The sequence below is a fragment of the Centroberyx gerrardi genome, chromosome 18, assembly GCF_048128805.1.
Source record: "Centroberyx gerrardi isolate f3 chromosome 18, fCenGer3.hap1.cur.20231027, whole genome shotgun sequence".
Lineage (NCBI taxonomy): Eukaryota > Metazoa > Chordata > Actinopteri > Beryciformes > Berycidae > Centroberyx > Centroberyx gerrardi.
This window is the reverse complement of record NC_136014.1, coordinates 9211163-9355341: the sequence shown is the minus strand read 5'-3', so window position 1 is coordinate 9355341 and position 144179 is coordinate 9211163. Positions and strand designations below refer to the sequence as shown.

General features: G+C 42.8%; 5 protein-coding genes and 1 long non-coding RNA gene across 7 annotated transcripts in view; 4 read left to right on the top strand and 2 right to left on the bottom strand.

Moving 5' to 3' along the window:
- Positions 1 to 23484: 23484 nt before the first annotated feature.
- On the top strand, positions 23485 to 32983 carry LOC139928356 (single-minded homolog 1-like). Its single transcript, XM_071920866.2, has 11 exons — positions 23485 to 23659; positions 26279 to 26361; positions 26492 to 26581; positions 26807 to 26915; positions 27433 to 27518; positions 28041 to 28240; positions 28488 to 28594; positions 28797 to 28944; positions 31060 to 31216; positions 31369 to 31753; positions 32244 to 32983. Exons 1-11 carry the CDS (start codon positions 23485 to 23487, stop codon positions 32981 to 32983), a joined length of 2280 nt encoding a protein of 759 aa, XP_071776967.1.
- A 36750-nt stretch (positions 32984 to 69733) lies between these two features.
- LOC139928503 (melanocortin-2 receptor accessory protein 2A-like) lies at positions 69734 to 72019 on the top strand. Its single transcript, XM_071921079.2, has 3 exons — positions 69734 to 69851; positions 70535 to 70634; positions 71530 to 72019. The coding sequence occupies exons 1-3, from the start codon at positions 69734 to 69736 to the stop codon at positions 72017 to 72019; spliced, it is 708 nt and encodes a 235-aa protein (XP_071777180.1).
- Positions 72020 to 80667: 8648 nt separating this feature from the next.
- LOC139927961 (uncharacterized) lies at positions 80668 to 108288 on the top strand. Of its 2 annotated transcripts, XM_071920283.2 has the most exons (23): positions 83044 to 83204; positions 83362 to 83432; positions 83731 to 85154; positions 86805 to 90273; positions 90621 to 90800; positions 91613 to 91651; positions 92173 to 92291; positions 92796 to 92946; positions 93215 to 93354; positions 95461 to 95587; positions 96052 to 96087; positions 96962 to 97122; positions 97449 to 97575; positions 98191 to 98336; positions 100016 to 100142; positions 101010 to 101039; positions 101169 to 101281; positions 101891 to 102023; positions 102534 to 102673; positions 103900 to 104023; positions 105701 to 105859; positions 106697 to 106859; positions 107849 to 108288. In XM_071920283.2, the coding sequence occupies exons 2-23, from the start codon at positions 83385 to 83387 to the stop codon at positions 107935 to 107937; spliced, it is 7245 nt and encodes a 2414-aa protein (XP_071776384.2). In that variant the 5' UTR covers positions 83044 to 83204; positions 83362 to 83384; the 3' UTR covers positions 107938 to 108288. The 2 variants fall into 2 exon arrangements, with proteins under 2 accessions (XP_078145933.1, XP_071776384.2); XM_078289807.1 differs by lacking the exons at positions 83044 to 83204; positions 83362 to 83432 and adding an exon at positions 80668 to 80964.
- A 95-nt stretch (positions 108289 to 108383) lies between these two features.
- LOC139927952 (NAD(P)H oxidoreductase RTN4IP1, mitochondrial-like) lies at positions 108384 to 116629 on the bottom strand. The gene is made up of 9 exons (XM_071920269.2): positions 116023 to 116629; positions 115742 to 115896; positions 115091 to 115159; positions 114377 to 114501; positions 113780 to 113828; positions 113496 to 113632; positions 112639 to 112822; positions 110387 to 110482; positions 108384 to 109186 (listed from the first exon to the last, which is right to left on the bottom strand). The coding sequence occupies exons 1-9, from the start codon at positions 116318 to 116320 to the stop codon at positions 108980 to 108982; spliced, it is 1320 nt and encodes a 439-aa protein (XP_071776370.1). The 5' UTR covers positions 116321 to 116629; the 3' UTR covers positions 108384 to 108979.
- An 18593-nt stretch (positions 116630 to 135222) lies between these two features.
- Positions 135223 to 137422, bottom strand: LOC144542763 (uncharacterized). The gene is made up of 2 exons (XR_013507451.1): positions 137302 to 137422; positions 135223 to 136444 (listed from the first exon to the last, which is right to left on the bottom strand). It is a non-coding gene; the product is annotated as an uncharacterized LOC144542763 (long non-coding RNA).
- Positions 137423 to 141400: 3978 nt separating this feature from the next.
- The window catches only part of LOC139928122 (sine oculis-binding protein homolog), a 13743-nt gene continuing 10964 nt past the window's right edge, over positions 141401 to 144179 (top strand). The window contains exon 1 of the mRNA XM_078290042.1: positions 141401 to 141626. Coding sequence (XP_078146168.1) covers positions 141534 to 141626 — 93 coding nt within the window. The 5' untranslated portion in view covers positions 141401 to 141533. The remainder of the gene's footprint in view (positions 141627 to 144179) is intronic.

Below are 144179 nucleotides of genomic sequence, written 5' to 3'. Positions count from 1 at the left end.
TTTTCATACCATCTCAATTCCAATTAAAAGAAAAAAAAAAACAGACGGTTATCACTGCTCACGCAATTTGGGCAAATCTCACCATGTAGTCTGAGTAACAAATGCCCTTCATAGAAGAAGTACCCGGCATTAAGAATTCTGTGACCGGCATGAAGATGGCTTCATGCGCCGGAGGTCAGTAAAGTACACAACTATTTCCCTTCTGCAGGATATTAACACCTGCATATCTGTCCATCACAGTCCTCACTCCTCAACATGTAAAATCATCCACTTCCTGTGTGCGCCCTCTCACTCACCCCTCCGCTTTTATTGTTCATCTCTGATGTGCGGCGGCGTGCGTCCGAGAATGTCTCTGTGCTGACGCATGATTGGCGGAGCCCCCCTGCTGCGCCGTCTCCTCCAGGAAGTAGGCATTTCTGCCCGGTTCCTGTCTTCCTCTGTGACCCCACAGTCAAACATGTGCATATTTACAGGCAGGGGAGCGAAGGGAGAGACACTTTAAATTCAGATGGAAGCTGAGCTTAATGGCTGCATTGAAGGGACAGGGATGTCTGTTGATTTGTGCTTGATCGTATTAGGAAGGCATAGAGAGTGCAGAGATCGTAAGTAGGAGAATAAGAGCATGGCGGGAGCGGCGAGGTTGCCGGAGGAAACGCAGGGTAAGGAGGGCTTGGATGCAGTGATAAAAAGTGCTACAGCTCTGCCATTCCCCTTTAGGAACCTGCAGCTGGCCTTCAGATTCAAGGAGTCATGGGTAATGGCTGGTGTGCAAGACGAAGCACTCTTCTGATTGGCTGTAGATATTCACCATCAGGAGGCTACATGGCATACTGCCTTCCATATTGAGTTCGCAATGCGCTGTATCAATCTGTGAGTCACAAAACCAATCACACCTATTATCACAGCTAGTCAATACTGGATGAACTGCACATCTGCCTAGAACTTGAGACTCAAATCATGGGTCCAAATTGCTTAGAAGAAGCCCATCATGGACCCTTTCTTCTGAGCCAAAGGAGGGTCCATCCTGCCACTCCTCATCCGCGGGAGAGAGGAAAGGGCCCGAGCGCTGGAGGCAGGAGGGTAAATATTTGTTTTGTGGTCTCTCCGTTGAGCCCCCAGACCTCTGTGTGCCTCTTAAGAAAACTTTCTCCCGCACGGGAGCAACCAGCGCAAACAATCCCACAACGCGCCGTCTGGCTCGCCGCGGACCCTCGTGTGTTTGTTTGCTCAGACGCCCGCCATGACAGACGGAGGAAAATAGAGAGGGAAGAAAACAGGAGAAAGAGAGAGAGAGAGAGAGAGAGAGAGAGAGAGAGAGAACAAGAGTTGGAGAGGAGGAGGAGGAGGTCGGGCTGTTCCATGAGATAGAGGACTGGAGGAGGACTACATCACAGATGGCGCGCCTATCCTATTCCCAAAAGCCCCGTTCCCCGCAGACCGGTGTCAAACAGTATTTAAAACTAATTCTTTGCATATTTTGTAACCTGCTTGGAGTACCGAGCAGATGAGGAGTGCCGCACAGGACGACAGGAGAGCCTGAAAGTTTAGACAATGACAGGAGAGTGTCTGAAAGTCAGTTAAGTATGCTGCACAGTCACTGACAACTTTCTGACACCATCTGAAGTGTCCTCGTGTGGTAAAAACTTCGCCCTCATGGTGCTCCGAGTAACACAAACGCTAAGAATCGCTTAGAAATACTAATTGAACTCCCTGTGCCTTACGCTGCAGAGGTTCGGCGTCCCCTCGCACTCACACTTTATGATTCCGAAACTCTCAAATGAACGAGTGTCTCGAGGAAAACAAACATCTCCGCCATCTCTTTATCTGTATGTGTTACATCGGTGTGATGGAAGACGCTTCAGCTACTCTTGGCATAAGCTTGTCTCGATGTGTATTCCCACCTCTGTGAGCATAACTGCCCATCTGTTTTCATGTGTGTGTGTCCTGCATGTGTGTGTGTGTGTGTGTGTGTGTGCGCCCCTCCCCTCGGCTGGGCCCATTTTGTTGTGTGTGTGGGGAGCAGGGGTTTGAAGGAGCAGATCAGAGGATGCTGTAGAGGATCACTGAGCACTGGGGGGAGATTAGCTGCCTCACAGAGGAATCAAACTGACCTGGGAGGCATGCCATCAGAAGGACAGATGGATAAGAACTATTGACCTGCTGACCTGCATCACAATCTCACTAACTCATGCTAATGCGCATGCAAATGGGTACAAATGTACCCTCTCACTTATTCCCTCTCTCTCTGTTGATCTCTTTCTCTTTTCTCTCTTTTTCTGTCTTTTTCCCCTGCTTCCACACCCATATTCCACACCGTATACATGCATGTAGACACATAGATACACACACACACACGCACACACACACACACACTCTACACGCACACACATTCTCCCTTGTGGCGTGCCCTCATGGTGGTCGGTTGCACTTCTAAAGGCTTAATCTGTCGGTCCCACCTCCCTGGTTAAGAGAACAAAGGCCCCTCTCCCCTGACACAAAGGCAGCTCACACACCCCTACACACACGTCCCGCTTCAGCCCTAGACGGACCACCCATCCTTGAAGACCAGCGCCTCACACAGAAGAGGGAGACGGCTGCGGCGGCCGGGCCGCGTATCAATGAGCGAGAGTGCCGAGCCACTCTTCTTCTTGTTCCAGACATTAAAGTGAACTCTTGTTCCCGTTTTCCCAAGAGCGGGCAGTCCACACACACACTCTCTGGTCATTTTGTCTTTGTGGCGGAAAGAACGAGGGACGCCGTGTGGAGGAGATGGAAGTAAAGAGGTCCAGGTTTTGATCTTAGATTTGTTGAGCTCTGCGGTGGCGGTGGAGGGATTAGATTGTTTCACCACTGACCAGACAGAATAGGATCAGATAACAGCTCTTTATTGCATTAAGAGCAACTGCTCACAACAACCACTTTATTCTGAAAGTCAATACAATGGGGATGGTATAGTGGAAGACATCAGTTGTGATGCTGGCATTAAAGAGCATAAATTACTAACTTTGTATTTTGCAGACATTCACAGATTGTTGAATCTCTCATTGGTATTTTGATGTAATTGCGTCTTTCTGTACAGGATGAATTCATGGATAGGGAAGTTACTGTCCCTGCTCCAGTCTTAACTAACCAGCCCCCTCTGTTTCTTTTACAATGGCAAAATGATTGAGAACAGCGAGCAATGAAGGTGGCATCACATTTAAGAAACACTTTATCTTGTAGTTTATCATCCCCCCTCTGCAGAGCCAAAAAAACTGAGGCTTCCAGCCATTAATAGGCCTACAAACAATCTATCCAGGTACTTACAGAGTACAGCTAACATGCTAGCAATGCTCCCAGTCTCTCTTACAGTAAGACCTATTAGCATTACAAAGCTATTAACTTATACCATTTTATAGACATCATGTTGACACAAATACAAAATAGATGTTTAGTCTAAGTATGAAAAACACATGGGTTGGATGCCAACTAGCAGTTTATTTTGTTTTTCTCACAGCAGTGCAGCCACGTCGCCATGGATATCAAGAGGCAGATTCAGGTCAGTCAGTTAGTCAGATGTCAGACACTTCACTCCTCTATATCTGGGTGCTATCAAGCTTCATTACAGAGTGCGGCACTTGAGAAAATCATTTTCTACAAAACATGTCATGTTGTTTACTGAGCAGTATCTACTTAATGAGAGGAAGTGAAAGTTCTATGATTGTGAGAATTCAACTTTAACTATGAATCTTCGCACCTTAGCTGCAAATTTTCCACACAACTCAACCACCCTCTAGAACCTGTAGAACTACTCTGTCTTTGATGAATTGGGTCAATATCTGAGGTTGTATACTATTAGAAATACATATAATATTCATCATTGGTCACAATTTGCAACCCTTCCTGACATGAATTATGGTTGATATTTGCACTTTTACCATGTGTTTTGAAATCGTTTTCTAGCTTTTAGTTTTTATAGCCTATACAGAATGTACACCGTTTTTTTCCTGGGTCTTCATGTGTATCTTTAGTGATTGAACAGCAGAGCCCCTCCTGGGCCCAGGAGCTGGATATTCCCATGGATAACACCAGTGTGCCATCAGCCCTCACTGCTCGATCGCCTGAGTAACTGCTTTTGTTTGAGCTGAGCTTTCTTCCCGTTTACTCACAGCCTCCGCCGAGTTGCCTGCCAGATCTCCATAATCCGCAAACAATTATCATATTTGCCTCAGTGGACGACTCAGGTTTTTGTTTACTGATGCAAAATTAACAATTTACACAGCTGGGTATGTAGCGAACACCTTGCTTGGCTGGCAGCGCTCCATCTGGAATCGGAGCAGGAGGGCTGATGTTTGAGGCGATGACAATAAAGTAGTCATATACAAATAAGTGTCTGACGAATTGAGAAAATGTTGTGATTTTCATTTGATTAAGTCTCGCAGAATTTCACAGACATGGCAGGAAACAAACTTCAGGACAGAAACAAAACACAAGAATTCAACACTCACTATTGACTATTTCACCAGCTAAACAGAAAATGATACCTAAATTTGGCTGGTGGACAGTGTTAATTTTTTACCCTTCGTCATGGAGCATGAATTTCTTAGAGAATAATCAAAAAGCTCATACTCATGTCACAATGCTATGTCACAAATTATTACCCATAAATCTTAGAAACATCACAGCAAAACAGAAACGAAAACACAGTAAAACATTCCCAGAAAACATAAAAAATGGTAAGTTTATAATGGCTGGAAAAGTTGAGCGATTGGGTCGAATTTTGGTTTATTTATATTCATGAGCTGACCTTTTCTGTGTCAGCTATTGAGCAATAATCACTTCCTTGTGTAAACGGTGTTAAGTGAGGCATGAGCGCAAAGGTCATAAAACTGCCAAACCACGGAGAGAAAGTACAGGATGACTTCTCAAGCTCATGCAAATAAAAAAAGATGCTTTTTTTTGTTTTCCAATGTAAACACGGTGAACGAATTCAGAGGAATATCTTTGCTGTAGATTTGATTTATCAATTGTTTTTTTCTTCGATTATGACTTCAATTATCAAGAATTGGTAGAGTCTGTTGAACATTTAGAAATTGGTCTAGTTGAGGTCATTGGAAGTGTTGTGTTGAATTCCAGCATTTCTCCACCAAAGTTAGGAATTCTTTGTCATCAATGATTATATCTGCCCTGCAAACCTGGGTCAAATATTAGCTGCAAATTATTCTTTATATTGTAAGCATTTAGTTCACGCTCTTCTCCAGAGTAGGAACCCTATGCAGCAAATTTCAACTATCTGGCACCTACTGTAAGTCAGCTAAAACAAACTATAACAGTATTTGCAGATGCTGTTTGGCCAGATGCACACTCTGAAAGGGAAGGGAGAGGCTTTGGATGCTGGATCTATGTGGGCAACAGGTATTAGACTGCCAGCTCTGCTGATTGTGCCAACTCATAAATCTGGGTGGAACTGTTTGGCATGCAGGCCCCAGTATCGACCAGCAGATCCATTGCTTAGGCTCTGAGATTATGTAAAAACATGCACAGCCCTGCACTCACTCTGCTCTGCTGAGCCGCCACCGGCTGAAGACGGGGGAAAGGGAGAGAAGGAAGGAGGCATGGAGGGAGAGAAAGAGAGAAAGAGAACGGGAGGGAGGGATGAAGACACAGAGAGCAACGGCAGCTGAAGAGAAAATGATAGAAATGGTGAAGAAAGCAGCGCATTATAAGCAGCGATTATACACACCGCATCAGCCCCATTCCTCCTTCTCATCCCTCCATTCTTACGTGATGACGCCTCGGCTCCGCTCTTAAACAAACAGAAAACACTCACTTTTTCACACATGAACACTCATGTGTCCCTGACGCTGCCCATTATTCCTCAGGCCCCGGTGAGTCACACTGAGATCCGCCTGGTAATTGCGCCGGAGAACCCGTTCACCCCAAAGTGTTCATGACTGGTCACGTTAAATGACCACTGGTTTCTCTACCTCTCCATACATTCCCCACATCCTTTAATCCCTCCTTTCTCTCCCAGGCCTTTCGCCGTGTGATTAGTTCATTATTTCGTGTGTGGATGACATTCTCCACGCTCTTAAAGTTCGCTCTCCCAGATACGATGTGTATTTCAGTGGGAACTGCGTGCGGCTTTGCTGGAAGAACTCTCTTGGAAAATATGGGAAATTGCATTCCAGTTAGCTGGTGTCTGACAGTGTGGTAGCATGTCATCACAGTGGCATGTGAACCCCTGTTATTTTTCAAATGGCTGCGATATTTATAGAGATGTTTACGTCGGCCACTCGGAGAGATGGAGATGAGAGATGAGACAGGGCGCCTTTCCCTCTCCCCCCCTTTATATCTCTCAGTATGCCGTTGGATTATTTCAAGATGTCAATGAATCTGCTGGCACGGGCCTCGTGAGTGGGCTAATATTTTTACACCGGCAAATTACAGGGGTTCTGTGAAATGACAGAATATGTCATTACCCTTGTTCAACAAGTCTGAGAGAGGAAGCAAACGGAGAGACGGAGAAGAGGCTCGGTTTCTTGCTGCGGAGTCGGACCGCCGGCTGTAGACGGGGCATCATCGGCTGTAGCACCTTCTCCAGTCTGTCAATGGCAATTTCCCCTGACCCGTTACAATCTCTGCTGACCAAATGAGCTAAATATCGAGTCGCACAACCTCAATCAAGCAGCCGATGAAGGCGCGTTATGTCATCACACCTTAAAAGTCCAATAAATACGATAAATACGGGGGTTGATAGGGTTGTTGATCAATGCCAATGACTCAACGATTACATTTCCAGGTACTGAGATTCCTGGCTTTCAAAACTGTTTGAGTTTGAATTCCCAGGCCAACTAAGATAGTCTGGGTGGGGAAAGTGAATGACTAAGGCTCTCTATCCCCTCAACAACAAATGTAATTTTCTCTAATGAGCGCTCTTAATGACAACACCGCAGTTTAGCAGAGCAGGAGAGGCAGCGCGTATCTGTTTTCCATGATTGACGTCAGAGACGGAGCGCGGTCATCGCTCTACTAAGAAACTGTTTTGCTGTTATTAAGTACGCTCTCTCCTTCCTCTACTACTATCCTCGAGCTGCCATTGAGCAAGGCATTTATTCCCCAAGTGCTCCAGTGCAGCCAGTCAGTGAACCGAAGCAGGAGAATGTGGCAGAACTCAGGTATGAATATGCGTAGCTGTACAAATGTGGAGCATAGCTGGAAAGGAGTATGCATTCTCAGCAAAACCTTCCCCGGATAAATAAAGGTTTAAAAAAGACTATTGGCAGAGATTCATGCTGTTTACCATGACTTCCATCCCACACACACACTGATTCTTGGCTGAGTCTGCACCCTGTGAGATTGGAGGATTGATTATGGAGGCCTGTGTGGGTGTTTTGTGTAAATATATGCTTGTCTTCTTCTTCATCACAGCCACTTTTCAACCCAAACCGATAAAGCGCTCTTTCCAGGAGGACAGTCTGTTATTTTCTGACCCAATTGAAGGGTTGACGTGCTTTTCCTTGTTGCATTCCAGGATAAAAAGAGGTGACACTGACGTCCCCTTGACCCTCCATGTCTGTCTGTGAAATGGAGCATGCAAACGCGGGACCACACAGCTCCGTCTTTTCCTCCAAAAACAGTTTGTTTGCTATTTTCTGCGCACGTATTTGCGTTCTATTATTCACATGGGATTTTGAGTTTATATGGCCTACTTTTGTAGTAACTAGCCACTGTGATATTGACTCTCATACAGACATCATCTGATGAACCTGGCTTGAGACAAGTATGAGGGCAATGACTGTTCATTCTTTATGAGCTGCAACAAAGCAGTTTAACACTGACATGGATGCACTCATAAAATGCTCTACATCTCATTTTAAGAAAGGTTTAAGTATTATGCTTGCAACCACTTTAACTGTTCCACAAATATGTTTTCACAAAGATGAATTATTGTGACAGGGAATTTTATCCTGACAACATCTCACATTAAAGGATTCCCTGCAACACTGTAATCATAACAGTTGCAAAGCTATACTGGCATTGTAAGTTATCATTTTATAATTTCAAGAAGAACTTAATTATATAGTTGAAAAGTAGTTAGTGAAATGAGCATATCAATCTTCTTCAGATCTTATGTGGAAATGACAAAAACAATTAGTCAATGCTCGCATCCAAATTTTGTGCATTGAGCATGAACTCAGATGAACTCAAAACTCAGATTACGTGTTGTGGACACAAATAATGTGATCATCAGGGTCCTCCCCCACAAATTGGATTATGTGACAATATCACAAATTGGACATGTTCTCCTCTTCACCAAGTGAAGGTTCGCTAGCGGTCAAGTTTAAGCAAGTAAAACAACTTTGGGTAAGGTTAGAGTCTGGATTGGGCAACTAAAACAAGTTTGGTAAGGTTATGGGACATGTTTTGGTTATGCCTATAAATTCAAATTTCACTCCCACCAGTAAGCTTCTTGACATGAGTTGGGAGTTGAACCCAGGTCATCAGAGTTGAAGGCAGATGTATACGCCCATCCACTGCACTAGTTCAATGTCAAAACATATTTCTCTCACTTTTCGTGCACAGAGCTCATATTTGCATTTTAAGACATCGTGCTCATTTCATGAAATTTCGGCACAACCAGCCTCGTCCATTAACAGCCCTGGCAGACTGGCGGTCCATTTCACTTGCAGTGACAAAAATATAACAGTGTCTCTCACAGTGGCCAAGAGGGTAGAAGGAATCAGCATGGCTGTCACTGCTAATTGCAAGGCATCAGAGTTGGGCAAAACCAGAGCACAGAAATAGCAGCTGCAGTATAAATGTTGGGCTGAAGGGATTTTACAGTGGTGAATATGGCCTTGTTTATAATTTTGCCAATGGAAATCAATTAAAATCTAGTATCTAAGCTGATATATAACCTTTACTTTGTTAATATATCTGTTGATACCTACATTTGTTGTAGACATGTCCTGAAACAAATCCCTGTTACTGTTTGGTCACATACATGTAAAATGAATTAAAAGGATGCTACTTTCGCTGTTAGAACACTGGTGGATTTATAGTTGATGTGTGACTAGACGGCAGCCTTGGCTGTGGCGGGCGAATTGTAAGCTGGACTGTGTGTGTTCCAGTGATTTATTCAGCTCTCCTGCCGAGGCCCTGCTGAACGCCATGTAGTGGCTGGACGCCCTGCTGGCCGCAATGACAGGCCTCCATAGCAATCTGCCAGACACACAGCAGGACAAGACAAGCGCCCAGCTTCTGTTCTCTGTGTCTGGAGCTGGATATCCGTCCTGTTGCTTTATCTCTCCGAGGTCATTTCTCTCTCTCGCTCCGTGATTCAGCATTTGCATAACTTTTAGCTTAAGGGCACAGAGTTTTAATATGGCATGCTAAATTACCTCCGCTTTATGTTCCAAATAAAAAGTACATTTCCTGCCGATTAAAGGTGATACGTATAGCATTTTAACATCAGCATAATCAACATTAGTACATTAATTTTGAGACATTAGTATAATAACTATAAACAAACAAGATCATCGCCTCTACACTGTGTGCCATCAGGCCGGATTTGATCTGCTGATGCTTTACGGCACAAAAAGAGAGTTCCACCACAGTTCCACTATTCTAACTGCACAGTTCCACCTTCACATTAGCTTATAGCTTGTCAGAATGCATATTGGCTGTTATCAGCTCTTATCTTCCTTCTTGCTTTTCAAAACAAACATATGCAGAGCGAAACCAGGGAGGGAGAGGGGGGGCAAGCAGCAACATCCTCCTTGAAGCAAGCAACTGGGTTTATGGGAAATGCAGTCTTCATTTTGAGAAACACAAAATGCTAAACTAACACCAAAGCATTTCAGTGGAGAGGAACATAATGCCGGCTAGACTCAAATATGTAAAAAAAGAAACAACAAAAAAAAAACGCCGACTTAAAGAAGTGGGCCAGCTATATAGGCCTCTCTTTCTTTTTCCAAGACACACGCACACACACACGGGCAATCAATTGCAAAACAGCCTGGCCATTGAAACATCCACGCTTTTCACTGTATGAATCCAGCCTGTTTAGTTTTTGCCATGGAAAACATTACGCCCGCACTTTGCTTCTGCCCTCTGCATCTCCCTTCCCCGCTCCCTCCACTCCACTCAGCCAACCATCACTCTCCAAAGACAGATCCATCACCGCGGCCATATGTGGTGATGTCATGTACCTTAAGAGTGGAGGGGAGGGGCTTGTCGGGTCCATCTGCTCGGGCTTGTGGAACATTCCAGCACGTTAACATTTGCATGGCTGTCAGACGGACATTAAAACCTAATCTCTAATCTCTCTGTTGGATGGAAAAACCGGGAGGCTGGTGCTAAATAACAAATCCCAAAAGATACATCTCTATTCTGTTAAATAGGGGGATATCTGTCTTGATATCCTGTTTATTTTAGGTTTATTTTCCAGATCTACACACTTCGATAAAGCTTCCAAACTCACAATAGAGTTGTTGTTTTTTTAATTCCATACCAAGTGTCATACAAGAAATCAAGTACGCATAATTGTGCAGAAAAAATTAATTGGAAATGAGTAATAATCACACTGACAGCTACCCACATTGCCGTGCAACATAAAGTTGTGGTAAAATGAACCAATCACGGGGAAGAAAAACACTCTGGCACTAGACGCCTGTCAGCTTTTTGTGCTTCAATATGATTTGAATGTAATGTGTTGACATTGCCGTGTAGCATGTTAATATTTTTCAACTGCTTCATGCCGCAGTGCACAACACGCGTTTTATTGTTTGGATTATGCATGTGATGAATTCAACTTGGACACAGAACCAGTCTGACTCACACACACACACGCGCACACACACACCCACACACACACACACATAAACACATCCCCTGGGATGCATCATCACGGGAGTGGGATAGCCCCAAGCAACAGAAGTCTTACACCTCCTCTCCTGCTACACGTGCCATGGAGCAATTACCGCCATTAAACTACTCACCACCTGTTAACTGCCATGTAAATATTCATCTGCACCAGGGAGAGCATTTCAGCCGCTGACCTGCATGGAAATGACTGGCCTAGTAAATCAGCCCGGTGACAAGTCAATGCTAAGGGACAGAAAAAGGTTAGCGAGCTCATGAAATGTAAATGCTTTGTTACCGCAGGAACACAAAGAGCGAGGAGGGATTGCTCCCGGAATTTGCATGAAGTATGGAAAAGGCTGCCGGAGTTGTTGCTGTTGGGTTTTATTTTGGCCAATGCCTATAAATAAGGACTGAAAAACAACACGCTGGCCTAAAAACAAAAGATGTAGTTGATTCTGTAGAACACGGCTTTCCTCCAATTGTGCCGTCTCATGTGGAAGCATTTACCATGGGGAATTAAAATGGGAATGGAAGCCATATTTGCTGCAGTATCATGCGCGGTTAAGTCCAGGCAGTAATCTGGGAGCCATTTTGTTCGAACATTTAGCGAGCCGGGCAATAAGAGGTTTAAAACATTACCACAATGAAGTACCCCCCCCCCCCCCGTGACTCAGCACTGTAGCATGAGTATGTTAATGGTCCCATCTTTTATTCAGTTTCCATGATTTTGTTTTTCAAATATACCATGGCTCAGGATAAGAATAATGATCTGAATAATGATCTCTATAATTTAGTTAAAAGGGTATTTATTGAATGTATTTGAAGTCCTCACAGCCAGAAAAAAACACAATACAGGACCCTGGTTGGCTGACAACACCAGCTCCTCTAATTAAAATGAGGCAAACCTGCTGAGTGAAGTGAGCCAATTAACTCCAGTTGTGATTTGTTGACTGGAGTTTGTCTGAAACTGCCTGTAAAAAAAAAAAAAAAAAGATTTTTGAAAATACAATAACTTTAAATTTAACCACTTAAACAAAACCAAATTTCAACAATATCTTCATTTAACATCTGTTATATAAATAGAGGAAAACTTGAATTTCCATTATATGGTCCCTAGCTCCAGTCCAGATGGTCTGGACTCTGTATCAGCACCAAATGGTTTTCAATGCAGTAGTTCCTTTTCCAGTAAATGGTTTTACAACGTAGGGTTTAGTAACATACAATATTGTTTAAATCACCGTAAAAGTTTTTTTTAAGGTGGATGACGTATCAGAGTCATATTATATATTTATGTTTTTTGGTTAAACATTTATAGTTTGCTGCATGTATGTTAACATAGCACTTCCTAAACAGTCAATTACAATACCAGCTGTCCCAGTTAACTTTTATTTTCCTTCCAATAGTCTGACATTTATACTTCTACAATATAAAGTATACAGACTGAAACAAATTGACCTAAATAATATCATTTTAATTAATTTTGCCAAATTACACTAATCAATATAGGCAAGAAAAAAAAGCCTGGATGGCATTAATGAATTCACTACGAAATGTTGGAGGTTGACAGCTAGTCCCATACTCTCATAACAGCTGAGCATATCCAAAAATCAAATGTTAAGCCAAAATTAAATATCACTTGAAGTATTTTACTGATGGTTATAGATGGTTTAGAGAGTTCACAATGCAACAGCACAACATGAGCTGAAATTCAAGCCCATATATTTGTTACTGGTATTCCGATATAGCAGCAAATAGATGGCTGATAAACTCAGTTTACCCTTTACATTAGCTCTTATCAAGACATATTTCTTGCTGTAATCTATCTCTGCTTTTAGATCAGGCCCATGCTCTCAGGGTGCTACTGTCTAGACACCATGACACCCAACACCTGTACATGTGGATCTAACAACTACCAGCACCTCATGTGCACCGGCCCCAGTTCAGCACCCAGTGTAATTCGTTAGGGGTTGAAATGAATGACCCGTGACCGAGAGGTGCTTTAACATGCTGTTTGTAAATCAATATTACATTAAAAGGCACCGGGGTTTATGTCTCTCACAACTCTCCAGCTCATGTTTTACGGCCCTTGAGGCGGTTAGAGGCGCAGCTCCCCTCTTTGGCAAAGCTGCAGATGAAAAAGGTAACGGTACTTTGTGAACTTTTCCCAGATTTGATTTCACTTTGTGGAATTGGATATTGCCAAGCAGTGATGCCATCAAATGACTTCTGGAGGAGGATTCTGTGTGTTTTATCTGTGTGTATGCGTGCGTGCGTGTGTGCATATATGTCCCATTTGCGTGGTTTAGCCTCCCTTTCACCCAAGTAAGTATGTCATCCTGAGAAATTCCCTGCTTCTTCCTTTGGTCCTGTCTTGTCTGGATAATGATGGCAAGAGAACTCTTTATCCTCAGCCTTTCAGGGATGAGACCACATCTGTCTCCGGTCACTATTTACACGCTCTTTAACCATAAAGTACTCACAGTCAAACACACACACACACACACACACACACCTCCTCCTATCTCACGCCTAATTCGAACCTGCCTTATGAGTCCCCTGACAGATCCCCGCAGAGCCAGCTCAACACATGCACACAGACATTCAATCACCGGAAAGCAGCGCAGGCCACATATAAATCCATCTAGTAAAGCATCTCCCAGACCGCTCCCAATGCGAATGAGATGTCCCAAAGCCTGCTGGTGTTTGCCAGGACAAGAATGTGATCTATGCCCCCGTAATTGTTGCAGGGATTGGGTTTATGAGCACTTCGTGGATAGGCTAAAACGGAAAATAAATCCTTAGTCTGACTATCTACCCCGTTTTCCTGCATTGTAGTTAGTGTCTTCAGTTGTTTTAACCTGCTTGGAGTACCAGCTGGGTGGGGTTTACCACATACGACGAGTGCCATATGTTTTGGACAATACAAAACAAACGCTAAGAATTATTTGGAAGTGCTATCTGACCTATGTTTGATTGGCTTGCTCATCGGCTTTCATTTTTGCCCAGCTCTTTTCTCTCTCTCCCTCTCCTCAGCGTCAGTGTGGAATATGGAGTTACCCTATCATGTCTGACCAGTCTCGTCTGGTCCCGGCGTCCGTGCCTGTGCTCCGCAACGGCTGGTTAGCCATGTCTGACATCCGTGGCTCCCCACAGCCAGGGTGAATGCCAGGCTGAATAATGCACCAGGGCTTCACTGTTGGGGAGGCACATGCCACTCTGCTCTGCCTCTTCTGGTTTCATGGGCCTGTGGCATGCTCACAACCCACTGCTGAACTAATGAAAAAAACACAAAAACAAAAAGCCCTTGGAATTTACTGTTAGGTGAAAGGCTCAATCCGTAATTGCATAATTGCAGGATGGCGCCCCCTGTTGAAATGCTGCACCCCCACCCCCCTACTGACTTGTTTACATGGTGATTTATTGGACTGAAAATTTTTCTGTTCACTCTGAAATTTATTGTCTGAGCTTTCTCACACAAGGCCTGACAGTGTATAACGGCTAAACATGAGTTCTATGTGCATCTTGAGCTGTGGAAGCTTTCCTAACATTGCTAATGTTGGCACACAAAGGGGTAAAACCAGCCTGTATTTTGAGGATGAAAGTTTCAAAAAGCTTATTTTCGATCTATACGTCAAATTCTTCAACATGGGTGTATATACCCAAAATTTAGCTTATCGGATAAATAAATTGTGGCTTTAAATCTTCACTGCACAGCCTGCTTGGAGTAAACCAGAGGCCTGAAACATTCCCCTCCATCTCTGCATCAACATCATTCTGTACCATAAGAGTCTGGGTGCTGTCATTAATCCTACAGACACAATACACATGACACCAGGGCCGCAGTGAGACGTAGTCTCTTACACATCCGATGCAGAGAGAAGAGTGTGACGCCGTGTTGGCACGGTGTGGAAGACTGATCTCCCTCCATCCCTCCACCACAGGCAGCTGACCCCCGGCCGACCCCCGGGCCGGCGGCTAGGGTGTTAATGTTCACCCTTACCAGGGTCGCACCCAGCATGTTTGTTTTACGACACAGGAGAAGGGACCCCAGAAGGGAGCGTGGCCTCACCACATTGACCCCGAAGCCCATTAGAAAAGGAAGCTACTGAGCTGTAAAGGCCTCGCTTACACCCTGTTCATGCTGTTACAGTTTGGCTGTGCAAAGCCAATGAAAGAGTCCATCGATTTGCATTATAACCTAGTTATTTATAATCTAAATCTACACAATTCAACACACAAGACTGTTGTCCTAGTAGGTTTTTTCAAAGCACACTAATCATGAGATACTAGCAAATGAACTGTATGGCCAGATTTTGGGGTGTCATTGGTTCAAAATTGTAGTTAGTGTTTAACTTTACTGGAATATTATTTCAGTTCAGTTCATTTTAATGCAATTCAAATCTTTATTGTTCCATATGGGGAATTTGGTTTGCAAGCAGGGTTTAAAAAAAACAAACCACCACATTTTATACTATGCAAACAAGCATCAAGCATAATGGAGGGTGATAAGACGAAAGATATGCCCCAGTGCTGTGTTGCATTGCTGTGACAATAAAAAATCTGAAATTTCATAGTCGATCAAGCTGAACTTTCCTCAAATCCGCCCACAGCAATCTGTATACTGTACGTTTTCCCAAGCATCAACATCATCAGAGTTCCTGTTGTGGCAGAATGTTTGCATGAATGTGTATCTTATGTGTGTGTGTGTGTGTGTGTGTGTGTGTGTGTGTGTGTGTGTGTGCGCGTGGCCCCAGCGCCCGTGCACGCATCACTCGGGAGAGAATCCGTCAGCCACATTTCCAATTCCGCTCAATTTCAGCAGGAATCTCAGTAATCCCGCTGAAGAGCCGCGGTTCTCCCACAGTGACATCCCATAATGGCACTAACACCAGAGTGGTGGGCACCCAGTTACGGCTCCCGGGCTCCATTCGGCGCACGTTCCCAATCCCCCAACCTGTCTGTATGCAAACAGAGCCCCCTCAGAGGAGAACACTGATCTGGCAGCCTTTCCCTGAGCCCTGTGTAGACATATTTAATGCCTCAATAACCACTGCTTAAGACAGAGTGATGAACGCCAGGGGCTTTCATTACCACAAGAACTTTAAATGTGTGTGTGTGTGTCTCTGTGTGTGTGTGTGTGTGACTACAGTACATACATAAATATGCGTTCCGCTGTCATTCGCCCGATGGGAATGTCAAGCTGTTGTTGTTTTAACGAAAATACATACAGTATGACACAGCCTCTACTGCAGCAGGAGTGTATAGCTTGCCGATTGCAGATATGCAGCAGCTCTCCTGCTAGCGATGCTGCTAATCTGTCTGTTGGCATTACAAATTTATTAGCGCTTACCATTTTACAGTCTGCTGACAGCGGAGATTGGAGAATATGTAAAAAGTCAGCGTGAGTAAGATCAAACAGGCCAGCAAGATACGAAATAGACGCTGATGAAATAGACGTTTTGATGAGAAGCAGGGTATGTTTCCCTGGGATTTTTTTTGGGGGGTGGACGGGTGTATCTATACCCCCTCAGGACCTAGTTGCCATGCGCCTGTCAGTAGCTGGAAGGTGCAGAAGCAGCTGGAGAGCAGGGTAAATACAGTCAGAACTGTGTCACAGCATCAGCACTACAGCTTATTGGCTCCTCACATATGTACACACAGCGAGACAATGCGGAGGCAAACCCACATGAACTCATATCCATGTACAAGCACACATGCACACAAACAGACGTGGATTGATATGCACATGAAGTATTGAAAGCATCCATGTTTCTCCAGTAGGGCAAATATCTGTTTGTTGGGATGCTATAGCAAATACTTGTATTTTTAACAAAGACATTCAGCATTTAGACAAAGAGCTTATTTCCATGCCATTAGCCTTGTCTATGGGCTATTTCTTCTTTTTTTTTCTCTTCTACTTTGGCAATGATGAAAAGAACACCCAGGAGGAAAGACACTCTCTCCCCAGACACTCATCACCCAGAGAGGGAGCGAGCGAGAGACAGAGAGGGAGAGAGAGAGCTGTTGAGCCCAGTGGAAGGATCAATTTGCCTGCACAGGAAACTGTGTAATGTTAATCACAACTTTAATTTGGGCTGCATTAGCATTTTGATGAACTTGCAGGGCTGACTGGTGTACTCTAGGCACCTTCAAACGCAACAAGCACAGAGGAAATGGCTGTGTGATTAATTAAGGCTTGCACACAGCAGATGGGCTCAGTGAAGGGCCTGGGAGAAAGAGACAGAGCGAGAGAGAGAGGGAGAGAGAGAGAGAAATGATGGGAAAGAGTCACCGTTTGATGGGAAAAAGGAACACAATATCAAATTTCCAAACCATCGCTCTCCCGATAAAATGGCCGGTTCGAATGCAACGGTTAAAGAAGGCGGGGAGTACTTAATGATACTTCAGTCTTTTAGGGCAAACAGATAAACAAAGAGTCAGTAATAGCTTACAGAAAACGCAACTGGCAAATCTTGGTCAAACATGCGGCCTGTTTACACATGCCCAGCCGTTTCAATCTCGGAGCACAGAGTGCATCCCGACATGGTGCCTCCGTCTCATTGCCTCTCTCTCCTTTCGCGAAATCTTTGTCTAACTCATTTAGAATTGGCTGTGTGAGAGGTGTTTTTTTTTACCCCCATCTCTTCTTCCTCTCTTTAACATCTTGTTACTGTCCTTCTCTCACACCGTCTCTCCTGAACCTTTCAGTGTAGCATTTTTTCTTTTTTCGTCTCCTCTGCAGACGCTGTAATTCTCCCGCCTTTCCCACCCTTCATTACATTCTCCCTTCCAATTTGATTCGACGTTCCGGCCAATCAAGTTATTCGAATCTGTCCCGGCTGTGTATTAGTCCTTGATGAGGTTATCTGTGAGTGTAGGCTACAGAAGAGGAAATAGCTGAAAAGGAGTAAGAGAGGGAGGAATTCGAGGAGAGGTGGTGAATACAGAGGTGAATCTCCATGGCAGCGTGGGTCTACAGACAAATGAAATCTTGTGGCAGGCGATCCCAGAACATTGGGGTGGTGTGTTCGGTTCTAGTTGGGTTCTAGGTCCGGTAGAAAGTAAAGGTGTGTCCTTTCAAGGGTGGAATCTCAATAGAGGTAAACTCAGTAGTGTAGAGATGTGAATCAAAGATCAGGCTGAAGAGATTAATTCAGTCAATGCACATATGTGGGCCTCCATCGAAGTAGAAAGGGATAGAGGCAATAAGAAAGCAAGCGCAACCTATATAGGGTTTGCTATCTACTATCATGGTCCTGAATGACGACTGGACTGTCCTAAAGAAAGGAAGAGTGTGAAATCCAAATCTGGGCTATTCATGGTGAGGAGACTACATATGTGGAATACTGGGGCCAAGAAATAGATTGTTTTGGACAAGACTGTTAGAGACATGACGGATGCAAACAGCTCAATGTCCTATATAGCAAAGTAGCTGACAGCTATGCAAGCTGACTCACAGGATATGCAATTTCTCATCCCATATAGTCCAAATCCTCAGCACTGGGCTCCAGTGTTCAAATCCATCACATTATTATAACATGGAAATTTTAAAAACTTTAATTTATCCAGAGAAGGATTGCTGAGTGTGCATTCTTTTTTTTTTTTTCCCCAGCAACGTTCTGCTTCAGATCGCTGCTAGACACATTCACACCTGCATGGCAGCTGGGAGGACAACCACAGTTGCACTGGGTGAAGTGCCTTGCTTAAGGGCATATTGGGAGGAGGGAGCATGCTTAATAACAGCAAAATAGTTTCTTAGTTAAGTGGTGACCATGCTCCATCTCTGACCTAAAAGCAGAAACGCACTGCAGGGCAAAACTGTCATTAGAGGGAATGGTGTACCGTGCTCAGTAGCACTCTGCAAGCACTGCTAGCGTTACGGACAGGGTCGACCCAAGGCCCATTACCCCTTCCCACCTTTTCCTCGAAATCCTTTCCCTAAATAACCTTCACTCACCCCCCTCCCCTCCCCTTGCTTTTTCATGCTGGGGAGAATTTCAGGCCTGACTTCCCACGGAGAAGCATGATTTGTAAAAACACAATAAAAATGGAGAGACGGGTGAGGGTTAGGGTGGGCGGGGGGGGAGAGGAGGTTGGAAGGACAGCAAAGCGAGCTCCCCTGTTGTGACAGCCTGTGGCGGGGCATTAACAGGATGTCCGGGCAGCGTAAATCTTCTGCCAGCCGCACTGAGCTCATACCCTCAGAGAGCCTCCCAATGCCTGACAGGCTGTCAATCACCTGGGAGAGGAAGCTGTGCTGTAGTACAGTAGGTCTAATCTTTCTTTTATTTGTATCATTTGTAATTCCCATGTTAAAAAAAACACATATTGTGAAGATAAATGTGAAAAATAAAGGTTCACTGCACCAAATGTGACATTTTGTAGAAGTGGGGTTGATCATTTCAACAGGAAAAGCAACATGGAGAAGTAAGCTGGCTCACCATGGTGACCTCTGACCCCGTGGGTGTCTCAGTGGGCATGTAAAAAAAATAGTCCCAGGAAATGAGAGCCAATGATGAGGGATTGGTCACAGAGAGTGATGGCTGAATAGATCTGCCTTGGGGAGAGCTTGTGGTCAACTTCAAAGGCTTGATAGGCTTGATATTGTGCGGTCAAAGACATCAGAGGTTGTGGGTGGAAGATGCTGTAACTTGTAGCTCGCTCTATAGGAAGATCCTGAGATCATATGTCTAGTTTGGTGTTTTTTTTTATCTGTCTGGAATGAGAGAATTATAGGAAGGTATTTGCCTATATGGCCTGCTATTAGGCCTAATTTGTGAGTCCAGTAAGAGCCTTTTAGATCAAAAACACACCTCTCGCTCTCTCTCTCTCTCTCTCTCTCACTCTCTCTCACACACACACACACACACACGCACACTTGTCATCGCAGAGTAGAGAGCTACTCCCGGGCAGCACGAGAATCTCCAATTATGGCAGGATGCAGCATCAATTTAAGTGCTAATTATGTGCGCAATGAGCTCACCGTCGCGCCGTGCGTCCGCGCCCCCGTCACCGAGCCCGCTGCGCCGCCCCCCACCGCCCCCGCCCCCCCCCCTCCTCCCCATCTGAGCTCCCGGTATCTAATTAAAAAACTAGATGCGCCGCGGCGCTCTCATCTGATTCACACGATGGAAATTAATCCTCAGATAAACGCGTTTGACGGATACCAAACTATTGCATGGCGGAGGCTCCGGCGCGGCGTCTCTCCACTGGCTGCAACCTATTCTGCATTGGGCTTGTGTGAAATCTCAACGCCGCAACAGCTCCGAAATAGTTGAGGACAAAACGGGTTAACTTGATGAGAGGGTAGATTAGACACACCACCGCCTCCACTGTTGTGTTTGTGTTTAAAGGCATGGCCTATCAGAAGCATGTTTGTTCAAAAAGTAGGCCGAGGCAAAGACGTGAGCATTCTTGCAAATTCAGTGTCATCAAAGTAAATTCAACAACAGAGTTTTATTCAACAAGGAGAAATATGGAAAACAGATTGAATTTGCCTCAATTTATTTTTGTAGGTGTAAAGATAGCTTTAGTGTTGTGGTGGTAATAGCTACTGTGGCACGAGCTATAGTTAAATCACACTTACACTGTCAATGGAAAATGAAAGTGCGCTTACAGCCACGACGTTAAACCTCTATAGGCCCGTGCAAATTTCGTATAACAAACAAGTAAACCATATTGCTGGCCTGGCCGTGTTCTTAAGCCTGCATGGTCAATTTGTTTTCTCCTGTGATGAAATGCGTTAATCGGCAGGAAATATCTTTATTCGGAACTTCGTATCTGAGAGAGAGAGAGAGAGAGAGAGAGAGAGAGAGAGAGAGAGAGAGAACAGACAGACAGACAGACAGACTTCCCTAGACGGTCAGACAGAAAAGGAGTAAATTCATGTCCTAGTTTAATGTTACCATAAAAACAGATTTCTAGGTATCTAAAACAGGGATGCATTAATTTCTGTTTAGATATGCAGGTTTTGGAGCCTCCAGTCAGTTGTGTACAGTTCAGTAGCTCAGTAGTTAACGAGGCCTCTTTCCCATTGGAGCCAGTAACCTTTTGGTCGAACAAATAAACCAACAGTCTACTCTAGTAATATGAAGAGCATTGGGAAGAGGCTGAAAAATCGAGAGGGGAGGATTTAAGGCCTTTTTATTAGTCATCTCACTGGAGCTGAATTCATGTTGCAGCGTGATGGATTCTCCGAGTCCACAAGTAAGCATTAACAGATTTTCCCAGACAAAACTGTGTCATTTTTCCATTCCATTTTTTTTTTTTTTTTTGCCAGGCTTGTGTTTGTGTGTCCAAGGGGCGTCAAGTCAGTAAAAACCTCACGAAACCCAAAGGAATTGCGAATATTCATATTCCACCAAAACTCCCAAAACCCACTTGTATCTATTACATTTTTTGGAGGGACAAAGTAGAGCAATGACGATGACTGATAACAAGTTTGTCAGCGTGATAAATTTCCCTACTAGACATAAGTCACCAACAGGAATGTGGAGGCCAAACCCACCGAAACTCACTTTATACTCTGTTGTTTAAGTAGTTTACTTCTATTTAGGGTCATATAAATAATTATGATATGAACTCTTATTATACATCACAGTATAGTATCATACTGATGTGAATTATATGAAGATATATAGTCTTTTAAGGGGGATATAAATTAATGTTGTTTTTTTTCCGAAAATATAACTCATTTTTGTTTCTATTGGTGGTTGTTATTTCCTTATAATGACCGCCAACTGTAAGTCGTAGTTTACCCACCTTGTTATTTACCATTACATCATTGGTCACCAAAGTATAGCCTATTGCACACAGAGACACACAGCTTAGAGGGAACACTGATCCTGATGTGATTTTTTTTTTTTTTTAAATGGCTTCCATGTTTTTTCTTTTTTTTATTTATTTATTTTTCAATCTTGGATCTCAATCTATGATAAAATAAAACAGTACAAGATCAAATTTGGGCTCATTTCGGCGGCAAGGTATGGCCGAGTGCCAGCTATACCTTTCCATACCCAATTGACGCCCACGGTGAGCGTCCAATCAGAACGTGGATTTCAAAGCTCCCGTCCAATCGGCGCGAGGGGGGTGCAGACGGTGGGCGGGTCCCGAGCAGCTCCAGAGAGAGACATTGAGATAGTAGAGGAGAGGAGGCTTGTTGGGCACGAATGCCACTCGTTGCGCGTCCTTATAATTTGGAGAGGTGTATGCAGCGCACGGTCCGCTCGCCTTTCCAGGTGGAAATCCACGAGGAGCTGAAACCAAACTTAACTGGGACGACTGGTGAACCCGGTTCAGGACAGGTGAAATTCCCAGCGGGCTGCCTATAAGGCCGTAGGATCGATTGAGATGTAGGAAAATGTAGTTTATCTCAACGCGAGTAGGCTTGTACACTGCAAGGATACCTAGCTTAAAATGTCATTTCGTCTAGTACGGAGTGTTGAAATGTTATTTTGATTAAAACTAGTGAAAAAATGTGCCAGCGAGGCGAGATAACGTCACTTGTTTCCTCAACGCAGTTTCCCTTGTTTCAGGAATTGTCTTGGATCAAGTGTCGTTTCCTCGGTGCAGTGGAGTGAGCTGCCTCACTGCCTTGTTTCAGTACTGACACTTGTTTCCTGAAGTAAGTGAAAATGCATTAGAAACATGTGGAATTATCTCACCTCGCTGGCAGAAGCTTCACTTGTTTTAAGACTGAATATGTGGCTAACTGACGTGTTAAGATTGACATTTTTGTAGTGTATCTTTTCCCATAATTATGAGAGAAATATTGACCTGTAGGCTGAGCCTGCTACCTTTTTTTTTTTTTTTTAATTCATCTTTTAACTTCATTGAATTATCAGTAGTGGTATGAATGCGTATTAGGCCACGTATTTTTCAAACTACAATTGGGACAGACTAATAGGTTAGTTGCTGTCAGCTGTGCGGCCTACATGTCTTTCCAAAAATTATAATTATCTGCTGGGAAAATTATGAGTGATATTATTGTTTATTGCATAGGATTGTTGTTGTTATTGGTGGTGCTGCTGCTGTTGTTATTGTGGATACTGATGTTGTTGTTATTGTTATTGTTGTTGTTGTTTTGCTACTGATGTTACTATTGTAAGCCTAGGGTAGGCTATATGAATATGTCTTAATAGCTACTGTTTTGATTGGTGGCTGCATTAATCAATGGCATTATTTTTCCAGTGCTAGCTCTATTTGACATCCTTACCTGGATCATGCATAAATCAAAATAGCACAAGCGATAGTTGCATCATATCCTGACTATTAGTAGATGTAGGCCTATGCTGATCAAAATGACATAATGCATTTCTTACATTGAATGTGCCAGTAATGATCCTTTTATGCTTTATTATCTTGCAGGTCATGGATGAATGCCGGTGGCACCGTGGAGCTACAACTATAACCAGTTAAACTGTTAGGCCTTCTGACCGCAAGTCCACCAGGAGTACCAGGGATATTCCAAGTCACTGGGATCCAACCGCTTTAGAGAATCTAAAGTGTTTGCATTGAAACTTTAGGTTTTAGCTGACAAAGAACATACCATGAAAAGGAGGCCAAGCCAGTCAAGTTGGTGATTTGAATGAGCACCGTCGGAGATAAGGAAGGATATAATACTGCGAAGACACCGAGATGAAGGAGAAATCCAAAACTGCCGCAAGGACTAGACGGGAAAAGGAGAACAGTGAATTTTATGAACTGGCCAAAATGTTGCCCTTACCGTCGGCCATCACCTCGCAGCTGGACAAAGCCTCCATAATAAGACTGACCACAAGTTACCTGAAGATGAGAATTGTCTTCCCTCAGGGTGAGCAATTTATTCACTGCTAACCCTAACCCTAATATTTCTGTTTCGTCGACATAAATATCAGGCCTTTAGACACTAACAGCATAACCTGTCCACTTACTAGCTCTTATTTTGCTGTCAGTTGTCTAATTTAGTGGGATTGCATTGACAGTGTGCTTATATTGTTATTACTAACCTACTAAAATAACCGTATCTATCCTGACAGCATGTCCATGACTTACGAAAAACAACTGTAGTGAGGCTTACATTTTAAAACGATAGTAAACAAATATCATAGGAAAACTACAAACTGCTATGAATTTTATAGGGATATTATAGTAATTCCATAGGAGATTAAAAAAAAAATCCTATAAAGTACGATAAGGTCACTATAAAATCACTATTGATTACCACAGGCACACATAAGTCCCTATAGGAATATTACGGGAATATTATGCGAATATTATAGCAATACCATGGGAGATAAACAAAAAATACTTAAAAATACAATAAAAGGTTAGTATAAACTCACTATTGGTTACCACATACACACTATAACCCCCTGTAGGAATATTATAGGAGATAAAAAAAATAAAAAAATAAAATAACATGAGGCGGGATAAGGTCACTATAAACTCGTTACTGATCACCAAAGACGCACTATAAGTCCATATAGGAATATTATAGTGATATTATAGTGATATTTCATTGGGCTGCAGGCTCTCTTTGTAAATGGATTAAGGTCGTTTTTAATTCAGTGTATCCAAAGGCGTCAGCAAGGAAACGATTTGCCACCATCTTCTAAATGGGTCTCTGCAGGCCTCTTTTACTGCGTGACTGAGAACAAGACGCACCAATTATATAAGGCCCCGCAAGGCTTGTAATCACCTAAAGCCATGTAAGCAGGAGGCAAACCTATAACCGCAGCTTCTCCCCTAGAAAAAAAACCAACTGAAAAACATAAATGTTGTAAATGATCTCCCATGAAATCAAATCCGCTCACTTTTTGCTGTCATAGTTAATTGAACACAGGTCAAACATGCAACCTAAAAGCCTATAAAACACATTGAAGACAGAATATACATTTCAATCTCGTGTTGATTTGCCGTTCCTCAAAAATGTTTTTCCTATAGGTTTTTTTTGTATCCTCCAGTCGGAAAACAGGTAGGAAAATCAATTTTTGCATTTTTGTTCTAGGTTCACCTTCTCCTATACTTCCATCTGGTGTGATATTACAAGTCCGACAATGGAGCCCTATTTTCATTTTCATTTACAGCAGGGGAGACGAACGCCTAATTTATTGATGATACCCTAGCTGCATGAGGTTTCTGATGAAACTGAATGAATTTCAATGAGTGGTACAGGCTATTTTCTTTGTTCCACTTAGATTGAAAATAGTGGCCTACACTGCGGGTGACACAGGCCTACTTGGGCCAAAAATCCGGTGGTTTTTCAGGATTGTGACAGATGGAGATATTTGTGGTTAAAATTGGGGGAGGCATAAAAACTGGAAAACGATCTTTTTTTGTTCATGTTTTTAGGGTTAGGGTTAGGTTCATTCATTTAAAAAATAAAATGTGAACAACAATAATAATAATAATAATAATGATAATAATAATAATATGTAATTGTAAATAGGCTATAGCCTGCATTCTCTCGATTTTTTTATTTTTTTTATTTCACTTCATTAATCTTGTGCATTACGCTCGTTTGCAGCACCATCAGCGCTTTATCAATTTCAGTATTCTCCTAAAATCCCTGTTGAAACTTGTGTCACCCCTCCAATAGACTAAGCGCGCGCGCTGCAGTTTCCTCTGCGCCTATAATGGATTATTCAGGCTCATGCGTCCCACTCAGCCTATAGCATTTGTGTAAGATATATAGGAAGGGACGCTGTAAAATGCTCAAGCTCATTTCCAGTTAAGTCTTTTTTTCAAAACAGGCGTGTGTGTGTGTGTGTGTGTGAGAGAGAGAGAGAGAGAGAGAGAGAGTGTGTGTGTGTGTGTGTGTGTGTGAGAGAGAGAGAGAGAGAGAGAGAGAGAGAGAGAGAGAGAGAGAGAGAGAGAGAGAGAGAGAGAGAGAGACAGACAGACAGACAGACAGACAGACAGACAGACAGACAGACAGAGAGAGAGAGAGAGATTATTAAACGCAACATTTTGTCAATAATTTTCATAGTCATAGGGCATGTTGCTGCTGCTCAGGACTTCCTGCAGCCTTTTCCGAGAATTTGTAATTCTTCTCGGCCTGGCATAGTTTGTATCGATTCAATTGTTATGATTAGGCCTATTCTTATGCTTATTGTGATTAATATGAATATTATTATGCTGTTTATGGCAATTATTAATATGATTGTTATTCTTAGTTTCATGATTGTGATTATAATTATTACCATTCAGCCCTCTGGCCTTAGCCTATATTTGCCTACATAGTATAATGTAGGCAATTAAAGGCAATTACTATGCAATATAGGCAATTATTATGTATTTTCAACAAAATACATTATTTTTTTATGTTTTTGTCATTTACAATCAAGTTAAAAACATTTTAAAAACATTAAAACATTTATAAAAACATATCTTGTTTATCCTTCAAGACAGTAGAAGTGTCCCACTACAACTGAGTGTTTCATCCCTCCAGGTCTGGGCGAGGCTTGGGGTCACGCGAGTCGAACAAGATCTCTGGACAATGTCGGGCGAGAGCTGGGATCCCACTTGCTGCAGGTATATCAGCCTAGTATCACCTGGACAATTCACTGTTCATTAACTGCAACTTAACGAGTGAGTTCGGCTGATGAAGGCTAAAGGACACTGTAAAAAACATTGTGAGAATTAACAGTAACGTTTGTTGCAGACATTGGACGGGTTCATCTTTGTCGTGGCTCCAGATGGGAAGATCATGTACATCTCAGAGACAGCATCGGTCCATTTAGGACTGTCTCAGGTCCGCTTGTATAATCATTTATTAGCCTATATTTTTTTTTTTCCAGTGTGATGCATATTTCCCCCATTTTTTTCTGCGTTTCTTTCGTTTTCACACCTTTTAAAAGATAATTTTAGTGCCCCCATGCCACGCGGGAATCGTGCCTGGCTTTATATTATACAGATAAAAAATACACCGTCCATCAGGCTATCCTAACCTGTTAATTACCTGAGTTATTCTCAACAGGTAGAGTTGACTGGGAACAGTATTTATGAATATGTCCACCCTGCCGACCACGACGAGATGACGGCGGTCCTGACGCCACACCAGCCCTATCACTCGCACTTCGTCCAAGGTAAAATAAATGCACGCTGGAAACTGCTTTAAGCTTCCCGTACGAAAAAATACATATATATTTGCATTTTAACAAAATAAATGGAAACCACATTTATAAAAATCTTGTATCTTTTAACCATATGGATATATTTATTTGTACAATATAGTCTATGGAGGAAATGTGTGTCAATATTACAAAAATGGACACTTTGTTATATATAGTCTACGTGCATGTGCATGTCTTGCATACATGGTACAAAAATATATTTAAATGTATCTTATGATACAAATATGAGCTAATCCCAGTATACATTATTCATGTATTTACTTAGGCTACATTTTAAAATATATTCCAGGACATAGCCTATTATTATTAAACAAATTTACTTGAAATAGGCCGATATGTCAGACTCTGTGGTATATGTGGCAATATATATAAAGTTTTTTGTCTTTTTTTGTTTTTTCTTATGGCCGTGTTTTATATGGATCGGGCCTTTAATTAATGAATTTTAAAAACGCAATTTGTCCTCTTTCAGAATATGAAGTGGAGCGCTCCTTCTTCCTGAGGATGAAATGTGTGCTGGCAAAAAGAAACGCGGGCCTCACCAGTGGTGGATATAAGGTAGGCTAGGAAGCTCCTGTTTTAAACTATTTATTAATTATACAAATTAATCAATTAACATAAATCGAATTTAATTAATTTAATGTCCACGTGCATGGAAAAGTGAGGCTAAATAAAGTAGCCTATCAAACGGATAGTTTTGCTAATGTGCCAGGCCTATATATTTTCATCCCAAAAATCGCCATAGTATAATATTCCTATAGGGATTTATAGTGTATCTGTGGCATTAAATAGAGTGGTGATTGTATAGTACTTATAGTATGTTTACCTCCCATCACTATAATATTTCTATTGGATATTATATATAATTTATAATATAGTTTATATTATGCTTATGATTTATTATATTATATAAAATGTATTATCAGGCTCATGTTAACTAGTATATTACAGTTCTTTTTTAATGGTAGATTTTGTTGCAAATAGGAAAATTGAAAAAATCCAAATCAAAAAGCTGCATGTGGTTCACCCACATGTAGGCTTCATCTCAGTTATTCTGACTCTCTCTCTGCTCCACCGCAGGTGATCCACTGCAGCGGCTACCTGAAGATCCGTCAGTACAGTCTGGACATGTCGCCGTTCGAGGGCTGCTACCAGAATGTGGGTCTGGTGGCCGTGGGTCACTCTCTGCCCCCCAGCGCCGTGACCGAGATCAAACTACACAGCAACATGTTCATGTTCAGAGCCAGCCTGGACATGAAGCTCATCTTCCTCGACTCCAGGTACACAGCAGAGCCTAGAAATACTATGGCTTCTTTCTTTTGAGGCATTGTGTAGATGTTGAAACAATTTCTTTCCAATGTAATATTCTATCTATCACTAAGCCATTTAGTATCAAAGGAAAAACAAGTTCTGGACCAAAAAACAACTTGGCAATCAGACGGTTTTCCTATACCATTACTGTGAAATATGAAAAATCCCTGTTTCACTTTGCATATCGTCAACATCCGCTCCTCTATTCCCCTCCAGAGTAGCAGAGCTGACCGGCTACGAGCCCCAGGACCTGATAGAGAAGACTCTGTACCACCACGTCCACAGCTGTGACACCTTCCACCTCCGCTGCGCACACCACCTCTGTGAGTTCACCGCAAGCCCGCTCTATTATGCATTTAACAGTATAGGCTCCCCTGCCCTTCCTTTTGTCAACCTGCAACCACCGCATGCATGCTCTTTGAGTCTGCAGATGAACACACAGTACGCATTTACGCATTATTCATTCATTTCTTCCCCAAACAACAATCTCTGTCTTCTTCTCTGTCTTTTTTTTCCCTCCTTCAGTGCTGGTGAAGGGCCAAGTTACCACGAAGTACTATCGCTTCCTGGCCAAGCACGGCGGCTGGGTCTGGGTCCAGAGCTACGCCACGATCGTCCACAACAGCCGATCCTCGCGGCCCCACTGCATTGTCAGCGTCAACTACGTCCTCACGTGAGTCTCCCACGCCCGGTCTCAAGGAGGAGGTCCGTTCCGAAAGGAGAAAGGGACAGCTGCTCTTAAAAAAGAATGAGTCACATGAGAATAAAAGTCTTATCTTGAGACCTTTGTTTATGAAACGGTAACATTCGTGAGGATGGGATTGGCTGTCGTTTTCAAGGATTGAGTCATGAATTTCAGCTATCTTCTTTTTTTTTTTTTTTCTGAAAATGTATGTATTGCTTTTTGGAATGAAATCCCTCAAATGAAACATAATAATCGTGGTAACAGCAAGTAGAAGGGAACCAGGCTGGGCTAGAAGCAACTGTATTTTTATAGTGTTTGCTTAGGGAACAGCACTGAATATTTATCTAGATTAAGCAAAATCGTACCATACACTCTTTTTGTGATCCATGCTCGAGGCTTGCTCTAAGATGTGATAGGTCTTTGTCTCTTGGAGAAATCCCTCCCTTTATCCCTGTATAGCCTTTCTAGTACAAATCCACAAAATACTGCGGCTGCAGGTTCAGGTAGTTGTATGTTATGAGAGCACAAAGCACACTAAGGCCCTTTGAGACTGCAAGACAAACATCAGGGTCCAACCCCATCAAAAAACCTCTACTGTCACCATCGATCTGCAGTCTAAGGAAAGAAAAATCGATAAAACGGTGAACTGGGAATCAATAGCTATCTCATAGCTGCAGCCCATGTTGGATTTTACTTGTTAGGTTTGGCTGATCCACATGTCGCTTTTCTATGTGTGTGTGAGTGTGCATGTCGGTGTGTGTACGTACATGCATATGGGTGCACTGCAAGTATTGATTTCTTCAATTCAGTAATGAGAAAACAAAGTGACTACATTAAAATGACAGTGAATTTCCAAATGCATAATTAAGTCTAACTTAGAAGTGTCCAAAACCTCACGCACAGCATGAGCGCAGAAAACAACAGCGTTACGGCATTAAAAAAAAAAAAAAAAAAAACGGTCGAGCAATTCAATCACCTTGCCCCTACAGCGATTTAATCCAGCCAGATTCCATTAATAAATCATGATTGGAGGTTGGCTGGTGGCATATTTCAGGCGTGAGGTGCTCTGACATTGACCCTGAGGTGGAATTCAGCTAACACAGCTGAGTTTGCACAAAGGCCCGACATTATTGGCTCAGACATAAGTCAGCCAGGGCACAGATAGGATGCAGAACCAGCCGCCGCGACTATACCTGCAAGAGCAAATAACGCTCACACTGTGTACTGGCTATCCAAACACAGCCTTTCCCCTAAGGTGTTGTACATAAAGAACGGGTCATATTTAGAGTCATATTAAAGAGCCTGGCTGTGCGGGGTCAGGGATGGGCCACGGGGTTTAAAATGCCAGCAGCTGCTATTACATACTGTTGATGTGATAAGTTAAGAATAGGCTCGTGTTTGCTGAGCGCTTGACACAGGAGCCTTTTCATTCCCTCGACAGTGACACTCGGATGGAGTTCAGCCGCGGGACAGTGGGTTAAAATGTCAAAGATGGCCCATATACTGTATGCACATATACAAGTGACAAGCGTGAGAAGTCGGCAATCTATCAAAAATTGAATTTCTATGCTACGTTGACACCCGGAGACTAAGTTCACAGGAGAGGCGAGAGGACTTGGTGTTTATGTGTGTGTGTCTGCACGTGTGTGTGTGCACACTTACACACATGTTGCGCTCTGGCAATGGTTGTACGGCAGAAAAGAATGATTAACTTTCCCCAGGGTGTCTGTTATTTTTCTCATGTACTCTGGTCCCCGAAGCTGAGAAGTGGGAGGGCTTAATCTCTTTAGCTTATCTTAAATGTTGTTTTCACTTCTCATAGTCCTCACATCAGTCAAGTCACAAAAATCGTGTTTGTGAAAAAGGTCTGTCTAGCTATCTATATTCAATATTGGCCAAGACGTCTGCTGCGGAGTAATTACTAAGTATGCCGCTTGAGAGAGAAGGTGCTCGAAAGAGAACTGGGAGCAATGGTGGCCTAAAGGTTAGAGAAGAACCAGAACTGGCTGGGAACCTGGGCAGGGGAAAGTGAACGACCATCAAAAAGCCGCACCCTGGATAAACACAGGTTAAAAACGTGTATTTTTATGTGTGTGTGAAAAGGGAGACTGAGTACAAGGGAATGCAGCTGTCCTTGGACCAGATGAGCCCCAGCAAGCCGGCCTTCCCCTATGCCAGCGCTCACACTGAGGACAGGAAGAGCACCAAGTCACGTCTGACCCAGGCCAAGGCCAAAGCCCGAGTGTCACCCTACCCACAGGTAATAAACAGCCCAACTGAAGCACACTCACTGCATTCTATAGGCTCAAACAAGAAACCAACCTCAATCCAGATTCAATTGTTAGTAAGAATGAGGTCTAGTTTCAAACCACAAGCTCTCAGACTTGCGCGTCTCATATTTCTGTCCGACAGTTTTCAGCTTTCAACCCGGAGCGTTCCGAGTCGGACCAAGACAGCCAATGGGGAGGGAGCCCGCTGACAGACTCCGCCTCCCCCCAGCTGTTGGACCCCGGTGAAGCCGCGGAGGCGTCTTGTGCCTATCGGCTGTATCCGGACACGGGCTCCCTGTGCTACGGCCTGGGCCTGTCGGAGGAGGATCTCGCCCACGCCCAGGCGCACCCTCACACCACCACCTGCGACCGCGTTCGGTGCCAGGGCGGCCGCTACTTCCTGGGAACCCCCCAGTCGGGGCGGGAGGTGTGGTGGGACGCCACGCGCTCGGTGCTCTCGCTGCCGAAATCCTCAGCGGAGAACAGCGAGGGCTACGAAATCACATCCTACCACGGTGCCATTCACGGTGAGGCGTTAGGGTCGAGACCGCAGCCATCTGTCTCTGAAAATAACTCTAGACTTGCTTCTCTTGGTAGCTGTTTTCCAAATGTTATTATGGGACATGCTAAGTTGTTTACACCATCTCTTGCCAGTGTGCCGATTGCTACCATCTGTTGTTCAAAAATTGCCTCCAATTGAAAGCCAAGTTATTTCACATTTCACATCCTCAAACAGTGAAACAACCCCCACTGTGCTGCTGCCAAGACATGCAAGTCTACCAGACATCACCATGATTCTATATGCATATAACAGAATTTCACACATTACACAGGAGACACATAATAGGTTTAGCAGCTGTCATTTAAAAGTATATGAGAAGAAATATATGATACAGAATATGCTCAGAGTGTACAACATCATAAATATAACAAGAGGCAGACAGGATCAAATGATTCATGAACCCAATGTAATCCATTCATTGTTTTGAAATCTGACCACTGAACTCTCCTTCCCAGGGAGAGGCCATTGGGATGAGGAGAGTGTAGTGAGCTCACCCGATGGAGGCGGGTCCACCAGCGATTCGGGCGAGCGTTACCACGGCGACCACTTCCGGGCTAGCCCTCAAGAGCCCAGCAAGATGGAGACCCTGATTCGCGCCACGCAGCAGATGATCAAAGAGGAAGAGAACCGCCTGCAGCAACACAAGGGGCCGCTGGACGTCTCCGGCCTCACCAAGGCCCACAGCCCGTGCTTCACCCCCTCCCTAGCCCACCACTCCCAGCTCACCATGCCCAGTGTGGTGTGCCGCGGCCCGGGGGCCCCCAGCATCGACCTCACCTCCGAGCGCCTCCATCACCGGGACGGCGGCAAAGTGCTGGGTCCCCACGACAACGACGAAAACACGACCAGCCCGTCTCTGTCGCGTCTCAGCAGCCCCAGCTCCGACGGGATCTCCAGGTCAGGCCTCTCCCTCACCAAAGACTACATGCAGACGGACCTGTCCCCGCACCCTCCACAGACCCAGGGGAGCCCGCTGCTCTACGCGGCCCAGGAGAGGCAGCCTTTGGACAGACAAGCGGCTTACGCTTTGACTGGCTACTCCCTGGAGCACCTGTACGACCCGGAGAGCCTGCGGAGCTACTCCGGCCTGGGCTGCGGGGGAGTCCAGTACGACATGGCCTCGCACATGAGGATGCAGGCCGACCAGATGCAGGGACACAAGGCCACGTCAGTTATCATCACCAACGGGAGCTGACCGTATCTGGTCCAGATGGGTCCAATTCTCTAAGCGAGGATGTTGCAGCAAGGTGGTAATGTACACACATACTAAATACTGACCAGGTGCTTGATACAAAAGGCAGGACAATGAAATAGAATAAAAGATACCTGCACTGGGTTGACGCTCCCTCGGTGGTTCATAAAGCAACATTTTGACCACAATTGGTCTTTGTCAGGCATATGTGTCATACCTATCTCTTTCCAATGTCAAAGGAGCACGTTCTCATGAGACTGATGAACTAGTGTCTACTGACTTTATCTCTGACACATCACCTGAGGCTGAGGTTTGCTCCATGACATAGGAATCCAGTGTTACTTTGACGCAAGTGTACTGAGTTCCCTTCCCTGCCAAGGCTACTCAAGTTTTGAGTCTGGTTAAACATCAAGCCGGTGTTTCTGTCCCAAATGTCTCACGCACCATTGGCCAGCTGAGTTAATCTGTCCCGGACTCAATTTCCAAAGGCACTAAGAAAGTGTGTTGTTCCATTGCCCCTTCACCTGAAAACGTCAACGCGCCGTGCATAATGTTTGACACATAGAGTTCAACATGGGAAAGGCAAGCATTTCACCGTCGAAAGATGTCAATGTTCCCTGGTATTTATTTGTCAGTGAGCTAATTGGCAAAATGTTGTTTTCTGTATGTGTTGTAATTATTCCTGTCCAAGTAGAAACTTTACCGGTGGGATTAATTTAATTTCAATGTTTGGATTACCCCAAGATTAGATAGCAAATTAAGTGAAGTGAAAAAGGGAAAATATACTTCTGATAAGTAAAAGAATAAAAAACTTTTTAGGACTATGAGTTTTACTGTATATATGAAATGCCCTCATTTAGAGGGCAGAGAGAGATTACAACTCGTTTTTTATCTCTCCATGCCCTCTAAATAAAGGTATTGTATATATCCACTTACACTTGTGGGTGGAACGAGATTGTTTACATATCTAAGTATAATTTTCCCTTTTTTCACTTCACTTAACCTTTACCCAACTCATAAGCATCTGTGGAGTTTGCTTTAGATCCTGACACGCTCCACATGCGATTGTTCTCTAGGAAAACAATTTGTTCTTTCACATGACAACCTAAATGGTGAGAATGTTTTATATCAGCATATCCATATTGAATGTCTTTAGTTTCTCCGATTTAATTTATGATGTAAATACACACAATTAACTTTTGGACAAAAAGTCACAAGATTATTTATTAATTGGTAAAAACAAATGTCTTTTAAATCTAAATACAGTTGCAATCAAACCGTTTTGGGTGTGCTTGTTTTGTCTTACATCTGTTGCCTGACAACGCTGTTTTGATCATAAAACATATAATTCTGCTGCCTCGGAAAAACTGCGTAATTTAAATTTTGGTGGGTTATTTTTATTTGAATTTAAAGTTAGATATCCATTTGTTTGTTGAGTGAGTTTCATGACTATTGGGTCCTTGAAACATGGTCAAATCCAATGAATAATTTCAAAAAATCTATGAGAAAATAAAGCAAAAAAAAAAACTCTTCATTCCTGAAAAACCTAACTTTTTAGATACATAGCCTACATAGATTTAGTCTGACAACAATAAGCGAATAAAGAGGAAATAATAAAAAAAAAATCTTGTACAATCTTGTACAGCAAACTCTCGAATCCGACTACTGAACTTGCACGTTTCAAACAGCAGGCAGGTTGAATCTCATTTGCGCCACATGGTCCTGCTGTTTAGAGCGGTTGAACTCGCACATTTAACCACTCTGACCTCCCCTCGGAGGCAATTTCTCCGCCGCGGATTTTAATGTATGTAAGTTATTCAGATGCAGTCGGAGCACTGGCCCTGCCTGTCTGGGCTGAGAGGGAGCTGGACACCGTCTGGGCCTGGATGCCGAGCTCCCATCAGTCACCGCTGACACGGCTATCTGATGGCCTGCCAGACATCACCGCCGCTGTCAGTCCAGGAGGTAGAGCTATTACACTGCTCCGCTGTTGACATCAGCGAGGTTTAGGAAGGGGGGGGAGGGTGTGTGTGAGTGAGTGAGTGTGTATGTGTTTTAGCTGAGATGCTTCAATAACAAGAGACCTATGTGTTGTTTTTTTGTGTGTTTTTTATTTTAATTCTGGGGCTTTTTGCCTGAAGGCATTCACATGTAGAGTCGGCTACAAATGTGGCCAAACACTGGGCCCTTTGCCCAGGGCCTTGCACGCTCGCGTACCACCACCACCCCCACACACACACACACACACACACTCACACACACACACACATACACACCACCCCAGCCCAGATCCTCTCTGCCCCACCCCAGTCATACGGAAAGAAACAGGCTATTAAAGAGCCTCGGAGTCAGAGGGCAGCGAGCCAAGCTGCGGGGTTGTGTGCCAATAGGGAGGGAAGTGGAGGTGTTTGTCGAGTGGGAGGCGAGTTTGAGAGGAGTTGTAGGCTACGAGAGCTGTGGTAGTTTTCTCCCAGATGTTTACAAACACACAGATAACGGAGTAAAAAAAAGAAAAGAAAAAAGGAGGAGGTTGGGGAGCGTTGGTAATGCAAGCAAGGCCTTTCTTACACTACAACCAAGGTATCTTTAACTCTTTTTGGAGTGATTACTGTATAGCGGATGACTATACACATATAACAAAATATCTCAGTATATTTTTCTGGTTGTCGGGGATGAAAATACAAGATCCTCCGTGGTCATTGCAAGCACAGATGCGCACGCCATTCCTTTCATCACTTCATTCCATTATAATGAACCGCAGCGCTGCAAAAAATAAAAGTCTTTTCATTTCATTTACAGCTAAACCACCACGGTACTGCAAATACAAAGCATGACTACATCGGCTTTCTTCACACCGTAATACATTAGCACCTTGACGAGATGAAGATGTTGGCTCTGTCATGGACTTGGCTGTGCTGGAGCTAAACTGGAACCACAGCAGAGACACAAATGGATCCTAACCTCACAAACAACCGCAGAATGCGAGGGTGCAGGTGGTGAGGCTCAGAATAACCCGAAATGTCCACTTGATTGATTTCAGGCCCGGGATAAAGGCACCATTGCATATTCATACGTCAATTAAAGTGTTCCTCCAGTATGTTGCCTCCATAATTCAACCTGGCACTTAGTGAGGAGCTATGCGTACGGCTGCGTATGAGCCGGCTCCAGACCAGCACCGAGAAAACTGCTTCAACATGTTTCTTTACTTGTGTGTGTACTTTATGGCCTGGCAGAATTATTATCAAAACTGCATTGCATCTTACCCCTCAGAGTCTAGCGCTTATCTTGAAAAAGCAATCAAGTCGTATGTGTGTGTGTGTTCAGCCAGAAATTGAAAGCCTATAACTGTTTAATTTCAGGAGGAATTTCTCTCCATCTCTCTAACTTTTCTCCCAAATGTTCTGCTCTGGAAAGTGTGGTTTGTAGATAATTTGTTTTTTTTTTTAACGAAACTGTCCAGGTATAAATTCGACATCAAAACATTTCCCTCCCAGTAATAAACTCGCTCACTTCCGGTGAGTCACCCGCAAATGAGTCAACCATGGGCGAAGCAGCACAGGAGGACTTGGGAAAATCATTCGACCGGGGCATTTAGTGACACCTCTTGAAACTACATCAGACCTCAGTGCACCAGAACCCATTTAGATGTTCTGATTGGGTGGACCGGGATATTGAGGTCATCGCCGGTCAATCTGATTGGCCGAGCCGGGCGGCTGAGGTCAGGGCTGGATGTTGATCCGGAAACTGGAGAGGAAATAAGGTTTCTCTCCGTGTCACAGCAGCTCAGTCGGAAAGGTTACTTTGAAAATGTTGTGTGTTAAAGAATGCTGATTAAAATTTTAATCAGTAATCCGCTGGCATACTCAAATTTTCTAATGCAATCAGATTACTTTCAGTTAGTTTTGATTACTTTGTCTTCAAAGTCCATCCAGTTAAATGAACAATTGCTTACAATTTACTGATTCTGATTCGAACAGCATTATCATAATCTACAAGCATTATTTCCAGATGTGTATAAAGATGTTAGCGTTTATAATCTCACCATTTAACTGCATTCTTTCCCCTTCAAGCACATCTTTTAGTAATCCAACAAGTCATCACCTATTTTTTAAGGATATCTGTAATCTAATTGTTTAGTTTTAAAGTCACTGTAATGCAATAAAGTTACCAATTTTGGTAATTACATTAGAACTGTAATCCAGTTACAACCCAGCACCCAATACTACTAGCGGCTGACAGTGGACTTTTCAACTATAGACATACTTTTATATCTCACAACACTAATCTATGATGGTTGACTTTAAATAAATTATTCATTATTAAATGGGTTCAAAATGACTGGACCAGAAGAAACTATAGATTTGCTTGGTCACACAGAGGCATACCCACAGTTTCTTGCTATGTCACAAAATGTCTGAAAGAGCAAAGCATATCAAAGCCACAGAAAACACTTGGATAGGCTACATAGAATCCATCCCACAGGTTTAGGATTGCAGATTTGGAAGTAATCTTGATGGGATGCCACTTCCGTCTTTAGGGATTTTTTAAATGTTTTTAAATAAAAATCTAAATCGTACCAAAAAACATTACCATTTTGCAAAAGCGAAGCGAAACCAACTTCACTCAAAAATCACTAATCCCTCAGCACTAGGCTATTAGGAAGACTACAAGAACAATATTCAGAGCCCCCCCGCCACGCACGTGCACACACACACACACACACACACACACACACACACCCCTCCACACACACACACACACCGAGGCTCAGACAGTGTGAATCTAATGCCCTCCAATCCCGTGAATCCCTTTGTTCCTGATTTCACGCTTGATTTGCCCACAGCTTGAGTCTGGCTGGTATCAGCGCTCTTCTCACTGCTTTCACTGCTGCCAAATCCACGGAGCCCAGGATCCCCGGCTCCTCTCTCTCTCTCTCTCTCTCTCTCTCTCTCTCTCCCCATCACCTCGCACTGTTTGCTCCGCATCTCCGCGATACGCTCTCCAACACATGCCACTGAGCTGCGTTTGTTTGTTTGCATCTCAGCGCCTCGTCTTGTAAACACCTCATCAATCTGCCAAGATCCGCTCACGGCAACTTCTGATGATGTCACTGAGCCTTTCGCTTGCCGTGCTAAAGAATTTCAGTCAGGGGATTCAGCTGATGTGTAAGCACATGAAGGATATTGGATATAAACATATTTGGGGAGGATGAGAATACTTGTCCTGCAAACACACTGAATGATTTAATATATAGAGAGATGCAAGACTAATCCCCTGGCGCATCGACAAGCATACTGTACACACTTGTAGGAATAAAAATTACCCGCAAGTCTTAAGACTGAGTCAATGCCTCTCGTGAGAGGCCTTTCAGCTGTTCTGTTTTGAAATATTCTGTTTCTAAAGCGACGCATCAGCCAGGCTCTTCTCCTCCTACGATCCCTCTGGCTCCCTCACTCACAGATATTGTGACAGCTGCATGAGAGGGGCAAGAGGGAGAGAGCGCAGGAGACAGACAAGGAGAAAGAAGGGGAGAGAGAGAGGAAAGAGGAGAGAGTCCCCAGAGAGAGGGTGCCGGTGCTCCACGGCTCCGAGTCGCCGCCTGCATGCCAATGAGGAGATTCCCCTGCAGTAGCAGCAGCAGCAGTGGAGCAGAGCAGCAGGAGGGGCTGGCGCTGACACTGTACCGCGAGTCCTTGATGCTCGCACCGCACGCGCCTCACAAAGACTGGAGAGCTGAGCACAACGTCTATTTCTGAAGCAGGACATTGAGAAAGGATCGAGTATGACCAACACATCCTAAACAGTCTCGATGGTGATAATTATCTCTGTGTAACAACAATCACAAATGATCAAATGATCTCCGATTCTCTCATGTCCATGTTTTCCCTTTTTTCTTAAAAGGAAAAATCCACCTTCAGATACTCTTACACTGTTATCATCATCAACATCATTTTGTATTCCATGAGTTATTTTGTGATGAAGTGTTATAATTAACTTTTTTGGTGTACCCACTTTCCCTCAACCTGCCTTCTTCTTGCCTATTTCTACCTCAGTTAGGGATTTCTTACATTTCCCAAGATGCCTTTCGACAACCCCCAGAGAACGGGCCTGAACTTGTTGCATCCAGCCGTTGGTTTAACGTGTAGTTGGCAATAGTGATAGCATTAGCTTAGAAAGAGCAAGAGAGCTTTTCTGGTTGTTCCCCTTCCTCAAAACACAACTTGTCTTGTGGCTGCATTGCATTCTGGTCCATTGAGTCTACAGTCGGTGGAGAAACTGGTACCTTTGCCTCTTCTGTGATAGATTTCTCCCTGTATGATTGTTGAACATCAGCGCAAAATGGTGAGTCAATTTTCTTTTGAATTCTGAGGGACTGACACCAAAAACTGGTATTCACTGAGGAATACATCTTTCTCCTATTAAACTCCATTGTAGTTGTGCTGGAAATATCTCAATGTGACATCATATTGTCTAGTTTGGCCAGTTATCCACAGGAATAAGAAAAATACACCACCAAACAACAAAATAGACCCAGAAATACAAGGTACATCACCAATAATTAATCATTTTAGAGTGGATTTTCCCTTTAAGCCCTTACTTAACCCTAGAAAGCTGACTGAGAGCACGTTCTCATACAGCAACTGGCTTAGGAGCAGTTCTCCTTCTTCTCTTGTTCAGTCCAACATTAGAACACAAATTAAATCCACGGCCTCCTTGCTAACAGCAGCAGTACGAGTAAGAGTGTTAACGTATGTTGGACCACCTCCTTCCCTTTCCCCCCTGAGAAGAATTAATAACTAATTATGTCAGGTCACTCGTCCAGATGGTCCTATCAGATGGGCCCACTGTCTGAACCTCACCTCCGACAAGCACCTCTGACCCCGGCGGCCACATCACCCCTGGCAACATGAAGTCTGAGGCCCATGCCGCTGGGAGGAGGGAAGTGGGGGGGGGCGTCAGGTTTGGGGTGCACATAAGGGAGCGGTGAGGGGGGGGTACGAGTTGGGAGTGTCCGCTCAGTGTTGGATGACTGCCTTTAAAGCCCCATGAATACAAGGCTCCCTGCCGGGGCCCTGATCTCCACGGTCATGATTCTGTTATTACACGCCATGTTCCCGTGATGGGCAGATGGCTCAGCGCATCCGCACATGCATTCACACGCATTCAACACACGCCAGGCCCGCCGCATCAATGGACACAACCTGATACTCCCCTTTCTTATCTCATTAGGAGGCTATAGAAACATAAGAACATAATAGAGGGGAATTAAGTGCCCGTGTGGATGTCAAAGGGGGACGTGGCAGAAGATTGGGACGAGGGCTAACAAGCGCACGGCGCGCTCCCTCGGCTTTGTGTGGTGATTAGTGCTTTCGACAGGGCTGACGGGTAAAAGACAAGCCCTCTGGGACGGAGCAGCTTTTAAATGGACACTTAAACAGCGAGGCAACTGACAGCAGTGAGACACAGGCATCAAAGCTCCTGGCTGATAGGAAAACCTGTGGTGTGCATGCCACATGAAAGAAGACCAGGGTTTAGCATATAGATACAGCAGACCTGAATGACTGATGTCATACGCAGCACGTAATTACTGATGTCAGTGTTGCAATGATAAAATAAATTCGAGCCCGATGTGTGGTGGTTACAAAATCAGAAAAAGTTGATAATCAAACTGAAAACTTTTGGGGTTTCATTGCAAAAAGATATATATCCATTTTGGCAAAACAAACAACAAAAAACTGTTACTTGATGTTCACTACCTTTTTTTTTATAAATATAAATTGGTATATAAAAATGACTTCATCCCCAGCAATAGCTAGTAATTTATAAAACTCTAGAAAATATTGTAATGTGAGCCACTTACTTAGTTTTACTTTAATCTTAACAAGTATTTTGTCACAACAATTTTTCAGGCTAGGCCAGGCTCTCAACCTAGTTTAGACGAGGCCTAATTACTTGGTAACGTTTTAAATAGCATCTATATGGTTTACATCCTATGTACTTTTCCTACGCTGGCGAAAAGATTTAGTGTCTCAATCTGTCCCGTAAAAGATCTTTATACTTTGTCACGCAAAGCCCACTAAACTCTTGAGCAAACAGGAACTTTACTAAAGCTCCTGCACAAGAGTCTCCAGAAGCAAATGAAGTCTCTGCCTCATATTTGAGCTGGAGACACAAGACAAAGCAGCTAAGAAGAAACCAAACAAAGACACCTTACAAAGGATTTAAGGTCCTTAACCACATCTTACTCATTTTACCACTTTCTATTCTTTCTTCGTGGAAAAAATGGTAGATTAAGAACTGGGGCAAAGGCAATACCCCTGACGCACCACCAGTCAATGAGAGATGTGTGTGACAACGATTTCATGCATTTTCATCACATTGCAGATAGCATTGTGACTTAAGCTTTTAAACACTTGGCAAATCAATGACATTGCAAATGGCAGCGAACAGATTGGTGGCTATCACTCACTCAATTACAGTTGATGGCCAAACGCGTGGTGATAAACACAGGTAATTACTTCTGAAAAGGTTCATCATTGTCATTACATCATTACTTCGTGGCATTGTGGTGGTAAGTAACTAACAAGATTAGCCTGCCAGTCACGTTTCTCCTCTCAGTCGACCAGACAATGGACAACTTTACAAGCTGGCTGGCTCTCGCTGCCCCTTCTTTCTGCACGCTCAGTCCGCCCATCTATTTGGGGATAAGAAAAAGTCAACATGTGAGGAGTTTTGTTCCAAAATGCGTTATCCAGCATTTGACAAATGGGCAAGTGTGTCAAAGTTGATTTCTGGCATAGGAGGAAAACTTGCCATTGGAATATTATTGAAGTTATTTGCTCTCTTGAGCCTTTTACTTACAAAATAGTAAGATTTGAGAGCATGATCATTTGTTGTTGGCAAAACAAAGCACATCCGGTACCAATTTTCTATCCCAAATGGATATTATTTTGTAATCAAACCGTTTATATGTTAATCTTATTCAGAGCAATCAACGAAACACAACATCCACTTTCATCATCCATCGCTAAAATTGATTTATTTTGACATTTGACAGAATATGCTTGAGATCAACAAATAAAACTGCTGGGATATTGGACAGAGGTTGTGAACAGTGTATTCCCAAAGCCGGCATTGATGCAATTTCCACATATGTTGTTGTTGTGAACCCGGCATTAGAATGGAGCATTGTCACTATGTTGCAGCAGGAATCTAATGACGGCCTCTTCTAAGCAAGCTATCTCGCACCATCTGGTAGTACTATTCTTCAGCTGTTTGAAGAATCGGGGAAATCAACTCATCATCTAGCCTCCCCCCCTACTCATGCACACACACACATGCACAAGATACACACACAAGACATGCACCTGCGCACACACACACACAGACACGTGCACACATACATATCCACACACACGCTCCCACCCCCACACACTTCATTAAAGACACGCGCCTTTCTCCCGACCACCACCGGGGTCCGTAGCAGGAGTGTGATGTCATTACAGCTCTCTAAGGCCTCCTATTGGCCGGCGCCCTGTAATCACTCAGGTGATATATTAGTACAATGCATTGATTACCCCATAATCCAATCACTCGCCTGTTATTGATCTTTTATAGAGCGCCCCCCAGACAATAAAGCTGCAGCCACAGACTCTGGGTCAATAGGCACACAGGGAGAGGAGTCTCCTTGCAGCTAATTGGCTTATGAAATAATACAAACATTTTGCTTTCTCTACACCAGCAGAGATCAATGCGGGGCTTAGCTGATACATTTAAATCAATCACCTCGAACCACATGTCTCTCTTTTTTCTACATCAGGGCTTGATGTCTCTGCTTCACATGTTTTACGGTTATTTACTCTCACACTTTGTCATTGTCATTTCTGAGCTGTCTAATTTTTTCTTCCTGGCTCACTATTTCACCGGCTTGCTAACTCGCACTCTCATCTGCTTCCTCTCATTCCTTTCTTTCTTCATAAGATCCAGTCTCTCCTTCCTACTCCACTCCATCATTCTCCCACTTTGGTCCTCTCTCCATCCACCCCTGCTCCCTCTCTCTCTCTCTCTCTATCTCTCTCTCCGCAGCCTTTCGACTGATGTTGGGTTGCCAGTTAAGTTTCTGCTTACAGGGAGGCCACATCTGACACCCAGCTGTGTGGGTCGTGGGCTGCAAGAGCAGCTGCTGGTCATAAATCACCCGAGCTGGAGGAGCTCTGGCACTCCTTCTGTCAGCCGTGAAACAAAGACATAGAGGTAGCGGGGGGGTCAGAGGTAGCCAACCTGGGGAACAACAGGAGACCGCACCACCTCCGTAACACCGCACTGATCAGGCCTATGAGCTTTAACACCATACTGTAAGACCGGGTGAAGAGGGCCGTGCAGCCGGGGTGCCACAGGATGTATTACCGAATGCAGAGTCAAGAAGTATGGTGTAATATGGTATGCAAGCAATTATGGTTACACATGCAGGCGATGCAGCTTGTGAGCTGTGAGGTCAGACGACGGAGAACCCTGTGCTTAGCTGAGTTGCAGCAAAAAAAAAAATATGCAAATAAAGAGCATTTACAGTAAGAGAAGGTTTTTTGTCGCATCTTGCAGAGACATTTTCAAAATGTGCATTAAAAAAAATGGTAGCTGAGCTGTTTTTCTCTCAGCTGAGGCAGGAATTATTGATTCACTGCAAAAAAAAACAGTGATCTTAAATAATCACTAATCTAGAATTTAGTCAAAATCATATTTTTTTGTAAAGAAGTGAAAGAAATCTGCCAGTGGGGTGAGACAATTTCACTTGTGTTTCCAATGCAAACCAGACTGTTTCAAGAAGTTTCTTAGTTTTTGTTTTGTTTTGGGGTTTTTGTTTCTGTGTTTGTTTTCTGGACACTAATGTAGAGATCTGCTTTATTCTGCCTTATTTCAAGATATGGACACTGTTTCATAGTAAATTCCCGAAACAAGTGAAACTGCAAGCATTCGAAACAAGTGTAATTATTTTACCGCATTGGCAGATTTCTTCACTTCAAGAAAAGTATGATTTTAAGACTGAATTTGAGAATAGATGATTTAAGTATTCTACTCATCTCTTTACAAGAAAAGCCCAACAGCTTAAGGAAATGCAAGGTCAACTCTTTTTGAAAAAGGTCTTGTTTCTTCAGTAATTAATTTGGCTGGAGGTTCTCTAGCTGCTATTTAGTTGGACCTGTGAACCGCCTGGAGCAATGAACCCCAATACCTTGTAGATGACAGATTCCCCTTAATGTCAGGCCAAATACCCTCTGCCTTTTACTCCTCGGGTTGGTGTGTGACTGTGTGTGTGTGTGTGCAATGCATGTATCTGTGTGCGCGCAAGCAAATGTGTGTGTTTGCCTGTTCGATGCGATCCCAGCACGCTGCACTAGAAAGTTTGGTAATTCAAGAACTGCATTTCATTCAAAGCGACCTCAAAGAGTGTTTACACTTTAGCCCACACAAGGCTGCATACTTTCACAGAGATTTCGACAATAAATTGGGTGTTGTTTTACCAGACACTGAATCCCTAGCAAGAGAAAGAGAAACAGCAAGGCTTGGAGACAGAAGGGGTTGGACGGCGGGGGGGGGGGGGGGGGGGCTGGTGGAGGGATGTAGAGAGAGAGTCCTTGAGCACTCTCCTTAGATCTGTATCCATCTAAAATCATCCTCTCTACATTGCAGAGGCTACACGCCAGCTCCGAGCGCAGAGAACATCAAACACTTCAAATAATAACATTCACACACACACACACATAACACCACAACCATAAGCCTCCAACAGAATGGAAAGTGTCTATTTCCAGTTCCTCAATGTAGATATCGTCTAATCATCAGCCAATGCAGGAGAATCGATACAGTAGAACTCTAGCAACAGTCGAATATTTGTTACATCTGTCTGGGTGCCGTGGCTTTCACCCATGCACTCCTTATATTAGCTGCTTGTAATGCTCTACTGTTTCACTCGTCTCTTTGGATAAGAGCGCCAGCTAAATACAATACCTTGTAAATGAGGGAAAGGACATATGTGGTATATGGATGGAGGAGAAAAGGGCATGGAGAGAAGAGAACAGATTATAAAAAGGGTGTAAGAGGGGAAAACGGATGACAAAAGAGAGAAAGGGAGGAGAGGAGTTCTCTGCCCTTTGGTGTGCAGCGAGGGCCGATCGATAGCGGTGTAATGAGCCTGGTATTAGCTGGGGTGCAGAGGGACCGGAGCAGGGCAGAGGGAGGGCAGAGGGGGAAGGGGAGAGCCAGGACCTGATTCCCAACAGCAAACAACACCATTGCTGGAGCCATCAGAACCAACACCTGAGAACGCCTATTAAAGCCAGATGACCCTCTACTCAGCCTGATGATGAATCCACTCTCACACAAACTCCTCACACGTACGTGCGTACACTCTCACACGCGTGTGCACACAAAAACAGACACACATCGATTCAATCTGTTACTTGTTTTTTTTGTTTTTTTTATATCAGTCACAGAGTCGTCCTAGCTCTGCCAAGCCTCTACTAATGCCAAAAGCATCGCCCAAATAGGGCTAACAGTGAAAAACCGAGCCTAATCCTGAGTTAGAAAAGGACCGCACTCAACATCACCTCTCCTTTTTAATACAGATTACCCACCAATGGCTCCTGCCACTCTCTTAAATCCACTACACACTGGCAATTTGTATTAGAAAGACGGAGACGCAGGGATCGTCTTTGGTTGGTTGCAAGGGAGGGAGGGAGGGGAGGGGGGGCAGCGGGGAGAAGTGGGGGATAACCATCAGGTACACTCAAAGCCAATCTGTTGCCTTGTCAATGGGCTCCTTCTGGTGGAGTGCCATGTGCAGGGGTGCAGGGTGCCGGGATCGCTATAGCCCCCAGCCTCAGCCTCAGCCGTTCAGACCGAGCCATCCAGGCAGGCACAAGCCGGGGGGGGGGGGGGGGGGGGGGGCGTTGGGACACTGCCCGGGTCCTCTCAATAGAGGGATCAAGGCAAGGATAGAAGGATGGGCCCCCGTCTCTTTGTGCTCTCGTGTCTCCTTAAACAAACGCATGCTCCTGTCCGCTGGAACCCGCAGCGGTGGTCCGGCCTCGGGAACAGATGGTGCAGAGGACTGCCGCCGGGAGAGACCTGCACTCTTAAGGAAGGAAGCGTCGCGTTCAACACATGCGTGTGTCTGGCTTTGGACAACGCGCGTTTGTGTTACCTTTCACCACAGCATATGTTAATAACGCATAATGACACATCATACGTTGTTGCTGGCATATGTTGTATGGTGCTGTTACAAACTAGACACATTGATGTGCTGAAAATGACACTTTCCTTTGGCTTTACAGTATGTCTGCTTTTGAGTACCAATGTTCAGTTTGATTTGTTGTCAGACAATTATTAAACTAACATTTGTTTACCTCAATCATATGACAAAACAACACTCAAATGCATATAAGATATTCCTTTATGCTACTCTGTAACGCCCTACTCTAGTGCTGTCAAACAAACCATCCATGACAAATGCATCTCTAATGTCCTGATTATCCAGATACTATACTCATGCTGCGACACAAATTGTTACAATTCACTTGCTGTTAATTAGATATTTTTGTTTTGAGGGGAAAAATCAAAATTGTTCATTTTGTATTATTAATATTATTTTCCCATGCCATGGGGACTCACAGCCTCATTCCCTGCCATTGTGTAGAGAGATTTTCATGAGCCCATCAGCAGCAGGGCTTCCAGTAGATATAAGCCATGCTATGGTAATCACATGCTAATCACAGTTAACACCAGCGCAGGGTCCTATACTCTAGATTAATCCATCCGTCGCATATTCACGTTTCCATTAGCATAAATCAGGTTCACCCTGCCTTTGTAATTAGTGTTTTCATGTGAATGATAATAAGATATGGTGATTAGGTCATGGTACTAGAATGGAAATTACTTGTCAGCTAACTCGGCCTTAAACAGTTCTACATAGGACTATCAATATGTGCTTCCTCAAGAAACAATTAATGATGTTGAAGGAAAATTGGAGTTTGATAGCGGGATATGGAAAGTAAAGGCAGACTATTAATCAAATGTCTGTGAAAGGCACTTGTTCATTTGGCATGTTCTTCTAATAGCATCTTGGAACCAATACTGATGCTTTAGCAGGATCCTTATTGCAGATTTATGCTTCAGTCTGGCAAAGACTCCTAGTAAAAGCACTTTATCAGTTTCATCCACCACTGGGTGCGTTTCATATTGTGACAACTCTGTCTCTTTCCTAATCAGGCTGTTTCACAGATCATAAAATATGTTTTACAGTCACTGTATAAGCTGCTTGCTTCACTTTATAAGCTACTTCACACTCCATAACGTTCAGCAGGAATTTATTAGGACAGTGGGGTGTGGATTATGAATGAAATGGACAAGTGGAGCAACATATGCTGGACCATCTTGTATGTGTGTGGAAACTAGCTCACATTATCTAAATACACTGCAGTATAATGCAGGATTGTCCTTGTGGTGGCATATTAAAAATAAGCCAAACATAGGCCTATACTGTATGTTTCTGATGATATTTAAAGGTTGGCAGCAAACAATAACCTCAAAAACATTTCTCTCACTAATTTTTGCAGTGTGTAAACTTTCTTGTGAATTATCTTGGCATCTTTATGCACAGTCACAGGCCTTAAACTTGAGTAGCATGCCTATAATGTAACATCAGAAAGGTTGATTGAATGTCAGTGGGATCTTCAGCTACAACTAGCCTACAACTAAAGTCTACTAAATACAACAAAACGACAATCTCCTGCTTGAGTCTTGTTTTTGCCCTTACCCGCTGGTGTGGAGCCTGGTGCCCCGGACCAGAAGCCAGATCTGGGGCTGCCTGGTGGACCACACAGCCCCCTTGTGGAGGAGGTTCTCCGGCCTGGCGAATCACTTCACTGGACAAAGGAAACACGAGAAGCGTATGTGTGCTCCCACTCTTCTTCTCAGTTAAGGGCATAAATAAGCAAAATATGTGCCATAACAAATACCTGACCCCGGATCAAGAACCTGTTTCCCTTCTATTCATCAATGCACACGTAAAGAATACAGACGGCACTGACCAGGAGGTACCGCTGCTTGACAAGATCGAAGAAAGGTGTCAGGGACAGAATCTGGTTTTATAAAGGAAACACTGCAAAGAGCTTATGTGCGGTGAATACACACACAGTAGAAACGTTTTACACTGCATACAATCAGTTTTATAGCTGTTTATGAGTGTGTGAGTTTGTGTGTGGATGTGTAAGACAGGTAGAGAAAGGGAGGGAGTGTGTGAGCATGAAAGTATGACTGTTGTGTGTGTGTGTGTGCATGGAAGAATGGGGTCGCAATACTGTGTGTGCACATGCATGTATGTATGTGTGTCTCTGTGTGTGTCAAAGAGAAAGAAAGTGTAAATATAATTGTTTGGCATCTTTCAGTTGAATCATATTGTGATGATATTGTGATTTTTGGATATCGTGACATGCAATTCTGCTGTCTGAATTGATGATAACGAGCACATTTTATTTAAAAACTCTGACAAAATGAGGTATGATAGGAATATTATTTGAAAAGTTTTGTTTGAAATTACACCTAACATTACTATTCAGTTCAATGGGATGAACATTCATTTGATTTTGCATACATGAGCCATATCGTGATATATATCAATACTGAAAAATATCCTTATGATTATCGTGATATTGATTTCAACCATATCGCCCAGCCCTAGGATAAACATACAGTACATGCAACAGTAGTTCCCCATCGGCGGGGTTCGCTCCTTGTTGGTTTAGTCTGGCTGGGCCTCTCCCTCGGGGATCCCTTGACCCCGACCCGTCCTTCCACCCCCTGACATGGAGCATTCCTCTCAGACTGGCGACCCAACATGACGGACGGCATCCTCCATGCCTATAACCGTCTGATGAGACCGGCTCAAACTCTGACACCCGGCCCCGTGAGACCGAAAGGCCGGGGATGTGATCAGGAATGCCAAAAAAAAAAAGAAAAAAGGCAGGGTAAGAAAGCAGGCAAACAGCAATCAGTGGAAGGTTTACAGTAAATTGTAACAGTAATTAGAGCAGTAATTCACTTTCACATCCCTGATTCTATGGCTCTGTCTTCACTCAGGGACTGGTGGAGGGGAGGGTGGGGACCTGACACCTCTGTTTCCATGGTAATTTATGAGGCCTGACCTGTGAATCCGAACACCCCACTCCCAACCCCACCCCTTCTCCCTTCTTCATGGGCATCCTAACCCTTCTTTGAACTGTTCAGTAGGCACCACCGGTTTTCACATCCCAGCCAAAGCCACAAAGTCCAAAATCGCTATATCTTTGAAAAGTGATCATCATGAAAAACTTTTTTTCTCTGTTTGTCAGGTTAGGGTTAGACATTAGCTTCCCCGATTATGGTAAAGGTGAAGGTTCGGCTTATTTTCCGCTTTTTGTAGGGAAAATCCTGGCAAAGCTGCAGATTGGCCAAACACAAGTAAAACTAACAACCCAGCCACTACATCCACAGCTATAAAACAGTGTGTGGTTTTAACCATTTCAAACGTGGGCTTCTAAACATGAAGAGGTTCCCACAAAAAAAAAAAAACACACATGGCAATATACCCTTTCTCTCCCCGCGTCCCATTTGTGTGCGGACTATGCATCACCATGTCCCTCTGACTGCAGCTCTTGTCAAGGCAGAGGAATAGCTGAATGAGAGATTCTCAAACAGGGGGGGGCGGTAATTTGCCGAGTGTGTTTCTAAGTTATTCCAGCTCCCCGCAGCTCAGCAGTGGCTGACCCCTCTCCCCTTCTGTCTGCTAAGAGGCCTACGGGGAGGAATCAGCCCAAATTACCTTTATTGATCCAGAGAGACAGGTGAATACCAAGCAGGTCTCTCTTCCCTTCAGTCTTCTTATCTTTCATCCACCGTTTTCATCATCCCGCACCTCCCTCCCTGCCTGAAGGAAGAGAGAAAGAGGGTGTGTGTGTATATGTGAGAGAGCGGGAGAGACTATTCTGAACCAGTTATTGTGTCGGCCACTGCGACGGTTTAGTGTTTGAATTCGGGTTGCTGTGATTAAACCTGCCTTCTCGTTGCTCATCTTTCACCGGCGGCTGAGCGAACGGGAGCGGCGAGCGTCTGTTTTTCTGCTTCCAATCCGCCGTTGTCCTTTCGCCCCGGCATACAAATCACTGTGGCGGTGGAAAAGATACTCCATTAGGTCCAACTCTGAGTTAAATCAATGCGTGACTTATCAAATGAAATAGGGGATTATCTGGTAATCACCTGGCAAACGTTGCTGAAATTGTAATTATCTCCGCCGCACACACCTCGGAGAGCGGAGACCAAACTAACTATTTAAGTGGAGGGTAAAATAACAAGGTGGAGAAAAGCACAACAGCTATATCTCTTAGACGGCGGCGTGAGGCAGAATGTTTATGTGCCGAGGGGGAATGGGAGGGAACGGCGAGGTTTCTCCCGCTCGACGGAGACATAACAAGGGGTTCACTCCATTAAGAGATTTATGCTTCTTGTCCTCTATCTCATTACCGCTCATCAGTCTTGCTGCTGCTTAATCACAGCTCACTCATGCCCGTCACTGCACTGCTGCCAGCCATGGTGCATCATCTGCTTAGGAAGGTTGCATGAATGACAGGTGCTCTGTATGTATATGGAGTCTATGTCTACATGTATATCAGGCTGGTATTATGCATTTTGCAAAATATAATGAAGTGCTTTCTAAAGTGTGTGATATGCTGTATCTGGATTCTATAGAAAAGTCACAAGCAGAACTTTCTGAAAACCGCAGGTCTTCTTATATATGTGGATGTAAATATGTGCTGTACACTAGAATTGAAAATGGCTGGAGATGTGATGTAAAAGTGCAACACAGCCCCCAGGTGGAAGCACTGGAAAGTTACACTGGAGGACCCCAGAGCAGCTGGACGGCTCTTTTTTGGCTATCTTGCCCCATCTGTTGGTCAAATATCTTTATCATATTACCAAGCACTAAGTTATTATGCAACTCAGAAGGAAATACCAGTGTTATCAGTTCTGCTTACTATTACAGCACCAGTCCAGTGACTGTCAACAGTGTGAAAACTGTCAAACAAGATTAGTAAGTAAATGACTGATTCATGTCAAGTGAAATCCCTGCTCTGATTTCCATTCCTGTGCAACCAAAACTAATTTTGACTACCACCATTACTGTAATAACCACATGTCACCGTTTAGAAAAGTTTAGAAACTTCAATGTGGTGAGAGGTGGTGGTGGTGGTTCACAGGAGGTGGCCTTTAAAACTACCAGTAATACCAGTCTACACATGATAAACACCACAAAATAGGCATTATATCTCGGGACACTGCATGCTGTCTTTAATGTCCTGTGTCGTTTTTATCAAGGCCTTTAAAATTCTAGGCTACATGGAACGTATCAAATTGATTGAAATTGATTCATTTTTTCTGTTAAAAACTTTTAGACACATAACAAAGACTACTTTTTTTTCTGCTGGTATAATAAACTTTTGGAGCTCCTTTATCATTTATTGATGTGTAGTGGGACACTTGTGTGCTCATTCATTTGACACTTTCTAAAAACCTGTAAAACTCTCATAACACTGTGGGATAACTTCAGCTGCCAGCGATTTTTGACCAGTTCACATTACATTTTGAATATATAGGCCTAAATAGCCTATTTCATGGCAATATTAACATATTTACTTTAATCTAAGATTGATATAGAATATCAATTAGGATATGAATAGGCTTGACAGGCTACTAAAAATGATGTGATCATGTTGCTAGCATGCTAGCATTACCTCGGGCTGTTAGCATGCTAACGGTGAATGAGAAAAGTATGACAGAATTTACCTTTTGACTCAATATTATCTGGTTCATCTTCCATCAAACTCTTTAAAACCTCCTCTGCTGTCAAATATTTCTTCTTTTTAATGTTTCACCACCATGCTTTCCTCTCAGCCATTTTGACTTGAGTGCTGTTAGATTGCTCTACCCACAATGCTTTGTTCAGTGGGGTTTTGATTGGTGCCAAAAGGGAATAAGTTAAATCTTTCTGTTGTTTTTTTTAATTACAACCTATGCGTCATCATTTCAGTTGTGTCCTTTTGCCGCTGAAACAATCTCACTGAGAGATTCCAATTAATAATAATAAACTTTATTTGTATAGCACCTTTCATACAAGAAATGCAGCTCAAAGTGCTTTACAACAAAGAAATTACATGCACCAAGTGCTTCACATAAAACTTGATAATAATAGTGAAAATAAGATAAAGATGAGAATAGAATACATAGAATGCATCTTCACATGAAAATAGACAGAATGAGCATAAAAACAGGGATAGAATGCCATAATTAATGTAAAATAAGATGGAGAATAAAACCCACTTAATAATGGTAAAAATAAGATAAAAATTAGGAATGCATAACATAAGATGGAAAAAAAAAAACATTGAATAATAATAGTAAAAATAAAGTTAAAAAATAGAGTACATAGAATGCATAAAATCAAGTACGTGCAAAACAGAGTTTAAGGCCTGTATCAGGAAAGTCATAGCTAGTTAAAGGCTAAAGTGAAGAGATAAGTTGACATTTGATATATAATACTCATATTCGTCCAACATGGCATTTGTAAACATTCATTGTGAAAATCATGAATGTTGATTGTGGGACTTTCAGAGCCACAGCACCTGCTATTCCTTCATGTTCTATTTAGCATCTTCACAAAGACATGGAAAATCACTTCTTATCCAACTTTGTAAGAAACATACTATCATACCAACATCAATTAAACCCTCATCAACATGTCTTTTGTATCTTTGTATATAGAAACACTTCAAATAAAGCAGTAGACAGAGGGTAATATTACATGTCTTTACTGTCACCATGCTGTCATTCTACTCTACACAATGCACCACTTCCTATTTTTTCTTCACAAACTTGTACAGCAGCAGAAGCACAGCTCCACCCTTTGGCTTACACTTGAAATGCCTTTTAAGATTCAAAAATGTCCTCATAGATGTAGAATCACCGGCCATAAATAATGTTTTTTTCACAGCCAAAACAAACTGGTTTCTCTCTTGGTGCAGCTCTAACAGCCAGCAGCCTGTTCCCAGCCCGGAGCCAAGCCTAGGTGTGACGATGGGAAGGCTGTCCATTAGGTTCAGTCTCACCCTGGATGCGTCGCGCCTCGTCACCTCCCCTGGTGCCTGTGATCACACTCCCACAGCACACGCTCACTCAGTGTGTCGCACTCTCTAACGTTCACAGGGCCACGCCGGCACACTCTCCACAGGCGCAGGAATATCTAATGACAAGTTTCATTCCAAACTGAGATATCCATGATTTGAAAAAACAAAAAGGTGACATCTGCTGTGACAAAATTATTGCTGGCATAAAGAGTTAAACTCACTTTTGTGTATCACCAAAGTCACCATTGCTTACAAAATAGTAACTTTCTAGAGGATGTAATTATGTTTCTTCCCAATATTGAGCAACTAACATGATGAAGATGCTGTGAAGAGAGGATTCTATGTTAAAAAATTGATTTTAAACGTTGGACAAACCATCTGACTAAATCAGAACAATAATATGCATCTATTTATGCTCAAATTACAAAATAAAGCCGGAATGATAAACATCTTATCAATATCATCTAATATTAAATCCAGGTGTAGCGCTGTTTAGAGTTAAGGTTACGAGGGCAGAGGGTGCATGACCCTTGTGACACATGCAACCACTCCTGTCAAACTTGGGATTGAACACTGTTCACCCCTTGAGGTGTGTATTTATCACACCCAAATTAGCACCGACTGAGACCGGCTCTACCTCTCACCTCCGCCTGGGAAAGGGCAACGCAGGGCACGCAAAGTTGAAACCACACAAAGTTCACCAAAGTTCACACTGTCATGTCAGGATAGGACAGCGTGTAATGCTCAAAATCAAACATGTGATTATTTTTTTTCTGTATCCAGGACAAGTCAGGTGAGCATCCCTGCTCTTTTCCAGCAACACACACATTCACATGGGAGCTGCCCAGTGCAACAAGTCTTCTTCTACTGTCGGCCGCTGAGCAGCTCCACTGGAGCAGCTTACAGTAAGTGTCTTGCTAACGGGCACCTTAGCAGTATTTGTTGAGGGAGAAGACAGTGTTACTCCATCAGTCTTACCAGCCACATTTTCCTATTCAGTCCAGGATTCGAACCAACAACCTTCCAGTCACAAGTCCACATCTTTAACCTCCACTGCCATCCCCTAATAGACAATTAGTCAGAAAATAACCACGATATATATATTTATATCATGATATACAGTACCTGTTATATTTGGACCACATTTATTAGAAAGCTCAAGAAAGAAAATGCTCTAATTTTATCAGGCAGCAACTAAAGGAGCATTCTCATTTCAGAGACAGTAATTCCAGGGAGAAAGAGGTTTACACACACACATAGAGTACCTGGGAACTTCCCATAAGCCCAGTTAAAGGTGAGCATTACGTAAAGAGACCATATTAAGGTAACTAAACCCAAGAAGAATTATCTACTTCAGGTAATATATACCTTTGTGCAATACAGGTCATAAGTTCACTGGACAGGGCAAGAATGAACATCAGTCCCTGGTTTTATATTTAGCCTGGAAGTGAGCGAGTTTCACACCCAGTTAGTGACACTCTAAACCCACCAGCTCTCACACCAAACCCTGGGAAAGTACCAGCCAGCCCGAGGTCGAAGAGTTCATCTTCTTCCGTGGTTCATCCAAGTTTCTCATATCAGATCGGCATAGGAATTAAATATAACTGTGAGGCTCAATGTAGCCTATAATGATCAAAGATAACGAGTTCTTGTGATTCCTTGCTATTTATCTAGTTTTACACCTCCTAAGCCTTTGTGTCATCAGAGTGTGGCAGATAAGATGCAAGTGAAAACCAATCAATATATAAATGGTCTTCTTCATAATTAGACTATCAGTCTGTCCAGTGGAGGTCAGTAGTTCAGTGGTCAGATCATGAGAAGGCTGCAAGCTGCCCCTGGTGCATTCAGAGGCCGCCGTGTCACCCATCAAGGTGTCCAAACTTGGCACCCGCCAACGCCGACACCTAAACAGGCTCCCAAAGGTTCCCACGAAAAGAGCTCGAAATTCTGGCACCAGGGTAAGTTGAAGAGTTCATGTCAAGAAGTCAGAGATGTAAGATGTGGATGAATTAATTTTAAACTGCGGAAACTTTGTATAAGGTCCTGCTCACATAAAATATTCATAATGAAAATTTCTATTCAAGATACCTATTTGAAACAAATCAGAAATATTTTTTTGCAGTTTAGAATACAATTGTCTGTAGTTTTATAAATCTACCAGCAAATCCCATAGCATATTTCTGCTGCAATATATGATGCACCAATCACTTTAAACCTTACTTTCCACCAGCCACTTACTAAATGTGATAGGCCTACCTAAATTAAAACTGCAATACTATGCACCATTTACTTTCCTGGACTGCAATATTGAATTCTATGCATCAGTCACTATACTGTTGTTGATGTTGCATTGCACCATTTAATTGTGTTGCACTGTCTTGTCTTGTCTTGTCTTGTCTGGTCTTGTCTTGTCTTGTCTTGTCTTGTCTGTGCTTGCACTCATTTGTTTTTTCGTTCTATTCTTGTGTGGAATGACGCCAAGAAAAATGTGCATTTGTGTATTGTGGATTGACAATAAAGTTGAATTGGAATTGTATTCACTCGTCGCCTTATGATGTTCACTGACTGGAGGTGAATGTTTTCATTTACCACTTGGCTACTGGCTACTGGCTACTGGCTTTGCCATCAGTCCCTTCCCCCTTGAGTGTCTATCAGTCAGATCTTAACGCGCTCTCCTGTCACGAGCCTGCAGTGACAGTTCACACCTTTCAAGTGGGGCGAAATTTCCGCACTAAAGGCGGCACTGTGCAGGAAATGGTGTGTTTATCCGGTGAACCTCGCACTTATCCATGGGAAAAAGTTGTTCAGTGACTAACATGCTCATGTAGCCTTCTGTTAGGCTGAATCCAAAGTAAAAAATATATATATATACATTAAGTAGAAAGTTTAGAAACCCAAACTAAAAATCACTTTAATAGCCTATTTATATAGGGACATATAGCGTGGCTGTCCCTACTCCCTATACGTCTTTATGGCGGAATATTTTATGACTATTAAAGGGATATTATAGGAGATTAAAAAAAAAAAAAACAAGTATGCCATAAGGTCACTATAAATTCACCACTGATAACTACAAACACTCTATACGTCCCTATAGGAATATTATAGGAATATTACAACATATTTTTTGGTTAGGGTAAACACAAAGCAGACCATGCCTATTGTCTTTGCACAAATATTTTGAAGAGGTTTCCCTGCCATCTGCCTGTCATCTCATCTCATCCATTGTCTTCCTCCTCGTTCTGTCCTGCTATTTTAACTTAATTCCCCCCAGGTCAATGCCTAAACAGTGTACATCTTCACCCATTGCTTTTCCACATTTATCTTCAAGTCATTTAATTTCGCTCGTACATGGCTACTGTCAGTAATGTGAGTAATTGCAAAAATAAAAATGCAAATAAATAATAAATAAGAATAGGAGAACGTTATTCAGCGTTTACTGCATTTTATTGCAATGTTCAACAAAATACAAAAAAGAGGTAGAAATACAATAGGAATAACTTAAATGGACAATTTACATTGTCATATAAAAAAAGTCTATTTACATGTATTTACAAGAATAAATTAAGAGAAATATATTATCTCATTATACAGCAATTTGTCTTCAAAGGAGTCTTCAAAGGAGACATTTAATTAAGGTCCTTTTCGACCTCCTCCTCTTCATCCTCGCTGTCTTCATCACTGCTGGAGTCTTCATACAGGCAGATGGTCGCTTGGACCGGGTAGTTGCGCAGGAGCATTTCTGCGTCCTGGTAGAGGTAATCGAAACATCTCGATTTGGGCCAGTATAACCTAAAAAAAGACAAGACAAGTTAGAAAATATATACTTTTAAATAAATGACACAATGGTACATGAGACATTAAGATCATCTAATTGACAAATTTAAACTTACTTCACGGGGTGAGTGACCTGGAGAGTCTTGGGGTGCTTTGCATCTGAAGGGCCTCCATGCATAGAATTAGCCTGTCAGAGGGTAAAAGAAATGTTTGCGTTAAAATATTATCCTTATATGGGTTTTTTTTCCCCATACAGCAACCCATCCTCCAATTTAAAAACTTGATTCAAGTCATCGAAATTTACCGTGCGTGTCGCAGCCGTGTCCTCTTGTCCAGCCCATGGTCTCCACAGACTACTGGACTTCTGGTTTGCGTTTTCTCCAGTAAAAGCAGAAGTAAATCCACTCTTGATGTTAAAGGTCTCCATGTCTCCTTATGGTTAGTCCTGTGTTAGTCCTCAGAGGATGTCTGAATGGAACGAATGCAGGGGCCTCCTATATTTATCAGGGACCCGGACCGGGTGCCAAATTGCGCCTTGACGCGTCTCCAAGTGTCTCCATGCGCCACGGTGTTGAGGTGCGAAGTCACACTTCAGCAAACTCCAACCATATGGTCACTTTCTTTACTTAATCTGAATTTATAGAATAAAAAAAAGCACTGCTTTCTCCTGGGAATTCAGGCCTATTTGAAACATATGGCCAAAATGTATCTTTGATTAAAGATAAAGACTTTCCTACACTCTGCCTCCACTGTACATATAGGCTAAGCATCTGCTTTAGACACAAGAGCATCATCATTGGACATTTTTTAGGCTTTAGATGGAAACCTCATTCAGATTCGATCTAGGTCGCAATCTAAAAGTGAATAGTAGCCTACTTCAGTTTGGTCTGTCAGAATTTATTTTAAACTTGTTCGTATCTTCATCCTATTAAGTCCTTGAGTATTTCTGTCTCTATAGCCATTTGGTTGTGAGGTGCGAAGAAACACGTGCCATCCTGCTGTAGCCCGCTGAGGTGAGGACACGGGAGGGGGCTGACACGCGTCAGGCTTTATTTGTATAGCAGCCATGAAGGTGATTGAATTTATTGGCCAATTATTTGCTGATGGAGGCCTGGAGCGACCGACCAGTTCAGCTGGGAAAACTAAAGGTCTAACCTACAACTTATCAACAGGGCGAATAGCCTACAGCAATATAACGGAGGTCAATAACATATAGATTTTTCTTATCATTATTACATCGGAAATTTTACCGCGCTGTGGACTTGGCAGACTTTCAGCTGAGCACCATCATGGGAACCACATGTATTCACTTGTTCTGCATACCAATGGCAGAATACTGTATTTTTCCTGTTCTTACTGATGTTTGTCAACACGGAAGCTTTTATAGTGTTGAGTTACATTTAGGGCCGTGACACTCCCTAATGAAACAGTGAGCTCAGAGTGGAGAAACGGCTCCCCGCGTCAGTCCTTGATAACACTGTGCCACTGAAGTTCTGTGATTCACCTCATATTACTTTATCATACAGCTCAATGGAGTGAAGAGTTCCTTCCCAGTGCGCCAGTAGGGGGCAGTCTCTGCTCAGCTGTAAGGCCACACGCTGTGATGAAATCTGCTTTTCTCACACAAGGAGAAGTGTTAGATTTGACAACACCTTTGTTAGATGAATGGCAGTGGAAAATGCAAATGGGAAAGCTGATGTTGTGTGTGTGTGTGTGTGTGTGTGTGTGTGTGTGTGTGTGTGTGTGTGTGTGTGTGTGTGTGTAGGCTTATGTTCTGTGTGGTGTTTGACAGGCAATAATTAATTTTAGTTAATTTAGAACTAATAGGTGCCACCTTTGCAGCTATTACTTGTTATCATGTAATAGAGGTGAGGAATGTGTTAAAGGTGAACTATAAGGCAGCATTGAATTTCTTTGCCCACTTGCTCCATGAGCCGCATCACAACGACTTCTCTCTAGGGGATAAGCAGTCTGAACTTGGAGCTAATGAGGTCCACATAGGCCTCTCTCTCTCTGTCTCTCTGTCTCTCTCTCTCTCTCTCTCTCTCTCTCTCTCTCTCTCTCTCTCTCTCTCTCTCTCTCTCTCTCTCCTCTCCCTCTCTGTCTGCTTTCTGGCTAATTGGATACACCATGGTCCCCTGGTCCCTGATTATTTTGTGTTTCATTACTTTGCATTGTAATGGTGAAATAAATGTATGTATGCATTATATGCTGTTGCTGCTCAAACACACACACACACACACACACGCACACGCACACACACACGCACTCACAGATACACTGCAAACATCTCCATCTTACCAAGTCATTCAGTCTATTATTGAGTCTTAAAAAAAAACAGCCAATGGGGTTAGATAATTTCACTTGTTTCCAAATCAATCAACTTGTTCAAGAATTTTGTAGAATCAAGTGTAAGTTTCTTGATAGTAGTGTGGTGATCTGCCTTATTCTGACTTGCTTCCTGAAACAAGTGAAACTGCATTGGAAACAAGTGGAGTTATCTCAGCTCAATGGACGTTTTTTGCAGTGTATCCACACACTGGATGTATAACATATTAGGGACACTTACAGTAATATCTTCATGAAGTACACTGATGAGGTGAATCCAGGTAAAAGCCATTATCCCTTATGGATTTCCCTTGTTAAATTTTTACCAGTCACAAAGGAGGAGATGTAGAGAAAGAGAAGCAGACCAGTAAGAAAAGGGTCTTTAAGTTGTGAGACAGTTGAGAGTTGGGATTGTGCAAAAGGGGCTACAGGTCAATATCAGGAAGATGATCATATTATTTTGTCCATTCAGTGTATTACTTCTGCTGATGTTAACCAAGAGACTGACCTTGACTGACTCAAAACTGAGTGCACCACTTATTTACCAAGAGACTCTTTTATGGGCTCTCCTTTAGCCGCATCCACCTTTTAACTCCATTCGCTGGCTCTCTTTCATCTCATTTTCTTATTCTCTCACTCTGGCTCATTATCCGTTTGTCCTATTTCCTCCTTCAGTCATTTACACTTCTCTCTACACTTCCCTTCAGAAAGTCCCTCTCCATGGCAACAGTCAACCATAAATAACGTCAATTTCCACTAGCTCATTCAGTAATTCCCTATCTGTATTTTACCACCATTGAGGATTTTGCATTTTAATTTTTCCTCTGCATCATTTTTGTTCATTCTCAATCCACCAGCTAACAGTTTAAGTTTGATTACACAGCCCAGCCATAAAGCACATAAGCATATGTATGCATGCTCCCCGATGTCCTGCTTTCTGCGCCTATGCATGGAATGGAGGTTTCAGACATTATTTTTTGCACTGAGTGCCTGTTTTGAATCAATTTTCTTTATTTAGTTGAGCAGCTATAGATAAAAGCATTTAACATCAGTGGACATGTGTTTCATTCTGTGACACTGAATGGAGAAAACACCCTCCTCTAACAAGCTCTGGTGGTAATGCATGTCAATATCTTCAGGGATGGTTTGTCTTGATAATTTCCTTGCATTTCAGTATGCAGCTGGCACATGATAGAATATTGAAATTGATTGACATTGAGGCTCCATGAGAAGCATCCACTAATTCATAATTTGCTGAACTTTAAACATGATAAAGGGAACATTGCCTACCGATCTGGCTGAAAATATTTTGGTCTATGCTTTGTTTGTATTTTAAGAGAAATGATCATCTTACTGTAAGTATTATGGATGTTATCATCACTATCAACATTTGATAGTGTCTTCGTTTAAAGCTGCACTATAGGCAATTTCACACAATGGCGGCTCCAAATGGCAGCGAGAGGTAACTGTTTGAAAAATCTGAACTTCAATACCCAGAATCCATGTGACATGACGTCTGAACTGCACACAATACGCTCACATTTACCAACTTGGCCGGTCTGTGATGCTTTATACCAAAGAGATGAGAACAGTTTTAAGTTTAATCAAATATCAATACAGAAAATCTTGAATTTCCTTGAGCATTCCCCCTGTAAGGAGTTTCTGCATATTAAGCAGATACATGTGTAGACCATTTGTTCCAGTAGTGCAGATGTTGATATTAATGTGCTTGTGGCCAAGCCATGCTGATTCACAGATACACCTATAGAGGTTGAGCTGTTTGTCTTCTCCCTCCCTCCTCCCTGCATTCACTCTCCATCAGTTTCCTCCAAACAAACAGCAGCTCACTGTCTGTGCCTCCTGCCAGGCACTCGCACAGAAGGCCCTCCCCCCAACTCCAAATGGAGACCTCCTCCCGTATGAGAAAACAGCTTTCCCTTTCATATGAAGACCTGAAGCAGACATTTGACAGAACTTTGGGGAAGTACTGAAGGAATAGGGAAGCAGACGGCGAAGTATGATGACGGGGCAACCCACTGAGTCTACAGCCTCGCCGTTTCTGGAGAGAAGCCGAGCGGATTTTCAGCGCCTCGACCTACTTTTAAATCGTGACTCAATCTACCGTGTCCCACTTACAGGAAACATCTCATCCGCCCCACACTGGTGCCTTCTGGGAGCGTGCACAGGGATCCCTTGTTTTTATCAGCACTGTTTGATGAGGTTCTTTTATTTTATGTAAAAGTTTATTCCTCCCAGAAAGAATGCTAGAGAACTAAAGACCACAAGAGATCATTAAAACAGAGACTACAGACTTCGATAGCTTTGATGTTTAATTCAATACTGCATAGTCAGTCTGGATGTAAGGTTAAAGGGCTCTAAACTAGATCCAATGTCAAATATATGCCATTTGGTAGACACGTTCCTCTAAAGCAGTGATTCTCAACCTTTTTCATATCAAGGACCCCTAATTCAGTCCACATTAGGGCCACAGACCCCCATTTGATAAGATTTTGTCTCTCAAACCCAAATCTGAGAATATTTTTATTGTTAGATATGATTTTGTCCAGAATTCCAAGACTGTATTGTAGGTAGAGAGATAACAGAGAAACTATGATCAAAACAGTCATTCTTCTACATTCTCTAATTGTGTTAACTTCTTGTAAATGAAATAATGCTGAAGTTTAACAATTCATCAGTTTGCTGGGGACCCCCTGGAACCCTCTCAAGGACCCCTGGTGGTCCCTGGACCCCACGGTGAGAACCACTGCTCTAAAGTGCCTTACTTAGCATGAATACATTTGTTTTTGACATAATTTGCCCTGGTATAACCCTCCACCCTGTGTTAACCATAGCCATTGGTCCACAGCTCCAGGATATCACAAGGCATGACTTTAGTTCCTCACCATTACATTGGAACAAGCAGCGTTACCAAGGAGACCTAAGGTGCCCCTAGAAGAAGGTGAGGGTATGTAGGAAGGTCGCAGTTATAAAAGATTGTACCTGAAAGCTTAGATTCTACATAGCACTTCTATATTATATGGCACATATATATTCTAGGCACACAACAATATTGGTTATTCATTTATCAGGGCGCTGTGGCTTTGACCCTTGCACTCCTTTCTATTGGTTGCTGGTAATGCTCGGGTTATGGAAATTGTAACTCACTGTGGGCGAAAGCATTAGCTCAATGCAGAAAAGACACACTGGATGGTATGGTTTTAAACAGGCTAGTGCAGAGCAGAGAGGCTCTAGGCTTTCTCAAAATATCTTATGCATAATAGTCCATGCATTATGAAGAACAGCTGTGTGAAATTCAGACATAATGCGAACTACATTTACATTTTAGAATTTAGGTGACACTCAATTCCAGGTAACATTACTAGCAAGCAATAGTAGAAGGGTCAGAGTCTTAAAATCGTCATACAAGAGGGAAGCGCTAAGGAAAGAAATAAGAAAAATAAGAGTTACGGACAGGAGGGTTTTATTTATTTATTCTTACTTCAAGACAAGAGCATATTAGACGAGGGAGAGAGGGGGATGTGAGGTGTTTGCTGAGGAGATGAGGTTTCAGCCCGGAAGAAAACGACAGAAGACGGGGAGTGACGCCTGGCTGGAAAGGGAAGGTCACCGAGCCACTGCAGGGTGGGAAGATCTGTCGGTGTTGAGTGCTGAGCGTCGGCTCCACAGAGTGCAGCTTTGCAGACTGCAGCTTTACAGGATACTCCTGCATATGTCTTGCATTTGGCGCTCGCATAAATGTATTCCACTGTTGTACATGATAAATGACTGAACATTTTCCATTACGCTCCATTAACAGGCAATCAAGTTTGTAGGTGCCTTCGGAGGTGCATCACCAGATAATCAATGAAGAACTGTTTGTCTTACAATTAATGTGCATTTGCCTCTCCTCTCAACATCCATTTATTTTCTTGTGTGTCACACATGTAGAGTGATTGAGTTTGCCAAACAATATTAATAGAAACAGATGACTTCCTCTTATCACAAATTAGCAGATGTAAGCATATGCAGATTATTTATTTCATATGAACATAAGGTTCCATTTAGATGCAGATGCAAATGCCCAGGTACTTAAAATCTAAATATTCTAAGTACTGCTTAAAGTCAAATTCTCACATGGGGAATGTGCATTATTTCCTTTTTCCTACACTGATTTTGAGACGCTGCTTGCATATAATGTGTATAGGTTCGGTTTATCCCTTGTATTCTGAAAAGGACATTCTGGTATTTTGTGGTATGAGTCATTCTCACAGCAAATGATCAATGACCACCGAGGCACAGAGGCAGTTCATAAAAACTGAGCTGTTGAAAGAAGTGCCTCCTTCATCCATCAAGTGCCCAATGGTAGTTTAATCATATCTATTTGGTGTTGTGACGTTCGGACCTCGAAGCCAGGAGAGGAATCTGCATTTCAATAGGTTAATGGTATATTCTCAACAGAACCAGTTTAAATGAATATGTGCCTCGTAAAGAAAGTTTCGTATGTCATGTTACGATGGCTTGATGGCCCGCTGCTGCACACACACACGAGTGCCAATAGCAGTGTTTATGTGCGCCTATGTGCTTCTGTGCTTAGGCTTCAAAGCGTGTTCCGAGAACAGCTATCTGGAAGGTCATTGTGATCCAGATACTGGTTTAATTGAAGTCCAGTGGGTTCCCTTGGAAACCATCTGACGGACTGAAAGTGTGCTCTAAGTAAAAACAGGCAGGGTTCAGAGAAAGATGTGAAAGAGAGAAAACCCTGTGAAAGCTGACATGCTGTTACCATGTTGTTGTTCTGAGAAAAGCACTAAAAGGCCAAATCAGAAACCGGGCAACAATCAATAGAGTGAGACTGAGTAAGAGGCTATGCAACAATAACAGGGACAGGGAGGCGGCGTCATGTACATCAACGCTCTTCTTATTCATGTGAATTTGGCCATGAGAAATATATATAACATTGCACATAACGGTAACACTTTACAATAAGGGTCACTAAGTTAAGGGTTATTTAATGCTTAGCATTAACTAACCCTTAATTAACAGTTAACTAATGTGTCTGGTAATCATTTACTAATGGTGTTCATGTTAACTAAGGTATTAATTTATACATTATTTAGTAGTGATCTTTATAAACTATTAACCTTAACTTAGTGGCCCTTATTGTAAAGTGTTACCCACATAACATATAGTAATAAGTTGCAGAAGCCATAATAGTATATTGTGTTTTGTTGTTGTTAGTAACTAACTGTTTTATGAATGAAGGGTTTGATCTAGATTCATGACCATTTGTGTCAGTACAATATTTTTGCCATGTCATTTTTTTAAACACAACCTTTGTTCATTACAGATTAGCATTCACTTATCTATGTTTATACTCCTTTTTTCATTCATTTGTTCATTTTGTTTCTTTGTTTCTTGCAATCATACACAAGCTTACAGTAAATCCCTCAATCGGCAACACTACAGGCAGCCGACAGTCAGCAGCTCAAGGGTCAAAGTCACAGTGACCTATCTCTTATTTGTCTTTCCCTCTATGCCAAGGTTTGTTTTTCTGTGGCTGCTCTATATGCAGCAAGGGTCACTGGGCTACAGAAGGCCTATCCATGAGTCGAGAGCCAATGTGGTGGGAAATACCGCCCGTGGGATTCAATTTACCGAGTAAGAGGAATCTTCAAGGTAGACGAGGCAGAGCAAAACAGTGTGTTTTGGTGTGAGACAGAGAGAGATTGAGACAGAGTAGGGGGTGCTTGAGCGTTCGGGATGCATTGGTACAAATGACGGGAACGTTAGGTGAGGAGAGTCAGCTTGAGACGAATGAAAAGGCCGTGCTGCAGAGATTGAGACGGAGAATGAATCCATGAACGGAGAAAGAGCATTGGACGTTATAAGGGGAGTATGATGCAATGTGAAAGAGTGAGTGAGTGAGAGAGACAAAAAAAGAGAGAGAGCTCAGTTCTCCGTCAGTCCTGATCTTTTGACAAGAGCTGAGCTGTCAAGGATGAGACTCCAGCTTTGGTGGGTAAATAATAAATTAATCCCAGCAACATCAGAATTATGCACAACACATAGCAATGTTGCTGATGCAGAACCTATGAATATTTCATGTCCTCCATTTTGGTGCTGCGAATGTTTCACTCTGCCAGTTTGTCACAAATGCTTGAATTCGGAGTCAGAGGAACACTGGGCGGCAGTAGCCTAAAGGTTAGAGCGGATGTGGGACAAGAACGAGTAACGCTCCAGCTTCCCTTAACCGCTGCTGAGGTGTCTTTGAGCAGGAAGCTTATCCCCCATCCGCCACCACTGGGAAAAGTTCACTGGCCAACAACTCCACTCCTGGTTTTGAAAAATGTGACCTTCAGTCTCTTGATTTCTTGATTTGTGGAGAGGAATTCCCAGCGCTAAATCTACAGTGATGAGGAGGAATATTTAGCAGCGCAGAATCTTCCTCGGCTCAATTAAAACATCTCTCGCCTATACCCGCAGTGGTGAGTCAGAGAGGTCTGAGGCTGCACCTCTGGGTGGTTTGCATGCAGGAGAGGTCCGCAGGGTCTTGGGAGGGGCTTTCAGATCAGTTCTCTCCATCACAGTGGCTGTGGTGGTGATAGGCGATAGTGATAAGTGAGATAGTGGCGATAGGTGATATGGTGTTTGGTCACCTAATTATTTGATGCACTACTGACCACTACTGAGGGTCTTCATAAAATATTGTCTGCATCATGTATTGGCAAGAAAACTGAATTTAACTGAATTTATCTCCATGAGGGTAGCGTTCCAGTTTAGAAGTGATAGTACGCAGAGCTTTAATAATCTATTTTATAGCTATAAGTGAATATGCAGCTCACTAACAAAGATTAAATTCACTCATAAAAATGTATATTGATGCATAATATGCAGCCCAGTCACGCCGAAGATCCAACATGAACATTTTGAATAGGAAACATAGGGTTCTTCAGAAGATGATTGACTGGCGCTACTAATGGTAGTGGGGATATGAGGACACTGAATGCATGTTTCTCTCCCTGCTGACAGGCACTTTGACCATTAGCACCCATATTTCTATAACAGGCTTGACAGTTCTTTAGATGCAAGTCTTTCGCAAGGTTCACTGTGAAAAGAGCCCAGCATGCCGTCTCACCATGCCTATCGCAGCAAAGAATGGTCACAGCATGAATAACAGACCACATGAAAAACCATTGTTGTGTGAAACTGCTTTCATTGTGTATTAGTGAAATTTGCATTTCTGCTCAACAGATAAATATGAGACAAAAACAGATGGCAGGCTTTTGATTCTAACTATATATCCTGTATTTTCTTGAATGCAATGCAAGTTGAAGTTGTTGCAGCCATTTTAACAATTTCAGCAGTCGATAAGTTCGAGCATGGAGGGAACAAATAAGCCTGGAGTACATCAAAATCATGTAAAATCAGTATTTGGTAACATGCTGCTTTAATACAAGAACCACCTGAGGCTTGTGATTCATCCTCCAATACCACAAGGCTCTTAGTAACTTCTTTTGAGAACCCCTGAGCCTTTATGCAACCTCTTCTATCTCAATTTACCTCAGTGGGATTTCATTTGAAGTATGGATTGGGTCCTAAAGTATTTTGCTTCAGGACTACTTGGATGGCACTAAATCTGGCATGATGTTCAAAAACCAAACCAGCTCTGCCAAACTAGTATTCCCATTGGACTCATAGGGAATCTAGCTGGGAGGTAGCCTGCAGCTGAAGTGGCCAGTGGTTGAAGCGTGATGGTATACTAACTCAGGGATGGACAGTGACTAAATCATAATTTTGTCTTATTTGTTTACTGGTTATTTACATTTTTTTTTGGCCATTGAATGTATATTGCAGCCAGTATCCAACTCATTAGATTGAATGATCACATATCTATGGAAGCATACATGCTGGCTGGTCTTTAACACAGCTGGTAACACATAAAAGAGTGCACTGATAGCAGTGGATTTTCAGTGTATATATATTTGATGATCCTGATGACCATAATGCTCATTTTCATCAGTGAATGAATGAATAAATGGTTCTGGTTTGATTTGAAAATCAAAGCAATGCATGACTATCAATCAAACATACATTTAATGATAGTGATTATATAGAAATTGAAAAAGCTTTCCCTGTCTGCGCTGGCTCAAGCACAGAACATTTTCATATGGTCTGTCATCAGTTTGAGTAATTTGAATATCATTAGTCTTGCTCCAGTGCATTGTTTACACCCTCTTAACACCCCCTCTATCCACTAAAATGGTAAATGATTCAGCCATTTAGATATAAGCTTATCAATCAGAGGCTAGGTGGGTGTTGAATTTCAACACCATACTCATTCTGTCAGGGATTTTCGCAAACGTATTACTAATAAAAGACATAAAACACGCCATTGACTGGCCAATTTAAAACTGTTTTGGCTGATTATTGTCACTTCAATAGCATTTTGAAATGGTTATGACTAGCTGGCATGCTTTTCACTGAACTTGTTATTACATTTAAAACCTAAGGGGATGAAGCTAATTCATTTGTCTGACGGTGGGGACGGACATGGTGTTTGAATTCCAATGTCTGTAATTTCCTGTGGGCCCCGTCACGCCACAGTTTAGTGATCCACATCTGCTGACAATGCCTCTGATAAATTATCAGAATAATCAGGTCTGACTTATTTTACAAAGAATGAATCATTTCTTGAACAATGATGTTCATGATTTTTCCTGAGATGTGGTTCTATTTTCAGAATGCATTTTTGTAATTTCAGGATTTATACACTGCAAAAATGTCCATCTATGTGTCCACTTCCTCTAATTTTGAGTACTTGTCCTAAAACAAGTGAAAAATACAGCTGCAAGCAGCCCAAACACACAGATGCCAGAGATATAGTGCCAATTTGTCCTCACAGCAACATTATGGAGCACAATGTGATCTGATACACTTTGGAACCCCTCTAAACCCTGTGAATATGTATGTGTTTTGATTTGCTCATCTTCACCTTCATTTGTGTGTCTTGGCCAAATGGTATCATAATGCTATGGAACAGGCATATCATTGCAAGATTGGCCTGATGGTGGCAGTATGGAGCACAGCCACATGTGGTCTGACACTTTGGGGCGCATCCCAAACATTTATTTGACGTTTTGTTGCTCTAGCTTGAAAATGATGCGTCACTTACTGTTTTCACATCTTCACCACACAGCCTCGTTGTATGTCACAGTCACACATGGAACAGACATAATCTGAGAGGTCCAAATATGCAGTGTGCAAAATTTTATGGAGATTGAATCAATTTTGTAGGAGAAATAGCGACAAATATTTTTTTATATAAAATTCTAAATGGTGGAAAACGATCAAAGCAGAAATTAAACCAGAATGTGCAATTTATTCATGTTGAGTGAAGGAATCTGAGGAGGAAAATGATTCTAACCTAAATGGTTGACATTGGCATTGGCACTTGTTTCTAGAAAACTCCTGAAACAAGTGAAACAGCGTTGGAAACAAGTGCAATTAGCCCACCCCATTGGCCAAATATTTCACTTGTTTTAAAGAAAAAATAACGTTTCAAAACTAATATGAGACTAAATAACTTTTTAAGATGGATATTTTTAAGGATATTTTTTTTGCAGTGCATTCTTTTATAGCCTACTTAAATTATGAGGTTCATTCATTTCCCGCAGTCACCCCTCTATTACAAACTGCAAAAATATCCATAGTCTTGTAATGAGCCTTTTTTTTGTTCAAAACAAGTTAAAAAAAATCTACCAATGTAGTGAGAATTTCACGTTTCTAATACAAATCGATTTCTTTCAATAATTTTATTGAATTAAATGACATTATATTAATCCTAGTGGAGTGAGCCACTTTATTTTATTGTCAGAGAAATGTGGAGAAATGCATCGAAAATGAGATGAAATGAGAAACTCTATTGGAAACATGTGGCATGATCTCATCTCATTGGTAGATTTATTCATTTGGTTTAGAAAAACTCTTCTAACGCTCAATGACTGCTTCAGATTGGTATTTTTTGCAGTGCAATCTTGGTATCCCGGGTAGATGTCAGTGAGCCAACAGTGGAAGATGCTGGATAGTGGCGGTGATGCGCACTGAGCAGCTCGCCAGACGCTGCTGCTCGGCTGCAGGGTTTACATGAGGATGGATGGAGTTTTTGCGTAACGGTAAAGCGATGCATTTCCTCGCTCTTGGCACTTGGCACTCTGTTGAATTCCCGAAGAAGGATATAACGTCTCTGGGAGTTATTGGCGGAATTCCCACATTCATTATGCAATGTGGCTTTTCAACAACGCACCAGATTTCACATCCATAGAGAAGATCTGTAGATCTGTAGCCTGTGCTTTGTAAAGTTTTTGCTCAGTTGACAGTATCCAGTATTCTGTATTTATTTTTGCTTTTCCATTTACAAGGTACCTGAATGAAATCTGAGATGTCTGACTTCCACAACCAGAGCCAAGCCAGCACTCGTCGCAGTGACTACGTGTGGCAATATGAATATTACGACGACGAGGAGCCCGTGTCTTTTGAAGGTCTCAAAGCGCATAGATGTAAGATACACTTGTCCAAATTACTGTGCGACAGCTGCCCGGTGCTGTTGCCCTTCACTTTCTGCTCTCATTTAATTTTCTCTTTGCTTAAGAGCGTGCGCGTGTTTGTGACAGTTGTTCACCTTTGTGTGTGTGTGTGTGTGTGTGTGTGTGTGTGTGTGTGTGTGTGCATGTGCTGCAAGTGTCTGTGTGTGGCAATTAACAAACAGCGGTTGTTCACCTTTGTTATGCCGACCATTAATTAGGCTACTTTTGATTCTGCACCTGGCACATTTTCACTTCCTTGCATTGTCTTTATTGTGCCATGCTGCATGATGACATGTAGGCTTCAATAAGCAAATTATCTGACATACATACATTATTAAGCAGTAGGCCTTTACTGGTACCTCATTCTCAAATTGATATTGAGTGCTGTGTTTGAAGAGAGAGGAACAGAAAAATAGCTCCAAGCCATTAACAGGTACACAAAATTACAGCCTACATCATGTTCTGTAATCCAGTTTTAGAAATGCTCCCGTCTCAGTTTGAGCGTACGGTAATTGAGCGTTTTACTCTTAGTAGAGACAGAGAGGGGGCTTCTGAGAGAACACAGACAGGCAAAATGACAAGAGGGAAGTCACAAAGAGATGAACCTAACCATAAAGGCACTGCATTTATAACGAGGTCTTTCTCTGACATTCCAGACTCTATCGTGATCGGCTTCTGGGTCGGACTTGCTGTGTTTGTCATCTTCATGTTCTTTGTTCTCACGCTGCTGACGAAGACTGGGGCGCCACATCAAGAGTGAGTTCTTCCGTGATAGTACACAGCCCATGTTTTCCGTCTCCCTCACGCTACCCATCACATCTGACCCTGGGGAGAAAAGCTCTTTCAGAACCAAGGAGAGCTCCAGCCTCCAGCGTTGAATTTGATCCAACTCTCTCTGATGGCACTAGATCAACTACTTCTCTTCCTGTGCTATGAGCTGGGTCTGGGCGTTCAAAAGCATAGTGACAGGACTTCAATGAGTTCCGTCCCCCTGCTTTACAAAAGGAGCTACAGCCTTGGTGCTTTTGTTATGCTTGCGAGACATGAAGTTGATTAAGGCAGTGTGCGCCGCCACTTAAACGCTGATTTATCATGTTATGCCTCAGCATGCCAAGTTATTGCACCTTTGATGTGGAGCTGATATGTGAGCTTCATATGAGCAAAGGCACGCTGCCAGGTCAAGTGAAAATCAGTGGCGGAAATTGAAAAGAAATCACTCAAGTAAGGTCATAGTGAGTGGAGTGGACAGGTTAAGCGTAGGTGAGATAGGGAATTTATTGGATTGTATTTATCCCCTCCCTCTCTCTCTCTCTCTCTCTCTCTCTCTCAATTCAAGTTGGCTTTACTGGCATTACAAGTGAGAGTTATGTGTTGCCAAGGCATTCAGTCTCTCTCTCTCTCTCTCTCTCTCTCTCCATCTCTCTCTCTGATTAAGGTGTTTGATGGTTCTTTAGGGGCAGCTGTATTTTTTTCCAGACCAGACAGACAAATGATAGAAATGGAGAAAAAGAGGAAGACAACAACTAAAATTTCGCTCTCACTCTTCAAGGGTTTCAAGTGTTTAGCTATAGCTACCTTCTGGACTATTGTGATGATAGAAGCCCCTTATATTTTCAAAGTTCTCCATTGTCCTCTTTTCTTTTCTTGACAGAAACCCAGAACCTGCCGAGAAGCGCCATCGGCCCGGGAGCTGTCTGGTGGACGCTGGCAGCCCCCAGGACGAAAATGACAAAGCCTTCTCTCGCCCCTTGCTGGCCGAATCCCGCTCGTTTTTCCATTTCTACATCAGCGAGGAGGAGCAGGGCCAGGGAAGGTGCAAACCGGAAGACCGGAGAGTCGGGGACCACGCCGGGGCCCGAGGCCAGCGGGGCCGCAGCAGGCCTGGGGGTATCGGTTCCTCTGGGATGGAGGAGATGGAAGAGGAGGGGGAAGAAGCTGAGGGACGCCAGCCTCTCCGGGGACTAATGGAGGAGGATAAGTCGGACAGAGAGAGTGCCTTCCTGTCCCACTTCAACATCCCGAACTTTGTGAACTTGGAGCACAGTTCCACGCTGGGAGAGGATGATCTGCTGCTCTGTGAGCCGTCCGTCATGCTGGACCGCCAATCCCGCTCTCAGGATGCCCATCGTGATATCAACTAAGAAGACAAAAGACATGGACTTATGCTATTGTAGCAACACACAGGAACATTTTCTCCTTTGCTTTCTTTTGTTTCAAGGGGACTGTACCTGTTTGTGAAATGACGAAGGCCATATACCCACCTGCGACATACCTATCTTTTTGCCATAACATCTGCTTGGAGTCTTTTTTTCTACAAGCATACATTCAGAATAACAAAAAAGAAGATACAAAGGATGGCCCAGAATTTCTTATTGGGGACAATTCACAGTAACAAGCTACCATTTCGTCCCATTGCATCGGTGAAGATAAAATTGCCTCACAAATGGAACCTTTTACTTTGATATCTGAGCTCCGCTGAATTGGGTTCAGCTGTAGTTAGAAGTGATGTCTTCCCACACAGATATAAAAGTTGTATAAGAGGGCAGTGGAGTCACCAGGGAAGAGATGCTTAGTAGAATTTATTCTGCTATTACCACTGTCTTATTTTTCTTGTGTGAATCTGGACAACAAGACACAAACACCTTTTGGTCCACCAACAGGATATAAAACATGGCTATGCTTTGAGTTTTGGCAGAGCTTTGTTCCAAAGTGAAATAGTGACATGTAGTCATACTTTATGATCAGCAGCACACAAAATCAAACATACTGTGGTACTTTTTAAAGGATAGTAGGGAACCTGAGACCTTGGTTTGCAACGTGATTACACTTTTATAGACAGAATCCTCCTTATTTTAGAAATATTGAATGATGAACTTCAGGTAATGATTTTTTGTCGCTGTTGCCAAAATGGATCCAGCCTGTAGTGAACTTAAATGGATGTGGTGCAGCAGTATGTGCACACATTTGTTCTTAAAACTTTACAATGATTATCAAATGTGATTATATTCACAATTTCTTCTTTAGCCTGTGCCAGAGGTAATAACAATAAATGAGAACATCAGTTAATTAATGTCCACATCTTTTGTGTCTTCTCATATATATATATATTTTTTTTACCACAGTCTGTAATGATGTAAATATTCAAGTCATACTGACTTTATGTAATATTGCTTAAGTAAGGAACAGCGCTGCACTTCTGTCCTCTTGTTTATTCATGAATAATCTTTCACAGTCAAAACAAATTACAATTACATTTACTTTGAGCAATACCAGGTGATAATTATGCAAGGGAACATTACCAACTATTGTTGTCACCTGTCAGCAATTGCTCAAGCTATATTTGGTTAACAGGAGGATGTGCTGGGAATGCCAATGAGTCTATCAGCATGAACGCAACATTAATGAGCCCAAATCAGTCAGTCAGATTGTGACAAACAGCCCATTAATTCTCTTCTCGACGTGCCAAGGAAGGTCATTTTTCAAACACTAAATCCTCTGTCCTCGGCTGATATATCTAATGTTCTTTACAAGGCAGACAGTTGTGCCACAGCTGATCAAATGTGATTGGTCAGTTCCCCAGAACGGTGCACGAGGGAAGGCTTTCACAATTTAGTCAATGTTCTTTTTCCTTGTACCATGCGCACCAGGAAGGAAGTGTAATTATTTTAATGTTTCGTTATTTCTGTGTATTACCGCAGTCATATATAAGCAGTAATGTATTATTTTCTTATTTCTAATGTAATATGTAAGAAAGTATATCTGAAGGAGGAAATGTGCCGGGGAATGTGCTGAGAGGATCTAGATTATAGGACCGACATGGTATTGAATAACATGCCAACTTTTCTTTGTTTCTTTCTTTTTCTAATCAGTGCAGAACACACTGTATATCATGCACAGCACAAATGTGTCTGTATTGCTGCCTGTGTCACTGTGTAGGCTGAGTACAGTGGATACAAACCCTCTAAATCATCAGGCTGTTTTCAGTTTACCAGCACATTTGAGTAGGTGTTGCTCGGCTGTGCTGTTCAATCCCACTTCTGACACCGCTGAAGGATTCATTCAAAAACCAGGTTCTGGGGATTTGGAGCTCAGTCAGACTCAAAAGATTCAGGAAGCAATTAAGACAATTAAGAACTGTGGTGGCAGACAGCTGATCAATATTTGAGTTTACTCAACAGTGTGAATGTACTGGCGCCAGGTCATGGTTGATGCCTCTGACTCCGCCAGTACTGTCTTTTGTGTGTGTGTGTGTGTGTGTGTGTGTGTGTGTGTGTGTGTGTGTGTGTGTGTGTGTGTGGCCCACAAGCAAGTGCTGCTTGCCGACTGAGGCCTGTGACCATGAAGAGCATACAGGAGCAGTACTGCTTAAAGGATAGGCTTTAAAAATAATGTGACTAGTATGAAGTCTGCATATCCACAAGGCATCGATTTCCAGTAATTTATTCTTCTTCCTTTTACACTGCTTCTACACACCGACCACATGGGACCGGCGATAATCTCAGTTCTGAACGGCACAGCCCGAGAGGAAGACTGTTTACAAGTCATGGAGGATGGTTGCTGTGGTGATGTAGGAGTAAGTGGGTGGCACTGAGTGAGTGGGCAGCAATGAATCACATTCTTATTTATCATCTAAACGACACACAGTCAAAACTGTGTCCCCTGCAATCTCGAAGAAATGAAGCTGGGAGGCCATTCCCTGAAACACAAACTATAGAGAGGATTGGGTGGATAGCTCCATCTGCCTGACTCATTTGGCAAACCACGCACATGTGAAAACGTGTCGGCAATAAGAAACAGACTCATAGACTGAGGAAGCTGGGAAAAGATTACTTCTAGCTCTACATGTCATTTGATGTGGCCCCACACTGTTTTTCTCCATCCCACTGCTTAAGTACCCTGAAAACAATACATGCCGGTAAGACTCTCTAGATAAACTCATGGCTCCATGTTATGACTCAGAGGTTCAGCTCTGACCAAATGTTTTCCAACTGCTCTTTGACAAAATGTTTCCACTGTGGGGGGCTGCTGGTCCGCAAGGGTGTAATGAGCGTCAACAACCAGCGGGTGGGGCAATGGAGTGACACCAATGCTGTGTGCGCCAAAGTTCGCCTTTTGCTCCTGCTACTAAATGCCCCAAGGCAGTGTTCCAGGCAGTGTGGCAGTTGGTGGACGCTTCAACACATGAACAGAAATGGAAAGGTGTCAGAGAGAGGGAGAGGCATGGGGGGAGAGAGACAGAAAGACTGACATTCTGATGACGCTGTTAATAGCCTACTGTGGGATTTGGTGGGTGTTGGACAAAATCTTGTCAATCAAAGGGTAATTATGTTTTCTCCCCCAGAACAAAACAAGACACACAACATACTTCACTGCATTAATGTGCATGCTGCAAGGAAATGAGGAAGGACAGAGTATACAGAGCACCAACAAACGAAGCAATCAGCTGAACAATGGTGATTACAATATGCTTCCCTATTTCATGTATAGGCACTGATACAAAAATGTAATTCCTCTTCAATAGCTTCCACAAAAAACAGAATCTAATTTAAGGATCATTAACCTCTGATCCACCTATCATTACTTGCATTTGTGGTGCCATGTTGTCTCTGAGTCAGAGTGTACTGGATACTTCATCAGTGCAAGTGTATACAGTTAATATGGGGATATAGTCCATGACATTGGTTCAACGCTACGCAGTGACTCAGAAAACATGAGAGAAGTGGGACTGCTACTGCACTTAAGGCTCATGCTACAAGCAAACTACAATAACATTAACATTTGACACATTTGATAGTCTTCACACAACATGTGACTACCTCCCTGGGTGGATAAGAGTGCAAGAGTAAATAGATAAGAGGATACCGAGAGATTCTACCTCTCTGCCAACTCGTAGGTTTCAATACCACCTATGAGTCACTGCACCAACCTATACGTACATTCAAGGCTCGTCTCTCTCTCATCATCTCTCTTCAGCACTGACTGAACATTCAATGGCCTGAAGATTGAGGGAGGGATTGTTTGTGCCATCTATACGCCTACTGCAAAAAAAATGTCTATATAGCCAAAGAGAAGCAGATTTGTGACCAGGGATTCACAAAACCTTTTTTATGAAAAAAAAAAAAAAGGGGAGCAGTTATTCTTAACTATTTTTTTGTAACTTTAGTCAAGAAAGTTAAGAAAAAAGTTAAGAAAAGTTGATATTCATCAAAGTAGTTCTTAAGTATTTTCTTAACTTTCTTCTTATTTTTGCTTCCTAAGAAAAAAAAAACTACAAATAATGGGATTCTTGAAGGTAAAATTCTCAAATTTGTTCTTAATTTTTTTCTTAACTTTAGGATAGCCTTCCACTTGTCTTAAAATTGTTGCAGTGAAAGACATTAGGGCGTTAGCCATGGAGCAGGTAACAATGTCTGAGCCTTTTCCTATGCTTAAAGTTACTTATCTAAGTAAACCACAAATATAACCACCCTAAATAATTGTTTTAAATTGTTTTCTGGATGGAAGTATGATGGGATGCAGCTAGGTAGGAAAATCTTATGCTTGTTTACATTGTGGTTGCCCTATTTGAGAAGTTAATAAATGAGAAATCAAAGTTTGTGAGATGAGACTAACCTTAAAAAATATTGGGGAATTGCTCTTAAGTGCCTTCTGAAGAACTTCGTAAAATTTCTTCTTAGGTAACTTCTTATTCTTAAGAGCGCTTTTGTGAATCTGGCCCATAGACAAGCTAGGAAAATCTGTGTGGAGAAAGACAATGAGTCACGCATGCCCTCTAAACAACAAACCAGGCGTTTAAGCCTCCAGTGGAGCCGCTCAGTGGCCAACAATAGGAGACTGGTTAGTGGGCAGCTCCCTTGTATGCATGTCTGTCAGAAAAAGAGCATGTTTGCTGAGTAAAACTACTCCCTGGGTGAATCAAGGCTTAACAAATGTTATTCTATGTATATTCTACTGTTCATATGTTTCAAGAGACACACCAGAAACTGCTCAGTAAAGTGGAATGTGTGATTCATTGCACACAAATTTGCATTGTCAGTCCATCAAAACCCTCTCTGTTCCAGACCTAATCCTTACAGGCCGGTGTGCCTACAGTTCATATATTCACGTGTAACACCCATACTGTAAAGATAACACCAAACATGGATATGCCTGATATCAGTTTTATGATTCTGAAGAACGAAGACTGGTAACCATTTCAACCGCTTGTTTTCGTTTTTGTAACTCTGTAAACAAGAGGAAGAGAGGAGGGGCTGAGATACTTTTCTTGCAGACATCAAAGTAAAAGTCCTCCTCAGTTTCAAATACAAGAGCTGTTTGAAAGATTCAAGGCCTATTTTTTTCTGCTGAAAGACTAATTAATTGGAAACAGATAAAAACATTCTAACAGCCCTCTTCAATTCATCTGTCTGTGTGCAATGAATTCAGTTTAGTATTTTGGATTTACTTTGGGGTTTCTTTGAAAAAGCTGTTGAGAGAAGAGAAGAGCAGATCATGCGGCCAGGATTTTGTTCCATCAGAAGAGATATGGTTATCAAAGAACATTTGAAATTTTAGATCAAAAGACATTTTAATGAAAATATCCCTTTCTCTGTATTGCACCTTATGTAATGTAAATGTAATAGGTACATTTATGCATATGGTTTAGGAGTGCCCAGAGGTTAAAGCTTTCTGGGAATGGGTCTCTCAAAAATTGCCCCCTTTAACAGCAGCAGAATTGGACTGTTCACCACTTTTAATGTTATTAAATGATGATTCATCTCTGACACTTAACTCAGAGGTGGATGATGCTTTTAGGGCTCATTGCTGCTAAAAAGATGGTTGCTGTCAGATGCCTACTTTCTCATTCATTATCAACTCATCAGGTCATGGTGCCAGTCTCTAGTAGACTATGTATCTGTGGAACTTTCCACAGCAAGGATGAACCGAGCTAGTCAGAAGAACTCTGAGGCCTGGAAGGAAGCGTTGCATTTAGCCAAAAATATATGAACTTAAAGGGAGGAAAGGGGGAAAAAATATGTATGTACTTTTTCCCCTGAAATTGGCCTGACCCATGCAAATTCATTTACATCCATTCTTTATTCAAATTATATTCAGATTACGTTCAAGATCCATGCGGGGGAAGGGAAGAAGGTGATGCATTACAAAGGCGTGGGCTTTGATCAGGGGCAGGGGAGGGGGTTTAATAACAGTTATAATGAACTTAATTAATTAATTAATTAGGGGGTACTGGTGGGGGAGTTGAGAAGTAGTGGTAAGGGAAGAGAAGCACAATGCTATGGGAGACAGGTTGATAGGATAAGACAGGGTGGAGAGGAAGTCTTTGGGAATTGGGTGTTATGGTGTTAGAGGACTGCTGGGACGGGGACCTATGGTGCGGCAAGGGGAGCGAAGAGGGAGATGATAGGGAAGATGGAGGATAGTGAGCAGGGCCAGCAAATGGGTTTCACATTATATTTTATATATTATATTCTATTCATTTGTGTTTGTTTTGCTTTGAGGTGATCTATAATGTACCCTGCAATTTACTCTAATTGATTCTTGTCTTTTCTTTTTGCAAATACCTGATGTTGTTGTCAAGGTACCTGCATCCTTCACATGAAAAAAGAAAATATATATATATAATCATTTTTAAATGTACTATTTGACCTCACTGTGACGGTAGTAAATATTCTACTAAAATAAAATGACCTTGATCATTAATTCCCTGAGGTAACCCACCACTCAATGAACTGAGTATTGAGTGAGTAACAGATGAAAAAGTACAGAGTTTTCTAAGTGTACCTTGAAAGAGCTGTGGCATGCAGTAGATGTCTTGAATAAACTCATTCAAGGTGAAAGTTCCTCTCCTCACAGATGTTCAGTTCTTTTGCCAGTATCATCAGATACTGTCATACGCACACACACACACACGCACACACACACACACAGGGAAAGGGGAAATACAATAAATGTCAATTAATTCAGTGATAATGGTCATAACTTGAGGCCTTTTCATGTGGACAAGATGACCATGAGGGAATCTGTATCTGTACATCCATCTGCACCTGCGTCTGGACACATAAGGGAAAATACCTTTGATTACATAACGCTATGGGGAACCTATCGACTTTCCTTTACACTGGACTAAGATGTACTCAATCGTCATCTGTGCCATAACTGGGTAAAAGGTGAAGGATCCAGCAGCTACCAACCTAAACCTCATTAACAGCTGCTGCTAATTAATTCACACACTCACCTAATGCATGGCATGGACAGGGTTATGGCCGAAACTTTACATATCCAGCCCGGTCAGCTGGGTTTCATGAAGTAATAAGGCCATGACACATAGGCAACACTAAGGGTGTTTCTGCAAACTGTGATGAACTTCATTTTTCATAACACTCACACACAGATGATATATAGGCACTTGCACTGTACGTGGATGCACGCCATAGATATAGCCTTATACTGCCGCACGTACACACACACACACACACACACATACTGCATATATCCTAACTTTGCCAATTAGCTAGCTAACGTTAGCTTGATGGGTTAATGGCATCTAAAGTTAGCTAGCATGCTAACTAATTAGCCAACATAACCAGCTGGTATCAGTAACTGACACCGAGCAGCCAGAGGGCTGCAGACATACAAATGGCTCTTATTTGAAGTAGAACTCTTACTTTTGTCTGCAAAAATCTTTGAAACTTTCAAACAGCTCTTATATTTGAAACTGAAGAGGTCTTTTACTTTGATAGTTGCAAAAAAAAAAAGTACCTCAGCCCCTCCTCTCCACGCTCTGCTCCATGCTCAGTCTTGTTGACGAAGTTACAAAAAAACAACAAGCGGTTGAAGTGGTTGTGAGTCCTGCAGAATCCCAAATACCCATCTAACACGTGACTGACCACACCAAATGGGTTATCTGTTTTGCACAAATCTTCACGATTCTCACTCAAGCAACTTTTTTTTCAGTCACTCTTTTTTCAGTTCACTCTTTTACTTGAGTCATTTCCTCCTCTTACAGCAAACAAACTATGATGTGTTTGAACCTGTTTGAACAGATGAGGTCACCTAACGCAGCTGACCACGGCCAGTTTTGTGAGCATAAAAGTGTGTGAATTATCGTCATTATGTTTTGCTTCCCGTGTATTTTGTTATGAGTAAAAAAAGAATGAATGGTGAAAGGCAATGTGTAAATTTTTCATGGGGCGGAGAAAGAGACTGGTTTCAGCTTCTGTAGCACATTAATGATTCATGGGAGAGAGAGAGAGAGAGAGAGAGAGAGAGAGATAGACTTTATGTGTCAGAACGAATGTGATGTAGGCTATGTCAGTTGTGTGTTTAGTGTGCACAATGTGGGCGGTGTGTGTGTATGTGTGTGTGTGTACAATACATTAATTGAATTCACTAGAAATCATCCCAATTAGAGAATGCATAACAATGACTATTCTAATCACAGCTTTCACTGTGTTGATACTGACCTCTTTCCTTACACTTTCACCCCTATTATCTCCTCATGTACAGTTGACGCCCTATACAATCAATGCTAAACCAACAACAATACTGACTGAATCCTATCAAACTGTAGTCCGTGGACTAATGAGTGTCTATCTGGGGATCCTTAACCTAAAAACGTTTAAGTTTCCCTCGACAAAGCCATAGTCTGTACCTGTCTTTGTGGTTTGTTTGTGGGCCTGAAAGTGTTGCACAATAAACCGCCGTAGTGCTGTGTCACCGCGCTCAAAGCCTCGGGGTGTGTTACCTGGCCCGGGCAGATTCCACCTATAGCCGAGCCATCATTACCAGTGGGAAAAAAAACAAAAACTTCTCAAGCAACATTTATAATGCAATCTAACAGGCTTACCTCGAGTAGGCTACTGGCACTTGCGTTGATAAAGATATTTAGTATTCGTTTGAGTATACCTACACTAAATATTCATTAGGCTCTGCAGGCTCCCCTGTCTGAGGAACAGGTTACCTCAGAGAGAGAGGAGAGGCGGCGGCACAGTGAAATACTTCACTCTTCTAAGGGCTTTTGCTGCTGGTTGCATTTGACCGATTATTCCTGGGACAAGTGAAAGGGCAGGACAGCGCTGTAATCATGGTAAGATTTCCCTTTCTGTCTTTGGCGACGTTTTTTGCAAAGAAATTAACTGGGGCTGCCGAGTGAGTTATTATTACAGGTGAATTGCGGTCGAGTATTTGAGGATGGGAGTGCCTGATAGACGGCAGGCTTCAGGTCAACTATTTGTTTTGCTTTTATGGCACTGCAGTTCGTGTTGAAACCTGTTAAACCTTTATCGATTGCTCAGGTTATCATAAACTAAACAAGTTTCCAGATTAGATTAGTGAATGAAACTTTAATGATCCCCATGGCGACTGTTTTGTACTATGGAAATAAGTAATTGAATATATTACGAAGACAATACTGCATAATAGCCCATTAACAGCTCATAATAGTGTATTAATGACCAAATAGGCCCAATAAATGTATAATAACAACAAGAGCATATGATGTTATTACTGACTAATAAGGGCCAAATAATTAATATGCGCTGACAATTATTACGCCCACTCCAAATACACTTGGCGAAAAGCTAATATGAATAAAGGAAATGTATTCTTTTTTTAAAAAAAACCTACCATTTGTTTTACTGTGTCAATTCTATTAATTGACAAGAAATTGAAGCAATTACTTATTATCGACCCGGAGACAAGCAGTTAAAGGGTTAATGTTCCTCGACGCAGCATGGAAAGACTGGCTTGAGCTGCCCGCCAAATGAAATAAGGGCAAGCAGACTTGGAAACCAAGGGCAGAATTCAACAGGCTCTGAAACCCACACAAGTCGATGCGTCATTTCCCCTGGAAAACTTTCGTTGGGACCCAGCCTCTTGCTGCCTTCAGGTACTGAAGTAAATATCGGAATTACGCATTTCGACGTTGAGCGCACATCAGCAAGCCAACAAGGTGGTGAAGCGACTAGGAAAGCAGAGGTGTCAATTCATAAAGTATGGTTCCTTAAAGTTCCTGCATCTAATATCAGTTGCCACCAAAACTTTAAAACCCGCTTATACCGACTCATTTAAGATTTTTCTTATTTGACAATGTGATATATTATTAGATGTAGCAGGTCACCATACTATCTGGCACAGTGTTTGTCAACCTTTTTCATATCAAGGACCTCTAATTTCCTACACATTAGAGCCACGGACCCCCATTTGATGAGATTTTGTCTCTTGGACCCAAATCTGACAATATTTTTATTGTTAGATATGATTTTGTCCAGAATTCCAAGACTAGGCCTATATTATAGGTAGAGAGATAACAGTGAAGCTATGATCAAAATAGTCGTTCTTCTACATTCTCTAATTGTACTAACTTCTTGTAAATAATAAGGGTGAAGTTTAACAATTCCTCAATTTTCTGGGGACCCACTGGAACCCACTCAAGGACCCCTGGTGGTCCCCGGACCCCACGTTGAGAACCACTGCACTAGAGGGAACATTGGTCCTGAATGCTCACCCTCCTGTGAAAATATGACCTCCAAATACATTTCTGGGGATATTTAATTGATCTTTGCTCTCTGTTATAATGCTAAAATCTACAAGATCAAATGTGGACTCTTTAAGCTGAGGTCTGAGTAACCCACCTAACTGATGTTCATATGAGAAAGTGGGACTTTCCCGTTACTTGAGGTGCCAAGGTGTATTGCCATGTCAACAACTGATGGTAAAAGTGATGCCTTTGATTCGTATATGTCATTACTTGGCATTCTGTGTAAATAATTAGTATTGTTGTATGACTCTATTCTCACTCTTTTAGCTGTGACACATTTTCTTTTTAATAAATTCATTAAAACACCAATTAGTTACGCAATTTCTCGAAATATAATCCGGCTCCTTTTTTGTTGTTTATGTTTTGGTTTTTTTGGGGGGGTTTTTGGGAGGGGGGCGTGGTTCTTTAAAGGGATAGGGAGAGGTGTCGTCGTTCAGCTCCCCGACCAAAAGCACTTGAATACACCGACAAGCATAGCCTATTAACGACATCCAAACTAGGAAGTAAGAATTTACGAGGAGCATCTGAAGGCAGCATTTTACCACCGGGCTGCGTGCGCGCCGCTGCTCCAGGGGCAGAACTTCAGCAGAACGCATAGCTTCGATTCCACAGTGTACCGCACTCGTGCTATTGTGGATGCTTTATGGGATGCAAGAAGGACCGAAAACAATATAACTGAAGTTCATCAGTTAGGTATGCATCTCAGCGCAGATCTGATGCTGTACAAACTGACAGCCGTTTATACGTCGGAGGGGGGCGAAAACTTTTCTTCTATAGTCTAATTGAGGGTGAGTTGTTCTTGTATTAAACTTTTGGGATCTGTCACTTTCCTAAGGCAAAAAAAACTCTTTTTTTGAGGATTTGCTGCTCTTTCATACTGCTTTTTTTTTTTTTTTTTTTTTTTATCTCGGAGGAATGATTTTGTTTTTGTTCTATGCTCTATAGGTGTTTTGTTTTAAACCAAAAACATGTTCACAACCTACATAAAGAGTCTGAATGATATGGTATTTTCTACGGTAAGCTTACGGGTTATAAGCACTCCTGCATGCCTTTGCTATGCTGAGAGATGCATGGCTATACTAAAGGAGCGTGTGAACAAACAATAGCCTACTTATATTTACCTTGGATCCTAATCCTGCACTCCCTTCCTTTGTTCTTATTTCCAATATTTACAGTAGCCTACCATGTGTAACTGATACGCTTCAGCTCAATTGAAGTGTGCCTATATTCAATTGAAAAATATGCATGTTTATTAACTGCCGCTATCCATGTGTGGAGATATTTTTAGTGAGTTATTTCTCTGCCTGTCTTCAGTCCCAGAGCCCAGAGGAGCAGCCGAGTCCTGGGGTCCTGGGCCGTATCGGGAGCTGGTTCTCCCCATGGAGGGGAAAGACTCCCAGGGGTCCTTCTGAAAATGCTGAAAATGACTCCCCAACTAGTGACCAGGCTCTCAGGTCAGAGGGAGAAGAGGAGACCCAGCCTGTGAGGGAACAGCAGCAGGAGGAGGAGCAGGGCCACAGCTCCAACCCCAATCAGCTGAGCCTCTCCGGGGACATTTTCTTCTGTGAAGACGAGGACGCCACGCAGTCTGCCCACAGAGACGGCCCCCTTGCAGCCAGCAGTGCGCCAGCAGAAGGAGGCCCGACAGAGGAGGAGTTTAGAAAGAAGAGAACAGGGCAGGGCAGGGAGAGGGAGAGGGAGAGGGAGGAGAGCAGCAACGGTACTTCAGCGAGCGGGAATCCCGCCTCAGAGAAGAATGCCAGTCATCTGACACATCTTTCTTCTTCTTCTGAGCAGGGAGCGGTGTGGCACTCTGACCAGGCCCACGCCCAGCCACAGGCTCCGAAACAAGCCCAGGCCCAGACAGGCAGGAAGCTCCATGTGTACCTGGAGGAGACTAGCGTGACTCACAGGGGGCAGGACACCTGTGCTGCACCGGAAGTGGTCTGCACCAGGGTCAAGAAAAGCCTCCAGGTCATCTCCAAGGCACAATCATCAAAGAGTGCCGATCCCCTAAAGAGCTCCAGTCCAGCGGGGTCGGAGTACAAAAGGACGATTCTGAAGCCCACTGCCAGGGCACAGAGTCATTACAGCGCCCTGGTGGGAGTGTCACTGAAATCACGCAAAGACGCACAGTTAGAGCCTGAAACAGAGGACACAGAGGCAGACAGCATGGGGCGTAAAAACACAGCCAGGAGGAAGTCCAAGAAGAACTCTCAGGGGGACGGAGGGAGCGGCTCCCAGGAGAGCACGCCTACCAAAGCCCAGCCTGTCCCGGAGGGCTTCCCTACATCAGATAACCCGCTGACCGGCCCCCAGGGCAAAAGTCCAGTCACTCAGCTGGGAGAAGCATCCGTAAACCCCTCCTCCAAACACAATCCCGCCTCCCAGGCCTCACCTGAAGGAGGGAAGAGCAAGACCTCCCCCGCTACCGGAAAGCAGTTGGACGACTCACAGGACTCAAACTCAGCCTTTGCAGCCACTCTGGCATGTGTGGTGGATGGGAAGGCAGACATGGAGGACGATGATAGCCCCTACAAGGTGGAGAGGAAAACAGAGACGCCGGAGTCCAAACGCAGGAGTATGAAGGTTTCTCGGAGCGAGGTGAAGTTTTATTCAAAGAAGGTGCTGGTGAACGCTGAATCGAGTGCGGAGGGAACCAACCAGGGTTCTGAGTCAGGATTAAAGAATACCAAAGATGAAGCTAAGAATAAGCCCAAACCAGAGATTAATGCAAGGTAAGTCTTTACCTGAAGGTGACTGGTTAGATTCAGAAAGAGAGCTGCCTGTGTTTTGTGAAGATAGATAGATAGATATAATTTTATTAATGTGTCACTCCTCAAGAAACAAATCAAACAAAGCAACAAACACAATAACCCCCAAAAAAAAGAAAGTTGAGGACCACTCATCAAGAGTTACGAGACACATAAAAAAAGATAATAGAATATATATATACTTATATATATACATACACACAAATATACACACACATAAGTACATACATTCGTACAGATACATTGATACACATATACATACATACACACACACTCACAAGAAAAAATAAATAAATAAGTAAAGGTCATATTACACACACACAAACACAAAGGATATAAAACAATCTTAATACTGCATTATAAAATTTAGACACTCATGAATGAACGTCTTCTGTTGAGAATGAGGTGGCAAGCTTTGGCACATTCATGGATACAATATTTACCAGCTAAAACTACACACAATTTATTTAAATCATCGTACTCATTAAAATTTGCAACATGGTTTGAAAGTTGAAAAAATAATTCAGAACGAATGTCTGTATAGAGTTCACAGTGTAAGAGTACATGGGCTTCTGATTCAATAGAACCATTATTACACAGGGTACAGAACCGTCTATCGGCTGGGGTGTTTTTACAGTTACAGTTTCTATAGCTAAAGGTGCAACTCCACATCTGAATTTAGCAAAGGCGCTTCTGTGCGCCTTTGCTAAATTTGTACATATGGCGCTGTATCAAAAGCACTTTTAAATAGGCAATAAGTGCGCAGTTAGTTACCCTCAGGTTTATTTATTAACTGAAACCATTTCTGTTCATCACTCTCTGAAACGGCAATGTCAAAATTCTTTAAGTCATTTCTTGAATAGACTCTATCTGTGCGGGCAAGGTGGGACATATGCAAGGAGCTAAAAAAAGTTCTCACAGTGTACATATAATTTTTTACATTAGTCAATTGGGAAGCCCACAGAAACACACGTTTACAGAGTCGACTACCAGGCATGCTGCAAAGCCTCTGCCAATTCTTAAAAATACATGACCACTGCCATTGCCATAGAGTTTTCCAACCCATATCACCCTGTATGGCAGCAGTTGGGGTGTGAATGAAGGAAACAATAAATCATCACATTTCCATCAACTGTGGTGTGTATAGCAAAACCTATTTGTAAGGACTGAATGTTTAATGCTACAAGTACCTCCAACATTAACTAACATTGTAAGTTGCCTGTCAAGCTGGTGTCTAAGATAAGAATATTGCCAAAACAAGGAATGTCCATTAACTGCTATGGGAGAGTTATAACAGTTGAAAAAATAAAGTAAGTCATAACACAAAGTACAACCCTTTAGGCTGCAAGAATGGCGCTGTACAATAAAGTTCAGATAAGATTTTACAAATCACTTACACCCAGAGATTCAACTAGTATAAAGAATGAAGAGAAGGTTGTGCTATATTTTTCTGTGACAATAAGAGCTTATTGTGAAGATTGCTTATAGAGGAGGCTGTACAGCATTAATGTATTGGTGAAAATCTACTTCAAATGGTTCAGATTCTACAATATATATAAAAGCTGTTTGAATCCTAACAATTTACCTGCTCACATACATTTTACCTCTTCACAGACTGCAGGACGTGAAGAAAATGGATGAGGAGTCTAAGCCAGTCGTTGGCCGGATTGCAGATAAGATCAGCCTGTTTGAGGGTCAGGCAGTGGGGAGTGGCAAGAAGACCTTCCAAAGCCCCCGGAGTGCAGATGTCTCCCCTGCCAGGAAAGTCACCGAGAGGCTGAAAGCAGAATTTGGCTTTTCAGATCACAGGTCAAAATCGGCCGAGCGTTACGGCAACGCCAGGTCCAGCTCTGCGCCGCCCGTCGGGGAGAAACCCAAGATGGTTAAGGAGTGGGCGAAGAACTTTGCAGAGACGCATAAGACAGAGGACAGGACGGCGCTGTCTCAAAAGTCTGCCATGACAGGAATGCCCCAGAAATCCTCCCCTTCTGCAGCAACGCCTGTGTCAAAGTCACAGGAACTGGACATTCAGGGTAAACTGGATTGCAAAGAGAAGACGCAGACCACGGTCATGTCAGAGATAAGATGTAAACCAGATGGGCGAGATACCACTGCTGTTGGGGTGAGCATTCCTGCTCCCGAACAACAAACAGACTCCCAAACAAAAGTCAAAGAGGCCTCGAAAACAGCAGATCTGCCTACGAAACCTAACATTGTTGAAACAGATAGTCCAGCTAAAGGGCTTGGTGACTTAGATGATCTGACCAATTCCAAAGGTCCAGGCAGGACAGGCTCCCGCTCTAAGAGAAGGAAAAGCAGAGAGCCAACCAGCCCCATCAGCCCAAATAGTGAAAATAAACCAGGTCACTGTACTAGCAAGCAGGAGGTCGTTGCCAGCAAACAGGAAAAGGTGGCTGATACCGAGGAGACCGCCTCTCCCACCAAACAGCTCATTGAGACGGTCACATTACCATCTGAAACACAGTCGCCCAGTGATACCAGCCAGCAAGCATTTAGAAAGGCATTAGAGGTATCAAACAAAAAGTTAGATTCTTCATTTAAAATGGACAAAATTGACAAACCAGTTAAGGGAAAGGGGGGACTGACCGAACCATCTGTCAACACAGTTGACAAACCTGATACTGCTGTTTGCAGCAGTGGAACAAAGAAGCCTATTGACAAGGATCCCGTTGTTTCACCCCAAAAGGAGGAGAGAGCTGGGGGACACAGCCTCTCATTTGCCGAGGAGAGGGAAAACGCCTCCAAGGACAGCAGCGGGACGTCAGCCTCCTCCCCCTTACCTCTGACAGAACAACATCTTATTGAGAAGACTCCTCCTGTGGCGCAAGGGCCACCTGTTGAATACCCCAAATTAGATAACCAACTGACAAGGCAACCTGAAACAAAAAATAAAGAAAAGGTAAAACAGCCCAATAAAAAAGACACAGGGCAAGTGGCACAACCAAAAAAGAGAGACACTGAAAAAATACGTCAGATTGAGAACAAAGACAAAGAAAAAGCACAACAGCTCATGCCTTTGGATAAAAATACAACAAAGGGCACGGCTTCAGACAGTGGACAGGACAGCCCAGAGACACGGGGTAGCAAGGCTACAGCTGACAGAAAAGAGGAACCAAAGCTTGTTAAAGATGTAGCAAAAGCGGGGTCCAAACAACCAGAACCAGTCTCAGAAAAGACTGTTGGATCAGACTCGCCTGCTCAGACACAGCCTGTCAGTGAGATGGTTACTGCACATCCACATAAAGCTGTTTGTGCAGTCACCCAGGCTAATAAGACTGTGAGTGTGGCCAACAGTGATAAAGGGCCAGTCGAGCCTCCTAAGGGAGAGACAGCTTCAAATGTGCCCGAGTCGCAAACAAAGCCTGCAGAAATCCCCGGAATACAAACACAGCCAGCCATGGCTACAGCAGAGCCACAGCCTAATTCTGTATCTGTGGAAAAAACAGAGAAATGTACTGATGACTCACATGCACATGGAGCTAATGATGTTGCGCAAGAGTTTTCCAATTCAAAGCCGACTGCTAGAGCAGCTACAGCAGCAGAGGAGGTGACTGTGAAAGCAGCGAATGAGACTCCGGCACTGATAGCTGTAGTTCCCACACAGACTGGCAAAATGGCAGAGAAGGAATCATCTGTTAAGGAACCGATTGCTATTTCTGTTACTAAATCTGTGAGCAGTGAGGGAGCCGGCGTAGATGCTAAGAATAGATGTTCAGCTATCAAATCATTGGCCTCAGAAGTCAAAAGCTCAACAGATGTAATGAAAGTGTCTCCTTCACAGTGTGAGGAGTCAAAAAAGACACCGGCAATAAATGATAGCAGTTTAGCCAAGGGCACAGAGAAAACAATGCAGAGCTCATCTGCTAACAGTGCTACTGCTACTACCACCGCAGTTACTATGGAAAAAAAGACAACTGATAAAACACAAGGTTTTCTGGTGAATGAACCTTTACCCGTTGTTAATGGTGATATCAGCCCACCCCGACAACCCCACACAGTCAATAATAAACCAGGGAGTTCAGCTCAAGCTACAAAAGCACCCACTTCAAAAGAGGCCACTAAACTGAGCTCAAGCTCTTTCCAACGTTCATCCCTGAATAAGCTCCCTTTGCCCCGGGGACTGAGCGAAGGAGATTCCTCAACACAGCGGGATGCCCCCTCCAGTTGGCTGGATGTGGATTTCCCCAAAAAGAAGCTCAAAATCCCCGAGCCCAAACTAATTTCTTGTGGAAGTGAGAGCAACCTCCTGGACACGTCTGGTGACCTAGATGATGAGGATTTCATTGAGAGAATCAAGAAGCTTTGCGCTCCCTTCTCCCTCCCGCCGCGTAAGCACAACTACCTTCGGCCACCCCAGCCCCCGTTCGCCATGCCCGCCATCAGGGAGGACCGCTTCGAGAAGACTTTTGACCCTGAGGAGTTCCAGTTCGGCTTGAGGAAGAAGAAACAATTCGGCTTAGAAACGAGCCCCGGCCTCTTAACCAAGCTCCAAAGCACAGAGACTAAAGCTGGCCTGAAGCCTGCCAGGGCCAGTTTGGCAGACAGGAGCATGCTCCTTAATCGCCTGGACATTCGCTCTCGGCTTAAGGAAAAGACCACAGTCGAGGATGAGGAGGCGGAAGAGGCAGAGGAGAAGAAAGATGAGCAGATCAAGGTGAAGTCTCGCTTGGAGGGGAGCTGTGTCCTCAGCAGCCTCAGCAGCATCAGCAGCACCTCCAGCCTCAGGGGGAAGAGGAACGGAGTTCAGGCCCAGGCAGACAGCACCAACTCTGGGGACGTGTCGCCAAGCGAGGCCCCCCAGCCGAGCCCTCAGCCGGTCTCCCAGCCACTCCTGCCAAGCCCCACTCTCACGGCTCCATTCAGTGATGCGCTGGCCAAGCAGAGCCCTGCCCCGAGCGACGGAGCCGGAGCCCAGGCTGTGGAGGCTGCGGTCGGTGACTCAGGTCCTCCACTTCCTTCCTTTAACGACATCAAGCTGCCGGACTATTTAGAGAAGTACCTCCCTCGAGAGCTAGCAAAACCAGAGCAGAGCACAGAAGGACAGGAGCAACTCAACACAGAGGTTAGTCGAATCATGCATTATTATCACCAGCTAAAAATGGTGTGAATGTTGAAGTTTCCTTCATAAAACACAGAGATTTCCATGCATTTACGACATAACGGGTAAAATACTTCTCACAAGTGCAAACAAGTAGTGTAAGTTAAGCAAAGCTGCAGTGTATCTTACCACCATGTGAATGCATGCATTGTCCAGTGAAGGAAAGAAGATTCACATAGAACCTGGTGATCTTTACTCTGCTGTAACACATTTCACTATGTCAATAAATGTTAATGTAGTACATTATACGAGTAGAGAAGCACGTCTAACTGCTTTATTCCTTATCTGATGGTTTACTGCTTATGCATCAGATTCCTGGAAGGATGACAAAACCAGTCCCTGAAGGTGGAGCAGACCCGGATGTGAAGCCAGGTCTCCTGCTTCCCGATGGTGCGCCTCCATGTCTCCCTGGGGTTCCTCCAGCCACGCACCCCACACTCACCGAGCTCCACCAGCCTCTGGCTCACCCGCAGGCGATGCCTAGTAACAATGTAAGTGTGTAAAAGCACAGGATATTTGATTGCTGAGAATGACAAATACAGACTGTACTTCTCTTTGAAGCACAGGTGTGTATGTGTTTGGACTCTTTGGCACATGTGGCTGGTTACTACAATGATTTGTATCATTTAATGTCCTTAAAGCTGCACTAGGCAAGATTTTTATGTAGAAAGTAAATCAGCCTAATCATCAGCTTACATCACTAAGCGGGCTACAATGGAGAAGAGTGTCCCACCCCTTTGTAATTGAGACCTTGTAGATTCGACCTATTTACCGAAATTAAATTCTGGTGTCAGGTGTGGTCACTAGCAGGACATCTTCTTTGTTTACACCAATGATAGATCTTTGGCCTCTCTAGTCTGTTTGGTATCTTTTGTGTATAAAGCGATATTAGAATAGCCCCATTGGTCACATGATTGCTGGGTACTGAAGGACAGATTTTTCAGACAGTTACCTCTCGTTGCCATTTGGAGCTTCCAACATGCAAAGCTGCCTAGTGCAGCTTTAAAACAAGCTGGACCTCTGTAAATATTGTATTTTTCTGCAATTTGTGTGCATATATGTGTCAAAGAGAAATGTTTTTTGCTAGATATGCTCATCAGCGTAATAGATAAATACAATTATAACACAGTGTAGCCCACATGGATCCATTGTGTCCCCACAGCAAAGCAACATAAATTAGTAAGTAAACAGAAAGAGGACAATCAACAAAAAAATGTGGATTAACTTCTCCAGCATTTTGTGAATGCTTGCCATGCTCAGCAATCTCCTGCGCCATGATAATCTGTGTTTGTTGCATTTGCAGATAAGAGCTACCAAAGGATTTCACAGGCGCCCTGGAAAGGTGAGTAGGCAACGCTCTGCCCACATAGAAGAGAGACAAGGGGGGGGAACAATGAGAGAGGAATCTGGATAGAAATGTGATTGTTCAGTGAAAACATCTGCTTTCTATATTTTTCTTCTTGGAGGTAAACAGAGTATTGAAAAAAAACCAAAACAACATACCAGTACAAGTGCTCAGCTGGATGTGATTACAATCATGAGATTCGGTGCTGCCAATGCAATGCAAAGCTTGTGGGAGAGCGCTGCACTGCATTGTGGGTTGGTGAAAGAGACTGCTCAAAAATATATTTCCCTTGTGCTCAACATTTTAACTGTACAGTCTGTGCCTGTATGCTGGATTTGTAGATGAAATTTAAAATGCTTCTACTGTAGTGCAGAAAAGAAATAAAGGAAACTACCATGCTGTCAGCTCCTCCTAAGAAACTCAACAAATGGAATAAGCTTGTAAAGCTCTTTGCCAGTGATTATTTCCTCCTCCGGTTAATGTCTCAAGTTGACATTGACCTTGGTGTCTCCATGCAGATGGTGCTGTTCGAGAATGCTCAGTTGGGTGGCCAGGCGTACGAGATCTACAGGGACGTGGCAGATGCCACCGCTCTCCAGCTCTCCCCTCTCATATCCGTGAGGGTGGTCAGAGGATGGTAAGTGGATGCAGATGAGTGTAGTGCTGATTAGCGTTAAGTGGTTTTGGGATGATAGCGCTTCCTTTTGAGCCTCCTGGAGGTGTCGTGGCCCTAATTCAATGAAACATCTGTGACGAGTGTTGCACACATGGTAACCTCAATGATACACCCACTCGCACCCTTTTTTCCTCTAACATCAAAGCTGGGTGTCTACATACAGTAGGTGCTCTCCCAAAAATAGCACAAGGGATTGTTACATTAGATATTGCGTATTGGTTCATAAGATTAACCTCCATCCTCAAGGTATTACAGTGGGTTTAATTACACAAACATTTTCTTCAAATGTTCTGATGACTATGTTTTTATACATGTTTATATGAATTAATGACCCAGATTGTCTCTTGCTTGGCTGAGATTTGACAGGCGCATCACAGTTTTTGCACAGCAGACATTTATCGGCCCTGTGACATTTCTATCTTTTTCAGAAGCTTCCCAGTGATTGCTTTTTTGTTTCCCCTGCAGTTGGGTGCTTTATGAGAAGCCTGACTTCCAGGGACGCTCCATCGCTCTGGAGGAGGGGTGTATAGAATTGACGAATGTGTGGGCAGAGTCTGGGCCGGAGACGCACATCGACCCGCCGATGTTGATCGGCTCTATTCGACTCGCTGTCTGGGTTAGTGTCCTATACTGTCACCTCATCTGGCCTTCAATATTTCAGTATCGCCAGCATCACCTCATGGCCTGCTAAGACGCTGCTAATGTATGTTGTTGCTTCATCGGTATTCAGTCGTGACTCCTTTAGAACAGAAAAGAAGGAGAAATGTGATGTAGACTTTGCTTGATTCTATGTGGGGGATGAACTTCATGACAGAGGCAGCACCTTCAGCCATATTAGTCTCCATCGCTGCTAATTCCCGTGTGTTTTTTCCCCCTCTTTCTAGGACTACAGCCTTCCCCATATCGACCTGTTTACTGATCCGGAGGGCCACGGCAGGGTAACACCTTACCATGACGACACCATAGAGATCTGCTCATTCGGCATCCCACAGAACACTGCTTCCATCAAAGTCCACTCCGGGGTGTAAGTGTGACCATTCCAGCAAACTGTTGCGTACATTAGCGATAATGAAACAGACTGGCAAAATTAAGTCATTAGCTAACCATATGGTCTCCTAACTGTGCTTGATGAGACTGATCTGACTGAGATCAGATCTGATTTGAGAAGCAACACAGTCAAGCTGCAGGAGCCGAGGAAAGCAGAAGCAGTGTCTGAGAGTTTTTGTGGTAGCCGCAAAATCAGCTGTAAGCAATGAGACGATCCCAATTCTCGGCAATGATTTTTTTCGTCGCTCCTGGCTAGAGTGGTGTGCTAGACAAACCCACAGCGGTAGACGCAGGAAATGTTGAGCTGTCTTTTAATGGGATATTCTTGCTGTTTGACTTTGGCATGAGCTGGCAGTCAGAGGAGAGGCTGAGCTGACAGATAATCATTACCGTCTTCCCTAGTGTTTATCCCTCCCTTTGGGTTCACTCTCACTCATTTGCCTGCTTAGGAATGTCCTTCCTGCTCATGCATGTTAGACGAGAGAGTGGGGGGGGGGGGGGGGGGGGGGGGGGGGGGACTTGGAAGGCGGGACAGAGAGGTGGAGACTGAGGTAGAAACAGACAAAGGTGGGGAGAGACGAGAAGCAGAGTGTGTTTTCTTCCACGTGAGCGGGAGGTATTCAGGACATTTTGTGCCCTGCCCCTGAAGGAAGTTAACAGCAGTAGACCTTTTCCCACAGTGCCGGCAAGCTCTTTTTTTTGGTTTACCTTGGCACCTTCGGTAGAAAACTAACATGTCAGGAATCATTTCAGCATTTCTCAACATCTCCTCAGTCCCTGACTATCTTTTCAATCATGAAATTAGAGCTAATTACTGTCAGATGCCAGCGCAGTATTTAGCAACCCATCTCTGATCACCCACGAATCGTTCTGCCTCAGCAGCTCCTCCTGCAGTATTTGCACTGAGACATCTGTGGGAAGTCTGTTCAGCAGATGTATTTTTGGGTTTAACTAATTTAACCTGTACCCAGCTCAACCAAGCATTATGAATCTTTCATCGTCACGAGGCTGGCATCAGCTCTGTATCAGTTCCTGTAAGCTGACTGAACGAGCTGCATTTATTTTTCGCCAGAGGCTCTGATCTGGTGATTGATGTGTTCCTGCTTGAGGCATTGTGTGATCTTGGCAGCTCAGAGGGTAAAGCTCGGCTCTAACGCTGCCAGGGCGAGGGGGTTTGATGCCAGCAGCGGCATGAACGAATGAAAGACATGAACGGTACAGAGAAGTGCTTTGGACAGAAGTGCGGCAACTGGCATATTATATTGTAAAATGGAAAGTGCTGGTCCTCAGTCACGCTTGAAGCCGTTGTGAAGTACCCAATAAACACACACCTGTGACCACATAGTAGTTAATTAGGGATGGGACGATATATCGAAATTCAATATATCGCAATACAAAAATTTGACAATACGTATCGTGGGGCAGCAAAATGAATTCGCGATATTAGCTCCATTTTATTCTGCTGTAGTAATCACAAATGAGACGCTTGACCATCACAATTTCACAAGCTCTCCATCCAAATTATATTATTTGCACTTTGTAATGACATTTTTAAATTGTTGTTTACATTCTAGCAAGCCAATGCCATCGCTAGAAAGATTTGTGGCTCAGAAATGAACAGAATTCAGACTTTGTTGTCATTGAACTCTTATTTATTACATCGTATTGTGGTTGTATGGAATCGTGAACCACATATCGCGTCTCGAATCGTATTGTGAAATAAGCATATCGTCCCATCCCTGTATATTAATGTACTAACCCAAAATCAGCACAAATTATGTGTGGTATAGCAACCAATATACCACACATAACATACAGTATAGTGTATATACCACTATACACTAACCACTACTGTTCAAGGACTTTACTGCTAGGCTATTATTAGTAGTGAAAAAAATAAGATATCTTGACTATTTGTGTTCTTTTTGTTAAGACAGTGGTGTTACAGCTGTGTTTTAAACGCTATAAACCGCTGAAGGCCATGATTCCCAGTTATTGTAGAACCGCTATGAGGTGCAGTAAGGTCCGAGGTGAAGCGGCCTTGTGGATTTAATGCTTCATTTTGTTATCCTCCCTCCTGCAGCTGGCTGGTGTTCAGTGATCCGGGGTACCAGGGCCTGCTGGCTGTGCTGGAGCAGGGAGAGTATCCTTTCCCTGAGGCCTGGGGCTTCCCTTCACCCTTCATAGGCTCCCTCAGACCCCTCAAAATGGTGAGTAATAGGACAGTCCATCCATGAATACTGTGATTCTGAGGCACGAACATCATTTTATTTTGTTTTTTTATGCCACACATCTCTTCCTCTGCTATTTTCCACTAGTAAATTTGCGGCCGCTACATCACAGTGTACAATTGCTACGCTCATGAATATTCTATTTCCTAATTAACTTTCTGTTTCAAAAGGAATTTAACATTGTTACTTTCCATTGTGAATGTATTGTCTGTCTGCCACTCTGCCTTCAGTGTCAGTATTATCTGTAATTAGTTGGCCGCAGGGACAGGTGTTCAGGTCAGCAGAGACACATTCTATGTCCTTTCCTTTGCTCCCTATTAGTGTTTATAATTGTTTCTAATTTTTCAGAAAATGGGACTATTTGCTGACTATCTTTCTTTTATGCACATGTACATTTAATTACGGGTGCAGGATGGTTGTTGATGATAATGTTTCTGTTGCAGGGTGGGTTTAAAGTGGAGAATCCTAATGAAGTCAAGGTATGTTTGGTGTTCACTTCTGCTGTAGCTTTCCACCTTGAATAAGTCTATGGGTAAATTCAACACTATATGATCATGTAATGTGTATACTGGAAATTAGAAAGCAACCAACTAATGAACTGTCATTATTGTGCCTGCTCCTAAAGGAAAAATCCACCCTATAACAAGACCATATGTATATGTACGTTGAAATATTTCCAGTACAGCTACAATGGATTTTAATCTAAATCTAATTAAATCTAAAACTTCAACAGTAAACATCAGGTTTTGGTGTCAGTCTCTCAGAATCAAAGAGCTTCTGTCTAGACTCAACACAATCATACAGGGACAAATCCATCTTAGAAGAGGCAGAAGCCATTTTTCTAAACCAAAAGAAGTAAATTGCAACACTTCATCACAAAATAACTCCTGGAAAGCTTGAACATCACAAATTGATGGCATCTAACATTAACCGAGGGTGGATTTTTCCTTTACAGTCATAACTCAGTATTGATTCTGAAACTGAAAATATAATTTGCAAAATGCTTTATGTCCATTGTGGGGGGGGGGGGGAATCATTATTCAAAGTTTGTTCAAATATAGAGGATTCAGTCTGAAAGAAGTGTTATTATTTTGGTAACAAAGGACTTTAATTACCTTCTATCCTTTAAAACTTACCAGGATATGTTTAAAATCCATGAGCTGCAAAAATGTTTTAAAATATCTCACCTCAAAAGGAACAAAGAAACCAAAAGATCACGATGGCGGGCAAGGACAGAACAGAATTGGATAGCACACTCTGACAACAATGATTTTATATTCACACAACAACCTATTTAAATGATGAATTTAAATAGTTTCATCTTGGGTTTTTCTTTCCGTTCTGTGCTTATAGGCTGTGGTTTATGAGAAGCCCGGCTTTGAGGGTTCGTGTTTGGAAATCGACGGCGATGTTTTCAGCTTCGGCGAGGGCGAAGGAGACGCCGCTGCAGATGGAGCGAACCTTGAGTCGAACAAACTGACGTCTGTGGGCTCTTTAAAGATCATCGGAGGACTGTGAGTTTTTATTGTTCTTCCGTGCCGTATTTAATTCTATTTGCTCGCACTGGATCAGTTTAGGTGGTAATCATGACTTGTCGACCACAGAGCCGGGAAATTACAAGGTTTATGCTGAATCTGCTGCCAGATGGTGATTTTGAGGTTATGTAATGTAGTCATGACTTAGAAACACAACTCCACAGTAACGTCTCTGTAGTTGTTTCCTACATAACAATGTCCTTGTCCTTAAATACACACATGCAGAGCAGTCCAAGCAATGGAGTCACATGACTAAACATCTATACCATTGAAACAAATGTAATTAATCACTGTGTCTGTCCCAGCTGGGTGGGCTACAGCCAGCCAGGGTTTGAAGGCCAGCAGCACGTCCTGGAGGAGGGAGAGTACCTGGACTGGAGGGACTGGGGAGGAGGCTCCGAGCTGCTTCTGTCACTGCGACCCATAGTATCTGTAAGTGTCACCCTGGGCCAATTCACCATGCACCCACATCTGACTTTAGGTAACCTAGAATACATCAGCATATGATGAATAGTAGCTGTGGTAATAATTAAATTAGGGTTTGACCAACACATTTTCGTGTTGAAGCTGCCAGTAGCCGATCATTTGCGCCAGTGTTCAGTATCTTATTTGACCAAAATGAAAAAGATTCAGTGTTTACCCCAAAGTGTCTTGTCAGGGTGGAAAAGCCTCTGAAACAGCATTTAGACCATCATGGGACACTAAAACTCTCCTTTTGAATCCAGACTAATGAAATTATTTTAAGGTTTGCAGCTTCTTAAGGCAGGATGAGCCATCACATCTATGAAACGGCAAGGGAAACTCTGGGATACATTATGCTTTTAAATGAAAAATTGAACAATTAAATAAAATGAGCAAAGAAAATAAAATTGAATTGAACAAGGGAGGAACTTACATCACATCAGCGGTGGACCAACTCACCCCTATGTATACAAACTGATACATTTAGTCCTAGTTTAAACTGGTTCTGCCGGTGCTTGGAATGCACAGTGTCACATAGCTTGGTGCGACGGTCATTGCATTTGTATGCTTTCACTCCCGCTGCAGGATTTCATGTCTCCGCACCTCAAGATGTTCAGTGACATTGACTTTGGCGCGCTGGGAGTCAACATCGACCTGGCAGTCCCTGTCGCCAACACCGAGGACACGGGCTACGGGCTGAAGACGCAGTCTCTCGACGTCATCGGGGGCATGTAAGTGTCGCCTTCCCCGCCGTGTGTGCAGTAATGGGAGATAATAGGTTAGGTGGTGCATAGCATTACCATTTCCCCAGCAAAAGCAATTTAGATCGTATCTGTCTGTGCTTATTTGCATCGCTAAGCTGTCTCTCCCCTCCCACATACCTAAGGCATGCTCGAGTTCACCTGTTTGCAATGGAGTTCGCTCGACTCCCAAGCCCTCCTGTGTTTGTCAGCTCCTACTGACAGATGACGAATTCCTGCACTCAACCCTTTCATTAGTTGAGGTTACAGTTCTAGTGAATTCTGGCGTTTATTTTCCGTCCTCTGCAGCTCAGGTCTGCGGCCGTAGGTAGGGCTGGCTGCGAGGTTGCCTCGCCCATGCCGGCAGGTCGAGACTGATAACCTACTGTATTTCTCTAATGTTCGCCATGCCTCATTTCCTGTGAGAAGAAGTTGGTCAGGTGGCCGACTTGTCTCACACCTTGTTTCAGTGGGAGTAAAGGTGAAGTCAGTGTAGGGTGTGGAAGTGGAGCATCGTTCCTAGATCAGTCACACAGCCACAGTTACCAAAGAATGCCATTACATTTGGATGGGCTCTCTTGTTAAGGGCTTTGTCTGTTGTATGATCACAGAGGGAGAGTGGAAAATCCAAGTGCCATGGGCATTGTGGTCGACGATTTGCACCGCCTAGCTGTTTCTGTTTTTCTTTATTCTCATCACAATGAGCAATTACATGTTTTCCTTGTTTAAAACAGATTGTTTTTTTTGTTTTTTTTGTTGGGAGCAAATTAGATTTCCATTACGTTTTATTCAGCTGAAATAATGCCAAAGTAATTAAAAACAGCAAAAGCAAATCTGAACAAAGAAAGGCAAATGTTTACAGCTGCTCACTGCTGCCCATGTGAGAAACTCACAAAATGGTGAACAACCCCTGCTTCAGGAGGCGCGGCTCTAGCAGTCTTGAAGGGTTTCGTGCTGATCGTCGCGCCGCCAGCCTGTGATTAGCTTGCGCAGCCTCGCCCTTGTCGTGCTGCTGTCCCCCTGAGCCTCGGATTGGCTCGGCGTGTTGATGCAGCGCTGCAGATAGAGACTTGTTTGTAATCTCACACGTGAGCAGACACACATCAGCTTACGCATGCACACACGCCCACAAATGCAAACATAGCCTCTGTCTGTTTGCCTGCCTCTCTTTGGAGTAGAAACGCCCTAAAATACCCAATCTGTCTATCAGTTTGTCTATCTTTCTAGCAGAAATAACAACCCCCCCCCCCCCCCCCCCCCCCCCCCCAATACACACACACACACACACACTGGTGCCCAAGTCATGCCACATTTCCCATGAGAGTACATACAGTACATAGCTAGTGAACCACTGTCATGTGGGAGACAGGCCTCAACCTGGCCTCTGACCAAGACTCCTGAAAATGTTGACATACAGTAACTGAGCAACACACATAGTTTCTGCCTCGTAGTATGAATTCCTGTGGTGTTTTTTAATTGTGAAGGCAAACGTGGGCGCACAAAGCCATCAAAGACTGCGTATCATCTCTGATAATTAACATGAGATGAAAGAGGGGAAAGAAAAACAGATCTGAAAATGTCAGTGCTAAATAAATGCGCGCTTTGGCTTTTCATGATTAGTACTGTTTAAAGCTGGTAATTTATGCTCCATTCTCTCTTTTCTCTGTTAGATGGGTTGTGTTTGAAGAGCCGGGCTTCTGTGGCGAGGCCTACGTCCTGGAGAAAGGCCTGTATGGAAGCCCAGAGGACTGGGGGGCTCTGCGGCCCAGGATTGCCTCAGCAATGCCTGTTGTACTGGTAAGAGGAATAATTCAAACAGAACTGTGAAATCTTGCCACTTGTCTAGGGTGGCAGGATGGCTCGCTTATTAGAGAGATGTGTGTGCCAGTGTGTCCATGCCTCAAAGTAGAGCTGCACAATTATCGCGATTTTACGCTTTCAGGATTAATGATTGTGTCATTCAGCGATATTGAAGTGCTTGTTGTATTTTCATTTTGCCTTCAAAGTCCTGGTGTGGTTAATCAAGCGCTCCCATTATGCATGAGCAATCACGACATTCACCCATGTGACCAAAGCAGAAGTTAAGATGGAGAAGCAGGCAGCTACAGTGGGAAAGAAAGAGAGAAACCTTACATAGACTATCTTTGGACAAACGTATGGACAAGCAACGTGGGAGAGAATGGATCGGTCCAATGTTCGAGAGGAAAATACTTCTCCAGAGTCTGAACGTGAAAATGTTTGTTTTTAGATGACGATAAACAAGAACCCCAAGTTCACCTTAGGGTAGTAATTATGTATTTAAATTTTGTGAAAATTTTACTTAATTTTACTTAAAAATTACTTCGCAGTAAACTAATCCTGAAACCGAGACTACGTAATTACTATTCGTGATCACAATATTGAGCAAATTAATCGGGATTGTCATTTTTTCCACAATCGTGCAGCACTAGCTCAAAGTATCATTTAGCAAGACAGCCTACCTAATAAGCACTTGAGTGGAATGCGCATAATGTATGTGACTTGGAGGAATATGCAAATAACCACATTCCTAGGCAATATGACAAGTGACGCACTTTGTAAAATCTGCAAGTCAAAACACAAAAGAAGAATGTTGCAGTTCAACGTATGCAAATGACTCTCATTAACCTTTGGTTTCCACTTCAGGATGATTTGGAGAACTGCGCCAAGTTTAAGGTCAGCGATTCAGAAAGCACACTTTTGATCTTGCTCAGCTATTCTTCACATCATCTGCTGAGCTATTGAACCGGGTGGGTGAGTCAGAGAGGATGACTCACGCGTATTGTCTTGCTGTGTGCGCCTCAGGTGCAGCTCTTCTCTGATCCAGGTTTCCAGGGATCTGTCCTCGTTCTGGAGGACAGTGCCGCCTCCCTGCAGCCGGACTTCACTGTGGCCTCCTGCAAGGTGCTGGCTGGCAGGTGAGGAAGCCTGAAACATCACACTGCGATTATTCTCATTAGTTGTTCCAGTTATGATATGACACGCTTCGAAGTGATTTGAAACACTTCTCACACAGCGCCTGCAGTAGTATATTTCTCAGAATATCTCCGGTGGCCTCATATTATATTAGCTGGATATTACGCTGTCTCCTCATATTATAAAGTATTTCTGCGGGGGAGGCGGGTCTGTCAGAGGCTGTTCACTGTCACTGCTTCACTTGAGCAAAAATTCCCATATTACAATATCAGTATTAATTTGATATATTGCTCGGCGCTACAGGTGGGAACACACACTGTGCTGCATATCCTCAGGCATTAATAATCCATCCAGTGTATCATAAACCACTCACTGTTTGCACAGCTGCAGTATCCTAGTGCCACGTTTCATCTGTTTCCATCTGACATTCAGATGTAGATGTATTGTATGTATTACTATTGGAAACCAGCAGTAAGCAAATATCATTATATTTTTAGATCAAGAAATTATGTGAATCCAGAATGAGGATTTGTGTCATATTTTGTGCTCCTCTTATATATGTATATGCGTGTGTATCTGTGTGCGTGTGTGTGTGTGTGAATTACTTTCAGCTGGCTGGCATTTGAGGGCCAGGACTTCACTGACAGCATGTATGTGTTAGAAGTGGGGAGCTACCCGGACCTGAGAACAATGGGCTGTGTACAGCCTCGTTCCTCCATCCTGTCTCTACAGACTGCTGGCTTTGTAAGTTATTTTGTTTTTATTTGTTACCAGGTTTTGTCAGTTTGTCCCACTGACATTAAAAATCCAATTTTCAAGAGGTAATCTGGCCAAGACAGCACAAACATAAAAGTTGCGGTATGCCAACATTGCATAATGTGAAGATCCTTCATAATCATCAGTAGGTACCGAGTCTGAAACTGTCTCTCAGCAACAGCTTGTCTGCCATCTTCCTCTACACTGAAAACAGAAGGGATGATGTCAGATTCAAGCTGAATCATACAGTATCTCAGTATAGAATGAGTTGCCATTGCGCACAACAGGAGCATCAATTTATAAAACTGTGCGTCTGGCAAACAAGAGCCTCCAAAAGCCAGCGAGCGCAAAGGGTGGGAGTCTGGCCCGTTTCCAGGGCAACCTCAAAAAAAAAAAAAAAATATCCTCAACACGTATCTCCAGCTACACTACCTGCAGTCTCCCGCCCACTCCATCCTATCATGCACTTTGTCTCTCTCTCTTTCTCTTCCTCGGCAGGAGTTCTCCCTGCCCTCCGTCACTCTTTTTGAGCGGTGCGGTCTGCGGGGGAAGAGAGTGGTTCTGACAGCTGGATCAGTGAACCTGCAGCTGGCTGGAGGCTGCGGCCGCGTCCAGTCTGTGCTGGTGGAAGGAGGCATGTGAGTACATATAGTATAGGACGAATATATCCAGCCATTACCAAGTTCTCCACTTGAAACTGGCGATGTGTGTGTGTGTGTGTGTGTGTGTGTGTGCTGGGAGCAAAACTCACTGTGCTGTGAAAGCCATTCTCCTCTGGCAGGAGGGTGTGAAACAGAAGAACATCCTTTATCCTTGGCAGACCAGTCCTTCAGTGGCCTCTGTTTGTTCTCAGCAGTCCCACTTCCAAATCCCTGTTGTTGTTTTTATCAAGTTATCAAAAAAATAGCAAAATATACTTAATTGAATATACTTAATACCAAATATTTCGCTTCGTCTTTCTGCCATTTTTGTCCCAAAGCCCAGCCTCATGGTCTTAACTCCGAGGCCGGGCTATTTGGGTAAGAGCGGAGTCTCAAAAGAGGGATGCCAAGGTTCTTTGCCGAACAGGTGAAGCATTTACAGATAAAAATAAGTATTTTATTGTGGCAAAAATATCAAGGTTGTTTGCCTGAATAAATGGCTTTTATCTGAAAGTTGAAGTGCCTTGGGGTCCTGCTTTTGAAATGGTGCAATTATTTTTGAATCCATTTAATCCAGGTCTGTCACTGCAACAAAGCAGTGAAGATGGTTTTGCCGGGGCTTTTTTCCCCCAAAAGACCGTGTTACTGTCTGCATTTTTAAAACACAAACCGCAATATGCTTTTTCGCCGAGGATTGTGTAGGTGAAGCAGTTTTGCCCTGTGTCCTCAGGCATGACACTTCATCAATTCAAACTTATTGGATGCAGAATGCAGTGTCAGCAGAACATCTCATATTAGAGCGTGATGTTATTGACAGATGGAGACATGAGGGATCCAAGTAGAAATATGGGGGTGATGTGTGAGATTCAGACCGGAGGTGTCAGCTCACCCCGGGGAAATAAAGGGCCCACAGAGCGCCAGAGCTGCCTCTGGAGTGGCACATTCCTCCTGCAGGAGAGAGGTGGGGAACCAGCCAAAGAATGGAGCCATTGAGAGTGGAGTTACAAGCAACAATGAACGTCACACACCTAAATTAGATCATCATGAGGCTCAAGATGCTTCAAAAGATTATCTTTGGCAGGGAATCACGGACCCAAAAATGTAGCTGCATTTAAAAAACAAACATTATTCTCACCTGCATCAAGTGCCAGATAGGTTGGGTTTACTGCATCAGACAATCTCTCAGACTTGACTGTGTCTTCTTTTGTTTTTATTATTAACAGGTGGGTCTTGTATGAGGGAATCAACTACCGGGGTGCTCAGATTCTGCTGAGGCCTGGTGAGGTGCCAGATTGGCGCAAGTTCAGCAGTTGGCAGAAAATTGGGTCCCTCCGCCCTCTTATCCAGGTAAGAGGACACACCCCATAAACACTCTGAACAATGGTCCCAAAAGATTCTGCGCACACACAGGTGGAAACGTGCATCAGATAAAATCATAGTGCAATGGTGAACACATGATCAATTGTGATCTACTGAAGTCCCACAGTTAACAACATATATCTCTATCAGATTTTTCATTCTTGATAAGAAACTTCTGAAAGCAAATACAATTGCAGAAGTCATGGGTGAGGTCACTTTGTCAAGGCATTGAGTTGTCAATTATAGTACTGATAAAAGAAAATAGATGTGTAGTAAAGGGATATTACAGTGCACACATCAAGACCGCATTTGTTATGATCTCTGAACAGATGTTGTCATTGCTACAGTTAAGGGCCATGTAGCAACTGATAATGTAATAACTGATGGATAATGTAATAACTTGTCAAACAGTAATAAAATGTTCCTCTAAATGGGTCAAAAATGTAATAAAACCTGTTAATGTGTTAAATTACCAGATAATGTAATGAAATCACTTCATTACATTAACCAGCAATTATGACTTCATAAGGAGTGTAACATCCTCTCAACTAAATCATGCCATAATGATATGGACTAATGTGATGAGTGTAATACATTACATCATTAAACAATATTATTATTACATCATCAGGTAAAAATGTTACACCGCTTATTGCCAGTTAATGTAATAATGTAAAATTATATTGCAACTTATTACTTTAAAAAGTTTAATTATAATTTCAGTCCATATAGAGGGAGATTTTATAACATTTTCACAAGTTATCACATTATCTGTGAGTTATTACCTTATCAGTTGCTACAGTCATAAACCAGTCATTTGGCACCAAAATGAAATCAGTTTTGTCCAGGAGGTTTTAAAAACAGACATCAAATATCAAAGATGCGGTTCCACACAAAGCACTTAAACATTTCCATTATGGCACAGAGTAAGGACAAGATTTCAAATGACAGCCAACAAGTCTATCAAGAACTGGGTGACTGTGCAATAGAGAATTGTGATGAGCTTTAATGAATTATGTTACAAATGCTGCAGCCAAGCCTACAGAGAAAATCTAATCTAGATGGCCTCACTGTAATAAACATCATTTCATGTAGTCACATTATTGAAAGTCTGAAACGGCACACTGTATAGTTTACATGAACAAGTGTGACATGTATGCCTGCAGGTCAAGCTTGGTTTTATTCTAGAAAGCTCAAAATCTGTATAGAAAATGGTATATACATAATTTATATGTGTACATACTCTACATATTCTCCTCTATCTGTAAACTTATGAAATAGCTACTGTGTGGTGCCTCCTTTCAGAGCACTGATAGCATGTAGCTGAAGTGTTTTTCTTTTGTACACATATTACTTTTTTCATTTGCGCTTTTAAGTTGGGCACTTATGCAATTTTGAAGTAGACTTTTTTGCCCTAGCCTTTTATTTGCAGAGTGCAGAAGTATTTCCCTTTTTTTCTAGTTTACAATAATTTGATTCTTGCACCTGCGTTACAACTGACCTTCAACTGAGTGCTTTTTTTTCTGTTTACATATTCTTTATACACATGGCCTTAGTGATTCACAGTGAACAGAAGGACTGATCCTGTGTGTGTGTGTGTGTGTGTGTGTGTGTGTGTGTGTGTGTGTGTGTGTGTGTGTGTGTCTGTGTGTGTTTTCTGAGTAGAAGCAAGTGCACTTCCATTTGAGGAACAGGGAGACGGGGCTCCTGATGTCGGTGACTGGGGATTTGGACGATGTCAAACTAATGCGTGTCCAAGAAATGGAGGAGACCGGTGGACTGGAGCAGATCTGGTCCTACCAGAACGGACACCTCCACTGCAGGGTAGCAGCACCTTCCTCATACTGTCAATCAGTGTCAGAGCTCAGGGGGGGATATGGATAGTGCAAGTAAGGCTTATTTCCCATAAGCCCATATCCCAGGAGCTTATGTGTGAAAATGTTTAGGGGTACTAGCAGGGCTGCAGTCAAGACCACCTTAATCAAGTCCAAGTCAATTCCAAGACCAAGTCCAGTCGGGTTCAAGTCAAGACCAGGTTCAGAGTAGGTCGAGACCAAGTGAAGACCCAGACCAGAGCAAATCAAATCCTATTCAAGACCAAGACTAAAATAGGCAATGAACCTGGTACAATTCTTTCAAAATTCAAAAATAATGAGTAAGAGATTTCAGAGAGATGTAGATTTATCTGCAAATCTGTGCTGTTCCCTTCAACATCCAACTGATCAATAAGAATTGACTAGACAAGGAAATTAAATCCCTTAAACTGTTTGCAGTGCTGGGGACAAAAAAATAAAGCAAACATCGATGAAATTACCCTTTTTTTTTTTTTTTTTAAGATAGGCAGGGAAAAGTTGAGTCATAGTGGCCAAGGCCATGATAAGCCTGAGTCAATATAGGAATGAGACCGAGACAAGTCTGACATTTCAAAAAAGTGAGAGAACTACAGTCCCCCCCCCCACCCCACTATGGTTTACCCACAATCCATCTTCTATTGCTGAGAGACATCGAACACTTAACCACAAACCTCCCACTGTCACACCAACCACTGGTCCATTGATCTGGTGTATCCTGCATAACCATGAGACATTACATCACCACACAACAGAATGAATTCAAACCTGCCACTGGTCTCATCGTTGCTTCCCCTCTCTGTGTCCCCAGCTGCTGGAGGAGTGCTGCCTGAGCCCCAGCGGGAGTGTGATCATGGCAGGAAGCCGCCTGGGCCTCAACCCAGAGCCGAGCATCCAGCACCCGCTCTGGAGCGTCACCCCCGACGGCTTCATCCGCTACACCGCCACCCCTGATCTGCTGCTGGAGGTCAAAGGTGAGCCCGGGTCATCCATGTGTGACTGCGATGCATGTGGCTGGATTGATCTTATTTCATATTATTAGTCTGTCTAAATGAGACCTGGGATTGTTAGTACTTGCAGATAATTCTTAGGTTTCTGTTTTAAGGTGTTTTGAATACCAGCTGGGTGGAGTTTGCCCCACAGAATACAAAAAGTTCCATAAAGTTTAGACAATGACAGGAAAGTATTTCAAGGTTAATTTATCTCCGTGACTGCCAACTTTCCTGATACTTACTGGATTGCTCAGATATTACATTATAATATTGTCAAACTCCACCCATCTGGTAGCTCAAGGAGATTAAATCAAACACTAAAATTATTGGTAAATATTTGTCCCAGGGCTGATTTTAATGTCAGAAGTAAAAGTAAAGCATGTGACTTAAACAATGGAACTTGGATGCAACCTCTGTATATTAAGCACTTACCTGATATTGAATCCTAAATCAGCATTTAACTAATTACAAACAGGAGAGTGAGAACATAATCAGTGTCTCCTGCATACTGGAGTTACAATTAAATTGATATTGGGTATTTATGTCAGGAGTCGTCACTTTGCATCACTGTCAATTAGTGACACCTTGTGGACTAAATGTTAGTGTACAAACCATCATTCAGTGTGTTAAGGTATTCTGGATATTAGCTCATATCCCTCTTATGGTCATATTTGGAATAAGCTGCATCTTCATATCCTGATAACAAATATGTCTCTCTATATGAATAAACAGAATATTCTGAATATTACCACATAAGCAGACCCTACACAGACCACAAAGTTTAACAGTAAACACAATAAAGATTTACATGCCTCATTATCCCAGTGATCATGTTTTAAGTTTCTATTAATTGGGATATGAGCTTATCCCAGGTACAGTAAACAAGATACAAGCCCACTTTTAAATATAATACTTGAGTAGCCTGAATATTACCAAATGTCATTGGTGAGCAAATTTTCTCTCTTTTTCAGGGGGTCATAATTACGACAAAAACCAAGTGATTCTCAATACACATGATCCAAATAAACTAACCCAAAGATGGAATGTGGAGATTCTATGAAGACCTAAGAGCTGCAGAACTGGATCCCTACTATTGTCTACTAGGGGCTCTGGCACGCAGCTGCACAGTGGGCCCCAGCCTTCAAGGACGAGGTACATCGCTGGAGTCTGCTGAACATTTGCTGCTGGAGGAATATAAAATTTCCAATGAGAAGGTCAACATGTGAGAGCAATGGAAAAATCCGTAAGAATGTATTACTAGCCACTTAACAGACAAGAAAGGACGTTACGTGAGAGTGGACTCCGAACTTGAAATACTTATGCATAATGTTTTACACATCCAATAATATATCTTAAGGTTTATATTTTGTCTTTTTCCATGAATAAACCCGTTTGCCTGATTTTAATTAAACTTAACAGTATTAATGCTGTTTTCATACTTTATGCAATTCTATTTTACAATGCCTTACTTCCCAGCAGCATGCATGCAACAGCAGATGCAACAAAAATGACTCCTTCACATAACAAGTTGCTTCTTTACTTTGTCCAGTCAAAAATATACAACACACAACAACCCTTTTATATTGTCAGATAAAATAAAAATATATTTTGTTCCTCATGTTTCTCAAATATGTTATACAGTAGCTGTCAAAAAATAAAGATTCAGCTGAACAACAATGAAGAAACTTCAGCGAAAACTGCCAATGTATTTTAACTGACAGTGTTCAGCGGGGGGAAAGTTTTTAGAGTTGAAGTTTCTTCACTTATTGTTCCCTAAATGTTGAATTGTTACTTTTGTTCAATTCATCTAATCAAGTACCTTGGGAGAACTGCAGGACTGTAACAGCTGTTATTTCCTGTGTAGTCAGGATAGAGAAATCCCTGACATCCAAAACCTTGTGAAACCATCACAACTAAGCTTTAACAAGAACAACAGCCTTTGACACGCTCCCATTACCAGCTCAAGTCAGGCTTGTAGTCCAAGTCTGCACACCAGCAGCATCCCTGATCTCTTTGGACATCTCAGTCACGTTGTGAAGAGTAGCCTTGTCGAGGTGAGAGAAGTCACAGAGTAAACTCTCTTGGCACTCTGCTTCCCGTCTTTAGTTTGGATTGGGTGTTTCCTTAACTTGCTCTGGCTCTGCAGCCTCTCTGTAACTGTCCTCCACCGACTCTTCAGCCTGTCCGAGACCTTCGTCCTCTTCAGCCACCCTGACCACCGTCTTCCCTCTGGCGTGGCCCTGCTCCAGCTTCTGAAAGGCCTGCGGCACCTGGGTAAATGGGAACTGGGCCTCCACTACCGGCAGAATCTGTGGTGAACCAGGAGAAAACATCATGGATGTCATCTTATAGTCAAGTCACGAAACACTGAAGAGACCATAAACTACATACGTGTATCAGACCTGGGTCAAACAGTATTTGAAAATGATTCTTAGCTTTTATTTTAATGGGTTAGAGAACTAGATGGGTGGACTTTGCCATATTAGACAGAACAGTTTGGGTCAGACAGTTTGACAGACAATTTAGTAGACTTTTCTGTGATTGACAATTGATGCTATCTGAATTGTCCTGATGGGAAAAACTACATGCAACTGACACTCCAAACATGATAAAACGAACACCAGAATCAAACAACACAAACACATTGTTGCAATTATTTGCAAATACTATTGGACCCAGGCCTGAGATATATTTTTTTTCTTTTTGTCCAATGCATGGCACTAGGTAATCATAGTAATCATGTTCATTTTCTGTCTTTGTTACAAAAGAAAGCCCACAAACTATGACTCCCAATGCTAAATCATCTCTGCTTTCAAGGCTGTAGATGTGAAAAAGTGCGGGAGGGGTTTAGAATGTGATGAGGCTGGACAATCCTATGCTAGTCCCACAACACGCACAGCCAGGCTTGTTATTCTGGTCAGCATCTCTTGTCATTAACAATGAATGGGGAGCGCAGTGGCGTCACACTGGAAACCATCCACACATCTGACAGAATAGGAGACAGAGAGCGAGAGAGCGCGCGCATGTGTGTGTGTGTGTGTGTGCGCATCTGTGTTTGTGCGGGGGGGCTGTGTGTGTCAGTAGCTTCCCGCCACAGGTCTGAGTGTGCCGCTTGCTGTAAGCCCCGGGACAAAAGGGTAGAGGTCCCATACGCTTAGCGAATGGCTGCTCAGCACTGTTTCAAAACCCATTCATCGTCTCCCGGCGCCTGACTCATCGCCCAGCGGCCAGCCATGCACACAACCAACCAACCAGCACAGCGGGAATGCCATGCTCGCTCCTTAATAAAGCCACAAGGGAGTCTTGAATACACGGGCACGTATGGAATCCCTGGTATGTTCCTAATCAATCCGCTGTATGATCTCCCTTCCCTGCGTGAATTTCTGATAGGAGTCTTGGGGCTGCGAATTATGCACAAATGAGAGGATGTCCGCCTCCTCCACATCACACCAGTGTAGTTGGTGATGAGTGAGGAGCATAGCATTACATGATCAACATAAAAGCAATACCTTTCCTGCATCCACCAGCTTGCTGATTTCATCCAGGGCAGGCCCATCTGGAGCATAAAATCCCCAGCGGTAGAAGACTCCGCTTGATATTACATTCTGACAGAAGGGAGACAAAAAGAAGAAGTCAGACGGGTTCAACAACAGGGAACACACACAATTTACAGTTAGAGGGGTTAACTGGGTACGTAAAGATAAGGAACTCATCACTCCAAGGCTTTCAGGAGTCCCAACTTGGTCTCTCAAGTTTTCACATGATAATGCTGAAAATAAAATTAGCCTTCTACCAAAAGTAGAAAATAAGTTAATGGGAAAAGCTGGAAATGTGTATTAGTGTGTTTAAACAAACCTGCAGTGGACAATTCAGGAGAGATGTTAATGATGCCGTCATAATATACTCTGAATGTACAAAATATCAGGGACACATATCAGGGATGAGGTGAATCCAGATGAAAAGTTCCCTTATTGATTTCCCTTATTAAATCTAAAGGGAGGGCAAAATGGGCTGCAGCTCAATATCAGAGAGATGTCCCTAATACTTTGTACATTGAGTGTATATCTTGGCACGCACAGTGCACATAACACATTTTGGAGACACCCCATCATCACTTCCGTAACATTCTGTGATGCTCATCAGTGGGAACAGAGAAAACTTTATTTCAGCTGTGATCAATTTAGTTTGACACACTGCATTTTCTCAGAGGCGGTCAAAAGAAAGATTTGGTCTGGACAGACAAGATCGATCGACAGACTTCATATGCCGGTGATGAGCTTAACCAGCAAAGCAGCTCACCGATGAGTAATTATTCCTATTATTCATAATTACACATCGATCTTTCACAAGTCACTGTTTGTTCCCCCTAAATTTAATTTGTGTAATGAAGTGAGCATTTTGCTGGCAAAAATTGAGCGTGAATTGTGAGCAAGGAACAAACTTGAACATCCAAACCTTCTCAATGGAGGTGCATCAGAGAGAAGGACAGCACAGACTGCTCTTACAGCACCACTCATTCACCTAAACCACCTAGTTCCTTCTCGTTTTATCATAGGATTTTATTATCTGCCATCACTTTGCCACACCTCAGGCTTTGGTAAAACGACGCCAAATAGGTTCGTTTCCAAATAGGGCAGACTACATGGCAAAGGTTCTTTCTGATCGTTCAATGCTGCTAACAGGTTAACCACCAGAGGGCTCTGTTGGGCTGCGCTCTCCCAGATGAAAAAGCCCCGTTGTCCAGCACTGGGCACTGAGGGTGTGACTCATGTGGCTGAGCCCCGCCAAACTGACCAGCCGGCTGCTTCTGTGGACAATGGGCCCCGGAGGCTTGGAGAGAAACACACAAACACTGGTATTTGCAGGGGGGAGACAGTCGGTTACAATCTGCCCAAATACCAAATACTGCTGGTTCAGCAACACATGCACACACACACACACACCGCATCCAGACTACCACACACACTCACTCTCATACACGCACACACCCAACTCGAATGCTGCCAGCCATGCTGTCAGCCGTGCCTGCGCAGCCCAGGACAACTTGACTCAGTCCCCAAAGCAACTCCACCCTGTTCTCAACTATTCACCCACTCAGTTCAGCCCAAACCCACTACCCCTATTACACATGCACTCCACAAACAGAGCGGCTGGAAGGAGAGGACATACTCACACAAACACTAGACCTACGCACATACAGGAGCTCAAACGATTAACGCTCGCGGTCCTGTTTCTCTGGTGGGATCATTTCATCTACTCATGCTCATTCTTATTACACCCCGCAGGGCATATTGCAAATGATCAAGCATAAAAATGTACAACGCCAGAACTTGTTATAAAAGCTGAGTCAAGTTACTACATGACTCTTCCCTCCCCGTTCCACTGACTGAACATCGAGTCACAAGATGTCGAGGCTGATCACCCGAGTGGAAACAAATCGGAGCAAAAGCATCCACCAGCTGGAACAGGTGGACACCCATTTCACATTGTTGTCTTTCCACGCCAATGAGGCCAAAGTATTCTATTTCAGGTTTGGTACACCTGTGGTCCCCACCCATGCTTGGGATTCATGACAAATAACAGTCAAAAACGTTTAATAAAACAAAATCAAGGTCAGGTTTGTAACACCGTGATTATGATATTTCTTTTTTTCCTTTTCAGACCTGGGCTAAAATTCAGAGTATAATCTTTCACTTCTGCTTCGTTGGCTTCAGGTTAGCTTAAACGTGGCATTTTTTGTGCTTGCTTTGCTGCCGTTTACCTGTAGGGCCTTGTTGTGCAGGGTGAATCCTGAGCGTATGGCCCCATCCAGCAGGCCCATGGAATCGGTGTTGAGGAGGAAGGGTGTTACCAGCGTGACGTACTTGGCCCCGGACCAGGGCTTCAGCAGGCCCAGGGCCCACTGCTCCGTGTCCCCACCCACGTTGTCGAGAATCACGTCAAACCTGATGGTGGCAAATACAGACTGTCAACCTTATGGGAATCCTGGCAGTGCATGGTTCTTAATACTGACACTCACTCACACACACACACACACACACACACACACAGATACACATGTATAACATCATAAGAGGTAATCAAAGTTATAAGATCATGCATTGCAGGATTTGAATTCAATAATCCAACAATCTTATATCAGTATTCTGCATACTGCTAGAGCCCTAGTTCAAAGACTATGTTAGGAAAAGGGGGCGGGTGGAGAGGGGGGAGAACTAGTGTCCACTCAGACCTTGAGCCCCGGTCGCCATGGAAACTAGGAAGTGAATCAGTGAGCAGGTGTGCCATGCTGAGGGGGAGATGTTTACCACGTTTTTAAGGGTAGTTTAAGGGGGAAAAACACACACGATTCAAGCAGTACTGCAGGAGAGCATGGCTCCATTTCATTAGCACGTCGGCTGGACTGCCTGTCGCTGACACTAATGATACCTCCCCAACTGACTGAATCGCACGGGGCTTTATGTCTAGGAGAGGACGTTCTGCTCCCTTTCATTCACTCCCAAAAACAACACCGTTTCACCGCTTTACACACAATGTACATCCATTTGATCTTGTGGTCTCTTCTGGAAATGCACTACACAGGACGAAAAACACATTTTTCACCATAAGAACACATACTTCTCCATCGTTTCTAGTTGTGCGGCCGCGTCTCCTGCCGTGTAGTCCACAACCTCGTCGGCCCCCAGCCCTCTAACGAGCCCCTCGGCGTTCTGAGAGCAGGTTACGGTTACATGGGCGCCCCATGCCTTCAGTAACTGGCAGCACACAGAGGAAGAAAGCACAAATACACACACACACAGCGGTGGCCTTATTCTCATGCCGAGTCTAAACGGGTCAGACATCAATGCTGGTATGGCTAGTGGAGTACAGCTGTGATTACTGGTAGTGTGAAGTAGCCTTACCTGAATAGAGAATGTTCCCACACCTCCCGATCCTCCGGTGATCAAAACTCTGGGAGGAAAAACCCCAGCAACCCAAGGGTCATTCAATTACTGTGGGACTCATTTACAGAAGCTACTAAAAAGGACGGAAGGAAGCCTCGGGGGGGGAAAGGGATTCGCGGGATTGGAGGCCATTAGATTCCAGGGTGTCTGCAAGTTTCATCAAGCCAAACGCAAGACTTTTCAAGACCTTTTTGATGCCAATTAGACTGAAATATAAGACACCACTGAATGAAAGCGTACATGAAAAAAGCAGTCTTATCAGAGTACAGGTCCGCACGGCTGGACTGAGGCCTCACCAGAAAAAGAGCGCATTAAGAAACTGCAACAATTTTAAGCCCTCTAAGAAGTAATTTAAGGCTTAACGATGAAATAGTACTATTTAGTATTCAGGGACTTTTGAAAATCAAGACTTTTTTCAGGACCCGCAGACACCGTGGATTCACACGGTCTGGGTAATTGTGTGTGTATGTGTGATGATGAATGGGGGGGGGGGGGGGGATTTTGATACAAGGATAATGTGTTTGGCCATGTTGCCAGGGTCAGGGTGGCGCTTGCCTTTTTTTGGAACAGTTGTCTCTGCAAAGACCACCTGCGTTGACGAGGGCAGACAGGGCCGTGGCAGCTACATATGGGATGGATGCTGCCTCTGTGTGACTCAACAATTTTGGTTTGTGGGACACCTGTGGGAGAAACACACACACACACACACACACACACACACACACACAGACAACATCGACAGTTAGGAATATACCAAAACGTAAACAGTACAGGCACATAAAAACAAGAAGATGCCTTTTTTTTCCCTAGAGCTACAGTATAAAGTATTTTGTTGTAGCAACAATTAAAAAGCTCAGTCTAATGATTAGAGCTGCTGTGAGGACAGCTAGCTAGGAGCTGCCAAGTAAGCGAAGCGCAGTACAAGCCAGAAACACTGGGCAGTTTGTGTGTCTGCCTAATTGCTGCCGCAGAGGCTCACGCAACCAGACAAACTTAATCCTAATTAATTCTTGCACTGCAGGATTACATAACAGGGTGCACTTCTTCCAAACTTTTGTTCCACGCATTTTTACAATTCATATGAGAGTTCTCTACAAATAGTTGCCATTTGTTTGAAACCATACTGAACAGGGAAATCACATTTGCTTTCATTTAAGCCAGTCAGCCAGTGTTATGTTTAACAACAATTAAATAATAAAGTGTCTCATAGCTTGTTGCCTGATGCTGATGGAAATACACTGAAACCATGTAACTCTACCAGCAGCCTACCTCATACTCTGTTAGAGTCACAAATTCTGCCAGGCTGCCTTGCTTCCAAGGAGGGATGGCAGCCCACACCTGAAACACAGATTTGACTTTCAAAATGCTGTACACTAGACAATTTGACCACCTACGCTCTTAGTCTCCGAGTCGACTAATGAGCTGCTGGGCTCTTAGGCTCAACTGTTCTAGTCAATTAGTCATTTCAAAAGACATTTTCATGTGTCCTGAAAAGCTGTAACAACATCAGAACAATATTCACAAATGCGTATTGGTCTTCTTTGATAAACATTACATCATGGTAAGGTCAATTTTGCATAACTGCATTTTTGTTTGCAGGGGGATAATAATGTGGGAGAGGCAATTTTCCAGATTAGTTGATAAATGGATATTCGATTGGTCCATGAAATCCTTGGACTACTATTCAATATAGAACTTATATAGTTGAGCACAGCCCTAGTGCACAAGTTACCTTGGAGTTAGGGAGTAATATACCAAACTATTCTCAAGTAATTATGAGTCACATTCCTGATGAACTAGAAAAATAATTCAATGCACAACCTTTTTTCCAAGGAAATGTTTGTGAAGAACCTGACTACTGAATTGCACACACCCTGTTTTGGAAAGGTGTGCAGTGGCATACCAGCGACAAACCATTACCTCATCTCCTGGGGCGAAATGTGTCACCCCGGATCCACAGTCCACCACTACACCAGAAACATCACGACCCAGGATGAGGGGAAACTCACTGTCATTCTCCATCATCACAGACAAGGGATCCTTTCTTAACTTCAGCAATTTTGCCCCATATCCACCTGAAATCAAAGTGAGCAGTCCTACTGAAAACAGATGCAACTGTAAGTAATTGACTGTGTATCAATAATGACAACTATGTCAGCTATCTAAAACTGAATCTAAAAGCATGTATGCAAACTACTTACCCCTCATAGATATGTCAAGGGGGTTGAGACTAGCAGCACAGACTTTTATCATCACTTCACTGGCCAAATTGATGGCGGGGACGGTGATTTCATCTGTGAACCTCAAAACCCCATTAGTGCCATACTGGTCAACAACCCAAGCTGGCATGCAGTTCTGCAGTCTGGAAGATGAGCTGCACAGATTTCTTCTGCAACACACACTGCAACCTGACCAGGCTAATGTTTTGGTCGAGCCTACTGCTTTCGCGTAGGACAAGCAGGCTAGCCTAGCTGATGCCATTGCTCTGACAGAACCCATTTTAATAGCAATTCAGCGGTGTCTACTGAGAGAGCTTTTAATAGTTAATGACATTTGGAAACACACTTGTCACCAGCTGGCTAGCTAACTACCTATACAGCTAACGTTAGCATGTCAAGGTTGTCACCATTGAATGTTATGGAAAGCTTGCAGACTGCAAAAAAGGTATTAACGTTACGTATGTCCAGTAAATAAGCGAAGCCTCTTCACGACACGTCAAGTGAATAAACGAGTGTCACTAAGCAAATTACGGTTGAACTGAAATGTACTGTTGTTGTAAGAACAGGTAACACACCCTTCTCTAGCTAGGTGGCTACATAACAAGCTAACCTATGAACTCACGGCGACAGCCAATCAGAATTCTCTGGCTGAGTCTTCGGACCAATAGCATAAGAGAACAAAGAACACAGGCTCCCATGTGTTATACTAATATTACCATTATTATTATTAACAATACTACTAATAATACTACTACTACTACTACTAATAATAATAATAATAATAATAATAATAATATAATAATAATAATAATAAGAAGAAGAATACATGTTTCTTAACAAAATGCTGTACAATAAAAGCAAATCAAAACCTCCACAAACCCAGACCATAACAGAGGGGAAAGAATTGCTCCATTAAGGCTCATTCCGCAGGACACAAATAGCTCTCCATTATGTGGCAGTAATAGCCTATTATCATAACAATACAAATGTACATGAAAAAATAATAACCCAATATGGTGGAGAGAGGCACTCAACAGTAAAGTGGCTGCTGAGTACTCCATCAGCTGGAGACAAATATCAATGGATAAAGCAAAGGCTAATGCAGAGAGCACAAGCCAATGAAAAGAGCCGAGGCAAAGAGACAGAACACAACACTGTTTATGCGGTGGCTGGACCGGGTTTGTTTTAATGTTTACTTCACAGTTATAGCATGGCAGGAGCTTATCACTGACTCGTCGGGGAAATGTGGTGACAAAGTAGAAGATGTTAGCCTTCTTGATGCATGAACCACTACAGCTGATCAATATCTAGCTGAATTCTTAAAGTGAGAGCTAGTCTGCCTTGAGCCCCCATGCAAACTGACCTAGAACTGAACAGCTGCCCTCCTGCTGCCCCACTGGCTGGGAAGGACTGCTGCTGCAAAACAGAGAGGTTATGGCTTGTCATTAGGAGATCTCATGAGGTATAAACTGTAAGAAGAAGCTCTACCGCTTCCTGTTACCCTAATTATACCCCGGTCCAAATAAATAAATAAACCAAGTCACACTTGTCTCATGCAAATGACCTCATCTGCAAAGGGCTTATCATAGCTTTTGGCAGCAGTATTGACCCATTCTTTGTCCACAGAGACCGAAGTGTCTCTTCATTACATTCTGGAGTTGGCTGACTGACGAGAGAGGGAGAGGGAGAGAGAGAGAGAGAGAGAGAGAGAGAGAGAGAGAGAGAGACCCCTAAGGGGCCCTGTGGCTGTATGATCATGATTCAGCATGAAACCAGGCAACAAACAGCGCTGTCATTATGATCGCAGCTCCCCAGGGACAGAGGACACGCCGAATATTGGATGCTTTGTCTTTGCTGCCTCATTACAGCGCCGCTGCCTAATGAATTACGTGGCTGGGTGTCACTTAAAAAAAACACAACTCAATTCTGCATTACTGTGAGTAGGGGGCGCCATCTCTCAGCACCCCATGGAGGATAACCAGTATTGACAGTTTATTGTTGCCCAGCTACCCTAGGACAAGATTGGGTCAGACTACCAGAGCAGCATCTGTCTTCAACGCCTGTTTTGTAAGAATGGCTGTCCCTCTTTCCTAGAAACACCCTCTGTAGCTTGTTATCTGGGCCTCCTCACCATCTTGGGACCTGTGGCCCAAATCACATGCTTGCTCCACATAAAATAAGCCTTTTATAATTGATCTAATTTAATGGTCTGGTCTGGAAGAAAGCGCTGTCAACATCTGACCGAGGACTCCCGAGGACTTCACCCTCATGGAGGACGGACTAATCCCTCCCTAAAGGCCATCTCCCCCCACCCCACCCCCCCCCTCCCCCCACCCCGCACAAGCAAACACACCTCATCTATTTAACATGCAACCAACTTCTCTTGTTCACCTGTCTCGCCCCTTCTTCCATGCACCAATTTCCTGTCTTTTTCTCTCTCTTTCCCTTCATTCTTCCCCTCCAATTTCGTCTCAGAATCAAATAAACCAATTAACAAACAAATCTCCAGATGCTCGGCACACCGCGGCTAAATAATGAGCCTGTGGTAAGGCTGGGCATGAATAGCCACTCCACTGCTCCCCAAGACGAGCGGGATAATGAGCAGAAGCCTCGCTCACGGAGCGACAGAACGGAGAGCCACAGAGAGAAAGGAGGGCCGCGCACCACAACCCCTCACCAGTTGGGCTCCCAGATGATATTTTTAGAAAGAACGAGTGGTTTCTCTCCTTGGAAACTGTCCTGCTTTTTTTTTCTTTTCGTGAATAGGTCAGTCATGATGGTCCAGTGCAGCGGATACCTAGTGCAGCGAAAAACCAAAAGGCGTTCTTTTTATGCAGTGAATCCCTCTTGGTAACATGGAACTCTAGATGCTGCCCAATTAACAGGCTATTGATATTCAGCACAGTGAGATCAACCCACCATTGTTTTCTGTTAGCAGATGTGTTTAATGGCCTGTTTTTTGCTTGGGCCTGCAGGTCACACAGAGGAACCAGAGGAATAATGTTAGAGGTCAGGGCACTTCAGTCGCCATATTGCACACTGTGTAATTGGGTATTTATTTGTTGACATATGCCTCAGTGTCACATATGTATGCATTTGACAGTGGGGGTTAGAGAACAGACAGGTGTGAACTCGATGTCTTGCTCAAGGACACTTCAACATGGATGGATTATTGGTTGCTGTGGAACCGAACCTGTGACCTCCTGGTTACTGGGCGGTCTCTCTTTGAACATGGCTTAGATAAATGATTACAGATGATAACAGATGAACGTGGGATGCGATGCCAGACTCACTGTATATAGTATCTACTGTATATCGGTTTTCCAGTGTTAACCTTTCATTCTCAAATGAGTTCACACACCAGTGATGTATCTGTTCCAGATATTTCCATGTTATTGAGTCATTGTCAAGAAACCCATGCACAAAAAATGGCCATATAGAGCCAGATACACCACAGAGTCTGACATATACTTCAAAATATACATCATATATTCCTGAAAAATATATCTAAATTCAAAATGTAAGTGAATATATTTGTGCATAATGTATCCAGATATGAGCACATAGAAACTATCTGTAATATATTCATGAATAATGTAACCTGGGATATGCTTACATTTCAAAATATACTCAAATCAAATATATAAATCCATGTATGAAAATGACAGTTTTCCCCCCCATATTTTTGTACATATTGTACATATATAGTTAAACGATACACAATATAAGGTTTGTATATATGTGGTTTGGCGTGTGTGTGTGTGTGTGTATATGGTGTATGTATGGCAATACCTAATATATCTGTTGTTAAAATATATGCAAATATATTATGGGAAGATAGACATTCAGTCTGATGCAGCAGAAATGCCATAAGTTATTCTTAAAAAGAGGAAGAGACATTTGTAAAAAAAAAAAAAGTCCGCTTTTCCAATGAAAACATAATGTAATGTGACACAATCTCCGACTGGTGTATTCCTAATGTGTCTGCACACGCACTGCCTGTGGCACACACACACGCGCGCGCACACACACACACACACACCGTGGTCACCACACAGATGGAGGCGGTGACACAGGAAACACAATGCAGTCTGTCATTCATCAGACAGATAGCATCTTATCTGCAGGCTTCCTCCACACTGCAAGGGCAGCATTGGAAATATAATACACAGTTCAGTCTGTGTTTATCCCCGGGATTAGGAAGAACTATATATGCTGACGTCAGAGTTATTGCTCCCAGTTTGAAAGTACAGACTGGAACTTTTACGCTGACACACTGCTCCCAAACACACACACACACACACACACACACACACTGATATGATGAGTTTCTCTCCAAAATGAGATATACATCATTTGAAAAAGTGGCATCTACTATTACAGAAGGATTGACAGGAAAACACTAAATCAGAACACACTCTGGTACTTTTTCAAATATAGAAGATAGCCTATCACTTGCTGACAAATTTTTTTATATTATATATATATACAGTATATTTATCATTTTGAAAATGAAGTTTGACTTTTGCTTTTCTCACACATTTCTTCTTTGGTTGTTGTTTCGGAAGAGTTCTGCTTCCTAAATGCAAGTGGCCTGGTGTGGAGGCTGGGTTTTCCTTTTTGTTTGTGTGAGCAGCGTCCAGTTCATCCTGACATGAGGAATGGAGGAGGGCGGTGGGTTTGGAAGGGGCCCAGGTGTGAGGGAGTGTGAGGGAGTGTAAGGGAGTGTTCACTCGCTGCGCCCTGATGTCACTTTTATGGGCGATCCCTGCCACAACTCCACGCCTCACCTCCCTCGCACCGAAGTGACACTGGAACCAAGGGTGGAAGTAACAAATCACATTTACTCTTGGTGCTGCAACTGAGTAGCTTTTTTGTGTACTTGTACACACCTTTTGTCAGTACCTTTACTTTTACTTTAGTATTGTTTGGATATTATGTTACATTTTAAATCACATCTGTTAGTACAAATGTTGTAGGCTCTCATCCATTAGCATTGTGTCAGAAACTGGCAGTAAACAGTAAATGGCATCTGCATCAAACTTGCACAAGCATTGGAGGAAGCATTAATTTAACAAACTGCTAACATCAAATGCTCAAATTTATCCATGACCATAGCTTAATTAACATTCGCCCAAAGGTTAGTTGGTATTGGTTTAAGTTTGCCTGGTTGTTGTCTAGTTGGATAGTTTATAACCAGATTAAACATAAATATAATTATGTCATTGAATAATGAGGAAGGGCATTCTTTTTTTAATCACAGTTACTATCCTATCACACAACAAATCATTGTGTTCATTCATGCTTTTTTACACATTTTATTCATTTTTTTATTTGTATTTTTCTGTTTGTATGGGTTTTCGTTAAGTAACTCAGTAACTTTTACTGTGATTCATTTTAATTAAGCTACTTTTTACACCAATAATTTTGCTTTTACTTTGCTTTTTACTTTAGTGAAATGTTAGCAAGGTACAGTACTTATTACTACAATACTTATTATAACCCCAAGAATCTATATTGAAGAAAAAGTTATTCCTTATTCCTATTCGCCTAAGGGAACTTTGCCAGTGTAAATCCATACATGTTATGTTTCATGAATGCACATAGATATTAAATGTTGAATACTGAATATAGTCTACTGTCTGTTATACAGTATGTCTATCACATGCATCATATAGTATCTTAAACTGAGTGCCAGCGTGTTGCCTCAATACACACTGCGATACTCTGTGAGCTTTAAAGTTTTCTGCACCAGTGCCACCCAGAGAACCTCCTGTACATTTATGAATTGCATTGCACAGATAAAGTCTTCCTCATTCTATTGCACACCTGCAGAGAGCAAATGCCTTTTTGGATCCACACGCAAACTCTCATGCCGGAGAACATTCCACTTCCACAAACACACTAAACTTTCCCCACCGGCCGTGGTGTCTGACACCTAATTGGGCAGACGTCTGAAAACGAACCACATTCATTATACAAATGTCACTGGCTTGCTGGTGGAGTGTAGGCGAAGAAGAGGGGGGTGGGAGGAGACGCGTAGGGTGGAGAGTGGAGCTGGCAGGCCGCTAATGAGATATTATCAAGGCGAAAAGGCCCTTTAGTCGATTTTAGAGGCACAGGCTCAAAGACGGTTGGGTGTATATGTGTTATAATGACGAGCTATGGAATTATGGTTGACATGTTGCAGTTTTGTAATCATAAACCATCTCCATCGCCGTGCACACACCAGGTTTTCATCTTCAACAGTTAAGCTTAGCCAGTCCCCTTTATGTTTAAAGACGTTCCAACACAGCAGCTCCAACACTCCCACCAATGCTCTAATATTTTCTCTCCTAATCAGACATCGCATTTCCCATTCAAATCCACAGACACACACTTCCTGTTTATAAGGAGGGGGTAGGTGTGATCTGTAGGTGTGAACAGGAAGGGAGGCCTTGTCTGATATCATGATGAGCTGGAAAGACAAGAAGAGCCATTATGAGAGAAGAGCTCCTGGCCAAACTGTGTTTTTTTTGTGTGATACAATAAGAACGGAGCTTCACTCACTGTTAAAGGTGAGTAGTGCTAATAGTATTCACCTTTTGTTGTAAATCACAGCTTCATGTAAATGTGCAGTGTAACTCAATACCAACATGCAATCTGAATAGATTTGCAAATGCAAATACAGCATGTATAGAACACATTAGCCACATGATACATCAAACCATACATCAGTACATAGGGACAGATACATAGACAATATGTATAGAGACTAGCAGACCAAGCTGAAATTCTTCATTCCTCGCCTGCCCAAACGCTGTTGACCGGCCTTGCTCAGAGTAATCTTAACCCTCACCCACTTATTCATATTCATGGTTAGAGCCTATCCCAGCATGCATTGGGTGGAAGGCAGGGAAAATGGACAGGTCACCAGTTCATCACAGGGCAAATACAGATAGACAAACACATTCATACCTAATCCAATCCACCTGACTTGCATGTCTTTGGATATGAGGTGAACACGAGAAGAACATGCAGACTCCACACAGAAAGGACCAGAGCCGAGAATCGAACCCAGGACCTTCTTAATAATAATAATACTAATAATAATAGTTATGATAATAAATTGTATTTGTATGGAACTTTTAAAAACCAATGTTACAAAGTGCTTGACTTACAAAGTGGTTTTTTTTTAAAAAAAAAAAAGCCAAAAAGTCATAAAGTGAAAAATATAAGCGAATAAATAAAATCAAGGTATACAAAACAAAAGTGCAAGAAATCAAACCAAAATACAAGATAAAATGATAACAAAGTAGAATGGCAAGAATGGCCTGTTCATAAAAACGGTCCAACGCCTGGTCACCTTTCATCTTTAGCCTGGACTTTGGTGATGGAGAATCAACTGCTTAAGTAAATTCCTTGATGCCTAGAGAGTCAGAGATTTGAAATGCAGCAGAATCAACTTACTGACCCACAGTTTAAAAATTCAATGCAAATCTGTGGCTGACCTAGTGAAAACAACTGTTTATAGGTGCTAGATATCAAATTAACAAAGCTTGTGGGAAGTGAAAACCATCAGGTCGTGGAACAGCAGCTGACTCGGCAGCTCTCGTGCCAAAATGACCAGTTGGCCTCCGCTTTGGACGTCGCGGTCAAGGGATTGATTCATTTTGCTTCCCGTGTAAGAGATGTGAGTCGGGGTTGACAGCAGAAATCCTACAGCGGTGCACCACTAATTGTAGGTAAAAATAATAAGTAATGAAATTAAAGAAAGAGTGGAAAGGAGGTGGATGATATCAGTGACTCTTTTTTTGACCTTGGTCATGGAGTCCCAAGCCGATATCAGACACTGTAAAACGATATTTCCCTATCTGTCAGAATATCTTGTGACCCACTTTTGGGTTCTACCATCACCAGTTAAAAAGCACTTGTCTATTATAACCTTTAATGGTCTTCTCATCTACTTTCCTAACCAGAACCACATACATAAACACTGTTAGAAAGGCAATGGGTGACGCAGTATGGCTTTATGAAGAGGATCCCATGTATCTCTGCCATGAAACACTCCAGTCTGGGCAATGGGAGGTAATCTTACTGGATTTGAATATCAATGTGCCTATCAAGACCATGTGGCAGATAGAAACGGGTGAACTAAGGCCCATTTTCTTTTCTTGTTCTACACAAAAACACAAAAAAAAAAACAGTTTTAAAAGCTTTTCTACAAAAACACAACGAAACCATAAATTCACGAATGTAACAGATTTTTTTAAGGGTCAATAGTTGAGTGACATTTTCAGGCATATGGCATCATTTGAATTGCAATATCAGAGGTCCAACGAGATTAGGATAAGATCACTAAGTAAACTGCAATGCATTTGACATTTAAAAATAAAAAGGGGCCCATATGAAATAGGGGGGGGAAAAAGCAAAAAGCTTAGGATTTCACTCTGAACACAACCTTAATTTGAAATATTATTAGGCACTGACATTTTGAGATTCAACCTCATGGCACACCTTCATACCTCCTGTGCTTGATGAATGATAATCGTCAGTCCTGAAGGATGAAACTGCTGCCTACATCCAGTATTACTCCTAAGCATGCTTTGAAACCAATTTTGGGGGCTGATATTGGCCTGTTATGAAAAATTGCATATTGGACAGTCGTTCACCTCTGATATGATGGAGGTTCCTCCTGTTCCTTTTCAACAGCTTCAGTGGGTGTCAGGCTGTAAATCCTGAAATGAAATCTGCCTCACCCTGCCTTATAGAGATGCTAACCCACCTAATACAATGAGTCTGGGTTTCAATGGAGAGTTTTAGTGTCCCATGATGGTCTAAATTCTGTTTCAGAGGCTTTTCCACCCTGACAAGAATAAAATGTTTGGGTGAAACACTGAATCCTTGTCATTTTTTTTTTATTTTTGGGATGAAAATGGTCAAATTTAAAGATATCAGCACAAAATATCGACTATCGACAGCTTCAATACAAAAATATTGGTATCGGCCTTTTAAAAACCCATAGCAGTACTCCTAAATACCAGATTGTCATTCACAGTTGGATGATAAAACTACAGGGAGCTTACAACATCCATACTTATCTCAGCTGCATAACCAATACTCAAATGGCCTATTACTGAATATGAGAGATATTGCATAATAAAAATCTAATTGTCAGAATTCCTTAGATTTTTCTTTTTGCTTTTAATGAGATCTCCTCTGAGATTCTTGGCAGTGAAGCCAATTTTAAGACTTATGTGTGCTGTTTTTTTTAATCTGTCAGGTGTTTCTGACAGGCAAGTGCAGCTTGGAGAGATACATTGTGTCTCTGTCGGCCCACAGGCCGGAACAGATGGCACTCAGGTACACAGACTCTCTCTCTCACGCATATTCAACAGTCATTGTATTCGGGGGTTAATTCATGTACGTTGTAGGCTCCCGGCCGGGCTTCTCATATGGCCTTCTTTCGACACGCAGAGTGGGTGGGAGCTATTCCCAGCGAACAGGTGGCATCAGGTGGCATCAGGTGTCCTTCCAAAAGGTTAGACAGACATGGGAGGATGGAGCTCGTCCTAGATATGCAGTTAGCTAGATCAGAGCCGGTCTCCCAGGACGCTCGACTGGGTTCGGTGGCCGCCGACAGCAGGGACGGCAGCAGTGTAAATCTGGGATAGAAACCTGATTTGCTTATGAAATCAGGTTAGCTCAGCGGGCGCTCGCTGCTGTCATGTGAAGCAGGTCATGCAGGGTTGTGGCGGCTCACGGAGGGACGAGGCCGTTCTGTGACAGCAAGAACAACCAGGCACATATTTATTTATGTGGTCAGAAATCAGCCGCAATCTAGTGTTGCAGTCGACTCTCACGATATGTTCTTTTTCTGATCGGCTGATAAATACTCTTAATCTCTGGGGTGCAATTTAGCAAGGACACATTTACCCAACAGGACAGTTTTCCGGGATCGTTGTCGAACATCTTTCCTTTTATTTTTTTTATTTTTTTTTAGTTTCCATGGTGACAGCAGCCACTCGATATGAATCAGAGAAACTGTACAGAGGAACAGGGGAGCCATGTGCGGTCCTAATTCACAAGATACATGTGATTAGTGGAGAGGAGAGAGAGAATCCAAACAGCTTCATATAGGTCTGCCCCATCTATGCTAATTGATCCACTTATTGATACAGCAAAGGAGAGGCTCATTGTGGCCAAAAGCAACAGGCTTCCTAAAATATAAGTGACCATCTGGCAGGAAGGAGCCTTCAGCTATGGGCTGTTTGGTCCTGTCACTGATAGATTTACACTATCTCTGGTGTCAGCCTTTCCCCTCTTCTGTCAAGAGCGTATCCCTCTCCTCCAGGTCATTATGGACCTCATGCTCCAGAAATATTCCTGTGACTTGTTGTTCTTTAATCATTTAAGATTGACTTCATTGCACAGATACAGTAGCATCCTGTAAGTTGTTGCCTATTATACTATAAGCCATTGCCTATATGTCTTCTAAACATAAAGACAAACAGAGCCTCAAACTATTGTGTACAGTCGATTGTTAGACCTTCAGGCTTCATGCATTCCTACTTCTCGTACACAGTGTGTTCCCCCAGGTACAACTTACTCATTTCTAATCAGATAAGTAAAAACCATTTTGAGTTGAGTTGAATGAATCAATACAAAGGGCAGAGCCAATAGGTAGCAATAGATTTTTGAGATTTAAAACCTATTCCCTGTAATAAAAGGCGAGGAAATTGAATCGGCGATTCACTTTAAGTATCTGGAAACTATTACTGCTTGCAAACTTTGCTGTGAGACAGACGCAATCTGAGAGAAGGTTTGTTTGTTCCTAAAATGATGACCTTGTTTTTTGGGGTTTTTTTGGGGGGGGGGCGGGAGTTTGTTTAAACCTTTTTTATCGGAGCCTTGTTCGGCAGCTCGAGCAGTGAAAAGAAACTGGCGAGCTTGGTGAAATAAGGTTTGTGAGTCAGACATGACTGCCTGAAATCTGTGAGAGGCATGTGGTGAGGAAGGCCACAGCCCTGGTCACCCCCTGATAGGCCAGACTGCATCAGATGCCTAAACTCAAGAGTAAAAGATCAAGGGATTCATGACTCCCCACTGTGATTAGATTGCTCTATTTGAAACCAGGTAGTGTGTTATGCCTCTACAAGAACTTTGGATTTTGCAGAGATGAGACCTTTTATTACTCTCTATTGAACTATTCACTCCCTGTCTGCTCTTATCAACTGGTGTCGGTCTGTATGGGTAAATGTTGTGACATTTTTTTATGTGTTTTATTGCGCTTTTATGTGATTTTTTTTGTCGGTGGTGGGTTTATTGTGGTTTTGTTGTTCCTTATAATGTGAGTTTATCATGTTGTTACTGCAAACTCTGTCTGCAAACCACATTTTCCAAGAGAGAATAAATTGATTGATTGATTTCTGTGTTGTTGTGTGTTTTTGGACTCACTAGGAATCTGTAAGAGACTTCTATTCAATTTTCACATGTAGCTCAGACCTTACAGGTGAGCATCACTCATTGAATTCACACATGATTGATTGCAGTGCAGAAACAACCTAATCAGAACCTGGAAACAAGAACAACTCTCTCCTCAGGCTGGCAGCCAGAGCGTCGAGAATCTAATCAAATCGAATCAAAATTTTACAAGACCTTTCACTTTAGAGCCGAACAAAAAGATTATCTATGGTCTCAATAGCTGTAAACTATTGTAACTGCAGGCTAAAACTGTCTGCAAAGGCTATATTCATGACTACTTGTTTCATTGCTGATAGCTCTACAAAGTTAAATACTGCAGCCTGGGATAGAGGAGTGGCATAAACAGGGGGAGCAAGAAACTGAGAATTTATTAGAGTAATCTGATCATCAAAAAGTAAAAAACACAGCACTCAGACTGTAGACACTAGAAAAAAGTAAATGATTAATTGGTGGATTATTCAGAAACATATTAGGCCTACATATATCCTACCAAGTGTTTCAAAAGTACACTTGTACTTTTAATGTAAGTAACATTACAAAATAAGTTAGAAATGACTAAAATTATACAGCTTTGTTTTTCATTGTTACTATTATTAAAAAATGTATACCTACTTTTGAAACACATGGTACATAATGGTTGATGATACAATCAGTAATTTGAAATAAACTGTTTATTTGACTGACTGAGATAAAATGGATTTTAAATGCAAAGTAATCTTCTCAAGATGGAAACTTTGCAAATCTGAGACAGAGGTTTTGAAAATATGTAAATTTGTGCAAATTGTCCTGCTCCCTGTGATCCTATGTAGACTAAACAAAAGAAAACACAGAAGACACTTTGTTGCTTAAGACAAGATTGTTGTTTGGTTCACCAGCAGGGCGGCTCATCATGATTTGAATGACTTTGGTTGTATTGCCAACAAACCTGTTGATTCCTTGAAGCAAATTCGCTGACTGAGGCCGATTGTCCGTTGTTGTATATGTTGGATTTGAGTTTGCATCTTATACAAGTCTTCAACAGAATCCATTCTTAATTTGACAAAGTTCCACTGTGAAATTTGTCACATACTGTGTGATAAGACTAGCATAGATAAACATTATATCTCTAAAATGTCCACTTTTCAGGAACTAAGAAAAATAGCCTTGTTCTCAGATTGACCACCATGCATTTTAGACTTTATCCAGTGGATTTTCAAAGGGTTTCATAAGACCAAGGAAGGTCAAATTTTCTAAACCCATAGAGGAGCATGTAATACTTCAGTCAATGTTAAAACTTGAAAATCACCAAAACTGGAGCTGAGAGTTTCTTTTGCAGGACAACAGCGATGTGTAACAGCATTACCTTAAATTCTACACCTCTGTTCCATCCCATGTATATGCAGCTGGGACTGTATAAATAACCCTTACTAGATCTACTTAATGTTTTATCTCCCCTACAGCCCCTGCTTCACCTGTGACAAACCCCAAGGCTGAGCCATTAGAGTGAGCTTATTTATTTAAGCAAATCAGCCCAGGAACACAAGACACTCAGATGCTCAAACATTTGTTTGGGTTGCTTCAGTGTTATGTGATGCTCTTCTCTGGACTGAATGTGCCATGTATGTGTGGCTCATTAAAACTATATATACACAGCAGGATCCAAGCTTATATTTTTACCATTGTATGTTCCACGGAATAGATTGTTTTGAAGCTTACTGACATGAGCCTCCAGCTGCTGCTTGTTTTTTTCTCCTCTCCGGCAAGCAAAGTAAAAGCTACTTGATGTTCTTTGAATCAAAGGGGGACCCTTCTGTAGGAACACTGTGTGAGCAACTGCTCGGCTCGGTAATTGTTTTGTCAGCCCAAGACCTCGGAGGCCTCGGCCATCTTCACATTCGTCATCTCGTGTCTGTGAATTAGCCAACGCAGAGAGAGAGGATTTCTGGTGCTAGGCAACAAGCCCAGGGCTGGACAGGTGTGACACAGAGCCGCGCATCAGTCTGAGGTGTGGGCTGGATAATTCATGAGGTCTGAACGACTTCCTGGATAGGGGAAGCGTACTCTCGCCCATACAGCTAACATCTCGTCACATCGCAATGTATATTTGAACACTACAAGAGACATCGGTTTCAATGTGTGTTTTTGGATTTAGACCAGTAAAGTCTCATGTACACTCAAATACTACTCAAGTAATGTAAAAATACACAGCCACAAAGCTTCTTTCTTGTCTCTCTAGTCTTCTCAAGAGGCTGTAAGCAACCCATTAGTGAGGCCTTCATTAGAAACTTGAGCCAAGTCAGGGGGCCTCAGCAGCCTATAGTGAAAGAAACCTGACTATATCTAATATCAATCCCCCCACCACCCTACCTTATCAACACACACACACACACACACACACCCACGTTTACTCTTTTACTTGTTCTCAAAGAGCGATCGTGAACGCGCACACAAACACCTCTGTCCTGTTTAACGACATCCTGGTGATCATGTGATAGCGCTCCTCGCTTTCACAACAAAAAGAAAGGAAAGGTGTGAAAGGCCCTTGAGAGAAGGTGCACAGGTGTGTGTGGGCTGGGGAGGCGTGTGTATGTATGTACTGTATATGTGTGTGTCACATAGTCCCTGTAACAAGAACATGGGCGGTGGTCTGAATAATTCATAAAGCCAATCAATGATTAAAGGTCTGTTATGTGTCACGCCTCACACCACATGGGAGGTGACTGTGTGTTACTCAGTATTAAGAGGATGGGACGGGGGGGCGGGGGGGCGGGGGGGCAGAGGGGGCGGGGGGGTGCGCTATAGTGAGCAGGAACAGGAAGGGGAGGGAGATAAGTGACGAGGGACGGAGGATGGATGAAGGTGAAGTATCAGTCAAGATGAGGTAGAGGAGAAAGGACATGGGAGTGAAAGGGGAATTCGTAGTATTCTGTTACATCACCACACGGCTGTCTTGGCAGGGAAATAACTAGGTGATTGTAATCAGATGGCAGCCACAGCCAATGAGCTGTGTATACGGTGAAGCAGCATATTGGTAGGAAATGCATGTGACATCATGGGAATACTATGAATAGAATGAGATTCACATGAAGTTCCCAATCAACCACATTATCCCCACCTATCACCTCAGCTGAGGAATCTTCCCACTTTTTTATTAAAGTCTAAACACATTTATTAATCAATTATTAGGTGAAACTCTAAGCCCAGAAAGCATTTAGGAACTATTTCTGTCATTTTCTAAGATTTACACATATTCCTGAGATGATCTGGGCTTGCATTAATAAACCATATTAACATTTTCAGACAAATACATTTCCAGTTTGCTTACTCTCTATCACCGATTGATATAACACAACAGTGATTCAACCAATAGCCAGTTCATGGCAGCTTTTACATTTGCTGTTCTAAACACTTGGTGTCTGGTAGCTCTTTCCCGGGAAAAATCTCCTAGAACACAGGAAGTGATGCGTTAAGGAAACCGATGTTTGGAATAAATAAAAGAAGAACTGGGTTAGCTTGGGCAGCGATAGCCACCATGTCTGGACAGACAAAGAAAAGAGCAAAATACAGAAACCCAAACGTCATCAACAGAAAATCCAAGGAAAAAGAAACAAATCTTTCACACTGTCTAGATGCTCAGGGGATCCCATCTCTTCTGCTCGCCTTCAGGAGGCTTAATGTGAAATCTTCCTCTGTGAGGAAAGGCGAATCAGAATACGACTGTACATTAATTCAATCACTGACTCTACTGCTAACCCAGCAACATTTTAGAAGACAGTAAATGCCACTAAGAGGAAAGGCATTGCCTCTCTTCCTGCTCATGACTGATCATTTAATAACGGGTCAACAGGAGATAGTCTCTGCCTTTAATAGGCATTTTATTGCTGCCGGCATCTCTTTGAGAACGAATGAAAAGACAACCTTCCTGATAAGCAAGGGCCATCTCATCTAAGTAATTTTATAGTGCTTTTCATGGACAGAATAGTGCCCCTCTTTACCTTGCCCCGTGTTACATCATCAAGTTTTTGCACTTAGTGCTATTGACTCTGACAAAATCAACTGGGGTGGATAGCTTGAAGACATTTCTTGGCTGCTCTTTTGATTACAGAGCACATAGCACATATATTCAATGAAACTATTACTTCAGAAATAATCCCTAAAGTGTGGAAAGTTGCTCATGTACTTCCCTTGCATATATTGGAGTTTCTATTGCCCAATCTCCAAACTGTCCTGCTTAGCCACAGTTGCTAGGCATTCTGTTTTAAGAATTCATTCATCTGTATTTAAGGCTGAACATCGTACCATCTCTGCTACTTCACTGGTTGTACAGTCTAACAATATTGTAACTGCTTTGGATAGATTGCGCTGCTCTTTTTGTAGACCTTTCTAAAGCATTTGCTAATGTTGATCATTCCCTGCTAGCCTATTACCGAGATTTTCCTTCATTGGCCTTGATCCTGTGGCTGGTTTCAAAACTACCTGTCAGAAAGATAGTTCCTCCAGGTTCAATATTAGATCAGTCTTGTTCACTATAAACGCTTTGCTTTGCAGCTGCTTCACAAATCTCCTAGCAATCACAGCTGGCGCCATCATGGAGGTCCACCAAGAAATGGCTGTGTGCAAATAATGTCTAAATATATAACTGGGCAAGAAAAAGTGAGATGCTTGAAAAAGATTGTTGTTCTTTAGTTTGGGTGTAGCTCCATTCAGTAATATTATAAGTAACAGTGAATAGTATGATAAGGTAGATTTATTTCCAAATTTGACTTACTGTGACACAGGAAACTGTCTTGTCTTTAGCTCCAGCACATATTGGTCAGTGTCTACTCTAAAGCACTAGTTGTAGCTTCAAGAGCCAGCCACCTGTTAAGCAGTGTGCAAATGTGACGCAAACAAGACAGTGACAGTTAGCTAACCAGATACCAGTTAACTAACATTATCTAAACACAAAATGATCAGTTCCCAGTCAAAATCAGCACAGAAGTTAATCATGTCTTGAATTATGTTGAGAAGGAAGAGTTGTAGCTACCTTAAGAAACACAATCAGCTGCCCAGCTACTGTTGCTGAAGAGTGCGTACCTCTACCCGCCGGTGGTAATGTACATCTCTATGCTGACGACACACTAGGCTACTTTACAGTTATGCTGATTCGATTCAACTGTCTATTAAAGCTGCAGCTCTCCTTCAATGCCAACAGAAAGCTCTTATCAGCCTCAAACAAATGCTGATAAAACTAAATACTGTATATGCTGTTCTCTAAAGCCTGAAATATTGATTACAGCAACTTGAAGAGCAGCACTTTAAATACTACTCATATTGACAGAATCTCTCAGCATAATATAATATTGTAAAAAACATTTAGGTATATGGATGGAGGAACAATTCACTTTTGAGACCCACATTGACACACTGAAATTTTGAGAATGAAGCTCAGGTTTTGTATAATCAAGGCTTGGTTCCCTGAGTTCTGTAGACAGAGGATTGTGGAAGCAACCTTTCTGTCTGCTTTAGACTATGGTGATGTAATCTACAAACATGCAGCCACCTCCACTCTAAAGCCCCTAGATGCTGCCTAACATGCAGCACTTAGATTTATAACCAGAGATGCCTAGGGTACTTGTGGGCTGGCCCTCTCTTTATATGAGAAGAGACCAGCATTGGTTATTATTTATTTATAAAGCTCTTCTCCAAAACTTACCACCATATTATTGACTAGATTATTGACTAGAGAGCTGGAGTTTATCAGACCTCTCAGGACAGGCTGGTGCTCCAGGCTCCTCGCATTAGCACACTTTTAGATTTTGTGCTCCACATATCCGGACTGAACTATCCTGAAGCTTTATGCTTTGGTTACAATGGAACAATTCAGAAATCTGATAAAGAATCTGATTAGCTTGAAATTTAAATGTTTCAGTTAATGTTCGGTGAATGTTTTAATTGATGATTGGTGAATGTTTTAATTGATGATTTGTGAATGTTTTCATTGATGATTGGTGAATGTTTGAATTGATGATTTGTGAATGTTTTCATTGATGATTGTAAATATTGTTTATGTCTTTCTCTCGGTTTTGTTTCTCTCTGCATTCTTTAAAAAGAGGGCCCTGTCCCTCAATGTGTTTTCCCAGTATTGCATAAATATTCTAAGTATAAAAAGAACCCAATCATTCAATGAGTTGTCATCCCTTATTCCCCAGCAATCCACCCATTGTAACAGCTGACAAATCTTCTGCGTCATTACTAAAGATTGGTCTGAACACCATTCTAAAATAACTTTTTTTTTAATCAGCATTTGGAAAAAACGTTTCTGAGAAGATTAATTCATACAACCCCTGAAGACCAGAGTGGTAGAGGACAGTAAATGGATGGATCCGGAAAAGTGATGTGAAAGGGAGGGGCGGACGGTGGGGAGATGGAGTTGTGTGGGGAGAGGTTAATAGTGCAGAGAGGATAGAGAGACAATAGCCTTGTCTAATGAGTCGTGAGGCTGGCTTTACTGGTGCTGAGGCATTTCCGAGCCGCACGTTACTCATTCTGCCATCACCACATTCGTTCAAACCACATAGCACTGTTTTGGGTGCAGTTGTTGATCATTTCTAGTATTTTTACTGGACTTCTCAGAAAGACCAATAGCGAAGAACACAAAGCAAAGTTTAAAATGGACACAGAAAACCAGATGAAGACTGAATTACTTACATTACAGTCATTCTAATCAAAGGCAGAAGGTTTACATTTAAAGAGTTTCATCCCAAAATGCTAAAAATCCCATTAGAGAAAACATTACTGACTGAAATTCGTCACTCATTATCTAAAAAATACAGCTGATTCCACAAATTCTAAGTGTTCTATGTGTGAAAGTCTTGAAATAGCTACTAACTATACTGACTAAAATGTTTTTTCATTATATATTTGACTTTCATGCTGGCAATTACTCCATAAACGTTGTGTGACTTTTTCCAGATAGTGCATATCCCATTTAGAGTGAAACTCTTCACCCATTGTAGTACATTACAGAGATATATTTTCATTTTGAATTCCTTATTTAATTGTATTGATATCAGTGTATGGCTATACAAATATGTTAGCTGTTCTCAGGAAAATTAAGCACTGGGACATAGACAAAACGAGGCAGTGTCGGGTAACAGCCAACAGTCAAACTTGTTTCAATACCTAATCAAATGTGAAATCGTTTTCCCTCAGGCGATCCTTAAATTCTTTTTTCATTCCTCCAGTTGTTGGCAGGCTGAAAAATTATGCAATCATGGGTAAGAGAATGATATAAATAATGATACAGGTCTGCACAGGCTTTCAGAGAGTTGTTTGTTTTTTAACATGCCTACTCTCTTCATTGTACACAACAATTTACCAAGAATCAGAAAGATCTAAATGTTGGAGCCAGTTCTTGTGTAGAGTTTGTACATCAGTAGAATACCATGGAGGCTGGTACTGGTTTAGTCCCAGTCAGTGTGTGCTGCTCTGGCTCTAATCCAGAGGAGATCAAGGGGGCATCAGGGAATGCTGAGTCCATCTCTGGCCCTATAGCCAGCTCAGCAGCTGTCTGTCTAGACCCTGTGGCAGCTCAATAATAATGAATACATCATCACCACACCCCATTAACCAGCTATATCAGGATGACTCTATGGACAGAGATCCAGCAGAGAAGTTACAAGTTACATTGATCTGACAGAGTGGATCATGATGCACTATTAGATCGACTACTGGCTAAAATATCAGTATCAGCAGTAGTAAAAGTAAAACATTTTTATTATAAGCTGGACAAAACAAGAATCAAAGAAACAAGTACAGTTGTCATTTTTCATAATTTATTGTACATTGTCATTTCTTCCATTATCTTACCCAAACTAACAAACATTATAACATTTCCATTTATACAAAATATAAACTATAAGGGGGAAATATAAATCTAACATCAACCCTTCCCATATGTTTACGTACAGTCATTTCCTGGGTCTAACCCATGGATGAAGGGGGAAAGGTGCCAGTCATACCCTCCTTGTAAAAGACCAGAACTCTTTAAAAATCACAAGGCAAAACTGACAGAAGTCCTGTGGCAACTCATTTGCTACATACATCTCTCTGACATTTCCAATAAAAAGACTCATGAAGCCAAATTCTGAAAACCCAACTGAAATGTCATCTGGCTCAATTTTTTTTTTCTTTTTTTTCTTTTTTTTTTGAATCTCCTATGTGCCCAAACTTCACTTTACATACAAAAGCGTTTGGATATTCATCGCCAGGTGAAATTGAAACCACAAAAAGAACCTCTGTACACTCAAGTGGTCCGCATTTCTTTTCTTTTCTTTTTATCAAGACATGTGACATAACAACCGCGCAGCCCTGAGCATCTCCAAAATGTGATGGCGTGACTATGGAAACGCAAGCCAAAAGGGAAGCTGGGGCGCGCCGCCGTTCCTCTTGACTCCGTGCTGAGGGGGCTGAGAGGGGGGGGGGGGGAGCGGGACTTGGTGATGGTCTCCAGTGACGGTTACACCCCCCTTTTTTTTGAGAGAAATGTCAGTCTCTTGAAATGACACCTGTATTTTTGTTGTTTTTTTAAGGAGGACGAAGAGGGTTGTGGAGTCCATCCATGTTAGTTAGTCTTGTGGTCTCTGTTCAGTGCGGTGGAGGGGTGGAGAGGGTCGGCGGGGCTGCTGGGATGGGAGGCGGGTTGGAGGGGGAGAGGAAGAAGGAGGGTGGGGTTGGGTGTGTGTGTGGGGGGGGGGGAGTCCAGGCTTCAACAGTAGTGGTGCAGGAGAGAGGTCGCCATGATGACGGGGAGCAGGAGGGAGAAGACGCCCGCTTGCAGTGAGACGCCCGCTGCGGTGGGGGAGGTGGAGTTGGCCGAGCTGCTGTAGGTGTCCGTGGCCATGGTGGTGGCGTTGGGGTTGGAGCCTGCGTTGGTGGAGTTCCCCCCCGCCGTGGGGTCTGTGGTGTTCTGGGAGACCACCTGTTGGGGAGGGAGGGAGGAGGAGGAGGAGGAAGGATGAAGAGAGTTCTACTACAAAGCTTCTGCTTGCTTCTTAAGAAATAAACTAACGATGAATACCAGGTGCTCCATATAGACTGTCAATTAGGCCTAACTGGTGAGCTTTCACAAAAACTAGAATAATAATTAGAATAAGCCTGAATGGAGCATACTGTGATACTGGGACAGTAGCGAAAGCCAGTGAATTCCAAAACACTAATTAAAATGTGAAAAGAAATTTCAAACGATTGCCGTTATTTCTGGCAACTCCTCTCGCTAATGATGTAGTCTACCTTGTTAACAACAAAGCCTGCAAAACAGATAAGCGCAAACGGATGGCCGGCGCGTCCGTTTCAGGTTTCTTCTGGCACACCGCGCCGAGAGAAACTTTAGCCTCCCTCCCCACCTCTGCACAGGTAGACGATACACTCCCCTTGAATCATTCATTCGCTCGAGTGTAAGATAGGATCATAAGAGATAAAAATGATAAAAAAAAGTGGAAAAAATATGACTGGGAATCTTGTCCTAATTCAACGAACAGCCGGGCCAATTTATAAGAAACAGACTGGATTCGTGATCCTGTTAATTTCCCTGGGGGGAACTCAGTCTAGCCTGTTGCAGTCTAGACCCTCGACCGACTAATTTGTAGGATGTTATCCACCTGTCCAACACATAAGCAAGCCAGATAACGAACCAACACACAATACATTTCTATCTATAATTGCCTAAATAAGCACAATTCTACCCACCACTACACAATAAACTTCTATCTATAATAAATAAAATCAATTCTCCAAAGAAGCAATACATCAACGAATACAATATCAATATCAACCTACCTGTGTTGATAAACATATGGCGAACACAATCACTCCAAGTTGAACAATCGTCATTTTAGACATTTTTTTTTTTATATTTTTGCAAAGATTTGGCCAGATGGAGGACGCTGCCCACAGACGCTGCTTCTCTCTAATGTGGTCGCTGCAACTGACGGAGCTTTTTATACCAGCAGCAGGTCTGATGTGACGTAGCCTATAGATACAGACAGGCTCCCCAACATGGTGGCAAATACTGATATATGTAAATACAACTGTAATACTGGGAGGAGTTGTGTGAGTAAAGGGAAACACAGAAGTATGGGGAAGAGTTGAACTTGAAGCGTGGAAATTGTTTAATTATGGTTTTAAAGATTTAGGGTACCCAGTGAAAGTCAACGGAGCGCGCATGCTCTCTTCCAGATTCCCAGTACAACCACAGCAGTTCACTGGTGGCTCCACTGGAGCAGTTTGGGGTGAAGTGCCTTGCTCAAGGGCAAGAGGGAGTTTCTTATTCACTTTCATTCGAACCAATGACTTCTGGTTATAAGCTTGCGACTAGTCCCACCTCTATATTATAGGCTATTATTATTATTACGATTATGATTATGATTATGATTATAATTATTGTTATTATTATAATTAGTAGTAGTAGTACTATCATTACTATTATTGAAACATAAGATGAATCTCTGTTTCAACAGGTGAAACCCAAAAGCCTCATTTAGACTTATATTGGTGAGGGGAAAAAAATCGAATGAAAAGGTAGAAACATAATCAATAGACAACATTCAAAATTGAATCCAACCTGTTGCACAGCCTCTGCAGGTTTTAAGTGACTATGACAACAGCGACACCTAGTGTTTAGGGCTGGGCTTGTTGGAAAGAGAAAAAAAAAGTTAGGCCTGTAGTTCTCCAAATTATAGTTCAGCTGGAACAAATGGTTCTTAAAATATCAGTTGTTTGATGTAATATCATTAGAGAGCCACAGTTTGAAATAGCTCTTTTGCTGGGTTTGGGTTAAATGCCCTTTTGCCACCACAAAAGAACATTTGAAGAAATATGTTTAAAGTTGTCATTAGTCAACTAGAATAAAAAATCTGCTGTAACCTGGAGAAGTAGCACAGAAACGCTGTTATGCACGTCGACAGTTTACAGATATTTGGTTTCTGGGACATAAACAGACAACCCACCAATCATGGGCGCGTGTGGAGGTAATTTGATGCAGGGCAAACATCAGAACTGGCCACATAGCACGGCCGCTCAGGACGAACGGGTAGATACCGCCCCCCAACGGCGGCAACGTGTCACTCCAAATCACAGAGGGATCATCTTACATCCCTCTCTGCTAATATGGGAGACTGTACACCAGCATTTTCAATCATCTCCTAAATTGACAGGGCGAGCGCACTGTAATCATGCGTCCGTGGACAGTCAACGCAAATAATGATACATCGGGATACACAAAGTGGCCAATTTTTTATGATTCAGTCCAGATGTTGGGGATTGTAACTTTAGGCCTATAAATACTGTCTCTAGTCCTCTCTGCCATTTGTGTAAGTGGATTTTCTGAGGGAATGGTGAGCCGGCTTGACCCCCCCTCCCCTCACCCCCACCCTTCACCCCCCCCCCAGAGGAACCTAAAGGGACAGCACTCCCTGCAGAGGCACCAGATGTGCGCTGTTATTGAGAGGCAGAGAGAGAGAGAGAGAGAGAGAGAGAGAGAGAGAGAGAGAGAAAGAGAGAGAGGCCTTTTGTGAGGCATCAGATAAGCCCTGTTCCCAAAGCCGGGCCGGATCGGGTATCATCCGTGGGTCTACGCGCGGGGGCGAAACCCAAGCCCTGCGCACCGGATCGGGTTTCTGTTTACACGAGCGCGGTCCCTGGATTCCTCAAACCAGAGCAGAGGGAGGCTGCATGGGACGAGGGAGGAGAGGGAGAGAGGCTCTGAAGCGGCCCTGCTGTCCTGTCGTGCCCTGTCCTGTCCTGTCCTGCCTGTCTCTCTGCCTGTCTACCTGTCTGTCTCTCCGGGGTTTGGTGACCTAGTGAAAGTTCTGTAACTGAAACAGACAAGGGAGAGTGAGAGAGTGAGTGAGTGTAACTTAGGAGGAGAGAAAGGAAGGAAGAGCAGGGATGCAGTGGAGCCACCTAAACCGCACCTTTTTTATTTGCGGAATAGAGTTTACTTTCCTTTTTTAGTTTGACATGAATCGTTATGACCTAAATTCAGAGTGTAGGCCTACATCAAACGGATGCATGAATATGGTCTTTTAAGGAAAAATAAAATATAGAATTCATACTTTTCTGAAATAGTTTATCCACCTTTTTATTTACATCACCAGTTGGGAGACATAATGTAGCCTAATCCTCTGGTCGGGTCTTTACCATCCAGAGAATAACTAAGTCCAGTTCTAAAAGTATCTGTTGTTCCAAACTCATAGCCGTGTGTGTTGAGACAAATGTTGCAGTCCAGAGCGCGCGTCTGTGCGCAGACACAGGAACACACACCATCCTCCACGTCTGCCAACATAAACCCTGCCCTCGGGGCTGTGGTACTTTTCCCCAGGCAAGGGTGGCCCGGGGGGCAAATGTGGAGATTTCAGGTGTTATGTGTGTGTAGGCTAAGTTATGACACACACATACACACTCACACACATACACTGATCAAACAGATGCCATTTGAGAAAGCCCCAAACATTCTGCCACGGTATCATTTCCCTCACGGCGCGTTTCATCTCTTTATTTTAAGACAAGAATATAGAGACAGTGTTTGTACTGTGTCCCCTCAGATAAAACACAGTCCTTGCATTCCTCGTGTAATGTATCTGTTGAGATTTGGGAGGGGTGGGCGCCAGGTGTTGGGTTACATCGGATCGGAGGGCCCTCCCTTCCCCATCCAGACCCAGAGAGTGAGAGGGAGAGCGGCGTCAAGACACACACAGAGAGCAAGGATAAGAGCGGTAGTGAGGCGAATTTGCTTTCAAAATAAAAGCATAACATTTGTTGTCTTGTAAAACAAACGTGTTGCATATAAAGGGAAACAAAAATTGAATCAAAAATACTCTATGGACTGATTAGATTAAATATGGAACTTTATATGAATCTATAGCTTTAACATAAATAGGCCTACTAAAAAGCTTATATTTACACAATAAGCATGGTATTTTCTTATGCAAATTCTCAGTTTTACACTTTAGTACTTTACATTACTCAAACCAAAAACGTTACATTTGTTAATCAATTAGAGTTTTATTTTGAAAGTTTTGATGAGAGCATGGATTATATTGTGTTATGGTGGTGTTTCCTTAAATAAGATAGATCCTTAATTTTCACTTTGGTACTTTGTATTGGTAAAAAGTTGCAACATATGTTGAAATTAAATGAAAATTCATAAATAAAAGTTTGACTGGAAGTCATTCTCTTTTATCCCTTTTAGTTTGACACTAGTCTCTGGCTACAGATGCTGCGGTCGGATTAAGATTTTGCCATATTGCTTATATTATTACTCAATAAAAGAAACTTGCAACATTTACTCATCAATAAGGGTTTCATTTTGAAAGTTTTGACCGATAGTCCTAGATTGTGTTGTATTATGGTGCAAGGTATAGTTCCTTAAATACGTTCTTAATTTTGCATTTTAGACAACATATGTTTGTTAGCAAAGCTTTTATTTTTTTGTTTAAGTTTTGATCAGCAATCCTAGATTATATTGTATTATGGTATTATGTGCAAGGCAGCAGGAGCGCCACTAGAAATTGTGGACCATTGATAAGATGTGACACTGGGCCCTCACCCTGATGCATCTAATATCCCCTTCTGATGGGCCCCCTCTTACTTGGGGCACCCTGAAATATTTTTTCCCCCAACTAGCAGGGCCCTTGCATGACATACATGCTTAATTAATTTGAACCTACTAATAAAAAAAAAAAAAATAAAAAAAAGGTTTTAACACAAATTCTTCAATTAAGCTTTTAATTTGAAACTATTGAACGGAAGTCATATCGTTTGTATTGTGTCCGGCTTGACGCTGCTGAGAGAAGAGAGAGGGGGGATTGTTCGGCGGCGGAGCCTCCAGCCCGGAGCGCACGCATGTTCAGTGGACTTGAATGGTGCGAAGCCCCAGATGAGGGACTCAGACGTCCGGGAATGACAGCCGCTGTCACCGGGAGTGACAGCTTTCGCTCTCCGCTGCTCGCCTAAAACTCTCCAGGTGACACCAAACACTGAGCCGGATCGGATCCAGCCAGACCAGGACTATGCCAGAGATGGAGAAAGGGAGACCACCGGAAAACAAACGCAGCAGGAAACCCGCGCACCCCGTCAAGAGGGAGATCAACCAGGAGATGAAGGTGAGTGTCTGTCTGTCTGTCTGTCTGACTCCTGTTTATAGTTTTGTTTTTCTTGGTGTTGATCCTCTAGATATGTTACAGACGGAGCTATAACTTCTTTACGCGCACAACTACTTAGAATAAGTCAACTGCGCACAAATCAGTGTTGGGAATGATCAGACAAATTGTGTTTTCAATGAACGCGCTCCTTGTATTTTTTTATTGAAGTAATTACAACTCGGGGATACATTTCTTGCTGTTTACGAAAGGCAGCGGGGGTTTTCCTGACCTTTCTCCTCTTGTTAGCCAATCAACTAGAAATAACCAACTTTTATTTATTGAGGTTTGAGTGTAATCTAAACTGAAATCTCGCACGCACACACACGGGACGTTTTAATTTTAGATGTTAGCAGTGAATAGTAGGTCAGCCTTTGCCTTTTAGTGACGCCATGTCAGGCCAGCTGTGGCCGGACACGCACACTGTAATGTCCAGCGGAGATCCAGATGTGCGTCACTTCTTCCCCGCTCGTGCGGTGCGCACACTTGCTGCACCACATAGGCTTACCATCACACCTTCCGAAAGAGAGAGGGCCTTTATAGCCTTAAAATAGCCCACGTCTCCCTTACAAAAATATATATATATGTAGTAATCCTATTACAGAATTGCGAAGGATACTATACAGATACCACAGCAAAACTATAAAGCCCCAATTGGAGTATTATAGGAACATTATAGTGACTGATCATTATTGACACTTACTTCAAATCACTGTTCCACTGTTCTTTAGTCAAAACGACAGATGCTGCACAGCTAAGTTAATTCAAAGTAATGATTCCCTCCTACCAGCATGGACCCACTGCTGCATGGAAACAAATCCATGGATTGTCTGCTTTGTTTGGGTTTGGACATTGGCAATTTGAGACCTTTGAGTGTGGTGGTAAAGGGATATCCAAGGCTCCTTCAAGTCAGAGCTGAGAAATCTAAAAGGACAAGCAAGTTTTCGGGGGAGATTCTGGCCTTCGTGAGAGAGAGGAAATGTGCTCTTTTTGTGTAAGTGGTTTGGATTGTAGCGTTTGATATCCAGGGGAGGTGTAGTGTTACAACTTAACTAATTTTAATCAAAACATGTGAAACGCTATCCCCGCTTGATGTAAGCCTGCCTGGGCCGAACCTCGGGGTCGGCCCCGGTTTGTTGCCTTTGGCTGCAACTCTCTCTGTGGTTTGGGATATGGCTTGTCACTCTCACAAAGCAGATGTTTGTCTGAACTGCCAAAAAGAAACAAAAACAACATTGTGGGAAGCGGAGGGGAGGGTAAAAAAAAAAAGCAAAAAAAAAAACAAAACAAAAAAAGCGCCTGTCTTTCACTAATGAGAAAATAGCAAGACCAAATGACACTGAGCGGTGTGTACTGTAACATATAGGAAGGTTGGCCCCGATGTAATCATCAATACAGTCCAACAGCAGAACACTAGAGCACTCTTTAGACATGATGTGGAATGGAGAAGAATCCACCCAACGGGGCTTAAAGTGGAGCCACTAGGGTAAAAGCCTGGGGATGTGGGCCTTTAAAGTGTCAAATTATGAAGCGGCGAGGGGAAAGTGAGCGAGACAGCGAGAGAAAGACAGACGGGCAGACAAACAGTGTGATTTCTCGCGCGGCTGAGGTCCGGCCCAGTGTTGTCTCAGTAATGAATCTGTTTCAACACCGCATTCGAACCCACTCCCTCCACGTCAGACCGGAGCGCAGCCCCAGAGACACCGGATACTTGACTTTAATCATCGTTAGGCATATTTAGCTGGATATGATACCGCCGCTCGCACTCGCGCACGCAGACACACACACAGCAGAAAAGTGAGCGAGCGAGGGAGAGATCCATTTCTCTGAGGCCCTAGTGCAGAGCAGAGGTCGGAGTGAGGAAAGCAGGGGGAAAGAATGTGCAGTCAGTACTACAGCACTACAACACCACCACAGCAGACTGGCTGTGCTGGAAAAGGGTGAAACCTGAGAGGCAGCGCTGTGTCGGGTGTCAGGGCTGGAAGGTGGCTGGGGTGGAGGGGAGGATGGTGGTGTGTGTGTGTGTGTGTGTGTGTGTGTGAAGGGGGGGGGGGGGCAGAGGAGAGAGAGAGAGAGAGACAGGCGAGGGGAGGGACAGGCAAGGCTGGAGAAAGAGAGAGAGAGAGAGAGTGAGAGTGCTGGACATTGGAGAGAGAAGAGGGGAGAGAGGAGCGGGGCATTTCCGAGAACCGTGGGACCTCGCTGTGGTGTAGGGTGTCCCGCTCTGATTTCTGCCCGTTCCGGATCAGGTTTCTCCTCCAATCCGGTTCTCCCAAAGCCACAGAGAGAGGTGGGTGGATAAAGAGAGAGACCTTTGTGTTTTTTTTTTTTCATCTGGTCGTAATAAAAAAAAAAAAAAAAAAAAAAAGGACCACACATCCCATCTGTGGAGAACAGTTTTCTTTTCTCCCTCTTTTTTCCAATTAAAAGAGATAAACAAAGGATGATTCATAGATTTCACACTGGTGTTAGGTTTTAAACCTTTCCGTCTCAGATTTAGCAAGAGTAAACAACTTG

What these genes read in the sequence shown, in the direction of transcription:
- LOC139928356 (XM_071920866.2), top strand. Translation starts at nt 23,485, where the DNA reads ATGAAGGAGAAATCCAAAACTGCCGCAAGGACTAGACGGGAAAAGGAG. An exon ending in GAGAATTGTCTTCCCTCAGG is followed by an intron (nt 23,660 to 26,278) that starts GTGAGCAATTTA and finishes TCATCCCTCCAG; the next exon opens with GTCTGGGCGAGGCTTGGGGT. An exon ending in CCGCTGCGCACACCACCTCT is followed by an intron (nt 28,595 to 28,796) that starts GTGAGTTCACCG and finishes TCCCTCCTTCAG; the next exon opens with TGCTGGTGAAGGGCCAAGTT.
- LOC139928503 (XM_071921079.2), top strand. Translation starts at nt 69,734, where the DNA reads ATGTCTGACTTCCACAACCAGAGCCAAGCCAGCACTCGTCGCAGTGAC. An exon ending in AGGTCTCAAAGCGCATAGAT is followed by an intron (nt 69,852 to 70,534) that starts GTAAGATACACT and finishes CTGACATTCCAG; the next exon opens with ACTCTATCGTGATCGGCTTC. An exon ending in ACTGGGGCGCCACATCAAGA is followed by an intron (nt 70,635 to 71,529) that starts GTGAGTTCTTCC and finishes TTTTCTTGACAG; the next exon opens with AAACCCAGAACCTGCCGAGA.
- LOC139927961 (XM_071920283.2), top strand. Translation starts at nt 83,385, where the DNA reads ATGTTCACAACCTACATAAAGAGTCTGAATGATATGGTATTTTCTACG. An exon ending in TTCACAGGCGCCCTGGAAAG is followed by an intron (nt 91,652 to 92,172) that starts GTGAGTAGGCAA and finishes GTCTCCATGCAG; the next exon opens with ATGGTGCTGTTCGAGAATGC. An exon ending in TCTGCTGCTGGAGGTCAAAG is followed by an intron (nt 106,860 to 107,848) that starts GTGAGCCCGGGT and finishes TCTCTTTTTCAG; the next exon opens with GGGGTCATAATTACGACAAA.
- LOC139927952 (XM_071920269.2), bottom strand. Translation starts at nt 116,320, where the DNA reads ATGGGTTCTGTCAGAGCAATGGCATCAGCTAGGCTAGCCTGCTTGTCC. An exon ending in TGGGAACATTCTCTATTCAG is followed by an intron (nt 113,633 to 113,779) that starts GTAAGGCTACTT and finishes GTGTGCTGCCAG; the next exon opens with TTACTGAAGGCATGGGGCGC. An exon ending in TGCACAACAAGGCCCTACAG is followed by an intron (nt 110,483 to 112,638) that starts GTAAACGGCAGC and finishes CCCTTCTGTCAG; the next exon opens with AATGTAATATCAAGCGGAGT.